The sequence below is a fragment of the Astatotilapia calliptera genome, chromosome 5 (genome assembly GCF_964374335.1).
Source record: "Astatotilapia calliptera chromosome 5, fAstCal68.1, whole genome shotgun sequence".
Lineage (NCBI taxonomy): Eukaryota > Metazoa > Chordata > Actinopteri > Cichliformes > Cichlidae > Astatotilapia > Astatotilapia calliptera.
The window spans coordinates 32228264-32369191 of NC_137426.1; the positions used below are offsets into that span (position 1 = coordinate 32228264).

The 140928-nt window shown below is 40.1% G+C and overlaps 1 protein-coding gene across 1 annotated transcript; it reads right to left on the bottom strand.

Moving 5' to 3' along the window:
* Positions 1-20749: 20749 nt before the first annotated feature.
* On the bottom strand, positions 20750-75273 carry cntn3b (contactin 3b). The gene is made up of 23 exons (XM_026168919.2): positions 73645-75273; positions 64938-65073; positions 62688-62823; positions 51207-51382; positions 46935-47033; positions 44425-44628; positions 43218-43320; positions 42702-42886; positions 42132-42268; positions 41412-41541; positions 40635-40785; positions 38968-39095; positions 37131-37306; positions 34468-34585; positions 33491-33649; positions 33213-33362; positions 29732-29802; positions 29113-29344; positions 28573-28682; positions 27218-27404; positions 25605-25717; positions 25339-25504; positions 20750-24824 (listed from the first exon to the last, which is right to left on the bottom strand). Exons 2-23 carry the CDS (start codon positions 64990-64992, stop codon positions 24580-24582), a joined length of 3231 nt encoding a protein of 1076 aa, XP_026024704.1. The 5' UTR covers positions 64993-65073; positions 73645-75273; the 3' UTR covers positions 20750-24579.
* Positions 75274-140928: the final 65655 nt, after the last annotated feature.

Below are 140928 nucleotides of genomic sequence, written 5' to 3' on the forward strand. Positions count from 1 at the left end.
TCTTGCATATTCCCTAATAAAGACTGAAGTTTGGAAACACCTGCATCACAATTTTCTTACTACCACGAGTACCGTTCAAGTTGGTCATTAAGAATGCTGGTTATAAAGAGATATATGTGTACAAGTTTAGCTAAAACCGTACTCAGCATGCCTAGGAGATGTAGAGCTAGTCTACATTTAGCTCATGGTTCTAAAGTTTGCATATGCAGCTTTGACTGCATGAAGATAAAAATCCCTATAAAATCTATGCTTTATCATGGTAGTATTGTTAAATATATGTTTTATTGCATTGCATAATTAAGTCAGTATTTGTACCAGTGAGTCTCTATGGCACAAAACCCCCACAGAGGTTTAAAGTGTTCTGCACACTCAGCTTCATTCATTCTCTTTCTACTGTTGGATCTGTGTGATCTCAGTGATGGGATCTTCCTAAAATGTATAAGGGATCTTCCTGAGATGGTAGTCCCATGCACACAGATCTTTTTGTAAGCTCTCCTCCTCAACCACCAGAGCTGATCACACGCATTTAAGGAAATGCTGGCAATTCCAACAAATCCATTACAGCCCTTTTAGAAGTGCACCTGAAGAAGCTCTCTGCCCCATGTCACTTAATACAGCATCAGTCCTGTTTCCTATAGAAGCCGTCAAGCTCCGCATGGCTGGTAAGAAAGGCAGGAAGTCAAACATCAGAGTGAATCAGTCTACAGGGAGTGTAGACCCTCTGCAGACTACTCCCTCTGCCTCTGAACTGCTCCTGGTTTTGGTTTAACTTGAAGATATGAGAAGGATGGAACAAAACAACATCATAGGGTCACTCACCTGCTGTTTAAACCTGCTTACACTGAGCAGCCAATCAGAAGAAAGTTGGCTTACGGGGAAAGAGGTCATAAAATGGAGGGAGCTAATTTGATGTAAAGTACATGAACCGATGGGCTGCACAAATCCCAGTGTGAGAATGACAAATCAGCAGAGCCCATATGTAAAAGCATGGAGCTGGAAAGGATTATACTGGGTTAGGTTTTCTTGTGCACCACAGAAAGTATTAAATGCATGTTTCAAATTGTCTTTTATTTGCCCTATTCTGTGGGTGCGAAATAAGCCATTTATATGTAGTTTACACACAGTTTTTAAATGCCAGGGCTCAAGGGACACCTGTGTTGTTGCTCCTCTGTCAAACCAAACTAGCTCACTAGCCAGACCTGTTGTGACAGCACATTGCTTGTATCCCCCCTCTGCTTTTGCTAAAGTCTTAATAATTCATCCGAGTTACATGTTTAAGGCTGGTGGGTGGCATCTGTGAGACTACTGCACAGATCACCCCGGAGCAAGAGAATCCTGTGTCGGTGTATCAGGAGCCGCAGCAATCACACTCTTCCTCGCTCACAGGGAAATCCACCTGAGATTCTGAGCACTCCCTCTGAATCGTGTGACCCTGTGCTGTAGTGGCAGTATATTTATAAGGCAGCGGACGGACTGACAGCAATTGAATACTCGGCAGTATTTATGAGTCGGGTGGAGGACCTCCAAGTAGTGGTGGATAATGAAAAATGATGCTGATGTTGTGTGAAAACACTGAGTGGAAGATATGTGAGTGATATTAAAGTAATGAAATTTTGTTGGAATCAAATGCATATAATGGTGTATAAAAGTAGGAAGTTTGGCTGGAAGTGATGCAGAGCTGTCAATTCAATAACGTGTCCATCCTGGTGCAGAAACTTATTCGATTGAGCAGAGGTTAAACCCGATGATATGACTACACAATTCTCCTGCAGGAAATTTATTGTGCCCGACACTAAGCAAATACTGCCTCGGAACAACACACAACAAAACAATGAGAGGATGAGAGGAAAAAAGGAGATATGCATATTTGTAATGTTTGGGGGGGTTAAAAAGCTTCACTCCAACTTTTAAACTAACATGTAGCCAGTGTGAAAGCCAGCGTAAGAAAATCCACAGACTTTACAAATTCCAGTCAGCTTGCAATTGTTCACATAAAATTGTTGTTGCTCTGATTAGTGCAACAATATCCATTTTAATGCTGGAACATCCTGATCTGACATCTTGGAAAACACAGCATGCCCGGAATATAAAATCAATGGCAGCCTTCATTAGAGTCGAGCAAAGATCTCTATCGACACGTACAAATGTACTGAAAGTGAAATGGATATATTCAACAGTAACACATTCTGTGTGTGCTCCGAGGAGGAGGAGGAGGAGGATGAAGAAGAGGAGGGAGGGGGTAACCTTAGACAACATGCCAACAGTGGAGACTGCTCTTTCTAAGTAATAAGATTAGCCGCCAGCATGTGTGCAACAGGATAGTCTCAGTTGCAGCGCTGGTCAGATTTACTGTTGCAAGCTGCTTAAGGGTTCCCAGTATTGTAATACAGCATCCATTAACTTTCACATTATCTTTCAATTAACTTTCATTTCAATATATACAGTGGATCTATTTTATATCCGATAAGAGCAAACATCATCTTGGCCACAATTACTCACCGCCTCACTCAGCAGTTCCCGAGTGCAAGATGCTTCCTATAAGGTTTGTTTGTTTTCTATATGTTCTTACCAATACCTCCCAGCATCGAAATCTATCATATAACAGTTATTTGCAATGGTGGGTGGGTTGTGAGGGCCGGGGGCGGGGGAAGGGATGCAGTTGGCAACAGAGAGAGAGTGTGTGTGTGTGTGTGTGTGTGTGGGTATGTGAACTTGGCAGAGACATGAGATGAGAAAACACACTCACCAGTTCCATTGTCTCCTGGAGATTGTACATCACGGTTCAGCCTGGGTGGTGTTTTTCTAAGCTCTATGGTGCATTTACAGTCCAAAGGGAGGATTAGCACTGAACACGCAACAGGATTTGAGCTTTTCTCTCAAATGGCTCAATTTTCATATCTCCTTCAACAGAGGCTCAATTTAGGGTTCTGGGAATGGACAGAACCACGAGACTGCTGCTTTAATGGATTTTGAAATAAACTGAAACACATGATCAGTGTTGGTCAAGTTACTTGAAAAAAGTAATCAGTAACTAATTACTGATTACTTCCCCAAAAAAGTAATCCCGTTACTTTACTGATTACTTATTTTCAAAAGTAATTAATTACTTAGTTACTTAGTTACTTAGTTACTTTTTAAAAACACGATTTACAACCTGAAGAGGTGATAAAGCGATAGATCTTTCAGCCCAATTCTACTTTTTCTACATAATCCATCATACAAAATGTAATCAAATGGAAAAGTCTCTTTTTTTAACTTGTTTTATCATTTTTAATCTTTTAACTTTATGCATCAAGCAAAAATTTAATTATATGCAACATTCTCTGACTTGAATAAATGAGTTTAACATTTAAACCTATTTTCTGCACATTCCAGCACATAAAATAAAATAATTTTTTGTGTTTACACTCACTCTTTCAAATAGATGCAAGTAAAACACAGCAGAACATAAATAAAGTCAAAGACTCAGCGGTCCTGTTGCTCTATTTTCACCTGTAAAGCAGGACTGCAGTAGGCGGAGGTTTACCCTGGTGCAGGTGTGCAGCGGTCAGTGGAAGGATACGGCAGTGTCTCTGTGAGTTTCCCATTACGTCGTTGCGCTCTTGGTGCTTCCTTGGAAGTTTAGGGGTTTTTTTCGCTGTAAAAAGAAGTTTTCTTCCCACGCACGATGGACGCTAATGTTTTTGTCACTTTTTATGGAATCAAACTCAAAGTAAGGTCAGTACTTCCACGCTTTAAACGCTGCACGCTCATACTCTCTCCCGCACTCGATATGTGATCCATTGTTGATCTGCACACAGCTGTTGTCACTAACGGCGCACTCGCTTACGTCACTGTCGTGAGACATTCTCGCAAAAAATCTCGGTTTTAGTAACGCAGTAACGCAGCGTTCCTACGGGAAAGTAACGGTAATCTAATTACCGATTTTGCAATAGTAATCCCTTACTTTACTCGTTACTCGAAAAAAGTAATCAGATTACAGTAACGCGTTACAAGTAACGCGTTACAAGTAACGCGTTACTGCCCATCTCTGCACATGATGTACACTGTTAAATAAGACTAGGCTACAGATACTGTACCATCAATTTCTGTGGTGAGTTTGTGAGATTGATGTTAAAATCTGGTGGAAGGAGCTGGGCTTCTCAACATCCACCAGGTCACCAGTGAAACATCTAAGAGTGGCATTAGTGTGGAGTTAGTATCCACCCCAACAGCCAAATAGAAAAGCGTTAAAACAAAATGCCAGGAAGAGTGTGTAGGCCTTCATTTGAAAGGCAATATGTTTTAGTTTCTGACAGTTTTCCATTTCAGCATGTGTCTTAAAGAAAACGCTGATGTGAGAGTTTGAGAGTTGCTCCAAGTATCAATAAGCTTCAAGTATGAAGACTTTAAGAAAAGTCACTGGGTTTAATTCCACTGTAAAAGAAAAGCTAACTCAAAATATGAGTTCGACCCACTTCTTAAATCCACGAACATGTGTAGATTGATTCATGTTTCCTCATGTTTTTTCGATCTCGTCATTTGTGTTGAGTGCCCGGAAGCGTAACATGCTGACGATTTGTCACCTAGCGCAGCGGTCCCCAACCCCCGGGCCTCGGACCGGTACGGGTCCGTGAGTCGTTTGGTACCGGGCCGCGAGAGTTGAGGCTCAGGTGTGAAATGTATAGTTTTCAGGGTTTTTATCGGTTTTCAGCGTTATTTTGTTATCGTTTTTATCGTTAACTCGGTTTTCCTGGGTCTTTTCACGTGTGTTATGAATAAATCTTCTTTTTTTCGGTACCGGTACTGGTTTTATTTTGTTGTATTTATCCGCGACACCTTAAAGGCCAGTCCGTGAAAATATTGCCGGGCATAAACCGGTCCGTGGCGCAACAAAGGTTGGGGATGGCTGACCTAGCGTACGCCTCGAGAGTGAGAACGTGTTGCGTTACAGTACTTGAGTCGCTCCTTATTTCTTTATGTTTTGCTAAGAAAATGGGAAAAAGGAGCAGATTTATTGAAACATGAAACAAGCAAAAACACAATTGTAATGAGCATTGAGGCAACTGTTGTTGTGATTTAGTGTTATATAAATTAAGCTGAATATGAGCAACTTGAATTGCCTTAACTGAAGCTCAATTATGACTATGATTGGGGATACTAGTCATCTGCTGTACTGGTTTTTAGGCCTGCCACATATTTTATGCTCCACTTGTTCAGTTTCCTCAGATTTTTTAAGGACACACTGCACACCATGCTAACATTTGCTGTGATTTCAGCCTGTAGCTCTTTGGGAATTAGCTGATTGGTTAAAAAAAAAAGCTAATTTTTGCTAGGCAAACTGTGTTATGTTGGCTTTTTTCATACATCCAATTAATTTATAAAAACAAATAAAATAATGAATAATAATAATAAATATGTGTTATACCTGATGAAGTTCAGTTAGAGAAAACACGGTGACTGAGTAAAATAGGATTAAGCAAGAAGTTACAAAGTGTGTGGAGACTTCACATTTTCTTCTTCTTTCTCATATGTACCTGTCATTCATTCAGGTGTGCAGAGATTTTGAACCAATGGATACAACTAATAAAATTATGCAAGTTTTGCAACAGGCTGCAAAAGTAACTAAATATGCAGTTTGAAACAGCTTCTTTGTCAATTTATATGTTTGATTTTTGAGTCAGGTGAAGTTATGAAATGTTATGAAACATTCGTGTACGTAGCTAAAAAACAACAACATTTTTCTGAAAATGCTCAGGTGCAAGGACAGAAGTGAAAATGAGTGAAAAAGCAGCCAACGTCCAAAGAAGAACTTTGAAAGGTTTTCAGAAAACCTGGATAATTGTTGCTCTAGACCACTTTAAAATTGTAAACATTTTTGGCTCCTTGGAAGCAAAACATCTAGAAGTACATGGTGGCTCAAGACTTCTGCACAGTACTCTTTATAGATTCCTGTTAGAAAATGGCCCTCAGCTCTGCTGGGTTGTGACCTGAGCAAACCATTCATGGTCTTAGTCAATAGTTTCAGTCTTACTGAATACAATATGATGGTAATTCTGGTAAGTCTAGTCTCATGATTCAGTCAGAAAGACCCATTTATATACTTACGTTGACAGGACAGTAGCATACAGTATGAGCTACTGTGCCACTGATTTTCTCAGTCAGGTCTGCCTTGTCACATCCAGCTTCAAAACTACAAGACGCCGATGGTGAAAACGTTCAGTTCGAGGCTTCAGTAGCACTTCACTAACGAGTGGATTACATCTTTTATATGTAGTCCATGATTGCCTGCTTACATATTTCTATTGCAAATAAGACATAAATAAACATAAATAAAAACATAGAATCTATTAAAAAATGCATAGGAGGTGGTGTTGGCGGGGGGGATTTAAAATGCACTCGTACCTATTGTGTATGTGTGTGTGCGATATTTCTGGGGTCTCTGCAGCGAAACCTTTGGGAGAAGGATTAATAGGAGTGGGGGTCTGCTGATGCATGCTCTTGCTCCTTTGGGTCTCCATAATTCACAATGTCAGCTGAAGAGCCGGTGCAAAGCACCAACCGGAGCTGTCTCTCATCATCACACACAGTCAAGAGCCTGTCAGAACAGATGAAGCCACCGGCTCAGCACTGTCGAGGAACATTGAGCCGTAATTCACATTCTCCTGCCCCGACAGGCCTCACTAAATCCAGGTCCTGCCACGAAGCACTCGCATCTGATCAAGGAAGCCCCGCAGAGGAGCCCCCTTGTGATGAACTAGATTAGCTATGATCGACTCACCCTTGCCTCCCCGTCGCATGATATCGGCACCAATAATTGGTATGTTGCTTTCCACAGCGGCTCAGTATGTGCCTGCGCATGAATTCTCACACTGTGCAAAAGAAAATTAAGACATATCTTTTCAGTTCATGCTTTATTTAGGATGCATTAGATGTGTGGGACACATATAATAACCTCTTTTCTTCTTCTTCTTCTTTTTTTTTTTTTGCACAAATTATATTTCAGCTGGGGATTAGATTAGTGTAATGATACGCAACATCACACTGCAGCGTCCTTTTGCCACAACCTAGAGACGTGAGAGATCATCAGACCCGGTGTAGCTGAATCTCACAATTATCAGCTGCAGCAGCCTTCTATTTGTTCTGATATACACGTTTTGGCAGATGCATACAAAAGGGACAAAGCCGCCGTGTCCCTCTTACAGCGAAATAATTCCTCTGAGTATATTTAACAGAGCATTTTCACAGCATCAGCCCACAGAGCCCACATCTGTGTTTGAGTGTCTTAATTAAGCTGTAATGAAGAAGTGTGTATGAGCTACACGGAGCTCAGGCATTTTTGGTGCCCAGTGTCAGACCTCATTTATACCATCAGGCTCTGTGATTGACATCCCGCTCTTTAGCAAACCAGAGGGCAGTATGAACGCTGGAAACACACTGAAGATATTATCTGCAACACCACTCCAAGTTATAGACAAAATCATGAGACACTGGAGACTGAGATCCAGTGACCTAAAACAAGACTATTGCACTAAGACGTGGGAGTTTCCCTGGAAGATATTTATTATCATGATCATTCAAGAGTATCTAAATGAAGCTGATTCAACATAACACTAGTTTAGGAATGGTAATCCCCACACCATCCATTGCTTTAGCGTTCCGCAGATACAAATGTATAATTCAAATAATTCAAATACATATTTAATTTGCTCCGGGCTTGTGTGCAAGAGAACAAATGACAAAGCAGAAAAACAACTGACATATTAACATATGTCATCTGCCAAATTCTGCTTTTATGCTAGCTGCTCAATTAAATGCCTTTTCACATTTTCCGTGCGCATTTCTGAGAGCTGACATCCACATACGTTATACAGTAACAGGCTGTGCAAAGGGCTTCCTATGATGCATGCAGCATCATAGCGCCACACTGTATGTGCTGCATAAATTCATGAACACGCATGAACACGTGTTGCGCTGACTCATAATTCATATTCCCGCATATTTGCCGAGCTGATCCATCAGCAGTGAATATGAGTCATTAGTGACAGGAGAGCATTCTGAACTATTTTTCTTCAACATGTTTTATTATTATTATCATTATTATTTTTCAATGAGGACATCACTCACTTCATCACAGAGAGCAATGCTCTAATGTCAGACATCACTTCTCGGTGATGTTGCGGTCTTGCTGTTCCAATGCCTGAATCCAGATACAGTGATAGTGAAGTGTGTCTGTTTGGCTTATTGTCACAGTGACATGATGGAGATGCAGGTTTATTTGTTTATTTATTTCGATTTTACGAGGGTTTGGATGATAAGTGATCTGCAAATACAGAAGTTACCGATGTTGAGGATCAGTTCTTTTAAAGCACACCCGGAGCACTGAAAATTCAGTCAGTGCATCAGAATATGTATAAATATAAATAAACAAGTCACATTTCTTATTAATGAATCAACGTTCTTGTTTTTGTCTTGTGTACATTGTGAGGCATTTAATAGTGCCGCAAACTAGCATGTACTCACTGTAATCTGCTGTTTTACTGCAGCTCCTCAAGAATGTAATAGCATGTGAAGACTGCTCTCTACAACGTTAGCAGTGATAACAGACAGTGACAGAAGAAGAAAGGCATTGTTAATCTAATCATGTACACATGATCACTTCAGCTGTCAGTTATTGCCATTCGCTCACAGTTCCACAGCGTGTACGAATATTACAGCTGTAACCACTGTGTAAATGTTTGACTCTCATGATCTACATCAGATCTATGTAGATACAGGTCACATTTCAGTGTCTTTTAGCTTCTTGGTTTTTGTTTAGCTTCTTTACTTTCCTTCGCTTTTACATAATTGATGATTCTCATTGCTTTTCTTTGATTTTTGATTTCTTTAAATGTAGCTGAGGCTGTAAATGTGGCCACAGGCACCAAATGTTATATCCTTCTGGAGTTATTAATTGGACAAATTGTGCAGCCAAATTTTGACCATTTCAGTTATTATTATTATTATTTTCTAGTTTGACCACCATCTTTATCTTTTTATTAAAAAATGTAAATCCCAGGATACGTTTAAGAGGTTTTACTTTAGTCTTAAATACTTTTGGTCATTCATTTATAACAAAAAACCTCAAAACAACTGCATCGAAACATAGTGTGTGTTTCATGTGCACCAAAGGCCTGATGACAATTCCAGCTGAATAGTGGTTGAGAGACTATCCTTTTACAGCACTATGATACATATACCAAGGTTCAAACATGTAACATTCATGCACAGTCATATTTCTTCCAGTTCAATTAAATTAATTTCAGGTGCTTGGTGTATTTAATGAATTTGATGCAATGATTACTCTCTCAGATTCACCACTCTGTTATTTGTTAAACTTGTTAACTGAGTTTGTAAAGTTAGTTAGCGTTCTCTGTGTTCCGCCCTCTCTCAGTTCAGTGCAATGAGAAACAGACTCTAATTTACATAGCACCTCTTTTATTCTTGCCTAGCACTGATAGTACTTCTTATCCGGCAAGCTGCATCCACAGATATATTTTTAAAAATGTATGCACATTTGCAAATTCCAGATGGGAGCATCAGGGGTATTTGTGGTTCAGTATCTTGCTAAGAAGACTTCAGCATAGGAACGCAAGTGCTGGGGATGAAACCACTTCTGAATAATAGGCATGCTATTCTAAGATTGTATTGTTGTATTATATATATATATAAAAAGATTCTTCATTCTCAGTAAGCACAAAGCAATAATTTTGAATAAAATGCAGCTGAAATATATGAGATTGCCAAAAGTATTCACTCATCCATCCAAATCATTGATTTCAGGTGTTCCAGTCACTTCCACACTCGCAGATGTATAAAATCAAACAGCTGGGCATGTAGACTTCTACAAACATTTGTGAAAGAATGGATCGCTCTCAGGAGGTCGGTGAATTTCAGCCTAGTATGGTGGTAAGATGCCACCTGTGCAACAAGTCCAGGTGTTAAATTTACTCACTACTAAATATTCCACTGTTAGCTGTTAGTGGTATTATAACAACTGAAAGTGATTCTGGACAACAGAAACTCAGATGTGGCCTTCAGATTACAGAGCTTCATAGAATTGGTTTCCATGGCCAACCAGCTGCATCGAAGCCTTATATCACCAAGTGCAACGCAAAGTGTCAACGCTGTAAAGCACACTACCTCTCGACTCTAGAGCAGTGGAGATGTGCTCTCTGGCAACCCGATGGATGAGTCTGGTTTGATGGTTGCCAGGAGAACAGCACTTTTCTAACTGCAGTTTGCAAAGTTTAAAGTTTGGTGGAGAGGGGCTTATGTATGGGGTTGTTTTTGAGGAGTTCAACCCCTTAGTTCCAGTGCGAGAAACTATTAATGCTTCAGCATTTTGCAGGAACAGTTTGGGAATGTCCTCTCCTGTTCTAACATGACTACACACCAGTGCAAAACAAAGTCGATAAAGACATGGTTGAGCGAGTTTGATGTGAAAGAACTTACACTACCCTGCACAGAATTGTGACCTCAACCTTAGAACACCTTTGGGATTTCATGGGTTTTTTGAGTGTAAGGAATCCATAGAAGAGACGTGACTAAAGCAAAATGTAGATATTTTTTAAATGACATGTTTTCCTGCACCCCACAACCCCCCTTTGCAAATTATTAAACAAAATGAAAAAAAAAAGTACTTTCAGACTGAACGTGTATTATTTAACACTAAGATCATTCAGCATGGTAACTACTACTTCATCTTTACTCTATGTGAAGAAACTCTATTTTGTTGCCTTTGTCTACAGCCATGTGAAAATGGCTACCACCTTGAGTTTTCAAATGACTAATGGGCTTCATCAGAAAAGTCATTATAGAAAGGTATTTGTGCCAATTTTATACTTGTATCCACCTGTAAATGAGATATAACAGTTACAGTACATTTCCAACAGTAAGCAGATTGAAAGCTCAAAAGCAGATCAAAGCTTTTAGACTAATTATACATTTCCAAGCACTAAGCAGCAGACAAGGACTGTCACCTGCCACCTTACCTAATTTATAATTCTAGATGAGGTGTTACTGTTATTATCACTTGCAAAAGAAAAAAGGAAGCTAAACCTAGAGGATGTGGCTTTGCAAGTTTTCTTCAAATAAAACACCAGTAATCCCTTTAGGACAGACATGACGAAAGTGAAAAGTTGCTTATAACGTTTTCTGCTGAAGATTGTGCAGAGGAGCTGCTATTCCAACATATTCTAATACATCACAATACATCAATTTAAAAATGATTGTGAAAAGTACTTTCTTTGTAAAAGGGTAGGGCAGTAATGTAGGATGGATGTTATATTCAAGTGGAAAAGAGAAATTTGTATACATTTGTCCTGCTTTCGTGTAATAAACTTACATGTTTGCTTTGGAAATTCCACTTAAATATACAGAAAAAAGCATAACGTGTCTTCTGTATGTCAAGTCTATTTGTAATTTAGTTTCAGGATCCAGAGGAAGATCTCTAATTAAGGTTTATTATTTGAACTTTGACATAGTCCTTTCTTTAAAAGCTGTTTTAGCAGGAAATAATTCACGCTACCGGAAAAAAATTATAAAGCATGAAAAAAAATCATCTATCACTGTCTTGATCACCAAGGTGTGCGCACTGGTAATAATTTGTTGCCATGCAGTGCGCTGCAATAAAACCGGCAGTGGAAACAATAATGAAAAAAGATTTACCAAGATGTCATTAGACAAGTTCAGAAATAAAAGCCGTGGGTATATATTTAATAAATATCCAATACTTTAGTTCAAACCTTTCCTTTTTTCAGATGCACACATTTACTTCTACACTGATATTATGTTCAAAAGACTGAAGTTTCCCACAGAAGAGCAAAAAGTGTTTTCCCACTAACCTATAACATATAATCTGAGAGAATCCAGGCATATGGCTGCTTGTTACATATTAAATATCATGTTTAATTAAGCTGTTTGAACAGTCATTAATGACAGCTGCCTCTGTTCATCCACTGCAGGCTAATGATGAATCCAGGCTCAACACATACGGCAGCTATGGCTGATTACTTATAAGTTTCCTCAGGTAGCTACTGATTGGAAATACTTGGAAACAATGAACTCTGATGAAACACATTAAATTACAGACAGGCCCAGTGTATATCCTGGATATTATTTGTGATATTTATTTCACAGATAGTGTTTGGTTTTCACGTTATATCCCAAATTGCAGATTTACCTCTTAAGCGCCAATGCAAAAGACGGCGTCCCCATCCATGGATGCCCAGTCACAGGAAACACCTTTAAACAGCAAAAGATAAAAAGGAGCAAGAGAAGGCTGGTCTATGTACAGACAGAGACAAATGACACAAAGGAGAACCAATGTAATAAACTAAAAAATAATGCATATTAACAACATGAAACAGATATGTCTTAGTTACACACACGCTTCCTCAAAGCAAACCTGAAAATCCAACAGACTGCAAATGAAAGGAAAGACTTGACACCATCGCAGCGAGAAAGGACAAGGATGCCATTCAAACAGACGCAGAGGAGACAAGAGATGAAGAGATGTTCGCTCAGGATGAAGCAGGTAATTGCAGACAAGTCGTGATGTGAGAACAGTTTCGAACAAAGGCAGGACAAGGACTGTTTACATTTCCTGAGGATCTCTTGTGGGTGTGCAAGTAGCGTGAAGCTGTTATAGACTGCAAAAGCTCTGAAAGAAGAGGCTGGAGAGTGATTAGGTTGAATTCTTGGGCCTTAAAGACCACAGTTTGCATCATGTCTCACACTGTGCAAAACTCTTCTAATTTAAATCTTTCTATATTTCTGAGTCAAGTTCAAAAAAAGAAAAAGGTTTGTGAACCCTTTAGAATTACCAGAATATCTCATACACTGTTGCTGAGCTTCATCTTAGTCATTACAAACACAATCTGACTAAGAAAACAGAACCGTTGTACTTGACTACGCATGAGCAAGCTGAGCAATCAGACTACAAAAAGCCCACCATGTTAACTCTTCCCCAGAAGTTAAAATTAGGGAAATGAGACTGCAAGTGTGGCTTGTAGAGGTGCCCTCTGTAAGTAAAGGCATACAAAGTGTGTGGTTAGTGTTAAAGTTTGCTTTTCTCCCAAAGACTGATTGGGGGTGAACCCATACCTCACAACAACTTTCGTAGGACCTTGAGGAGAAGGACTTTAGAGATGCATGAAGCTGGTAATGGCAACAGAAGCATTTCCAAAGGTATTTATTGATTCTCTCATTTGTTTTGTTGACAGAATGTCCACAAGCTGATCAAACTCAGAACTACTGCTGCTTGCCCTAGGAGTGGGTGTCCTGCAGAAATCGCACAAAAAAGCACACCTCAGTCGGAAAGAGAAAGAAGAACCCAAGGGTAACTCCCTGGACTTTGATTATATCTGTCCACACTACTAGCAGAAAACTGATGGTGTTAATGGAACAAAACAACAAATTACACCATTGCTCTCCTAAAAAAGAGAATGAACACCTGGATGTTCTGCAGAAAAAAATTAATTAATTAGAAAAACAAACAAACCTCCACAAGTAATGCAAAACTCTATCCAAACCTCAGGAGGTGAGTTATTATCCACTCCATAATCTGAACTGGATAAAGTCTGGCTAAACCAAACTGATGTAAACTGAAAGGCACATCTTAAAAATGTAAAAATTGTGTTGGGTCGACACATAACAGATAGAAAATGTATGTTTGGGTGCTTTCCAGCTAGGAGCCTGCCACAAATACACATCATTGCTCCCATTTCTTTGGCTGAATCTACTAAAGACACGTGAACAAATTTCTCTAGCTAAAAGATAACAGTTTGATAAAATAGTATTTTATATCAATAAGGTAATTCCCAAACAACTAAACTGCATATCCCTGCATGGTGTACAGCATGTCTTTGAAACTTTTGAGGAAACTGGACAAGTGCAGTGAGATGAAACAATGGCCTTTCTGCATCTGGCAGAAAAGGTTTCAATAGAAGGTCTTCTATCAAACTGTTCTTATAGGAGCACACCAAGAAGAAAAGGCCGAGGTGTGCTAAATTATAGATGTTTTTTAAATGGACTGAAAATCAGTGGCAACAGGTCTGATCAGGTGATGTTTTCAAATTTAAAATGTAATCCAACAATTTAAAATGTTTGTTTCAAATTGTTGTCAGTATGTATAGAGGAGGTAAGAAAAGAGGTACAACAGTCACAGGTCGGCCTTCCCAGAGTCTGGACCTCAACATTAATGAAACAGTCTAAGATCTTGACTGCACAGAACAAAAGACAGTGAAAGTCTAACTGTTAGACTAATTAAACAAAATGACAAGAAAGCTTTCCCAGGACAGCACAGGCTGTGTTAAAGAACAAAGGTGGCCATACCAGACACTGACTGTCCAGCTCCTTAGAACTGTACAAACTCTGATTTGGCCTTATATGCTCTTTCCTTTTATATTTGCACATTTCAGTAAGTTGCTGCACCTTTCCCCCCCATTTTCCTTTTTGCACCAAATTGCCCAACATTTCTCCCCATTGCAATTCAATTCAATTCTATTCAAGTCTTATTTATACAGCGCATTATCACAACAGCAGTCGCCTCAAGGCGCTTTATATTGTAAGGTAGACCCTACAATAATACATACACGAATGATCTTCACTAATACAAGAAGAAAGTGCTAGAAACTTCTTTGAATCAAATCGTTTCCACTTTGCACTGCAAGTGGTTATTGAATGAGACATGTAATTTTTTAAAGGTTGAAGTTTTTCACTTTACAAAACGAGTCAGGACATGTTGCACTACTTTATTATCTTTGCATGAAAATATGTTTTTTTAAGACCCACAAGTCCCAATGATTTAAAATGTACAATCGGCACATTTCATTTTGATAAAGCTGTTGGACAACTTCACTTGAAGTAAACTGTTCACAACTGTATGGTTAGATTGCCATTGTTGACTACTATTTCCAGCTCAAGTATCAGCTTTTCTCTCACAAGACCTGCTTCACAAAAAGTTGAATTATGCTCTAAAATGAAAGTAGAGGTTAAATGTCAGATTCTCTATCTGATTTTGAATTCTCTTGATATTGCTATTCCTTTAGAAATTCATTATAGAAGATTAAAGGGACTTTTTTTTTCATCCTTTGAAAGTCCAAGTCCTTGCTCAGTCCCATTTTGAGCTTATAAAAACCCATCTAGGGTGATCTAGGTCACCCTTTGAAAACAGAACGTGGTTAGCATTCAGAGGCATCTGCTAACCTTGTTTTCTAATTTGTTGTACCTTATCTATGGAGAGAGGCTACATGCCCACTCATTCGACAGCTTTCACAGCTGGGAGCAGCCCGGCATAGTCACAGTCCTCTGCTGTTGGCCACAGGGCTGCATCACAGGGACAAACTGGGGTTAAGTGTCTATGTAAAGGCCAGTTTGAGGGTAGTCACTGGGGGAGGGAGGAAAAACATCCACTTTCCCTGCTAAGATTGTTCCTGTTGGTCAGGGGTTTGGAATGGAAGCCTTCCAGCTAGAAATCTGCTTGTCCAATCTGACCTTGAAAAATCAGAAATACCAGTGTTGGCCCGTTCCACAGCTCAACTATAAAATATAAAAATGTTTTTTAAAAAAAGATTTGTCACAGTTTTTGCTACACAGCCCTAAGATTAGTGCTGTAAAACCTTCGTGCTAACATAATAACCAGTGACCTATTTGACCCTGTGAGCATCATGCAGGACTTGCCAGTGCTGATGACTGTATCCACAGACACCTCCAACACACAACCACTGTCTCCTGGTTTTGCTGGCTGCTTCCTGGAAGGAGGCTTGACTTTATCCTCTGAGTAAAATCTGGGAGCTGGTCAAGGCGGTTTGGCTGAAGCCCACTCTGAGTCATGTTCCCATGTTGGGTTCGCTTGACCTCACTGGAAGGGGACTGTGTTCCACTTTTTCCTTTTCCCCCCTATTTGGAACATTTTCCATTACTAGTAATCTGCAGCTAAGCTGCTTTTAAGAACTTAAATACAATCCAAAACTTTAAATTTGCATTTATACCATCTTTCTTCCCTAATGGCTTTATTTTTTTTAAAGTGGTCACACTGGTTTTAGTGCTGTCACCGTCCTTCTATCCTTTCTGAATTGTGGAATTACACACTGAGCTAATTCAGTGGCTTTTAAATCCCAGGAGGATAATCAAACTTACCAAAATGCTGATGTTGACCAATAATAATTAGAGTGGGAATTAACAGTTGGCACACATGCCTGACTGGGATGAATTTAAGTGTAATTCTAAATCATCGTGCATCACCTATAAAAATCCACAACAACTGGGACTTATGTTTAAGTCACATTATACTGCAGTGTGCAGAAAAACCATGTATCGTGAAGGATACTCATAGAATGCTTTCTTGCTCTAACTGAGTACTCAAAACACTCTACAAGCATCATTCACCCATTCACACACGTATAAGCACTCTTTCTATACCTTCGTGTAAGGTTTGCTTGTACTCTGATGGATGCATCAAAGGCAACTCAGGGTTCAGTATCAACGGCCCAAGGATATTTTGAAATGCTGACTGGAGAAGCTTGGGAACAAATCACTGACATGCTGATTTGTAGACAGCCCACTCTACCGCTTGAGCAACAGTCCCCCTGACAGTAGCAAAATTTCTATTGCCCATCCCTTCAATTGTTTCTTTCTCTAAATTGCAGTAATTTACACAACCTTCTCTTAGAAAAACACCTGAAAATAAAGTGCAGTGCTATTGGAAAGAGCTACAAACAATGAAATAGAAGTGAGATCTGTGCACGCACCTCTAGCTGAAACTTTTTACCTTGTTAAACAAAAGCAGGCGGAACAGATCCATATAGCAAAACAAATGTCAGGCACCTTCATCATTTTCCAGTATGTTTATAAATTCAACAGATAACTGAATAATAACCCTGCTGAAAACCTTCCATTGGGTGTTCCTGGTCGATCGGTGAATCTCTCCTTAATTTGCTAGTCGAAGTAAAGCAGCGCCATCAAATTTGTAGGAAGCGGTGATGAAAAGCCGGAGCTTTCAAACAGAAACAATAGCAAATGTTAATATTGGATCAGGTCCAGCTAATATGCTATTTCAGTTAATGATTTTCCTTTCTTCACTTGTGCCCGCATTAAAGATTGCCTCTGAAAGCCTCTGAAAGCTTTACTCTGCTGGTGGCTTCCACGCACTTCCCAGAGTGATGGATGGAGCTAGCCTCTGATCGCTCCTTTTCATATTGTTCTTGGGCCACACAGGGCCGATACCCCCTCATTAATAAACCTCAATGATTAATTTCCAAACCTCCCTCTTGTGTCCCTTCCCTTGTCGTCTGTAAAGAAAGGCGCCCTCCTAATTAGTGAACACTGATGGAGCGTCTATAATGACCAGGGACAAAGCAGTGCTGGTGCTAAAAAGAAATCCATAAATACTCACTGTGGCTGAAGTCTTTATCTGCAAATGCATGGGATCATTTTAGAATCTTTTATGCTAATAGCCATTTAGCCTTAACAATGTCCGCTGTGTTAATTGCCATAAGAAAAACATATATATGATTAGCACTTCCCTCAAAAACCTGTTTGATGAATATGTGATCAAGTTGACATTTCGCTTTGTTTAATTAATAAGATACCCATTGGCACTCACAGCCTTGAATACGTGGCAGGTATGGATGGATAGATCTATCTGTCTGTCTCTCTATGAAACGAATCTCATTTAGCAACTTTTGTCTCCTGTCAAAAAAAGGACGCCTGAGACTCTTTGCAGCTTGCGTCAAAGCGCAGTTGTTTTATTTTTATTTTTAACCAATCAGTCGCTCTGATTCTTTGAAATAAAGCAGAGGTCACGTGGGAGGAAGGTCGGACTCATTTTTGGGGAAGAGAAGAGATAACATACCACTGAAAATTGCTGTCTTTCTGTCACTTGAAAGCACAGTTATATTGAATTTTGTAATCATTTGCCATGAATAACACATGAGTGATTCTGTGTGAAAGACCAGAGCACTTTAATTATAAAATCCCGATGCACACACACTGAATCGGGGATAGATTTGAAAGTATGAAGTGACCTTAAGTTATTCATAAACATCTCAGCTCGAATAAATGCGTTCTGCCAAAACTAACAATGCTTATAGTGCAATGGTGTTACTGCTGGGGCTAATTTAGGAAAAAAGTTAAGCGAACTTTAATTTTGTTTTAAAAACCCTTTGCTTTAATAATATTTTTTATGAATCTGAAACAGCCCTCTGGTTGATGCTGTGTCACGTGTACAAAAAACAGAAAGAAAGAAATTTGGAGGAAATAGTAAAGGGAGCCATGAGAGCGCGAGCGGTGTTGCTCTAAAGAAGCATTCATATATATCTCATTACAACTGGATTTTCAGTGGCGATCATTTATATGCATAATAATTTGCAGTTCCTCATAAATAGTGTAAAACTCAAACATGGAGGTCAACAAAGGGTGAAAGCAAATGAGGCACCTTTTCTGAAGAAAAAGCACGAGTTCAAATCCCACAGCTTGTCTATTACTTAGAGACAACCCCAGGTCAAAAATAAAGGAACTTCTATTCTTCACAGATACTGTGCCTGTGCCGGGCTAATGATGGGGAAAATGCACAGCGGAGAAGGCAGTGCAAAGCTGGGCTTTGATGAATCGGGTGATTATGTTCTGAAACACTCCTTTGCTCTACAAACTGCTGTAGCACAAAGTAATCCTGTTTAGATCTCACTGACTAAAAAGACCTGCTTGCCAGCGATGTGTGAATCCCAAAAGTAGAAGCTCTCTCCTCGTCTTGCTTTGGATTATGTAAGGAGTTTTTTTTAGTTTAATCAAGCACTACTATGATGTTGCCATTTATGTAAAGTTAAAACGCCTTATTACTCGTTACATTGTGCTTGATATTTTCAAAGTCCCTCTGTGAATTATCAACAGCAGCATCTATGTGTTTTTTTGTGCTACAAATGTAGGGCCTGGGATTAAAACTGGGTCATAAAATTTTATTTTATGACTAGAAAGATTCCTAATGTGTAACTCTCTTTAATTTCCTTGCATTTAATAACATATCTTTAGTTTTAGAGTAAATTTAGTTGGAGTTCTTGTGTTTTAGAAAGTGAACCATTTTTTCATTGTATTTCCAAATGTCTGTTTTGCATGGCACTAAATCATTAGCCTTTTAGCTGAAATGCTGTTATCAAGGATTCATTTGCCATATTGTGATAAGTATTGATTAGGGCCGACCCCTGTAAGTCAAAGTCTTGACGCCTCAATCGAACGCCTCGGAGTCTTCATGGCGAGCTTGTCGCTTTGTCTCGACAAGTCTTCAACTAAGTGATCATATTAGCCATTCAGTCTGAACTGACCCATGGAAGAGTTCCTGAAACAACTTATACGAGTCTGACGCCAGAGATGCACTCCATCACACGACAGTGAGAAGTCGATTAACTTCAGAATGTGACTGTAGCTCATAATAACAGCTTTGACCTATGGGAGAGTGCAGGCTTGTTTATGGATATCACAACTGATGATTGAAGAGTAAAGCTCAAATGTGGTTTGTTCTGACAGCCTGTTCTTGTTATCAGCTGACCCTTTCCCCCTAAGGAACCTGCGTGATGTAGGTCCAGTGTTGTAGCAACCTGAGCATATAAGAACATTACAAGCAGCTGAAGGCAATGTGAAGTGCACGGTGATAGCAATGATCAAGCTACTTTAATCAGCTATAAAGCATCTGGACACAATTTAGTTTCAGTGTAACAGGTGTCCAAACGTGTACGGTTTGCTGGAAGGAAAAAAAAGAAAAACTTTACCACACACCACTTATCAGTACGCACTTGGGCTGAACAGTAAAACTTACCATCGGCAAAATAAATGCTTTAGCAACCAAAAAGAAATATAACTACAAACTGTCAGCACAAACTACAGAATGTTTTACAAACAGCAAATATCGCTATAACATTAGAAACTGCCAAGTCTCGCTCAGATGAGGTGCGAGTTATTTCATAACTGCTGTAAATTTAATCTTTTTCTTTAATATGCACACACTGTTTAAAGTGAAGCTAAATGAGTTTGATTTGAACAGCCAACGGCAACACACGTGCTCCCTGGCTCATTAATCCAACAAAGCTTTACGGCAGCCTGACATTGTATGTGGCCTCCTTCAATTCTACTGACAAAATCCCAATTCTGTGGGGAGGCCTATTTTTGATATAGAAAAATATCCCTTTTTCCACAGTTAAAAGGATTTCTTACATATCATTTAACCTAGCTGGATTAACCTGGTAGGATGCTTGGGGCAAATATTTGCACAGTGGTCCCCGTTGACCCCCTTCTGCGCTTCCTTTTTTTGCAGTGTTTACAGCACCCTGTTGTGCAAAATTCCACATTGCACATAGTGACAACTGCAACTGCATAATTTGCCCTGAGATTCAGAAACTAAGCAATATCCCAGCTGGAATAAACACATCCCGGCTCCATGCAGGTTTTATTGGTGTTAGTCAGTTTGTGGTAATTCTGTTAAAACTTAATTTAGCTGAGAACAATTTAAACAACAATAATAACACTCAGGAATAGCTCAGCTAATAACATAGACCTTTTAGTTGTTATTGTACTTTGTTGTAGCAAATTCTCATACAAATATGCAATCAATCAAATTACCAAACATTCACTAGCACTTTAGGGCTCGGGGGCCCCCTGGGGTCCTTGTTTTGGATTCCAAATTAAAGAAAGCTCCTTGTATGTTAGTAACTGGCTAAAAGCAAGAGAAAACACCAGCAGCTGGAATAAACATTTTTATTAACTTATAGTTTTAGAAAAAAACTCAACACAAATTCACAAACAATGATTAACATGCACAATTTTAGTATACAAGACAGTACAGTTACTTTTCAATATGAAAATGCCATTCTACATGTCAGTATCTCACAGAGATCAATGATTAATACACCAGTATTAAGGTCAGAGAACACACTATAGAAAAGCAGTAAGGTTGTCTTTGATGGCCATATTTAAAAAAGAAATATATGCAAGCTATATACACTGGACCTGGTGCACTTCTAGCAACAACCACATAAAACCAAACTGACTGAAATGACTGAATGGATATAAATAGATACGTTGTTGCTCTGTGTTCAATACATTTCAGCCACTCCAATAATCCCTTTATTTCTTCAGATTGTACTTTGTAGTATTTTTTATAGCACAAGGTCAGAAACAATACTTTAATTTTCTTATGTGAACATGAGCAGACGTTACACATTAGGCTCAACTACGTCTATGTAAATAAAAGGCAGTTTGAGAAACTGCCACATAATTACGTACTGTAAATTAATAACCTTTTAGCCTGCAATCTGGCGATGAGGTTACCTTATTTGGATATTAATGGAAATATTAACACCACTCAGAAACACGCAAGCTGCTTTGAGGCCCGGTCACACCAGAAAACTGCACACCAAATTCATAAAACAGGCATCACAGCTTGACTGGCCAGTTTGTGAATTACTGGACATACTGTGGAGTTAGGACCACGCTCGAGCTAGGGCTCTTAAATCCTTCTGCTTTCTGTCTACTGGGTTATTTATTCCACGCTGTTATCTTGTTCCGAGGATTCACTCAGTGAAGACTTACCAAATGGTAGAAAAGGTTTGGCACTAGATTGGCTCCAGAGGGAGACATATATGATTAAAGACTTGCCTGACAATCAAAGCAGACTAGTGAAGAGCTATGAAAAAAAAGGTCAGCACCTCAAAAGTAAAAATCATGTGATATACATGTAAAGTTTATGCAGCAAAATGCATAATATGCAAAAACACGAAATGTGCAAAGGAAAATGCCACGACTCTCACTTTCTTCTTGTACGTGAACTATAATTTCAGATACTTTGGTCCAACTCATTTTCATAGGAGAATATTTTAAATTTTACTTTAGTACATAGCTGCAAACTGTCCATCATATTTAAGTATTGGAATACAGATAGATGTATCTGTATACTGTACAGCACTTATAGATTAAACAGTATAGATTAAACAGGCATGTGCACCCACCTTGCCTTGGTGGGTGCACATGCCTGCTGAATCCATTTATGCTTTAAATCAGATAAAATCACAAACGTATTTAGCTGGCTCATCCAATTTAGCTCCAACCCGGGGAAAAAAATAGCTAGCTAGATTGCAAACTGCCAGGTCATTAGTACTGTCATAATGGGACATTAAGGACACACAGTTTATGCAAGAGAGAGGATTCGCACCACTGAAGCTCACAGAAACAGATCTTTTGTTGAGCAGGATACACTTAAACATACTGCAGTTAAATAAAAGTTGATAGTGCAGCAGAGTAAATTAGCCAGGCTAGCTCCCCCTATTTGGATTCTTATGCTGTAAGCAATGTCAGCGCCACCAAAAATTCACCCGTGTTTAACTCAAGGCAAGAAAAGTGACTGCACTGATCAAAGCAAGCCTGAACTGCTCTGGAACTGAAATTTCACCGTTTTAAATGCTGGTGTGACCGGGCCTTTCTGCTCTTGGAAAGAAAGATACAGTAGTACTGCTGCTGGAGCACGACAGGGTTTGTTTTGATGTGCAACTCAAAAGAATAAACCAGCTAATCAATTTCAGGTCACTGCTCCAATTCAAAGTCACAATCTACAAGTACACTACAAGCGGAGCAAATACAGTGATTTCTAGTCAAACCAAAAACACAACAACAACAGAAAATAAAAAGAATGTCTTTGAAGTCTTCCGATAGGGAGAAAAGTAGTGGAGGACATCTGAAACATCACTGACTGTAACACAACAAGTGCAATAAGAACACGGCCATCAGTCAATCAAGCAGCTGAATTGTGACAGCTGTAATAATGGGGCAGGAAAATCAATATCCCATTGACTGGTCTGCAGCAGTCTAATCAACAAGCGCGGCGCTTTATGAAACCAGTCAAGGAGCGGATAGGACAGCCTGATTATGTCGGACTTTTTTTACGAGGCCGCTGGGGTCCGCACACCTGCTCAGACATTTAAGTGAGGACATCCAGTCACCTTGCATCAATTCCTTGTGCTTTCATTCGACTTTGAGGTGGGGACTTTAGGGAGGGAGGGGGAGTAAAGAGTGCAAAATGCAGACGATGACAGTCTCTAGCTAATAACCGTACGCAGCCCCGTGTTCGGCAAAGGCACAGTAATGTGTAGCAGTTGGGTTGACTGTATCCTTCCACGTGAACATTGTCAGGACCCCAGCAATCACACCTCTGCTTTTACTTGGGTGGCTTTTGACAGACTCATCCACATGATAAAAAGGCGTGAAAAGTAGCTCCCTCAGCAGAGCAGCAATGTTCCTTTGTTAATGTTCAGCTTGGTATGTGTCCAACTGACAGCGATGAGGTGGGGGTAAAATGACAGCCATGCCTTTTGCTCCATTTCCAGTCAGGGCTCTTTCACCACGGTATTCGCATCAATTATTCTGATACCTTAATAGCCCATAAATTATGCTACGGATGGAGTCATACATTTATTATACCACAGACCATAAATACTGAGACCAGAATTTCCGTCATATATCTCAATCCATTGCGGCTTTCCTAAAGCTTCCAATCCCCTTTTGTCGTAGGTGCTCCGGTGTGTCAATGAAAATTTAATCAACATACCATTTCCGATAATGGGTTCTTCTACATGCCGAGGTTCCTATCCTTTCTAACTAATTTCTGCAGAAAAGAAAAGCAAACAATACCTCTGCTGCAACACGAATCTCTCTTCTAAGCTCGCTCTCTGAAGAGGAAAGAAAGAGGAAAAAAAAATTAATATACCTCTACCGAAGGCACTGTTATCCCAAAGTCCACTGTGCACCGGGCCAGCTGGTCATCTGGGGTGTAGATGGTACATGTTCTCGATACGATGAACTGATCTAGTATACAGGTCGTCTAAATGTAGAGGAGGAACAGTACACATGGGATCTGCTCGACATTGAAATACCAAACGTTTCTATTCTCTGGAATCTGGGCTTTTTTTTTCTGCTAGGCTGAAAATGTGGATAGGTATTTATTATTTAGAGGAGCATGAAACACAGCAAAATGCCACGATCTATCAGAGTACTGGGAGGGGGAACTTAGCTCAGGAGCCTATGGCTCTTGAACAGTCTTAAGTTTATTTGAGTGCACAGGTTAAGTGGGATTTGGACACAGTTGATCAGTTGGCTATTCATCTTTCACACATTTGACAAAACCTTGTAGAACTTTAAGCCTGCAATGGATGTTTTTGTTCGAAAAGGCTGCACAAATACTGGATAAGTGTGGTTTTAATGACTTGTGAGATGATCAAGTATGGATGCAATCTATCGTTATATTATATCAATTTGCTGAGACAATAACTTATTTTTTTCTTATAGGGTAAAACAAGCAGCCTCTGTTACCTACTTTGGTATGGACTATATATGTAAAGTCGGTTTTAAGGCATTAGTATCTCCAAAGATACTAAGATAAGTCATGTAGACATCAGAACTTCTAAAATGAAACCTAAAGCACGGTGGCACTTATGACACTGGAAAAAATACCAAAAGATTTCATGCACGCAAATCATCACATCTCTATCTGATGGTCCTTTAAGAAGAAGTGGCACGGTCTCTTTAAGAGTTTGGCGCAGTCCGGTCTTTTCCAGCCTTCCCCAGTCCAGCCGCTGAAACCCGGGCCTTGTGCCAGTCCAGTGGAGGGTTAACATAGGACAGGCTGACTGAAGGGATGGAGGGGGAGAGAGGGAGAGCACTCCATCGGCTGTGATTAAAGATCACCAGATGGAGCAGAGCAACGATGAGGACTGCAGAGTGACACAGCGGGCTGAGGTGACTCGCGCCCGAGCCCCGCGCTCCCATACCTGCAACCGAAAACCCACAGAGCAGCTCGTTAAGAACCAGAACTACCTCTCAACTCAAAGGAAGAAAACCCGCACTCTGCTGTGCTATCCTCTAAATTTCTGACAAGTCATCGTAAATCAAAAACCGAGCGTGACACTTTCCTATATCTACATTATTAGTGCCTTTCAACAGGAGAGGCTATCTAAGTATCCCGAGAAGATAAAATTGGTATCATATCAAAAGAGGAGAGCGCCAAATCGAGCTGCCTCACAATTTTGCACAGCAGCGGGATGGGAGCACAGAACTGCTTTATATGCTGCTGCGCTGAGCAGCCAGTCAACAAGGAATAATAACCCAATGGCAGAGATGGATGACACCGTGCACGCATTTCTAAAAAGGTCGCTTTTCTCGCACTGTCTATTACACCTGGTTGGAAAAGGATGTAATGAAGAAAAATTTAATGCTCTCTCTAAATTATGAATTCACCTGTAAGATTTATCAGTGGTTAAAAAAAGGAAAAAACAAGAAACTCACTTAATTTATGGATGTGGATAGGCTCACTTCCCACACCTTCGCCGCCCTCGCTCACGGCTTTGATCTGGATGAGATAGTTGTCGTTGGCTGAGAGGCTGAGCTCAGCAGTGGTTCGGTTGGTCAACACAGTAAGGATGTCATTGTAGCGATGTCTCTTCAGCATCACCTGAGGCAAGGGGGAGTGACTCCGGAAAATGAGCTAATGCAAACACCAACATTATTGTTTCTGGAGATAAATCACAGCTTTGCAAAATAGTGGGACTTACCAAATACCCAGTGACCTTTGACTCTGTCTCCATGGCTACTACAGGGTTCCAGTGCAGTGTAAGTGTGGAGCCAATCATGTTCCATTGTATGTTGAGCGGAGGCCGATCTGGAGCTACAAAAGAAATCAGAAGTAAGTATACAGAGGATATGCTGGTTGCCTTTTTTTTAAAAGCATCTTTCTGGAGAAACATTCAAATTCTTGGTTTTTGTTGAATTTCCAACAAAGTCAATAAACTGCACTGTAGACAACACTTAGTGATAATATGAGAAAACTGTTGGTGTCCCAAAACTAATGCTAGTGGAAGGCCAGACTGTACCTATCTCAGAGGCAGTGAGTCATTGAGCTGGAGTCAGGTTAGCCCTAACAAAGGAGAAAATGTTGTTGGAAACTCCTACTGGCAAGCTCTACCTCATCCTGACTGTTCATCCCGTTTTATTTTATCTTTTTCTTTTTTCTTTTTTTTTCTCAGACACTCTGGGGATTCCTCACATGAGACACAAGGACCGTGTCACAAACTTAACAGAGATTTCGCTGGGTTTAAGTTTAATGCCATTATTTCAAATATTTCTTGGTGCTCAACAGCTTAGCTAGCTGGCTAATAACCCGAGCCATGCAGTAGCAGGACCCTGAGAGAAGTGAGCGTTGTCATAATGTGATATGGCACAGTCGTATCAGGGGCCCAAAGATAAAGTAAAAAGAATATTGGACACACTGCACTTCTTTTACTGACATAAATGTTCCTTATATATTACATTTATCTTTATATTTGAACTGACTTTTCAATTGACTATGAATCGCTGACTCGGGATCCAAGTTTGAATACCACGAGTTAGTTTCATATCCATGGTAGTGGCTAACAATCCTCTCGACTTGCTTGAGGGTAAAAAGAATAAAACAAAATTGCCCAACCCATCAGAAAGTGATTCTTAAAGGAAATCTGCTTGATTTTTTCAAATTTGATGTCCTAATGCAAACTGGAAAACTACTCTTTTGTATACTGCTCATCTGATGAGGAGAATACAAATTTCTTTTCTGTTATTTTTATCCCCATGTTATCGATATTTGTGTACTGAATAGAGTTTTTCCTGCTCTTTCCATTCTGAGATTTCCAAAATACATTCACATATTTTTATATATATTGTTATAATGCCAGTTCATCTCAGAGGAGCTTATTTATAATAGAAGAGAACCCCAAAGATCAGACAAAGATCTCCTATAAGCAAGCTCTTGGCGAGAGTGGGGACTCCCTACTGTCCACAAGCAGAGACCACCAGCAGAGCCAAGCTCAGAGGGGGACAGCTTTTGGCTATGACCAGTTTCAGAGGTGTAAGGAAAAAACATAAGAGCATACAAAGATAGGAAAAAATAAGCACAAATGTGGTCTAAACCTGCAGGGGCTGTTTAAACAGATTTGCCAAACTAAAGACGACTTCCTGGATTTGTTGCAGGCGTGACGCAGTTAGGGCTACTTCTGTTTGGAAAAAGGAACAGCCTGAGCACTAACAGTAAAGCTGAACAAATGCAACACCCAGCATGGTGAGGACAGTCCAATGCCAAACTGAAGGTTACCATGTAAAGATACTTTCAATGTGCGTCTGGGGATGGACTCACGTGGTTTCTTTGTGGTGCTGTTGATGGGCACGGACTGTGGCCCAGGGCCAGCCGTATTGAAAGCAGCCACAGACAGGTAGTACGCCGTATTTGCTTTCAGCCCTGTGATATTAACCAGCGTGTAGTTTCCAGATAAGCGCACTTTGCCAATAGTGTCAGGCTTGGTGTCATCTTCCCAGTACATGACCTGGTAGGAGAAGAAGGGTAAAAAAAATGTCAGGCTCCCAGGTGCAAAGATTCAAGTGGTGCATTTCATTGCATTATTAAAATTCATAATCCATCGTGAAATCTGAAATGCTGTTTGTATTACAGAAAGGGAGGGGGAGGAGGTGGTGAATAATACATTTTTCACTAGTTGAGTCTCAGCCGCCCTACTTATATACAGAGGGCACTAGAGAGCCATATGATCACTGACCCAGGATCAAAAATTCTGCCTTAAGTCTTTCTAAGTCTAAGGAAAGTGGATCTTAAAGAAAAGAGGTTATGGATAAATCTTGAGAATATTGTTTTTAAAAGAATACTTTAGTTTAGCAAAGCATCAGGTCTGTAAAACTAGATGCTGAGCTAACTTTCCCTCAGGCTTTTAGCCAACACTTAGAGGTGCAGGTGACGCGATATTTGATAAAGCAAACTTGCCGCTTGCTGTGGGTCATCTTTAATGACCCTCATTTAATTGAAATGTGAAGCCTGTCCTACGGGATACCCCTGTTTTTCAATTGCCCATAAATTGTTGTATTTCCAATTTGTTTAATAAAGATCAGAAATCAAATCTTTTCAGCAGGATTATTAAATCTGAACGTCGACTGAATTTACAAGCCCAACAACATCTCCTTAAAAGCTGAGTGCCTCACACGTGTAGTCCTTGCTTTCCATACTGTTGGTGGCCTATTGAGATTCAGCAGCCCAAATCCACTTCAGAACCACATTTGGAGAATTGAGCTCTGTTCTGAAAGCACAATGTGGCCAGCACTATGGCAACTGCAGAGCTTTGTGCAAGGGGCCAGAGGTGACAGATACTGAAAGAGCACAGGAGGAGGGAGACTAAAAACAGCAAAGCCTTCTTTGCATTCTTGAAGCGATGAGGGATTTTTATTTTCCTCTCATGGGTTCAGTGTTGGGGTGCCAAAGTATTGCGATCACTTTGTGATGGTAACGCATTAAACAAAATCTCTTCTGAGATATATGCAAAGATACCGGAGAATATCATAAGCTAAAGAGAGAGACTCATTTAAAAAAAAAAAACAAATAATGGATAAGACGGATAAACAAGGCACCGGGAAAGACCCACTTATCATGTTATTTGAAAGGGAAATAAAAAAAGAGAGAAAAGAATATGATTTTGTAGCAGTTCGTACCTCATATCCAAGCACTCTTTCAGGGATGGTGGGAAGAGCTTCCCAGCTCACTTCAATTTGTGCTGCAGACACACTTCTAGCCCTAACCCTCTTAGGAGCCACACTGGGGACTGCAGAAATAGAGCAGAAATGTGGTAAGAATCCCACAGACTCATCCAACACCATCACACACACTAATAGCAATAAGAGGTAAGGCACAAAATAGACCTGTAGTTTCACTGAAAAGCTATTTCCCCCGCTCTCTTTTAATGGGATCTGTGACTGACATAAGGGAAGACTATCTGCCCGGCAAATTCAATTAACAGGATACCTCCCTGACAGTGCGGTGTGGTAAGAGTCTGCTAGGATTTCCTGTAATCTACCAGCACGATAACTAATATCAAGTTGGCATTCCCAGCTTGAGAGTGGAAGGAAATAACAGCACTGGAAAAAAAGCAGCTCATTTCATGATTACTATTCAAGGTCATGGTTATAAGGAGGGAGATTATAGCTTATTTAAGCGTCACTCTCTGCCGCCAGGCTGAGAAGTCTGTACCCTACCTTCCTCTGCCGAGTACACGACGGCGATCGAGCTGAAGGGCCCCTCGCCTCGGTTGTTGTATGCCCCCACTTTGACGTCAAAAGGCGAGAAGGGTGGGATGGTGTCATTTCGGAAGACGTAACGCGCCGCGGGTGTGGAGATAACCGCTCGCGTCCACGTGACCGTGCCCACAGGCCTGAAGGCGATGATGTAGCCGAAGCCCTCTCCGTTCTGCAGTTCCTCGGGCACAGGCTGGGAGCAAAACACAAAACTATAGTGATATTAAAACGCATACAGACAAAAAAACAGACAGGCCCGTCTCTGCACTGTGCCTCGACTAAGGGATATTGTGAACAGACACAGCCCCTTTCTCAGCTGCCACCACCTAGAAGCCTCCACAAATGCCTTTTACCTTATCTTTTCTTTTCATATGTGATTGTGGCTAAAGAGCACAGTTCTTTCTAAAGAAAGTGTCCCCATCCCTGCTTTTGGAGGAATAAATGGCACTTGGGGGCTGAGCCAGATGAATGGTGTCTCCTTCTAATGGGGGTCATAAAATTGCTCCTTTCAATTCTGCACAATTAAGCAAAACCATTACCCGGCAATGGAGAGAACAGTAAAATGTGACAGATGACTTACCTCCCATGTTATCACTAATTCAGACTTTGTGCCGCCTCCACCTCCAACATCAGTGGGAGCTGTATCGGGAACTGAGAGGTAAAGCCCAAAGGGGAGCAATTAGAACACAGTTTACAAAGCTCAACGACAAGCCTCGACTTGTAACCTTATGACGAGTATGCCAGCTGCAGATACTTCGCCTTCCATTTTACACCCCACAAATCCCCCACTTTGTGCAAACACAAGCATTGCAGAGAATAGTGACTTACAGACTTTGCCCAAATGTCAGCGTGCATACACCACAAGCCAAGATTTGTAATATTTTGCAAATGACATTTGACTCAACCCACTCCTTTTCAATTCCCACTAGGCTGTTTGTGCACTGCAGCGTGCTGGAAAAAACGACAGTGTAGGTGGAGGAGCACTCAAGCACGTCCTCATAGTATCCTTTCGTAAGTGGAGCCCTGATTTAGTAAGCAGCGTTTGTGTTTGAAGCCCAGGAGTGGTTGAATGCTTGGAATTGAGATTCCTTTTTTTTCCTACCCAGACTTGATATCCTTCTTTTTTTTGCCATACCTACAACTTTAACTACAATAAAACAATCATTATATATAAACAAAGTTATATGAAAAATATAACTGAAAAATATAAAATGTTATGATTTAGAAAATATTTGAGAGTTTCTGTAACACTTTAAGGCTTTGCATGCTGCTCTACTGAAGCAGAAGATGCATGTTTTAAGCTACGTACGCCAGGTCTGCAAAGGGGCTAAAAAGGGGCTATTTTCAAGAGACGGGGCAACATAGGATAGAGTAAAATGACAGGCTCATCAAAGAAGCCTTAAAATTGTTAAAGCGTACTCGTTATGCTTATTTGATGCTCTATATTCTTTGACTCTACTAGAGTAGCTTTCCATGATTCCCAGTTCAGACTAGTCCTCCGTTCTTGGTGCCTCAGTTCATCCTCTGTCTGAAATAAGCTGTTTTAGTTCCTTCTACAAAGTGAACTTCTAAAGCGAGTGATTTAGCCTATAAATGCTTCATTTTTAGTAAAGTGACAGAGCAAGAGTGTGAAGGATCCGTTTCCAGTTGACACAAAATCTAAGGTCCATAGCCAGATAGTTCTTCTCTATTCTGACCAGGGGCAAACACACAGGACAAGGTCAGACTTTACTCCAATCAGTAGCAAAAATGCAAAATAATATTTAGAAAAAGTATAAACCTTACAGTTTACCCCATAATAACAAAGTGATAATGTGCTTGAAATTCTTGCAATTTTTTTTAAAATAAAAGCCCAAACTATAACATGTACATAAGTATTCACAGCCTTTAACACATAAAACTGAGCTCAAGAATTGTCTGCAGACCTCCAAGACAGGACTGCACTGAGGCACAGAAACAGTTCTGCAGCACTTTAGGTCCCAATGAGCACAGTGTTCTCCATCATCTGTAAACAGAAAAAGTTTTGAACTAACAGGAGTCTTCCCTGAGTTATCAGGGAGAATGGCCTCAGTCAGGGAGGTGACCAAGAACCTGATAAAGTTCCAGCGTTGTACTGTGGAGAGAAGAGAAGCTTCCAGAAGGCCACCTATTTCTGCAGCATTCCACCGATCAGGCCTGTATGGTAGAGTTGCCAGATAGAAGCAACTCCTCGGCAAAGGGCACATCACAGCCTGCCTGGAGTTTGCCAAAAAGCACCTGAAGGACAAAATCCTCTGGTCTGATGAAATGAAGATTGAACTGCTGGTCTGAATGTCAAGCCTCCATGTCTGGGGAAACCAGGGACTGCTCATCACCAGGCCAATGCCAACCCTACAGTGAAGCATGGTGGTGGCAGCATTACTGTGGTCATGTTTTTTTATTATGGGGTATTTTGTGTGGATTTAACCAGTGTTGGAATAAGGCGATAACACAACAAAATGTGGAACCACTATAAATACTTGTAAATCGCAAACCTTATGTTCATTTTTACTTGTGTATCTCTCTAAATTTCAAAACATTTCAAATGGAAACACCATGGAGTTTCTTGGTTTTTCAAGCTACTTCATTATTTACACCCTGCTAGTACTGGTTTGGAACCCTTTCTGCCTTCAGAACTGCCTTAAGTCTTTGCCTTAATTCATTTCTCAGAGATTTTGGTTCATGTTGACACGATAGCATCACATAGTTGCTCCGGATTTGCTGGCAGCACATTCATGAATGTGAATCTCCTGTTTCACCACATCCCAAAGTATTGGATTGAGATCTGATGACATTTGAGTACTGTGAACTTCCTGTCATGTTCAAGAAATCAGTTTGAGGTAAACAAGGACATGGTCAACAAAAAAACTGATGCTGAAACGATGCTCAGTTGTTACTAATGAGATCAGGATCTGCCAGAACAACTGTCCCACACCCTATTTTACCAACATCGCCTACACCATTGATGCAAGGAGGGCTGGCTGTTATTTACACCAAACTGACCATACTACTGGAATGCTGCAGCTGAAACTCGGACTCCTCAGACCAGGTAACGCGTTTCCAAACTCCTGTCCAGTTTGGTGGGCCGACAAATTTACAGACGAGCGAATACTATTGGTAGTATTACCTATTTGCTTATCTGTTGGTATCATCATTCGCAATAAATTCCCACAAATGAAAATGTAAAAAGTAAAGAAGTTGCAGCATTTTTACAAACCAATTCTGGCACATCCGTTTCATTCAACGATCCGCTTTCACCCTTCTCATTCTCCGTCACCGACATGCTTTTTCCGCCATGTCTGTATGAAAACAAAGGCATATTCTATCGCGATATTTCATTTTCTTATCATTGCCCAACCTTAACGGTATGATATGACCCAGCCCTATAACCAATGCTGGTGAAATCTGTTATATATCGAATATATTGGAATATCAGATTTTTTAAATGACCAAATATCGGTATTGATATCCTAAAAAAAAACAAAACCCTATATTGGTTGGGATCTACTACAGATGGATGTGTGGGGAAACCCAGCAGATCAGCAGTTTCACCTTTCTTCTCCATCCTGATACTTGGGTTAATCTTCAGCAGGTAATCTTTACCATATCTAAAATGCTATAATGCACTGAGTTGCTACTATGTGATTGGGTGATTTGAAGTTTAATTATCAAGCAATTTATCGTTTCTACCTAATGAAGTATGTGGTATTCATTCCTGTGAAATCATCTGTAGCATAGCAGTCACTTTCTTGGACATATTAACTTTAGCTCACTATCACACCATTGCAAGTGTTTTTGTAAAAAAAAAAAAGCGCTCCGCCGTCAAGCAAACTGGCAATAACATCAAAAACCGCCAACACAAATAAAATAAGCGTCACTTTTAGAATTGATTTTCCACAGTTCTGTGGTTGTGCTATAATCTCAACTCATTTTTTGCCAAGGAAGACATAGAGTCCCAGAAAGTGAACATTTTAAAGTAAAGCTGATCCATCGGTGCTTATATCTGTTAATGTGTGTAGCTTAAATTTTTTTGATGTACATACTTGCATCCTCCGTCCTGGTCTTGGCTGAGGCTGGGCTAGGCTCGCCAAGCCCTACAGCATTGCGTGCCACCACCCTGAACTCGTGCTCCACCCACGCATTCAGACCCACCACCGTGGCTGTCAGCATGTTACCATTGACCACCTCTGGCACTGCAAAGTGGAAATTCAGTTCTTTAATAGAAAAATAATTGAACGCTAAACAACTGGACTCCAACTGAATGATGAGCAAATAAATATCCAGGCAAAATAAATACTACAGAAGCCTCTTTTCAGCGTACCTGTGTCTACAGCCTGCCAGCCCACGGTAAAAGGAGTTCGAGCCTGGATGATGTAGCCGGTGATGGGGCTGCCGTTGTCCCTTCCGGGAGTCCAGGATAACTGTGCTGTACTGTCTGTGATTTCCTCCACTGATACCTTGTCCGGAGGACCTGGGGGACCTGCATCAATCAGACAGTGACGAGGGTGAACCCAAGGTGAGCACCCATTTAAAAAAGCCTCCTCTCATCAAGCTCATAAAGACTTGTACACATTGTTACATATCAAGGCCATCACACTCGCTTTAATTAAGGGCTGCGCCCTTGGTGTGTACACGCTTTATGTGTGTGTATGTGTGCGAGTGTGGGATTCTTAAGTGATGAGTTCACCGGCTGTGGAAAGATAAAGTGAATGGGATCGTTTATTAGAAAAGGAAATAGGTGCTTCATCAGTAAGTAGAAAAAGGAAAGAATAGAAAAGCGAGTGTTTGCGACTACAACATGCTCAGTCTTTACCATGTTATAGCCGTTTGCTTTGCTGCTCCATTATTCAAATGCTTTCCATGATATTTTGCTGGTGTGTAAATGAGCCAATTACAGTCATTTTCTGTGATAAACATTGCCTTCTCAAAGCACCTGGGACAGCTATTAGAGTTTGTTTAGGGCAGGAATACCAATGTAAATCACCAGAGATATGCTTGTACACGGAGCCAGATACACCAGGCACATATCAACAAAGCTACTTCAGCTACCTCAGAGCGAGCGTGTACACCATTACTGCATTTCAGTAACAAGTGCAGTATATATTGTAAACAGGAGCTGACGTTACAGACTGAGACAGACATTTTTGCTTCCCCATCGTGTATCTTTAGCGAGAGCCTCGGGGATGTTTCGCACCCTTCTGTCAAACTTTTTTTGCTTTGAATACTTTTACACACGCTCTGTGGTAGCCGTGCTACGGCGCTCACACAAAAGCAACCGAAATCTGGCCCTTCTCTTACCTTTGACGACCAAAATGGCAGAGGTGGACAGGTTTTCCACATCAGTGTCAATAACACAGACATATTTCCCACCGTGGTTCAGCTGGATGTTACGAATCATCAGATCCCCTGATATGCTCTGAAAGAGAGAAATAAGGTTAAGTAAGAGATGTAGCGTTAATTAATCTTCCAGCCTGTGGCTCTGGGATGCTTTTACATTTCATAACATCCAATACAATCACAGCGACTCCGGGCCGCTGATTTTTGCATCTTTCAAACACAAACAACTGACATGGCAGATGTACTCAGAGCAAATAACCCTATTGGCCGTCCTTCAGGCACTATCTAACCAACCGGCCTCCAAACCCCCTGTAAACAACTACCCGCTACACACAGGACACACAAAACAAACACAGTCGAGCTAATTGGCAAAGCAATCCTAATTATTCTCTAATTACACAAGCTCAAGCAAGATATGAGTCTAACTCCCAGTGTAAAGAGTAAATATTATTTTACATGGGCTGCATGCATGTGATGGCCGTGAGGAACATGCAGCGAAACACAGCAGCAAATGTTAATTTTCTTATCTGGAAAAGGGGAGTTACTGTGTGTGGCTACATAAAGCAGAATTACCTTAAAAATGAGGTTGTAATTCTGCATTTTTCTTTGTTTTCAAAAAGAATGAAAATCATTCTTTATTCCTAACATCTTCTAGTGCTTTCGACTACAAAGACACCTCTCCTAAAAACAGCTAGCAAGTACGGTGCATAGCTCATTTCTCTGTACTGACAGAATATGTTAGCGATCAGAATAGTTTTTTTTCCAGCATCCGTGAAAGTATTTGTTCATTTTAAAATTCATGTGGGAAAACGCGGCACAAAATTACTCATCAGTCGTACGCGGCGAATCTAAACTGTGCAGCTGATTTAGCTCTTCATAGCTCGCTTAAATATTCTTTCAGTGCATTCCAATTAGCCGAGCATTCATCACATCGCAATGAAACAACCTAACCTAAAAGCTATCATGCTACACTTCAGCATGTCTGCGTCATTCAATCATCTTGTAAAGCGAGATTATTAGAGCCCTCTTGCACAGCGTGACACGCACTTGCTACTGTACGGCATCAGATGGGTCTTTGGGGGGGATCAACTGATTGATTGTTTGGGGGTTTTCTGATGGGTGCTCAAAGGCAATAAGAAAAGTATTGAAAGTCAGCAGACTTAATACGCTTTATCCAGGCAACATTACTGCGCTCTCATTTGGACTGCCGATGGGAGTCGGGCCTTTTGAAAGTCACCTCTTGAAGTGGCCTGTCACAAAGCATGTCAGCCAGAGAAAAAGAGTGTGCTGCTTTAGAAACTAGTCACCTGGGGGAGAGCCAGGTAAGACTCACTGCAGTCACAGTAGATCTCATCACCTCCAAAGGCTAGTGATCATAGTTCCACTGTGCCGCGACTGGGCATGAACACCCATGGATCTTCACCTCTCTAAGGCAACTGACAAAGCAGAGCTGAGCCGAATGGCACTTCTATGCGCCCAAGGGATAAAGTGACTATCTTTCTTGCTCTTTTTTTCTCTTTTACCCTTCCTTTCATCTTCTCTCCTCTTCCCTGACAGTTTTGAAGCGCCATGCCTGATTCTCCTTCCAATGTCAGCCGCCACCTGGCCGACCCGAGAGCTTGCGATGCGTCGCGGGCTTCCTGCCTTGGCAGGAAGGAAGTGATGAGGCAGATTTGCTTTAATTATGTTAATTAATTCATCAGAAGCTGTTGAGCAGGGGGTTGGTAATCTCTCTGGACAGGGGAAACAGACTCTGTGAAAACTATCTCTCATTAAATGCCTATGCACAGTTCAATGTCATTAGTAATTGCCATTTGCTTTCATGAAGAAACGAGTGCGCTGTGTCCACAAAACCGTGAGCGTATTGAGATACGATGTCAACTATTACCACATGAATGGCAGTGATCAGACTCTAAAACCTCGGATGATAAGCGGCGGTATGTGAAGCAAAAAGAGTGTGCATAGCAATTTGAAACTGACAAGCTTTGAACAATTAACTTTGCCCTTCATCAAAAGGAACAAATATTCAACAAAAAAAATAATAAAAAGGCGTCACTTATCAATATTTCAAGGCATATGGATTTCAAATGAACATTTACTGGTGCCAGGCCTGCCCTTGGTGAATGCCAGCCAGCTCATTACTTAATTATTTCGGGACTCTAGATTCATAAATAGGTATGCAAATTCAATTACAGCGCAGGGAGATGATAAGAAAATGTTCTCCCTTGAGGTACAGGAATTAGAAGTTGAAGGGATGAAAAGTATAAAGACTTTATTAACAAGGGCCCTCTGTAAGACTAAAATGGCATTTCACTGATATATTTTTAGAGGTGTAACACATGGCAGCTCGCACAGGCAATTCAAAAGGTAAGGATCCCAATTACAGAGCTGATACCGCCATTCAGGTATCTGTAACTGATATCGCTACCTTTTTGAAATTCTGTCCACAACTGACCACAGAGAAACCTTCAAATCTTCGCCTAAATCTCTTCGTTTGAGTATTATTAGGGTTTATGAAGCCCTCAGCCGGGCTGTGGAGCATACCCTTGCGTGTTACACACTGTGTCCCAATTAATCCCAAAGTAGCCAGAAAGTATCTGAGTTTAATGCTCGACATGACTCACCCCACCCACTCTTTCAAAATGATCGCTGTCTCGCTGGAAGTCGATGAGCTGGCCGTTGAATGCCCACGAGAAAGAGACATCCAGAGCTGGATCGGAGGCAATCTGGCAGGGTAACACGATGCTCTCGCCAACAATAATCTCCATGTTAGTAGGCCTCATGGTGATTCTGGTGGGCTCTGGCCAGACAACAGATGACAGCACAAGCATGATAATATCTCTGCCACTGAAACCTCTAACACCACCATGACCCCTGCAACTGCCATTTCACTCCAATTCGCAGCTAAACCGAGCAACAGTCATTAAATTACCCATGAATGTGGCTTTTTTTCTGATTTTAATAAGCACTTATATTCCAAGCTTGTCCATTAGTAACATTTAATGACTTTGCGGGTTCACATTTTATCTCCCTAGATCAATTTGGACGAAAAAAAAAAAAGTTGTTTGAAACAGGATTACTGAGATGGGAGCACATTCTTACTGGTGACTGTGGTGGATTGGGGGCCTCAGAATATGTTGACAAAAGGTCAGAGTAATTAAATTTCATGACATTAAATGGTTCAGCTGTCAGCGTATGAGAAGAATAGAAAGTAATGAGAAAAAAAAAGTTGCACACACAACAGATTAAAAATAGGGGACTACATGAACGTTTTATGTCATTGCACTCATAAATAATGACCTTTAACTAAATCAATGATAAGCATTTGTTGCTTACTTAACTGTTATTTTAGCTGCTATTTACCAGGCCCATTAATTTTACAATATCCTTGCTTGATAACACACGCAATAAGCTGAAAGAAACAAATACATAAAAATAAGGACAAGAAAAAGCTGACTTTTATTTTGGAAATACTTCAAGGAAAGTCTTATCAACTATACGCTATTTGAAGTTACTTTAACATAAACAATCAAATCAAATTTAGCATATAAGAGCAGAAAACTCGCCATAGTACAGGATAACATCAGCCCTGGATTCTGCCCTGCCTGGTTTTGTTGTGGTCTTACCAAACTCACTGATTCACCATTCAGTCCTTCTCTGAATAGAAATCTTGACAATGCCTGCTGCCTTAAAAATATTAATGAGTGCATATTTCATAGAATTTCAGTTAGAAGAGCTGAAAGACGAGACTGATCGTCACAACTTCTGCCAGCAGTTACAGGATTTTTTGGCTCAGCACTTCATGGCATGTGTTTGAGTACACGTGTGTGGCAAGATCATGACCCATCAAAATCCAACAGTTAAAGTTTTTAGCCATGTTCTTGGTCCAAACAAGTGTCCAGATGGTTGCTGTAACTCAATCTTTCCTAGCACAATGCTGCATTGCAGCATTGTAGTGGCTGGTAAAGGACAACTGTATTTGTCATCTAATTTTGGATGTTTGCAGCGATTTAAACATGGCCACCAGCATGCTCAATAACCACCATAATCATATTCAGCACTTGTTAAAGTGAAACAGCATGAGCTTTATTATTAGTGTACACACATATGACTGATAATAGCCTCTTATCTTATTTAACTCTCACCAAGAAAGCTTGTATTTCCTAAGGTTTCAGAGTTTGTCTTGTTCCTTTATTCCATTTAAAAACCGAGAGTTAATTTTCCGAGTTAAAATCTTTAACAGGAATGAATGAAATGCTGTTTTTTTACGGGGTTTTTTTGGTTTCTTTTCTTCTCTTTGAAATCAAGAACCCATTTTTTGCAAAAATTAGCACAAGCCTTGAGAGGCAAATCAAAGTTCTTGAATGGGAAGCGTGTCAGGTGTGATGACAAAGAAGGGATGGAGCAGACAGTGAAAAGGTTAATTAACTGAGAGCGATTCGACTTTTAGGCCAGACTTACCAGTGACAATCAGTCTTCCTGTTGTGCTTGCCGTCCCAAACCGATTCTTAGCGATACACGTGTAGCTAGCTGCATCCCGTTTGGTTACATTGGCAATCTTTAATGTTCCATCTGGAAGCAAAGCAATCCTGAGAAGAGAGCGGCTTTTTACTGTATTTGGTAAGATAGCGATTGTAAAGTAGGACTACAGTGTTCAGCTCTGTTTTGGATTTGTATATAGTAATGACGTTTCCATCTATCGCCATGTATATAATAAAATTCTCAAAGATTTGTCAAATAACTCAGATTTAAAGACTTTAAATCGATGAGGTCAGTGTGAAACCCCTATCATGCTGAAAGGTCACCGACTGGCTAGATATTAAAAAAATAACATGCAAAGCCCCCCACTTTAAACAGTTTTATTATATTATTTCCACTAGCTGGGTCATTAGAAATCTGTAGTTATTTAGAAGATGTCTATCTCCAAACATGTATAAATCAAGGCATGAGCTAAACATAAGCTTATATAGAAATCAGATGGTTGTAACAATTTTTCAACTGATGTGGTATTCAGTGAGAAAATGTGTGCAAAATTCATTTTCTAAACACTGCTCCAATTTACAGCGTGACTGCATATGTGAGTAAACATTTCCCTTCCAGTGTCTGCATACATCCAGTCTTGAAAGAGTACGTGGGCTTCACATATGCTAAATGTCAGTCAGCTTGGGAATTCTACCAATTTTCCGCCGCTATAGATGCAGCTTCCCATCTGGAGCCGACTAAAGAGGCTCTGTGCTGTTTTGACAAGACGCCTTGCTCGTATTGTTCTTTTTCAGACCTCCTCTTCAATAGGCAGCATGGGAGCGATTCAAACGGCATTTCTTTCCTGTACTGGGATGCCTGCGTTTGACTTTGTATTGAGTTTGTATTCAGTCTGTCTGTTGTGTGTGAGCGTGTGTTCCAAAGTCTTGATGTACGTACGATAACTTACAGGAGGTTTTAGAAACTATCTGAGCTTTTTGATTCTTTTGCCTATCGAGATGACAAAAAGCCTGAAACGTGACATGCTTTTGGAATTCTCTACCTTTAAATGCTTCTTTATTGTGAAACGTTCCGGTTTATCCAATAAAAAATCCAACAGAGAAGGGCACCAAACTAAATGAAGCACCACTTTATACCACTGAAAGCGACACTTGATGTTGGCTCATTGTCTTTGTGCCTGTGTTCTGAGTTATTTCTTGTCTATTGAGACTGCTCTCCGATCTGCATCAAAGCTTTCGTCTCTGCTGTTTGGTGATTGCATCAATCAAGCCCTTGTAACTCTTTGTCTGTCATGATAAAACAGATAATTACAGGTGCAGTAGCTTCATTCTTACTTTAGAGTTCCTTCCTCAGTTTACAAGATGAGCGGGAACTCCATTTACTACTCTTTTATCTTCTTAAATATTTAACACAGTGTTGATATGACCACCTAGCATCTTCAGTCTTCACACCGAGCTATTTGCACACAAGGGGGCACGCAGTATATGAGCTATCTGCAATTTTCCTGGTGGGTGCCCTCTCGTTCTTCTCATTAGCCTTTCCTTCTATGCATCTCCGCAAATGCCAAATGCACTATTGAAACAAGTCAGCTTGCAGTGAATGCGAATGAAAGCTGCCAGTAATATACACTTGGATTTTTATCCTACCTTTCAGTTCTCTGCAGGATTTCATTCCCTTTCTTCCACAAGCTAATTGCTGGGGGTGAGGCCTGAGGCTTGCATTCAAGAGTGACTTCGCTGCCTGAGCGAGCTTTTAGCAAGGCCCTTAGCGGACTTTTGGAGAAAGTAGGAGGTGAAGCTGCATGTAGGGGAACAGAGAAAGGTGTGAGATTAAAAAATATATATATGGGCAACCTGAACCTTTGCAGATCAACCGTGCTGTACTGAGATAAACTCTCCTTCAGCTTTCAGAGAAAGCAGCCTGAAATCTCAGCACAAAAGCCTACTGGTCTCAAAGCTCGCCATAGTCATCCCACCCTTCAGCTGCACATCCTTGAATACACCATTCACCTCAAGCATGTCATAAACTATTGTCTGCACTCATCAGTTTTTTGTTAGCCATTGTTAGGACACTCAAGTGTCATCACATGTATCAAGAGAGTTGAATTTCTTATTGAGCCAGTCAGATGGAAGTCATCAAAGCTTTGCAAATAAATCAATACCCTGTCTACATGAGAAGGCATGCACAATGCCACAAAACAATGCATTTGTAGTATCCAAATCAATACGTGAAATGACTGAAAGTAAAACGAGACACTCTATCAGATTCACATTTTTGCTGGCAAAGCCCATGGTGACATCAAATGCGTGCACAGACTGATTGCAGAGGTACGTTATAGCAGGCTGCTGGTTTTTATCTTAGGAGATGATCAAACGCATAGACAGATAAGCAGGATAAAAGCAGGAGGAGGGAGGCGATCTTACCTAACACCATTAGCTGGGCACTGGAATAAATAATTCCATGTTTGTTTTCAGCCACACACTGATACATCCCAGAATCGGAACGGTTTAACGAAGATATAGAAAGGGCCCCGTTTTCAATTTGTCCACGGCCCTGTGGAGGAAAGAGAAAGAGTCCTGCATATCCATCGCAAGGCCAGCCTATTATATCCAAAGGCACAACAGCAATTACTGCAACTCTGCATTTTATTAATCCTTTATTTATCCAGGTAAAAAATCTCATTGAGATTAAAAATATCATTTCCAAGAGAGACCTGGCACCTGCATATGGTAAGCTTGACATAGATGAGGAAGTGCAGTGGTGAAAACTATTTATCTGCTTCTTAAACACACCGAACAGAAAAATTGTTAACATAACTTATATTTCATGACCTTTCAGGATGATCATGATGATGATGACAGATCACATCATTTTTAACAGATAAAGTTGTCTCGGTGCTGCGTGGGGAGGGGATCGATGCTTTCTAAAGCATAGTCTGGCTTTAGAATAGCTAACGTCTGCATTAGCATACATTAGCTAACGTACCCATTAGCATACATTACTTATATACACACAGCATATTAACATTATTGCATTTACAATTTCTGGTACAGACCAGCTCAATTTTTTGTTATTAATTGGAAACTATTTAGAAACTAAGAAATTTTAGCCAGAAAGGAAAGAAATGTAACATATCTCCATACATCAGCCATCACTTGCTCCCCATTCTTCAGCCAGCTGTAGGATGGTTTAGGCTTTCCATTGGCCTTACATTCCCAGAAGAGGTTTCCCTCTATGGAAAGAGCTGTGTCCGCCATCGTCTGGAGCCAGTGAGGTTTAGCTTGGAATAAATGAAAAGGTTACCTATTCAAACATGCGTTTTAATTATAGAAGCACTGGATTAGTAAAGAATTGCATCAGGAATCATACAACCATAAAAGCAGCCTGGCATTAAAGCTTAAATTTAAATCAAATTTTAAACTTTACAAGTGGATTACCAGCATAATGAGAAACACGGGATGGTAAACAGATCTGAATATTAACTGGAAATGAATTTAAAGCCCCTGGAATAATAGCCATTTGTCATTTCTACCCTTAGCTTGTTCTGAAATTTCAACAACATTAAGCCTCAAACGTCCGCAGAAAAAGGTTTTATGTCGAGCAAATGGGATTCAAGCTGCTGGCCATCTGCATGTTTTCTGGACAACTGTGGATATATATGTTCCATTTGTCCCTCCACCTCACTGTCATTCGATTTGAAACGGCTCACTTACCGTGGAATGAAATACGGCCCCGTGCAGCATTTTTGCCTCTGCGATTCTCCGCCATGCACTCGTACGTCCCCGCATCCTCCTGCTGGAAATTAGGGATTTCCAGGACGGCATTTGAATTCTTCATTTTGACTTTGCTGGGGAAAGGGACGCCGCTCGTTCTCCTCCAGCTTATTTCTGGGACGGGGCTGTAAAAGAGAAACAAGAAGTTCCCAGGATTGTAACTGTCACTCGCTCTGATCAAAGTGTGATTAAGGACAGAAGGAAAAGTAGTTGTTAGAAAAAGTAAAAGCTTTGTGAATTCTCGTTCCCTGCAAATCAATCCGTGATTGCCAAGCTGTCGGATGCTCTTAAAAGAACTCTTACTTCTGCTCCCTTGTCTTTTTCATGCGTTCCTATGGATTGATGAATCTGAGGATGAGTAATGCTAACGCTTGTGCATTCTTAAATCGTCTTGAGTAGCTGTAATTCATGCATGAATGTGTGTACCGTTTGTGTCCCAGGCATACAGTGACTTACTTTCCCAAAGCGAAGCATTCCAGTTTCACCGCTGATTCTTTCGCTGCTGGAACTGAATCGGGAAAATGGACTTCTATTTTGGGTTCATATTCACCCATTACTCCTACAAAAGGGAGACAATAGATGACAAGCTTTTTACATCAGTGATTAACAGCAGACTCACACGCACCGTGAATCAGGCAGAGAGAGAGCAATAACACAGCGGGGCAGCTAATGTAAAAGTTATGCATATGAATACAAAGTGACCAGTGAAGGCATTGTAAAAGAGGGGGGAGGGGGGGGGGATTAAGAGGGGGGCTATAAAAGGACTTATTTAGCAGAGATTGATAACATTTGGCTATGTGACTTCATTCAGGAGTTTATTTACATTCACATCACCGGGACAGGTCAGTGACTTCCTTGCAGAGAGAGTAGCCTGCCCTTTATTATTAGCAATCACAACCTGGCAGTCTCTAAGTAAAAGCTGATTTGGGGTCCTCTTCATGTTTTCAGATTAAAAGTCAGAAAAGACTGTGATAAAGCTGACACACTCTCAGGAAAACATGCAAAATACGCAACTGCATCTTCCTCTTTACTTAGAATATATTTGTGGCATTTTGATAATAACACAACCTAAGAAGCCAGCTCATAAAAGCTTTGTGCTGCAGCTGGAATACAAAATGAAATTAGTGGCTTTTATGTAACTCTGTGCCACATTGTAAAAAGACAAGCTTTGGAATTCGTGTCTTTACTAATGGTTAACAACTCATCTGTTGCTGTCTTACGGCTCAGTTTTAGGCTGGTAATAATCCCGTTTGCTGTCCTTTCGATTTTTCTTGTTTGTAATAATGCACTTGTAATTGTTTGACAGTCACAGCTTTCTCATTTTATGTCATCAAAGCTTGTAAACAAATATTAATAGCATTAATAATTCATAAATGTTCCACATTCTTCAGCTGGAGGAGGATAAACACCAGCCAAATGGACTTTTCACAACCCAGCTATTATCTGTTGAGTGCGAAGCAGGTCCTACCACCTTGCTGGAGTACGATCAATTACCTGCTTTTATAATGAAATTAAAATGTGGAACTTAAATTATAACCTAGATCTTAACGAGCTGAAATCATGATGAATCCGGGAATGCAGCCTACAGGCAGAGAAGTCTGACAACAGATTAAAGCTGCATGGCATATGAGCATAAAGATGAAAGCCTGATTTTAGTGTTTACCATCGCTTCTGAGGACCAGTGGTGTGGGAGAGCTGAGGATCTTCTCCCTTGTGACAGTGTTGTTAACCACACAGGTGTAGTTGCCCACATCTGAGCGCTCCACTTTGGCGATGTACAGGCTTCCTGTCTCTTGAGAGATGAATCTCCGACTGTCTTGTTGGACAAAGTGAGGGTATTCATTGAAGATCCACGCAAATGTCAGCTCTAGAAGAGAAAGGAAGACAGTTGAACTATGCAGCAGCGGTCCACTTTCACACCTCGGCTGATTTCACACGTGTTAGTCGCATTGGCCCCCGCTGGAACAGCTGTATCAAAAGAACTCGGCTACGGCCTTAAAATGTGAGCGTATCATGTCATTTTCCTTCACTTATCTCAGTTTCCTTGGGAGGAGATACCAAGACTGGGTGACTGTAGCAGCTATCAGTGCAGAAAAAAAAAAGGAGAGCTAAGGAAAGGGAGCGAAACAAAATGGATTACAGCGCGTCAGTGACCCTCCCCTGGCACATGGCCTCCATTCCCTGGGTCCCTGAGCGCCTTAGTTCAGGGGTGGCACAGGCAAGTCAATGGTTGGATTGAGGGATGGATGGATTGGCACAAATATATGTTGTCATGCCCCTTTTCAAATGGTAGGTCTACCATAAGAAAGGAGAGACTTTCTGTGATGAATTACTGTGGCATTTTCTCAAAGAAAACACTGCAAAGACTTTCAAGAGTTAGGAGATGCTCTGTGTAATCAGCCACTTCAAAGGTAGTGGGCTCAGAGTCAAAAGGTGTACACAATGACTGTCAATCGCCCTGAGGGGGGAGCCCATAGATGGGATTGAGCGTCCGAGCTGGGTGCAGCGATGCAGATACAAAGCTGCCTCTGATTAGGCAAAAGCGGCAGCATAGTCAGCATAACCTGGAGCTGAACTATGTGTCTATAACGGGCAGTAATATCATTTTGCCAAGCAATTCTTTGTTAAGCGACAAAGAAAATACAACACAAGTGGTTTTACAGTACATGGAAGATAAAAGTGCCAAAAAAAAGCCCTTGGAGTAAACAAATGTCTAAGGTGGAGTACAATAACATCTGCTTGCAATGGTACTGTATTTAATTTTTCATAAATGGGTGTTGGGATAATGCATACGGAGGGGGAGGAAAAAGCTTGTGCAGAATTCAAAGCCAATGAAGTGTAATGAAAACTAAAGGGAATGCCTCTTACTGTAGGCATCAGATAAAGTTCAAGGTTATGTGGCACATCATCGCTTTCAAATTTTAAAAAGGAAAAGAGGGTGGAGAGAGGGGACAGCAGCGAGAGAGGGAGCCAGGAAGAGAGCAAAAGGGGAAAGAGGTAAGGAAGAAAAACAGGGACAACAGCCTTGCGCAGCTTTACTTTCATTCACTTCGGAAAATGCAGGAAAACACAGCTGTGATACGGTTACAACAGCCAACTGCATATAAACCTGTGTCAAAGAGAAAAGCTGTCAAACTGTATTTCACAGAGTACTTTGACCCATTATCCCAAAGACCAGCTGTACAATGCTGTGCTACAAACTGCTCGCTTGTGAAGGAAATTGGTTGTTCCACTGTGCAAGCTATTGTATCAAGAGGGTGACAAGCTAGGCAGCAGCCATTGTGTTTTGTTTTTTTTTAGTTTTCCGCAGACACTCAGAGCAGTCGGGCTGAGCAGCCCGTGTCTTTATCTCGTCTATTTGTAGCCTCTGCTTTATCAAATGCAATTTTAGACTCTCACTTGAACAATTAAAGCATCTTTTTTCTTGAATGTGTGGAGGTGCTTGAATATAAGGCTAACAGCCAACAGTGCTATGTTCGTTATTTTAGCCTAAATACTGTAAATAGTGTGAAGACAGAAGCCTGGCTCTGTGCGAAAACAAAACAAAGCAAACACCTCTTAGCTCCTCTGAAGCTCGCTAATTAGCATATTTATTTCTGTAAAGCTCAAGTGCAAAAAAAAAAAAAAAAGAGAAATTGTGGTTTTATGGAGGTTATCATTCTGGCACCCTACCTCCTTTATAACCACAACATTTTATACAGACTAAGCAAATCATTATACTGTGGTAATGAGCTGCTTCAGAGGTGCCGTGGCCCAAATATTGTCATTTTTAGCCATCACCAAGCTAATTTCTTTCCTGTTTCCAGCTTTGTTTGAAGCTAGGCTAGCTAATTGCTGGCTTTAGCCTCACACAAGCAAGAAAAAGTATATTTATTTCCTAATTTAACTCTCAATGAAAGTAAATAAATATCTTTCTAATTTGAGAAACATGGCTTTAATTAAAAAAAAGAATCTGAATGAAGTGGAAAGAAAAGCACCCAAGTGCGGATGGCTTAGGTGTTCTCAATAAACAACATTAAGATGATTACTAAGAGCATGTGCACACATTAATGGGTGTAAAACTGGATTACGTTTAAGAAAAGGCAGTAATTATTCATCAATGTTTGCAGTTTGCACTCAGTGGAGGTAATTCTTATGAGCTGTGTTTAAATAACAACAACATAGCAAACTTACCTCCAGAATGTGGCGGTGGTCCACATAAAAGAACCACTCCTTGGCCTTCACGCACATTGACAGCACTCCTCACTGATTGAGTTTTGAAGTTATCCAGGTCTGATGAGACAGAAAACATTGAAACAGAAGTAGGTGGCGGTTTAAAAGAATACGACTGACAGTCAGATTGACCAAAAAGTGTGATTCAAAGATTTTCTATATCCATGAGGGTTACTTTTAAAGAGATAGTTTTGAAAACGGGGGGTATAATTCTCCCCAAACTCCCTTCACAGAATCACTGAGCCATGTTTTTGATGCTACATTTTGAAGATTGGGACTTTATAGGGCATCATTGATTGCCCTGGGACACCTCATGACAGCCTCCAATACTTTCAAAGGCATCTGGTGTGCTGATGAAATAGACGGACCTGACTCTGTGACGTTTACCCTGCAACGCTGCACTTTAGGAAGAGATTAGGCTGAAATAAGATAAAACGAGCAGGGGAAAGAAGAAAATACTGTGCACAGACTGAACAAACACTGGTGAGCGCGCATGACAAATGACAGTTTGCAGTGCCAGCAGCAATAAGTAACATCATTATTAAATGTGGTGTAATCTTGCACTTAAAAGCATTAGCTTCCCCATCAATACTCTCAGCACAATCTATCCCCTTGCAAATGAATGAGCAGTTGCTGGCAGACAAAAACTAAACCTGGGATGATAAACCACCCCTGGCTTCATGACTGATGGAGGGAAGCTGCTGCAGTCCGCTCTGTACTCTGTCTGCACCCTCTGGCTAACAGCCTGGAGTAAGCCTTCCAAACACAAACAAAAGAAAGTCAGTGTGACCGATAAGGGAAATTAGGAGAAGGAAGATTATGGAGAGAAGTGGGACAGAGTGTTGGTAAGATTAATGAGCGGCTCTCTGATGACCGCAGTGAAATCAAACAGAGCCAAGTCACGGCAGGACACTTAGAAGGCCACAGGAGGAGATGGCTGACTTGAAATACAGACAGAGGCATCCTGATCTCACTAGGTTGTCTTTAGAAGAAATGTCAATAAGAGAGTCGATCTTCAAATGACATTTAGGATTCTCAGGAACCGTGTTGGAGCAAGAAACGTACAGTGGTACGTACTGATCAAATCTTTGGTAGATGTGCACTAAAACATTTATATAATGAATACGGACCTAGACTGTTTAATTCAACAAACGCATGGATTTTTTTTTCCCACAGTTGTGGCCAATTTCTGGATTATTTCTTCACAAATTAAGCAGGTAAAAGGACTAGAGCTGATTCCGAATGTGGCAATTACATTTGGAAGCTTTTTCTGTGAAACCGCATGTGGTCAAAGGAGCATGCAATTGGAAAAAAAAGGACCATCCTCAGGCTTTACAAACAAAGTGAATACATCAGAGAGATAGTGGGAACATTAGGGGGAGGCCAAATTAACAGTTTGGGACATTCCGAGAGAAAAGAATGAGTTCATCAACATAAAAAGGCCTGGATGTCTGCTGAAAACAACCGCAGGATCCTTTCCATGGCGAAAAGCCCCTTCACTATTCAGCTCAGGAGGTTGGTGTTTCTCTTCCAATTCAATCATAAAACCAAGACTTTGTGAGAGAAAACACAAAAGTGATGAGTAAAATACTGATCGGTCTCAAAAATTGAAAGGCCTGATTGGATCTTACCAAATCAGCTGAAACTAAGATCAGCCTTTATCAAAATAAGGTAGGTAAAAACTGTGAAGACCATCCCGAGCACACAACATCCTGTGTAAAACACAGCGAGGGCAGTGTGATGCAAAGACACTGTTCTCACTGACAGAAGACAGAAGCAGCTGGATTCATTCTGAAGTGAACAGTTCTGCTCTTACGGCTCAGATTCACATAAATGCAGCAAAATATTTAGAGACTCAAAACCAACTCAGGAGTGTCTGAAGCCAAATAAGTGCAGTTATGCAATGTCTGAGCCAATCACCTGTCCCCAGTCTTATTGAGTTGCTTATCACTTGCTGAAGATGAAATTTTAAGTTAGACCCACAAAGTAGCATCTGAAGATGTGTGAAAAAAGTGAAAAGCATTAATCAGAAATTCATTCTTCCTTAGCTACTGGTGAGAGGCACGTACCCTGCCTCTTACCAGTAGCAAAGTATTACAAATGAGCATCAACTACAACTACATTAGACACCTGAAAATATGCACATATTGGAAAGTGCAACTGTAACCACTAAACAAAAAGAACAAAAATTGTGGCAAGGTTCAGACATTTATGGATGCAACTGCTCAACAAGCCTGGCAACAGCTGTTTATAATAATAATGGCAGGACCTTTAGAAGCAGGGGAAGGTGAATCAGAGGTTTACTAATAATTACTTAGTGAAAGAGAAACAGATGGCGCCTCTTCTTACAAAACTGCACAGAGACGGGTGAAGATGAAGCTGGACTCGGTGCTGGAGGGGATGTGCTTCTTTCTTTGCTGGGAAAAAGAATAATGGGCTTCACTGGAGTGAACTGACCACACACTGTAACTCTGAAAGCTAAAGGCCAAACTCACTGTAGCTTCAGTGATTCCTTTGTAAGCAGAATCAGTCTTTGCCATACGAGAATGGCTTGCCTAGAGATTACAGAGTGACCATTACAGCTCGACGATGATTGGTCTGGGCAACGGCGGCGCCATAGAGACATTCCCTGTTATATATTGTGTCCTACTGAGCTCTTGAGTAAGCTCCTTTACCTGCTACTCAGGCACTACAGCACTGGTCTCTAAGCATATGACGTACTATTTTTCCAAAGCTTCTGGTAAAATTGTACCCAGTGACACAATTTCTATCTCTGTCTGCACCAGCATTGCTTTAAAAAACGTCTGACAAGGAAAGAAACATGACAATGTGACAAGTTGTAAAGAAGCCAGCAGTTTATTCTGACTGTTTAAATAATAGGAACAGCTGTGTCACATTCTGACTGTCAGGAGAGAATCAAGCAATGGTCAGTGAGTCTTGTATGCCAATTTTCACAGCGTGACTCTTTCTTAGCCCCTGTGAATGTATGTAATGCGTAAAAAATCAACTCTGCAGAAAAATAAAATCTATCCTATCATCAAACGTAAGGAGCTTGTATTATTTTTTAAGCCACACCTCTTCCAAAGACTGAAACAGGAAAATAACTGCTGCAGATCCCCTTCTGCTAATATGTAATTCATGAAATACAGATATAAAGAGACAATGGTAATTCAAACCACTGGGTTTGAGACCTGTGTGATCATATAAGTGGCCTTTTTTTTCTGAATTCCCAGATCTCATAAATGAGTTTGACCTTGGTTGTATGAAAGCAGACTTTTTAAATCACAGTATTTTAAATTAATTTGGAACATTTTTTTACATTGTAAAAATGAGCTGTGGGAGGATATGCTTACAGTGGTTGCAGCTGAATTGTGAAGGCTAAGCAAAGCAAAAGAAAGCACGACATTTCTATCTTAGGGCAGTAGCCTCATTACATGGAAAAACTGAATATCAGCCTTGCTGATCTTCTAGACCTCCCTCACTGTGCATTAGGCAAGACAATAAATGTCAAGCAGTTCTCCTCTTCACCCAGTCCCCACGAGTGAGATTCATTACTGAGCTGTAGGGATAATGGCAGTCCATCTCCTGAGAGGAAGTGAAAGGCTCTCTATCCTTGGGACATGATCAATAGTCAGGAGGCCTGATCAAGAGAGGAGAGGTGCCTCTACACTGCCTGTCTGGAAGGTGGGACCACAACCAACAGCATCACTTCTCAGCCCCTTTTGTCTTCGCAGGCTGCTATAGCAGCAGTCCTGCTACTGTCTGATCCACTTACAGTCTTCTGCGCATATTACACATAAAGAAGTAGCTGGTGATTGCATAGACACAAAGACCTCTTAAGCGTTAGTTGTGTTTGTCCGCTTTAAAGTCTGTATCACAGAGGCTTGCACTTGGTGAAATATGAGGCAGTTTGGATGGAGCATAGATGCTGTCAGAGCTGGAACCGCTAATGAGAATCAATGGAGTTCAGAAGCAGTCAGAAGCTTCCTCACCCACTGTGTTTGTTGTATCTGACATTTCATTCGATTACCATTTCCCCTCTTGAAAATCTATTCCCAGGCAATCTAAATGAGAAATCGTAATAGTAAATGAAAAAAAAAGAAGGAAGGCCTGGGCTGCAAGCATATTACCCTCATGTCAGGCTGTCAGACAGCAGATACAAAGAGATGCTAGAATGTCATAAGTGTGTCAGAACCATGCCAGGAATGTGTTAGCAATTGTAGGATCACTTACATGCAAATTGAAGGCTGGCTCTGCGGCTGAGTATGGACCCCCACGTGTTGAAAGCTGTGCACTGGTACACCCCGGTGTCTTGGTCCTTGTCCAGGTTGCTAATGATCAGGCTGCCCCCAGACATGTGACGCCGGTAGTCATTCCCAAGATCAATGAGTGTTCCGTTTAGTGACCATCTGGAAAAACGCAAACACAATCAGTAGCTGAGCCCCCTGGAGATGAACACTCGCAGCGTTTATCGATTTGATCAGTCCGCCCACATCATGCTGCGAGGATAAAAGGTGAGCAATAAGACCAGGGCCCTGTATTATTAATGCAGAAATGCGAACAGCTTTTGCAGCGAGTTAGGAACAAAGAAAGCATTTCTTGTCACTTTAGACTTCAGTAGACTTCAGTTTGACTTCATTTAAGGATTCTGTTTTGCTGTTAATTTAGGCAAATTTCCAAAACCCAGCAAATCATCTGTGGTGAATATTGATTTTCTCCTAGTTGCATGAAGAAGTGGATTTTATTTCATCTCATTTTTAATTACCTCCACAGAGGAGGATTGGTACGCTTTAAAAGTCTGCGAGCCAGATGTCTGGAAAGAAAAAAGGTTTGCTTTTCTGATGTTTGCTTAAAATCTTATCTGGACATGTGAAAAAGGTGAACAAAACAAAAACAAACATACTGACGTCCTCACCTTGGCATGCAGTATAAAGTACTGGTCATGTGATATTTGGTCAAATCAGATTACCCTGACAAAGCACTGACATAAATACCTGCACTTAGACTGCGTTCCTTGTTTAAGATTTAGTTTCCATAATTTAAAGATGCAATGAAACATTATCAAGTAATCAATGGCAAAGTAACTGTAAAATAATATAATTAAATACTTTTCTCACATGTCATCTGGATTTACAGCTACTTTTTATGGTATTAAATGATCCTGATTACAGGTAAGTCATACCTTTCCCACTGTGAAGATATCTATGTATCTATACTGCTATATTTACTTCTGTTCAAAGTATATGCACAACTTCATAAAGCAGCCATCGTGGCTGTAGACATTGGAGTTTTTGTAGCGTAGATGTAAATGAAAAAGAAATACTATGACTGTATGCCTACAATGTGTGCAATCTGATGCAAATTGAAATATAAATGGAAAATAAAATGTGTAAACATTTTGTGGTTGGAGAATTACAAATGTAAAGGTCTGTGCGGCTCTGGCAGATTTATGCATTCTTTGAGTGCTTTCTAATTAGTTTTCTGTTTGTGCTTTTGTGTTTCTGACTTATTGCTTTCTGACACTTTCATATTGCATTGTCTACAGACCATTTCCTTCAAAGAAAGGTCACGAGACACTCTGTCATGCAAACAGAATTCAGGAAGTGACAGCTATTAATCACAGCTACCATCAGAGAGGAAACACTGAATAATGTTCACGCTGAATAATAAAAACACTTCATATGTATTTCACTGGATTTCAAGGAGATGCAAAACTCCTATACGGTACAGAGCATCACAGAGCGTTAACACTGATAAAAAATCAGAGTTCCTCAAACTATTTTAGAAGTAAAGAAATATTTTAATGCCATGTGTAATGCTGCCTTTGCAACAGGACTGTAAAATGACAATTCCAGTGACATGGGGGGAAAAAAAATCAATATACATCTGTTCCTTCCTAGGCAAACTAGCAGGCAGTTAGGATGATGCCTCATATATTCCTAAAGCCATTCGTGGTTCTCCCCAGTTTCCTCCCTGACAGATTACAAAAGACGAAGCTGTCTTTCATCTCGTAGCCTGTATTATCATCTAACAGTCTGTGCCCGTCACTTAATCTGACTGATTTTGTCACTGTTCCAACAATATTACTTTTAAATGTCCTGAACTTGAAAAAGCTCAGGTTTCCAAGAATATATCTGACAGCACAGGCGTTCAAAATAAAACACTACCATTTCACTATTTGCTCATGATGTCCCTTTATGCCTCCATTTGAATTCTCCACTGTCCAATTCTTCCTCTGTTTGTGCCAAAGGGAGGATTATTGTATGTGCGAGAGGAGGTTAAATGGCAAAGGATGAGAAGCTAGTCAGACTTGCAGCAACCCAGCATGATTGAACTTAATGGGAAAGGAAGGTGGGTAGCCTGGACAGATCACACACCCATGGAGCAGACAGCGATGGTGCCTCTGCTCCACCAACACAATCAGTAGGCCACCCACCCACTTGTGCTGCACAAACATCTGAGACAAGCTTTGATATTAGCAGACCTGGGGAACCTTTTTTTTTGTATGGGATTCATAGATAAGGAAATATCAACAAGGGCAAAAGGGATGCTGACTTCTTGTAAGCACAGTCTTGTGTAACATGTGCTGTCCTTTAGTCATTGCAGGATGCAGCTATGCCAGTGTTTGCCATTACTGTCCAATTTTGAGCTAAATAATGAGCCCGCTCTTGCAACTTTTCCCATGGTGACAGTGTAAGCTCTGAAAACATATGAAAGAACATCCACATAACACGCTGTGCAAAACATCTCTATAGACCCAACCAGTCTGCACTGCTTTACATCAAAGGGACAAGAAAGTAGAAATGTACCTATCTCTTAATGGAGTGCTCTGTCACAGCTTTGTGGGCCTCGGATGTGCACATAGTGAGATTTTCCACTTTCACCTGTTAAATTTATTTTACAGTTTATTTGAATTTTATTTCATTTGAGAAAATGTGACAGACGTCTCAGTCTCACCTGCTTTCTGCAGAATTCCTGCATGTAGTACCTGATAATCAATGCGTGCATTTCCCTCATCACTTACTTATTTACATACATTCATTCAGTCACCATTCAAAATCAGTGATCACTCTATTTTATAGACAATTCAGATCATGCCCATCAAAAATGTGTCTGTATAATATACAATCATTTTTAGAAAGTCTGAATTTTATTAGTGATTAATAAATTTACTGATGCTTTGTATATTCGATATTTTTAACTACCGACTATTTAAATGTAGACTGTGTTACACTGCATTTTGTTATTGACAATGGCTTTTACAGATGTTTTTGTACTTTACCTTATTGAACTCTTCCAAATGATGACATCAAGTTGTCAGGAAAGATCAAAATTGCATCACTTACATAAATAAATGTTCTAATTTGTACATTAACAAATCTATAGTTTCTAACTTATAAAAGCATAAGAAAAATGAATGTTTCAGCTTTTTAAAATTAAAGGCAGTTAGTCTTTAACACATAAAAGTACACATAAACTAGGACCAAGAGTTTTTAATGTTATTAACTCAATAATGACAGTTAAATTATGAGTCTTACTTTCCATATGTGTGAATGAACCGTCATCACATGTATAATAAACGTGTCTGCAGTTTCCAATAATCAATCAGATTGACAATTTTAGATTATTAATAAAAGCTTTTACACATATTAGCTGTCATAAATGTAAGGTGTTTGTAAAAGCTCAACATTTTGCAAAGGTGTTGCGTTTTATCACAAAATGTATCCATTAATAAACGGTTTTAAATAAAAAAATACATCATTCATATGGATGTTATTAAGTATCAATATAAGAGATAATATAATATAAGTGAACTATGGGTTCATGCTGTCAAATAAACTGGGAGCAAAAGTTCTCTCAGAGTAAGTCACTGAAAAAGACAAAAAAATGTTCAAGTCTTCAGTTTCAAATTCTAGTAAGTGATTTGTTATGGGTTCTTACAGTAATCTGTATCTGTCAGTGATAATAGGTTGTTATAAATGGATTTAAAGGAGAAGATGAATTACAGAGAGTCATGCTGAAAGAGGGTTTTTTTTCTTCCCAACCTGGCAACTCAATAAAACACTTAAACTCTTTTACTGCATCAGTAAAAGAGTTTGGCAAGCCAGAGTTCTTAATGTTAGTGCGCTGAGTGAAACACACTGAATCCAACACCACATCAGGCAGAGAGGAGCTTACAGTAAGTCACAGAGAGAGAGTCCAGGAGAACAGTCCTATTTGCTGCGGTGTGCTGCAGGCACAGACTGAGCTGAGCATGCTCTGAATGAACTCCTCGTGACCTTGAGGTTCACATCAATTTTGCATGAGGTCTCCTCGTCAAATAGACCGGGGACGATACTGCACCACTGGCTCACCTGGCTTTCCTTGAGGCCAGACACCCACAGAGACAGCAGTGACCACCGAGACCACATGCAGTTCACACATACACAATTGCAGGGCTTAGGAGCTGATAATGGAAATTCAACTGCTGACCAGGGTACTCTCTGCTATTATATTTAGCAGGCTATTGCTGCTGCCTTTTAATAAAATGGTGTTCATTTTGCTGTCGAGCCAAACGTAAGAACGTAACACCACAGACAGACTTAAAATCGCCCTGTATCAGTGTCGCTTTGCTGTGCAAAATCCTGTGAGCTTAGCGATATATTAGTAGATACAGATAATATAGCATGAATACTCGTGCAGCGCGATCAAAGTCCACATATGCAGAATTAACCTGCGCCTAAGACCACATCGCTGCACTCTCTCTCAGTTCATCCATTTGTTTTTGAAATGATTTTGCAAGCCCGAGGCTCAGAGAATTTTCTCAGCCTATAAAAGAGCATGTAACTCTCTAAAAGATAAAAATCGATTCTATTTGTTACAGTTTCTCGATTCGGTGCCGTTATCTGTGACTGAATTCTAATCACACCCTCCCAGTTCTACGCGTGTCCCTGTTACCCCGTTCCAACTGGTAAACAAAGGTAGAGTCGTGCATCTGCCCGAAGTCGCATTACATGATAGCATACCCCAACCGAAGCACTTTTTTTATTCCCCTTTTCCAATCACTACTGTGCCCTTGATTCTATGTTACGGCAGATTCATAGTAAACACAGTGACAGGTGTATTCATAAAGCAGCGCCCTGAGCCCCGGAGTGTGCTCTGGCGCTACGCTGGACTATTTGTCAACTGAAAAACTGTCAGGGTTCCCGTTCATATATTCACCGTGTAGGCGAGGTGAAGGTGGAACGGCGCGCTGAAAACAAAATCAGGCGTTATGAAGCCAGCTAGCGACAATAACTCACTGGGATTATGAGCATAAACACAAATGACAACGAGGCATTCTCATTTTATCATATCTGCCACATATGTGTAAGTTCTATTTAAATCAACCACACAGATTTTTTTTTTCCAACTCATTCAGTCCTGTGTTAGAAGAATAATCCACCTCTACATGACTGCTAAATTTCACCAATCTGTCTGTTTTCAGTATATTACAGGAGAAAATATGTCAGGAAGTGTTTATTTTTAGATTTTGTCATCCTTGCCTTCCTCACTTAGTGGTTTCCTTCCATTTTCTGTAATGCCAGTCCGCATTCTGCTCTGCTGGGTCTTTTCTGTGATGGATTTTTCCATGTGTGACTGTTGAGCATCCGTGCAAACTGACAACAGCACGAAGGCTCAAAAGCACTTTCTCTCATGACTGACACTACAACACTGAGAGTTGCTGCTAATGATTTACCCCAAATTACAGGAGTGAGCCGGGTGACACCAAACATTTTCTTCTTTCTGTCAGTTTTGTGTGTTACGAGTATTTTGTGTCCATCCAACGACAGATGGATCTTATTCCTCCGTGCAGCAGAGCTCCTCTGTTGTCAGACATCTATTAAAAACGCATCAGTGACCCACATCGATGCACTGAGTGACACGTTCCTTTATGACTGGGAACATGGGTACTGCTGTTTACTTTGAATCGATCCACAATCCCGCTGCCATAAATGCACAGGTGCTCGCCAAAGCTGTACTCATCCCCTGCTGAAAATGGTCTTGAACAAATGAGGTGTTTACTCTTGTTTAGTCAACCTTTCCGGTGCCCAGCTGTTTCGGGAAATTACTGAGCTATTCTTAAAAACCAGAACTGTAAATTTGAGAGCCTTTTTATTTAACATTTACAGACTCAGCAAGAGCCACTGGGCTTTGGTTGAGAGGTGCATAAGAAAGGAAAATCAGATTGTATTCAGAGATGGACAAACGGAGTGCTTGTTTTGGTCTCTTTAGAATTTCTAGACTCTGAAGAAAAAATACAAGTTCTTGTTCTAAGTTGCTGTGGCATACTGGTCTTTTACCAGCATAGTGCCTTATGTAAATATGGTCTACACCAGCGGTCCCCAACCCCTGGGACACCGGTCTGTGAGTCGTTTGGTACTGGGCCGCGAGAGTTGAGGCTCAGGTGTGACATTTATGGTTCCCGGGGTTTTTATCGGGTTTAACTCGGTTTCCCCCGTATTGTAGCTGTGTGTCTTATTTTGAAAGAAATATTTACGTGTTACCATAGCAACCAGAGAGCATTAAGGGGCAGAGAGGAGGATGTTACTCTCAATGTTGTTGGCGCATTTCAGGAGGACGCTGCTAATAAAGTTACACAGTTACACAGTGAATTCGCATTTATTATTATTATTATTATATTTACAGAATACCACAGTTTTTGTCTTGGTTGTATCATTTTATTTTGTTGTATTTATCCGCAACACCTTAAAGGCCGGTCTGTGAAAATATTGTCTGACATTAAACCGGTCTGTGGCGCAAAAAAGGTTGGGGACCGCTGGTCTACGCCACTGGTTCCAATATACTGTACCGAGCCACACAAGTGTCAGCGGAGGTCAGTTGGGTGGGACCTTTTGACTATATTCTGTAATTGCAATATAAAACTGTAGAAAATATAATTTATTAATATCAACTTCAAGCAGTTATTGGAGGATGTGAAAAAAAAAAGTGACACATCAAAGGCCCCGACTAACTAACAGTGAGGAGGTTAATGAGGAGGAAATTGGAAACCACCAATAACCGCCAGTGAAGAGGACCCATGACCTAAAGAAACCAGGGGGGGAAGAAGTGTCAGTATGACACTCTGGTGAAAGCTGCCTGTCTTACGGGGTCAACAATAGCCCTCAGCCTGACTGTGTCATGTGTCAAGAGAAGTTGGCTAATGTTAAGATAGTGCCAAGTAAGTCCCTTCTAACAGAAACTTGGCCTATTTTAAGAGAGCGCTAGATCAGAAGAGAAGCAGAAAGAAGATTCGTCGGATTGTGTGAAAGTGTCTGATAAGGTGATGAAGGCGAGGTACATCCTTGCATAGAAACTGCAGGTGACACGCGAAGCTGCCAAAGGTGTCTCATCTGATAATACAATAAAGAAAACACAAACAACAACAGATGACATGTCAGATGACGCAGAGGCTACTTTTTGGCTTGGACTGTTCACTCTATATTAAACCTGCTATAGATTTCTACCACATTGTGCACATCTGGCCTCCGCGAATAAAGTGAAAGTGAAATTGATTCGGGTAATATCTGATTCATAATTGATCATTTTAAAAGCGCTAAATGTCCTCAGGTGTTTTCCAGCGCCATGCGAGATGCTGAAAAGCCGAAATACCTAATACTAATCGAAAAGACAAACTCACTGCTACAAACACATTCGAGGCTCGCTCACGAGGGTTAACAACATCATCATTTCTGGCAAATTCAATACTGTGTGGCCCAATTTTCTGTATGGATATTAGACCAAATTGATGGAATTTCCTTAATAGCTAGAGTAACTGAGGAAATTAAGTGCTCTGAATGTAATACCCTCTCTCGCTTGGCATATCTAATTATATAAATACTATTCATTGGCAGTGTGTAGGCTTGTGCATATAGTTTATGCCCAGTCTGCTGAAAGTCACAGCATGACCACTTCCTAAAGGCATTTCTTTCAGCTTACATTTAGGACGTTTTGAGCTTCTAATTTCAGTGTTGGTGAAATAAATTGCAAAGAATTTACGCTTTCTATTTTATCACCAGGACAAAAAGAAAAAAAAGTCCTCTCCTTGCCCGAAGGGAAACAAGTCAAGGACAATCAGTGTCACAAAAACTGATGCAACCCAAATAAAGCTCAAAAATGACTCTTTCTTCAAAGTAACATTAAGGGCAAAAATCTAGTGTCTTTAAAAGCATTATCAAAAATGTCAATCCACAGTGGTCAGAGTATGCTTACTCAAACATCAATTTTTCCTTTTAAACCTCGTTTCACATTATTTATTAATACGCGATGGCAGTGACTCCGAGAGCTACTGACCTAGATGAAATTGGACAACGTGAGATATCTGTGTTGTTTTTGTTCTACAAACAGAAGTGGAGTGGTTTGAAACACAGAAAAATTAGCGAACGACAGATACTGCAGAAAATGAGAAGCCACACAAGGCCTCGCCAGCGAGGTAGGGTAGAGTTAAGCAGGAAATGCATTTGAAATCAGAGAAATAATAAAAAAAAAAGGGCAATAAAAATGACTTTTTATCAGCAAAACTCCTGAACATGTGGGCGGTGTATATCTTCAATATCGTAGGGTGATATTACCCACCAAGCACCAACTGTCCACGGCTGTTGTTTTGTGGGCTTAAATTGATCAACCAGTCATAGCTGTATTGAGTCATAGTTCCTGAAAACTGGGCTGCCTTTCATGCAGTGTAATTTTGCCCAAATTAAGAACTACATTAAAAAGAACAGAACCCCATGTAATTTGGTTGAAAAATGAAAGGGGGAAAAAAGAAGTTGTTTCAACTGCCTGAAAACAGAGCTTTGCACCTATCAATGTCTTTTCAGGGACTGTTCACCAAGATTTTGCTGGTGCAGGTAATAACTGATATTAGCATATTACAGACAGCAGTACAATTCATTAGTTACATCTTGCTGGTACTGGGACCCCTTTTTGCATTCAGAACTACCTTAATTCTTCATGGGATACATTGAACAAAGTGCTGGAAACTCTTCTTAGAGATTTTGCTTCATGCTGACAGGATACCATCACATAGTCGATGCAGATTTGTAGACTGCACAGCCATGTTGGACATGATGTCATCTTTGTGACATGACACGTTATTTCGTTGGAAGCAGCGTTCATAACATTGGTACACTGTGGTCATAAAAGGATCTATATGGTAAGCAACAGCACTCAGGTAAGCTGTGGTGTTTAAACAATACTCAGTTGATACTGAAGGGCTGGGGAAATATATCCCCATGTTATCACAAAACCACAACCAGCCTGAACCACTCATGCACAGCAGGAAGGCCATGCCTTCATCTTTTTTAAATCACAATTCCAACCCTGCCATCCAAATGTTGCAGCAGAAATCTAGACTCATCAGACCAGGCAATGTTTTTCCAGTCTTCTGTTGTTCAGCTGTGGCCTTAAATGTCCTGTTCTTAGCTGACAGCAGTGACATCCAATATGGTCTTCTCCTGCTGCAGCCCATCTGCTTCATGTTTCAATGTACTGTGCTCTTATGCATACCTTGTAACAAGTGGTGATCAACTCATCCCTTCCTATCAACTCACAGCAGATCTGAGTAGTTTCTTCTGACCTCTGGCATCAACAAGGTATTTTTTCACAGAGAACTGCCGCTCACTATATATTTTCTCTTTATTGGACCATTCTCTGTAAATCCTAGATATGGCTGTGTGGAAAAACCCCACTAGTGCAGCAGTTTATGAAATACTTAGACCTGCCCATCCGGCACCAACAACCATGCCACGTTCAAAGTCACTTAAATCACCTTCCTTGCCCATTCTCATGTTTAGATTGAACTTCAGTGTGTCTACCTGCCTGAGCACATGTTGTTGCTATGTGATTGGGTAGTTAGATACTTGCATTAAGAAACAGTTAAAGTAAGCAGTGAGTGTTTGCTCTTCAGTATTTGCTGATAGGAAAACTTACATAACAAAAATGTTGCTTGGAGTAATTAAGACATTGTGTCATCACATTGTCTGCACTACGCTCTGTACTCTCGCCACTTCTGAGAAGGCGGTTCATTTGCTTAGTAGTTTGTTAAATACTTTCCTTCAAAGTTTATAACCAAAGATGCCATAACTTTCCCTTTTCAGTATACTAAAATACTAATCCTGTACAAGTTTTTATTTTTTTTAGAAATATATAAAGAATGTTGACATACTGATATTACAATTGATATTACCCATAAAAAATCAGTATTAGAAAACACACCTGTATCAATCAGGCTTAAACATTATGAATGACCACTGTATCACAGACACACACACAGTTACTTCATAAACACTGTTACTACCCGTTTGGCCCAGTTGGGTCAGAACAACCTAAAAGTTACATGAATAACAAAATATTACCTTGCGACAAAGCTATCGCTAACCTGTTAGCAAACTTGCCACACTAGCAGCTACATTAGCATTCTTTTGTAGTTGTATTACTATGATTCCCGAGAAATTAAACTCCTAACCCTGTTTTAGTCCTCTTAGCCTTTGTTTTATATCTATGACAAATAGATCTGGCATGTTGCTAAATGTTAAAGGCTATGTCCATTGACTGTGGTGCTAGCTAGTAGCGTAAACCTAAGTTGTGGGTGTCTGCCACTACAAATGAGTCCTTTCACATAACACACTGTCATATGAGCCACTGTTCACTTAAAATATTGATTAGAGCAGCTTTAAAATGAGGATACACTCTTGCAGTGAGAATCTGTGTATATCCACTCCTCTAATATTACATGATACCTCTGCTTGCTCAGCTAGAGAACAAACTGCGGATCATCCTGACAACAATGGCATTTCCTACTGCTGCAAAGAGCCCCAAAGAGAAAACCTCTCAAACAACACAAGTGAATGTCAGAAAGGCTTTAAGTTGCGGGTGAGATAATGCAAGTGATGGTTTTGCCTTCATCCCAGCTCAGGTTGCACAACATGTACAGTGATACCCCCCCGCTGCTCTGCCTGAACCATGTTTTCAGTGCACGCACATTATAGGAAATGTAAGCGTTTAACAGAATGTCACTCACAAGGTTACTGCCTCTATCCTCTGCTTGCTGTGCATCTACATGGTGCTGACCAAGCTCTGAAACACAATCTACCGCAAAAAAAACAACACAGCCAGCTGCCATTTTCAAGCCGGGCTCCCTGCACCGCCAGGGAATAGCCACAGAGATATCAAAGGATCTGCAGTGCAAATGAGTCGCTCAAATCTCCTTTTCTCTCCTAATGATTTCTTAAGCCGTGCACCATATTATAAATCGCCAGCTTCATTTCGCACCATGCCTTAAATCTTATCATTAATAAGGTTAACCTCACTCGTATCTTAGGTGTTAGCATATTCATCAACCACAGTGGCGGCTCCATGACTCCAACTCCACATCATAGCTCAGGCCAAAAACAGATAAGCTTTTTTTTTTCAATTAGAAACAGATGCTCAATTAAGCAGTTGCTCTTTGAAGCTTGTCTCCTTGTTGGATGGCACCTTATCTCTCTCTCGAGCATTTATGTCCAGAAAACGTTGTTCTCTAACAAATCGATAGCATCCAACACTATTGGGACTGTCTTTGATTTCTGTGGAAGCAGCAATGAAGGTTCACAAGCAATTAAGCCGGATTGGATTTTCAGCACGCGACGCAGACGTGGAGCACGGAGCAGGTAGACAGCTGAGGCTTGAGGGGAATGGCACTTTGATGTGGTAATTTACCTGTACTGTGGAGGAGGGCTCCCCTCTGCCTCACACGTAATGGTAGCCTGGTGGTCTGGGGAGTTGATTGGTAAAATGAGGTCACTTGGCTCCGTCCTCCATCTTGGCCCTTGAAATATGACATCCTCTGTACAGGCTGTAGAAAGGGGAGAAAGTCTATGGTTGTACAAGCTAGAAAATTTGTCTCTTTGACCTTAAGAGAAAATACTGGAAGAAGCACAATCTCTGTGAGGGCAAATAGTTAATCTTGCAGAAATACAGGAACCTTCTGACACTCAGTGTATATTACTTTTTCAATATACTCTATGCAGTATATTACCTCCTATTCTCTGAGCAGTACCTCACTTTACAAAGAAGAATGCATTAGGACACTCCTCGTGATGTGTTGTGTACATTATTTGCTTATCTTGCTGCAAGGAGAGTAAATCCTACTTACCCATGTTAGGCATTAACAGCTAATGCTGACATATTTGTTATCTGTTCCTCTGTGTGCTACTGCATTTTTCAGATGAGTGTGACACTTGGAATAATGAGGAAAAGAGCAATGGCCGAGGCACTTATGCGAATTCACTCAAGTTCTACACACTAGGCCAGTTTTCCATAAGGCCCTGCTTCATTCTGTCATTTTATCCTTGTGACAAATCATTATATTGTAGCCGGATGTGATTATGCGAGTAAATAAAAATCCTGGAAAATATGTCACCTACTGCTTTGATTGCAATATTTAGCTGGCTAAGAGATTTGTGAGTTCTAGCGAGTCAAACAGAGCTCGCTGACTGATATAACTAAAGTGAGGTGGTTGTTAATTACTTGCCAGGAACAGCTGAATACAGTGCAGGGACTTAAGTTAAGCGCCTAAGTCAACAACAGTTAATGCAGAGAGCCCGTTTTCACATATTCCCCCAGTAATTAACGATGGCTTGGGTATGACTGGGTTGATAAATAAAGCGAGGCGTTGTATTTTCGGAACATCTACGCCATGTTACTCATGCATGTTAATTGAGGCCATAAGGATGCGCTCATCTGCCAGCAGCCAAAAATGAAAGGATGTTGAACACAATCTGGTGCTAAAGCAGAGTCAACAGACGGCCAGTGTAGGCCTAATTAATATCCTACTGGTAACAGATTGTGGCACGTGGCTAGCAGTTCTACATGTGGTTTTAATCGGCGAAAATGTGTCAAGGAATCAAAACAGGTTGAGTAACGAGGCAGGGCGGTGAGTCACGGCTGCTCTCGGCAGTGCTTTGGGAACACAGGGAAGAAGGACTTGGAGAAATCCGGAGGTGAAATTAGGGATGAAAAGCATCACGTTTCAAAACAATTGCTGCCGAATGATCTATCAACAAATGATGGTAGCGTGAGCGAATGCAGGAGTGAATTCATTCATCCCACAGGCTAACAACACAGGTGTGAGTTTATTCCGTGTGGCTGCTTCATTGTCCCAGAACGGAGAACCAAGACAGCACCTCGCTTCACATGTCATTAATGATTGTTATCGGCCGCAGCGACTGCCGAGACGCTCCCGGTGCGTGATGACAACACCGAATAAGAACTAGCACCTACAGGCCCTGTTAAAAAAACTCGTCCGCTAGCAAGGTGAGGCTGCTTGGATTTCGCTCCTTTGGGTGCAGGGCTGTGAATTACCCATGAGCCAATTTGAATAACATTCATTGGGATTTACAATGTCATTTGAACAAGGGTTGACATTCTGAGTCTCTGTGCTTCTGCTGTAGAATCCCAGGTGGCTGCACAAGGGCAGAATGAGGCGCGGTGGCAAGTAGATTGTGCTAAAATGTGAGTCTGGATTCACTGTATTGGATCCTGATAATGATCGGGACAGGCCATAAACAGGAATAGGATTGGACTCCCAGATGTCCCTGACGGGGTAGTGAAAACGTGCAGTGGGCACACCGCTCTAGGGAATGGTGAAGGACATCATGCTGGAACACTGTACATATAATGACTGTGGTTTAATTAGTGTAACCTTTTTTTGGTCAGAAGATTTTTCTAAGGTTACTTGCAAATGCTCAGCTATTTCCTCTTAGTGAGACTAAAGTATATCCACATTTTATTTTAAAAAAAAACACTGCTGTGAGAATGTAAAAAAAAAAAAAAAATGCAAAAAGAACATAAGAAGACTGTACTTTAATGCACACACAATGAGTCTTTCTCAGGAGAGGTTTTGTGGTGACATAAACCATAACAACATGTGCAGTGAGACTCAGATACAATACGTGTAAAATACCTTACCTGCAAGGCATCCGGTGATTGATAGCAGAACAATTTGTTTCCATGGTAGCATCATCTTTAGTTGCCGAGGGCTAAGTAGACTCTCATCCAATTGCTTGTGAATGGAATGCTCTCGCTTGAATACAAGAGTTTTAATCTGAAGGGAAAGTAATAATGGATGTGATTAAAATATGACATTTTGATCCAAATACGACAAGCATTCAACAGCAAAAAAACCAAAAAACCAAAAAGAAAACACGATTACATCACTGCTAACTTCCATAATTGGTTCCTATTATTTTTGAGTTACTCACTGTAAAGTGAATGTTGAGGAAGTGAGGAAATGCAGCAGCAGACAAAAACCTGAGGATACAACCCAGCTGTGAGAGGGTTTTTTTTTCTCTCTCAGGTGGCGCAGAAGAAGAAGAAGAAGAAGAAGAAGAGAAACAGCTGCTAAATGGGCATGTTTTCTTTTACTGTGCGTGTTTCTCATCCCGCCTAACAAGCTCAATTCTGCTGCTTTAAAGAGAAGTGAGGAAGGAAATGATTGACCTCAAAAGACACATCTCTCTCCCAATTTGACTATTAATAGGAGCTGGCAGACTGTGTACCAGCACTCCACAAAATGCTATTTCGTACTTTAACAAAGACTTTGGTGGCCGACTGAATGTAAGCAAAGTGACTGTTTTCATTTCTGTATACATAAATCAAATTTCCTTCGATCAACAAGAAAAACATGAGAAATACATGAGTGCCACACACTGAAACTGTGAAAACAAGACTGACAGTAGAGGACAGACGTGTGCCATCCTATTGCCTTACCCTAACTAGATGCTTAATAATTGATAAGTCTGTGAAGGTTCTCAGTCATCCAGGTCATCGTAGTCAAAGGAGCTTGCAAAGAAAAGCGTCTGGACTTCTTTAAGTTGCTTGAAGACGTTTCACCTCTCATCTGAGAAGCTTCTTCAGTTCTAAGGTCAAATGGTGGAGAGTCCCAGATATAAACCTAGTGGGAGTAACCCCCCACAGAGGGACAACAGGACCCCCTGATGATCCTCTAATCGCCTGAGCCAAGGTGTGAAACTGGGTGTGGGTCCCAATCAGCCAGAGTTTCGAGTGTGTTCATTGTGAAACCTGGCCCCACCTTATCATGCGAATTCCTGAGGTCAGATGGCCCAGGATGTGAGTGGGCGTTAAGGCGTCTGGGAAGGGATCTCAAAACTGGATTATAGATGGCAGACAGTTGGTGTCGTAAACCACCGCCTCTGTTCAAAGATGGTCGCTCACAGTGGACATAAATGGCTTCTTTCACTCCTCTTTCAAACCATCTGTCCAAAATGTGAACATTGGCATCCTCGAAAGAGTGTCCTTTATCCTTAAGATGCAGATGGACTGCTGAGTCTTGTCCTGTGGAGGTGGCTCTTCTGTGTTGTGCCATGCGCTTGTGAAGTGGCTGTTTGGTCTCTCTAATGTAGAGGTCTGGGCACTCCTCGCTGCACTGTACAGCATACACCACATTGTTAAGTTTGTGTTTTGGCGTTTTGTCTTTTGGGTGAACCAGTTTTTGTCTGAGCGTGTTGCTGGGTCTGAAATGCACTGGGATGTCATGCTTGGAGAAAACTCTCCTGAGTTTCTCTGATACACCGGCTACATAGGGGATGACAATGTTGTTGCGTCTGTCCTTCTTATCCTCCCTCGCTGGTGTCTGGTCTTCTTTTCTGTGCCTCTTTGCTGACTTTAAGAACGCCCATTTAGGATAGCCGCACGTTTTGAGTGCTTCCTTTACATGTGTGTGTTCCTTCTTTTTTCCTTCAGGCTTAGAGGGAACATGTTCTGCCCGGTGGTGTAGGGTCCTAATTACTCCAACTCAGCAGTCCATCTGCATCTTAAGGATAAAGGACACTCTTTCGAGGATGCCAATGTTCACATTTTGGACAGAGAGGACAGATGGTTTGAAAGAGGAGTGAAAGAAGCCATCTATGTCCACTGTGAGTGACCATCTTTGAACAGAGGCGGGGGTTTACGACACCAACTGTCTGCCATCTAAAATCCAGTTTTGAGATCCCTTCCCAGACGCCTTAACGCCCACTCACATCCTGGGCCATCTGACCTCAGGAATTCGCATGATAAGGTGGGGCCAGGTTTCACAATGAACACACTCGAAACTCTGGCTGATTGGGACCCACACCCAGTTTCACACCTTGGCTCAGGCGATTAGAGGATCATCAGGGGGTCCTTTTGTCCCTCTGTGGGGGGTTACTCCCACTAGGTTTATATCTGGGACTCTCCACCATTTGACCTTAGAACTGAAGAAGCTTCTCGGATGAGAGGTGAAACGTCTTCAAGCAACTTAAAGAAGTCCAGACGCTTTTCTTTGCAAGCTCCTTTGAATAATTGATAAGCCAACATTTTGTCTTGTAGATGTGTGATGTCTGGAGTTACTATGGAATAGCAATTAATAACATTAGTTAGTTAGGTAGACTTAATTAGTTAGTCAGTAAGGCTTGTTCATTTCTTGGGCTTGTATTGATTTTTAATGGTATTCACACTTCGGTTTACCTTTTAGTTGCCTGCTTAGCAACTCTACTTGTGATGTTCAGTTTTTAGGGGCTTAAAAAAATCTATGGGCAGGACATAATGATATTAAACTCAGTAAGGTACACTTCTCTCTACAGCGAGTGAGCTTTTTGTCACAGCTATGTGCTGTTTAGATGAGAGGAGAGAAACACCCTTCAACCATGTTATTTGTTGATGTTGTGTAATTTGTCCACCAGAGGGCAGTCTGCAACTTCCATATTGGCAACTTGCTTGTTTGTTGAAAATGCTCATAAAAAATAAATAAATACAAAAAGAGCAATCGGTGACTTCTTGTAACAATAAAATAAGTTGTTTTTTTATAACCCTCAAATAGCTACACATATTAAATGTTAAATAAATCTGTTCAGGTTCTGTGCCCCTGAGCAAAAAAAAGTTATCAGCCAATTTTTCAGATTTTTACTTTTATATCACCAATATCTGTAGCAATATCTGTCTTTAGAATCCTGTATGGTAGGGCTCAAGAAATCACAGCAGAGGCATTTTATTAAACTTGTTTGTGTTCTGATTTTGTTAACGTTACAATTCTCTATAATCCAGTGACGATCTCAGCCCTGAAATCAAAGCTTTTAATAACTGCTGTAATAAAAATGTGGAGCCCCTCAAAAAGGCATTAAGGACAGTCCTTGTGTATTTTAAGGAGTAACAGGCACAAGGAAATTATTCACAAAAAAAAAAAAAGTTTAAAGAGAGCCTGATGCTTGTTTGGTGTTAAAAGTGTGTATTTTTCTCCATTATGGGGAATGCAGGATCCTTCTGGAGAGTGACCCATACGAGGGACTAAAATATCTCAGCCTCTCATGCACCAGTTGTGACCATTCTTTTTTAAAACCTTCCCCTTCCGAGACCGCCAACTTTGTGGAAGCATGAAACAGATTTACTAAGCAGGGCAAATTAGCGTGAGGCCACAGTTGGAAAAAAACTGCCCACGGGAGCGGAAAGCTCTGCAGGTGATCTACTAACAATGCGTCCTTTTATGGATACACGCGTAGCCCGTTCTTTACAATAATGCAATCTAGAGCAAAGGGCCCGCAAACAAGCAGAGCGGAGGTGGGTGTGAGCAAACTAGTAACTACACAGGCCCAGCTTGTTACTTGTAATCTGAAAACATAATATAGGGTTTGCGTTTTTCCCCAGAAAAAAGCAAGACAGTGAAGCAGTGGGAGGTTGGAGGTGTTGTTGAAGAAATGAAAGAATTTCACTAAAATGCTTCACTCTGCATTGTCCAGCTTGGTTGCAAAAAGGACTGGAAATGGCATTGGGGGCGAGGAAAAGGACGCACGGGGAAAGACGTGTTCAACTGCAAAAGTACATGGAAGGACCTCGCTAAATCTTGATTATCAGGGGGTCTTTTTTCCAGAAGCAACATGATTGATCTGGGAGAAACATCCTGCTCCGTCCATGGTGCTGAAGTGTGAAAAATACAGTCTGAATGTGACTAAGTTGAGGATTTTGCATTTTTACAGTGTGTGGCATGACATTAAAAGCTCAACACTTAGGAGAAACTAAGACTTCACTGCCTGACTTTTTCTAAAGAAGATTTGACGCAGTGGGTACAGCACAACTTCTTCTAGCTGGAGGTTCCAGGTCATCTTTGATTTACTCCAGCAGATGAATAATAACGTGCCCTACTGGAATCGATATGCTCCGATAACACCTCTTCTGGCGTTCAGCTTTGTTTTCAGTGGCTTTCAGTTTCCTCCAAGCATAATGCAGATATGTCCAGCACAAAATGAGGCAAGACATGGGATTTTTTTTCAGTGTGAGATAATGCAGCAATTAGCAATAAACTTCAAACTCCAACAAATAGACAGAAAATAAGGACAGAAAAAAAATGAAAAGGCTGCTTTTTTCCATTTATTGCCCTCTTTTATTAACTCTCCATGGTTGTTTTTTGTAATGCCAGAAGAGAGCTTTCACTGGAACAAACAGTATATCTGGCCCTTTATTGCTTATTTCCCCTTCTTAATATCGCTGGATGGATTAGGTCATTGCTGGTAACTCACTCAGTGGGACTGCTTTATGGACTTTTCATCAGATTCACATTTAACTCTCTTAATTAGCCAAAAGTGGACATTCCAGTCTTTATATCACAGCATCTACCGTGATAAGAAGCCGTTCTGTGGTGGAACATTTTATTCGCCTCCTTTGCTTTACGTGGTGCTGAAGTGACGTTCTGCCTTATCTAGTAATCGATGATGTTAGGGGCCATTAAAACTTTTCATATGTGCTGGTGGAATGGAGAGCTGTAATTGTAGTATCAGTGACACGGGAGGGGCTTTGCTCAAGCGCTGACCTACATCACAGTGAGAGGAAAGTGATACGCCTCTCAGGATTAAGAATTCAACCCAACCCCTCTTCCTTATAACACAACCCTGTTGTGTGGATTAACCCTAGGCTATCTTTGGAAATTTTTTGAAACAGACCTAAATACTAACCGCTCACTTGATCTATCAGCTACAGGCTTGTGGCTGGGGTTTGATGTGAAAGGCATGGCAACATAATCTTATAGAGGAGTGTGCTGCACAGTCAAATTTACAGACAGGACAAAATAATGCCATTTGCCTGATCACAACTTTATGTCCAGAGCTGGCTTAGCTCGACTGTGCCGGTGCCAGTAATTGTTCGCGGTTTGCTGTAATTGCAAGCGCAGCCAGATCCAGAGTGGATTTCCTTGGTGTCTTTCAAAATTTAAGGGGGCGTTTTGCCACTCTAAAACCCCATCACATTGGATTATACGCTTCGAGATTCTACTGGAGCAAAAAAAAAAAAAGAAAAGAAAAGAAAGTGTGTGCTGCATTTTTCAGTTCGAATGTAGTATTAGCAGCCAGTTGAGGATTCAAGCTCATCATCCCAGCAAACTTCAACATCCTGAGAGAAAAATCTCCCAGTAAAGATGTTCTGGTTTGTGATCAGCACATGGCAGAGTGTCTGCTCAAGTACAGGATAGCTGTCCTTGAGCGGCTTCATTCTGAAACCTTTATAAACCTGCAATAACATTCTCATCCTGGAGTATTTTGTGAATTTGATTCACAAAAACTTTAAAAAAAAATGTAAAACAGCAAACAGAAGCATGTGTTTCCACAATACCCAGTTTTTCAGTGGCTCTCAGTGCAAAGCTTAAGTGTCTCCCGATGCTCCAATCCTTTGAGTCCTACTAGATTAAAATTGCATAATACCATCCAACGGTTTTCTTATATAAAGGCGATTTTTTAACTCTTTTGACCTTCAGAAAGCGGCACCTGTGTCATTCCTTGCAGAGCTGAATAGCATCTAAAGCTTTAGTAAATCTAGGAGAGAAAGAACACAATAGCGAGGATGCCAAGCAAAGTAAAAATGACTTCTTTGCTTTTGTGGCGGCGAGGTGGCATTTTCTTTCTTCAGCTTTCTCAGCCGAAATGATGGCCAAACGATTGCTCTGCCAAATGTAATGAGGCATCACACTTTCACCTCCACAGAAGCTAAACCTAATGGAAGTCATTGGCTAAACGCATTCCAGAGTAAATGAGATGACTTCTTGGTTAGTGGGGCTGTTGTTTGGCGCATAATTGATAGGAGAGGTGGTTAAAGGCATCCATTTCCCCCCCTGAGGGCAGCATAATTGCAAAAGAATCTAATAAGGGAGGGAAGAAAGGAGAGTTTCTATCACAGCTCAAGGTCTGCATTTAGATCACATGCGATACACAGGAAACGCACAGCAGAGCTATATCAGAACATGCAAAACACCAGCAGCGCAGTGGGGATAGATTCACTACATTATATGATCTATTCATTGTAGTTCTTGTCTTCAGGGCTATCTGCTGCCATCTCCATTAAATCCACTCAGCAGAAGAACCCGGGAAACAAGGATGTGCCACCGGGGGCAGACTCAATCTAAATCCACAGCTGCTCGCCTCTTTTTGCCAGTGAATGAAGAATTCACAATCGACTCTGAATTTACTCTGACTGACTGAGGACCCGAGTAGGCTGAGGGTGGTTTTCTTTTAGAAATTATAGTTCCTCAAAACAAAGAAAAACGAGATGATGTAGAAATAAAAGCAAAGCACAATATCTGCATTTCACAACTTTGCAGCCTGCAGTGAAATACTTGGAAGAAAAATGAAAGAAAACAGAAGCAAAGAAGGGGTAATTGTTTGGTATTGATTGCGCCATAACTCAGCATTAGGCTCTTGGGTGAGTGAGCAGTGCTTCCCATAGCAAATTATGCATTAAAGGTTTCAAATAAAAAGGCATTTTGTGTAATTGCCCCCCCCCCCCCCCCCCAAACCCAAGCCTCAAAAGCTACATTAGCATTCATGAAAGAAGCCCCCCCCCCACACACACACCCCTCCCGCTCCTCCATACACACACGCTCAGATGTTTCCTTGCAGGATAGAAAGAAAAGGCAGCAGCTTCACACATGTGATTGACATGTCACACTGCGAGCGTGTGAATAAAACGCAGCGGTTAGAACTGTGGCTAAGGTCAGGGTTGAATGCTGGAGGACAGCAAAGAGCAAAGCTGGAGGCAGGAGTTCTACTCACGAAAGATCACTTAAGTGAAAAGCAGAGGCATGAAAGCACTTCACATTCAGTGTTGACTTTTTCACACACAAAAAACAACAAAAAAATTCACATTCAGTTATGACCTCCCCTGACTTTTTCTGTCCTTTACGTGTTTACATATTTGTTAAAATACACATCTGGACAGGATATTTTACAGCTGTGTATTTCCAAGTGAAAAATCACTATTCCCCCCCCACACACACACACACACACATCCCCTCCAATGTTAAACACGGCTGCATGCCTCAGCTGCTGCCTAACACACGGTTGGGGGGGGGGGGGGGGGTGTAAGAGAGTAAGTGCACTTAGAAGAAAGGGGAGCGGCGATCCATTTCTCAGCCAGGCACATCCCCAGACCCTCATCCTAGATACAGCAGCAACCCCCCCCCTTAAAAAAAAACAAAAACCTGACTGGAGGTCAAGGAAGAGGAGCAGGAGACACTCAAGTAGGCTCTTTACATTTTTTCTTATACTATTCAACTCGTTTCACAGCCTTTCCAGAGGTAAAGGAACTGGCTGTAGAATGTAATTGCCACTCTGGTTCAATCAAAAGGGTTTTTGAAAGCAAACGGTGCTACAGCACAAGCTCATCTTTGCACTGCTATCCTGCTATGTGTTATAGAACAATTCGCTGCATGCCTTTCAAAGACACGTCTCACCTCTCATTTGCCTTCTGCTTGTTATTCTCAAAGTTATGCGAAAAGCAGCCATAAATAAACATGAATAGAGGGGAGAACGATTCCAATCCCTGCTGAATGGTAGGATACTTTGAAGATGCAGAGCCGGCTGCATTTTCTGTTCACTATTCTGTCCGATTGCAGTCTGAGTGGGAAGAAAGGGAATACTTGTGTGCAGACCACCGATGGGCAAATATTTGGATTTGCATGAAAAAAAAAGAAGAAAACAAGATTAAAAGAGAGAGGATGGAGTCGCGTTATTAAAGATCATTTCTCTAATAACTATCCCCCGTGTGGCACAACTATCATGAGTATGCAAAATTTTAGAGAAAAGGGTAAAAATCATCGAAATGTTATAATTTAAGAGGGCATGGAGGCACAACTCAGCAGCACAGAAAAATAAAAAAGCAACTATTTTAAATAATAGGTCAATGCTCTTTCCCCCCTTCCTCCGCCTGGAGATGGATATCATCGCCTTTAACAAGTTCGAAAGAGGCTTTTCTCCAGGCGGACGGTCCTGATGCTGTTTCTCTCTGTGTGACTGAGCAGAGCGGCACCATATGGACTTTGTCTAAAGATGAGGGAAATGAGCCCCAGCGGTACAAATCCCAGTAGGACCATCCAACCCATTTGAGGCTCATCTAGAAACGCAATCATCAGCATCGTGCACGTGTGCCTACTATCAGCACGCACACATTTGGCGTCTGTGCCCTTTGCACAAATTTAGACAACGGCATCTCGCCAGAGGAAAGAGAGCTTTTAAGCTCTATCCTTCCAACTTATGTTTGTTTCTATTTTTGTCATGTTTGCAAAACCAAAACTTAGCAGAACACAGTTCACGGTATGTGCATGCACATAAATTTAGGGCGACAACACGCACGTATGCAGTGATGCTCTCCAAGGATCACTTACTTGTCCTAGGATGCAGATTTTTTCCTCTTCATTAAACTGCTGTGATTGTAATCCCACTATCCGTCAGACGCGTTGTTTCACACACGTTATTTCATTTTCTTTATTTTCCTTTTTTTCACAGTAACTCCTGTCCTCTTAAAAAGCAAGAACAAAAAAGAGAGGATGCCCTCTGCTCCAGCAGTGTTTGCGCTCTGCACTTAATTCTGCTCGCTTGGAAGGGACTAACAGTAAGCTGTGCTCTCGGTAAATTCCCACAATCATAAGTACATTTGCCGGCCGAGGACGATACGCGCCGAGCCGAGAGTGTTCCGCGACCTCCTCCAACTGCACTTCCACAAGATGCTGCCAAGAAGCACAGAGGACAGCGCTGCCTCTGAGCGGAGACTCTCACATTGTGCGCATACACGGCTTCTGCTCTCTTTGTGCGCAGGAAGAAGCGCCCACTGGTGACGCGTGAAAACACCCATCGATGCACGGTAATGCGCCACCAACCTATGGGCAGCTGACATAAATGCACGTTTTATATGTTTATTGTTCAAATTAAGGTAATTTAAGTGCAAAAATAAAATAAATACATTGAAAAAAGAAAAAGATCGAAACCACAGGGTTGGTCGGTTTTAAAAAGAAGAAGCACTCAGAAACAAACGCCGCGTAAAACATCTAAATATGTTTTTAGTAACGTAATGTCTAGAATGTAGCGTGCAAAAAACTTTTATGATAAACCCATGCCTGGGCTTGAAGGCGGGTAAATGTGATCTTCTGATTAACGGAAAGTAGGAAAGAATCGATGTGTTTCTGGTCACTGAACTCACCACCAGAAACCTCGATGTGTTTACGAGGAAAATGCATCAAGTAAAAAATACACTTTTTGTGCGTTTGTTTTTTGTGCCCATGTATCACCATAAAACCTTATAAAGATTCTAGCTCACTGTACTGAGAAGCACAGCAACAACAAACGTGTGTGTGTGTGTGTGTGTGTGTGTTTGTGTGTGTATGCAGGACCACACACACAGGTGCTTTAGAGGCTCTTGGTTTATAAATATGATGTTGCCTACTTTGTGTTTCATTGTTTTCATGATGCAACCATCCGAAATCACTGTGTTTTTGGTGGAGTTTTATTTCCCACAGCTCTTTTTAAAGTGTTTGCAGAAAAAATTCAATCACATGCTCGTTATAAACACACGGGCTAATAATAAAGGCTCATTTTCCCCACTTACGTCTGCGCCTGGCGTATGAACACAGTTAGGTCATCAGTCTGAAAGCTGCACTAATCACTATGTAAAAGCCATCCAATTGCTGTGCGCATGTAAGGGAACCAATGTAGTCACAATAAAAAAAAAACATAAATAAATACAAATTAAAAATTAATTATAACCCAGAAGTGTAGGTGCTTTGGTATTGTTCAGCATTTTTGTCCTCTACGCATTTGTCCTGTCTATTTTCAGCCAAAATATTAGGATAAATCTGCCGTCCACTTCTTGTCCAGCAGCAGGAAGTGGACATTAGCTGATGAGCATAAGAGAAAGAGTGCTAATGGGCAACTGTTTGCAAATATGTGCAGCTTTATAAGACGATTACATACCAGTGCTGTGTCTGTGTTGCTATTATATCTTTGTGCTGGGTCCAGAAAACTGTTTTAAGCAATATTTGGAGGTTAAGTGCAAATAAATAGCAGTAGGATGTCTTGAAAAATTATCACTTATGTTAATCGTTTAATCTATAATGCATATACTTTAAATGGTCCTTTTAATGGGACTAGCTGTTATTAAATATAATGCCACATACTGCATAGACTCTGTAGCACAGACATGTAGGTAGTGTTCACAGGAGTATGCTGAAAGTAGAGGTTAACTACTTGGGTTTACCTGTTGCACAGGATCTGTGGTTGACAAGTTACAAAGATTGTTGGCAATATTTCTCTTGCAATGCCAACTCCTGGATTTGATGTGACTCCAAACACGTTTCAGATTACTTCAGTTGCTTCCCAGCCACACTGTTTTGTTTTGGCATCATTTTTAATGTACCCGAGCTTCTTGGGCCTGTGTTCTCTTCGGGAATGATAACCTCAAAAATACACTCAGGTCACTTCATTAGTTACACAGTGTTACCAGGTTTACTCCCCTTTTTTGTTCAGAATTGCCTTAATTCTTTGTAGAATATATACTAATAGCCCAAAAGGCCACCAGCAAGCATGACACAATCACCAGCAACCTGAACCACTAATATCTCTGGCTCTCTTCCACAGCATGTCTTTTATCCTGTCTTCCTTCTCTCTCTCCAACTGGTCACAGCAGATGGCCCCGCCCCTCCCTGAGCCTAGTTCTGCCGGAGGTTTCTTCCTGTTAAAAGGGAGTTTTTCCTTCCCACTATCACCAAAGTGCTTGATCATAGGGGGTCGTGTGATTGTTGGGTTTTTCTTTGTATGTATTAATGTAGGGTCTACCTCACAATATAAAGTGCCTTGAGGTCACTGTTGTTGTGATTTGGGGTGTATAAATAAAACTGAATTGAATTGAATATACAACAGGAGGGATCCATTCATCCGTTCTCTTCCTCTTCCTTATCAGGGTCGTGGGGGGCTGAAGCTCATCCCAGCTACCGCTGGGTAGGGTACGCCCTGGACAAGTCTTCAGTCTGACACAGGACTATAACAGAGAGACAGACAACCATTTGCACTCAGCTTAACCTAACCCCACTAACTGCATGTCTTTGGACATTGGGAAGAAGCCAGTGTACCCAGAGAGAACCCACACAAACACGGAGAAAACATGCAAACTCATCAGACCAGGCAATGCTTGCTTCTGCCGTCCAGTTCTGATGAGCCATGCAAATCATAGCCTGAGTTTCCTGTTCTTAGCTGACAGGACTGGCACCTGGTATGTTCTTCTGCTACTGTAGCTCATGTGCTTCAAGGTACCTTGGCATCTTGGTTGTAACAAGTAGTTATATGAGTTACTGCTGCATTTCTATTAGCTCAAAGCAGTCTGACCTTTTCTCCCCCCTTACATCAACAAAGCATTTCCACCCATGCAACTGCAGCTCACTGGATATCTTCTTGTTGTTGAACGATTTTCTGTAAATTCTAAAGATGATCGTGTGGAGAAATTCCAGTAGATCAGCAGTTTCTGAAATAAACCATCATACGGAATGAAAGTGACTAGCAGATTAGATATTTGCGCTCACAAGCGGTACTTGTGACAGCTGCACCTAAATAAGTGGCTGCTGAGTATATACATGGGTTACATAGGTTTGTGTGAGGTTGGTTAATGAGATTATAACTGGAAACTGCTTAGATCTGCCACCATCTTTAAATTATGGATTAGGAGAGAAGGCATTTACATTCTACTTTTCAATTTCGCGCTAGGCTGCAATATACTCCAACACCAAGCCTTAAGTGAGGCTGTTTTTCCACCAACCAGAATGTGTTTTAGTGCTGCTGAGCTGGGATCTGCCAACAGGACGTCATAGGGAGTCAGATGGTGATGGCCTTTGCACACCTGGATACCTCCATTTGCTTACATATCTCCTCCTCCTATAGTCAGTATTTCCAGAGCAAGAAACCTTGTTCCAGGCTGCTATGGTGGCCCCTCCCTTGCTGCACTCAGTCCACAGTGTCCTTGTCCTTGAGTGGAGGCTTTGACTGCTTGGTTGCCTCTCCAAGTACTTGGCATGAGGGACAGCTTAAGTAAAATCAGATCACTTGCTTCTGTTAGCTTCAGCTCTAGTCTTACTCAGGCAAATTTGAACTCCACTGAGAGTTAAAATTTGGAAGTGTGTATCTTTTGAACTTAGGTGCCTGACCAGCAAACACTTCTTTAATATGAACCAATTAGTCTCTCGGTTTTCATCTGTGAAATCAGAGCTTCACAATGCTCGTGATGGTTTAGTGGCCACGAGGTCACTTGTGTTGCAAATTACAAACAATAGAGCCTCATCTTGCCAGGGTTACTGCTCGTGTTTTTTTAACCAATGCACTAATTTCAAACTGAAGTTCTTCACGGGCTTCTCAGACAGTACGAATTATGTTGTTGTCGGTGTCAGAGTACAAGTGCACACAAATTAGCAGTCTGCCACTGATTTCTGCTTACACTGAGACACTGACTGAAAATGAAGCATTACAGCAGCGATTCAGGCTTTTAATGCAACAGGGCTGAAAACAGTCAGTGAAATTAAAAATGCAAGGCTCATCATTGTGAAATATCGATAAACTTTAATCGTATAAGCCACTTTAACCAATAGATTTTATAAGTCTTTCATCAGCAGCTGTGGAATGGATATCTCATTTACTTTATAAGCTGTGCTAGTGATTCACTTTTAAGTGAAGGATGCCTTGAAGATGCAGTTGCTTAAAATAAATAAAAATAGGTAAAAACCTGCAGACATTCAGCTTCATGTTTTATCAACTGTCACTCACACTAAATACATTTTCCTGTCCCTGCATGGGTAATTGCTGTTAGTTTTATCTGATGCAAACCATTTGATTGACTTAAATATTAAAATGATAGAGATATGAATTTTTAATGTTTATGGTCATAGGAGAAATCCAGGGGCTTCGGGGAGACTAATGGAAAAAACAGAGGTGGGGAGATTCCATTAATTAAGGTCATTTGGGGTCTGATTGGTTGAGGAGAGGTGTACCGTAGTGGGGGTTTGTGTTTGGGAAAATGACAGATCAAGGTCTGCAGAGATATGAGGCTATCACATACACTCCATCCACCTTCATCTACAAGTAAGTGAGGTGGCAAAATGAGTGATGACACCATTCTGTATTCTGCATGCACAAGCATCTGTTTCAGAGAGCACAAGTCCTGCTCGATTGCCTGTAGACCAACCATGGCTGGAGACCCTTTGAAGTTTCCCATCTCCAACCATCTCTTGAAAGAAGTCAAAAGAAATTTTTGGTGGCACTTCATGATATAGGCTGAAAATTAAAGTGCAATTTCACAACTTTTATCGTGAAATTTTCTAAAACTAGGCCAAAATTTTCAGTATCTACCCCGACATTCAGTAGAACAAAGGAGAAACAGATGCAAGTTTGAATAATAAGAACAAAAAAATTCTACTCTCAGTAATTTTAGTTGATGAGTAAATTTTGGGTAGTTTAGAGAAAATAACTTCTGCTCTATGTAATGTTGTAAGTGCACAGTAATTTTAAGAGTGTGCTCTGTGCACACATTGTTATTACAAATTATTTTGGTGCACATGGTAAAATATACACTGTTCAACGGCATTCATATTTTGGTTTACAAGAAAAAAAAATACTATCAAAAATTGATGGAACCAAGTCAAATTTTTCCTGTTTAGATGAAGACAAAAGCAGGAATAAGGAAGGAAGAGGAAGATTCTTCTCCCTTCAATTTTCTGCTTTTGCAGTAATTTCTTTAAAAAATTGATGTGAGTTTCCAAATACAGTTATTATTGCATCTTTCTGCAAGATTAGATATAGAGAGTTATTTAAAACAAAGAGCCAAGCATCAAAGTTTGCAGTGTTGCTGTGCTGTATAAGCAGTGCTTTTTACTTGATAAAGAATGTTGACTGCGATGAGCTTGTGGTTAGAATGGGTCAAAACTGGGAGTTGGTTTAAAAAATACAGATAAGTAGAAAATCATACTACTTCTTCTTCTTCTTCTTCTTCTTCTTCTTCTTCTTCTTCTTCTTCTTCTTCTTTTTTAGCAAATTCAAATATTATAAATTTAAAAGTACAACAATATTAGGTTGATCATGCATGTTGTCTGAACATGTGGGAAACTACAAACTCTTGAAGGTAAAAGGCAAAGCCAGTTTGCCGACTCTAAAGCAAGAGTGCAACCTTAACATACCTCAAAGGTTTTATTTGTATGGCATTGAGAATGACAATGGATTGGGAAAACTGGTCAGGTAGCTCAGGAGTACGACTCTGGGAGGGAAGAGTCGAGGATTAGTCCATGGCAGAAACTGATTGTTTGAAGAGCAAGTGTTGTTACTTGATGAGAATGAGATGAACAGCAGGAGGAGCCAACGGTCAGGTACCCCCGGAGAGTGGCGAGTGGACAGACAGGAGTGACTAACAAACAGGAGTTCTCTCAGGAGTTAGCATAGCAAAAACGCAGGAAAATACAGGTGGCAAGAAGGAATTTGATTACTGCTTTACTACTGATGACAATCCAGTCCAGACCGGATGTTGGAGCTGGTGCTTAAATTTAGATGGGTGACAACTCTGATGAGAAACAGATGCGATGACTGAAGAGCGGGAACAGAAGAATGCATGTGAAACTAAATTAAAAAAACAAAACAATATATTTCTCATAATGTATTTAGCAACATAATTGTTAGAAGATTTATGCCAACTACAGCCATATAAATTAATCATAGATTAATCCTCTTCTTCAGTCGCCATAGTGCCTCCAACTCACCCTATTCCCAGCATCTTCCTCCACCAAAAGTCTGCATGTCCTCCATCACCACATCCGTGGATCTTCTCTGTGGTCTTCTTCTTTTCCTCCTGACTGGCAGCTCTGTATTCAACATCCTCTGTCAAGTATATCCATTATCCCTCCTCTACACATGTCTCAACCATCGGTGTCTTACCTCTCTAAATTGGTCTGCAAACTGTTCAACCTCATGTTTAATCCTGTCATTTCTGGTCACTCCCAATAAAAGTTTTTGTATCTTCAGCTCTGCCACTTCCAGCTTGGCCATCTGTCTTTTTTTCACTCTTGCTGCTATCCTTCTCCCACAAATCACCCATGGCACTTGTCTCCACCCACTCCACCGAGCCTGCTCTTTCTTCTCTTGTGCATTGTCTGTTGCATTGAATGGTTAATCCCAGGTACTCTCTCATTCACACACATGTATTTTGTGTTGCTTGTTCTCTCCAAAGCCCCCCCACTCTCTTCTGCCTGCCCCCCACTCTTGCTACAGATCACAATGTCGTCTGTAAACATCACAGTCCATGGAGACTCTTGCCTGACCTCATCTGCCAGCCTGTCACTACTGCAAACAAGGACCCCGGATCGATCCCTGATGTAATCCCACCCTCTCCTTCAACCCATCTGTCTCTCCTACTGCACACCTCACCACTGTCTCGCTGTCCTGCACCACCCTCACATACTTTTCAGACACTCCTGACTTCATCATGCAGTACCAAAGTTCCTCTCTTGGCTTTCTAAGGATCCATGAAGGCACAGTGAAGTTTTGTTGAGCTTTTCTGTATATTTCCATCAGCACTCTCAAAGCAAGCATCTGCAGTACCATACTGCTACTCACTGCTCATCACCTCTCTTCTGTGTGTGGTTCATAAACTTGATCCCCATGTAGTCACCATAGCTCTACACATCACCCTTGTTGTTGAAAGTTGATACCAGTAAACTTCTTCTCGTTCCTCAGACATTGTCACGGACTGTAGTAGGACTCAGGCGCAGAGCAGAGTGCAAGGAGTGCAATGCAAGGAACAACGTTTATTTACAAAGTCACCAGGTGCAGATATATACAGTGGGGGAATAGCGGGGGCTCATAAAGGAAAGTCCGGGGAGGGAATCACATTCACTCTCGCTACTCTCTTCACAAAGGTTCAAACATCGGGTCGGTCACGGGTGGGTTACGCTAATGCAGAAATCACAGGGAAAATTCACAGAGCTAGAGATACACAAAGCTGAGGTTCACTAACGTGTCTCGCACAATCATTCACTTCAAGGTCTTTCAAGGTCCCTTTTCAAGCTTTTCCAGCACCCCCCCCCGCCAAAAAAAAGAAAAAGAAAAAGGAATGCATGTTTTAATTCGCATCACCTCAGTAAGACCATGTGAAAATGAAAACAAACCATCCTAGGTGAACTTAAACACCTTTGTTCCCCTTTTGTTAAGACATAGAAAAACGAACCACACAAAAATACTGCAAAAGGAAACGATTGCCTTATATACATAGTGTATAAACTCAAAGTGCACATTTCACTTAAAAATTAAGATGTGACAATGTGAACAAATCAACTTGTTAGAGATATTCTTCTCCTGTTGAAAAACAAACAAACAAAAAAAAAAGAAACAAGTCTTCTCATCAGAAATTGATGCTTTTTTCCTGTGTGACAAAAAATAGGAGACAGATGTTTGTTTGTTTTTTAAGTTAATTCCCAATAAAACTGTTTTATTGCTAACTACATTGCTGTCTGTATTATTGCTGAAGTCTTAAATGATCACTTTTAAAGTGTTTGTGCTAATAACATCATGTACAGTCAGACTGCAGAACAGCACTGACTGGGAACTTTGAACAGATCACATAGTTCAATTCAACATATAAGACTAAGAATGCACAAGCATCTACTTAAAATCTATTGACTTTATCATCTGTGATATTATTATGTACAAATCCAATGTATTTTGTTTATCTCCCTTAAATAAACGGGCAGCCTTAAAGTGTGAAATATTCATATACAAATACACATATAAATGTGTGTACTGCTCCACAGGCCTCAGTGTGAGCTTGAAGACATTTATAATGTTTAAGTAGTTTAATTTGCAGGTGCTGACGATAAACACATTTTGAATGAAAGCCAGGGAGCTTTGGTAGCACTTTGGTAGCACAGAAACAAGTGGCTATTCTTTGTGACCAAAGCCTTTTCCTTTGCCATCTCTCTCTTTGCAGTACACCTAGTTCCTGGTACCCGTCTTTACTCTTCATCTCCCCGACTAGTCCCCATTTTCTTTGCCGACCTCTTCCTTTGAATGCTTCCTCATTCCACAATCAAGTCTCCTTGTCCTCTTTCCTCAGTCCAGAGGATACACCAAACCCCTTCTTGGCAGTTTCCCTGCCACTTTAGCTGTACTTTCCCAGTCATCTTCTCACCTAGATCCCGTTTAATCTCCTTCCTGAACTCTGCGCAGCATTCTTCCTTCTTCAACTTCCACCTTTAATTCTTGCCTTCGTTTCCTTCCTGCAGACTACCATACGATGCTCTCTAGCTACAACCTTGCAGTCTTGTATCTCTTTCAGTCTGCACCTTCTACACCTGCATGCACCTTTCTCTTATACATCCCCCTATGTTCCTCTCTCTTGCTTATGTAGGTGTTAACCACAGCCATTTCCATATATTGATTTCCATATATTTTTTCCTTAAATCCACAAACATATACCTTATTCTCTCTTTAAGTCCATACCTAACAACCTCACCTCCCTTCCCTTCCCCTACAGTCCATTGAAGTCTACTCCAATCACCACGCTCTCCCCTCTCGGGAATCTTTTTACCACTTCATCCAAATCTTTCTCTTCTAACTGACAACAACCTGTGGGACACACTCACTGACAACATTCATCATCAGCCCTTCAATTTCAAGCTTCAAACTCACATCCCTGTCTGACGCCGTCTCCATCTCCACAACACTGTTCACATACTCATCCTTCAAAAACATTGCTGTTGTTGTGAGTGTTCAAGATAAAACAAACAAAAATACCCCAAACAAAAACAACTTGTCAAATAAATGAAGCCGTAGTCCAAATTTATTTTCATTTCTTGATGGATTAAGGGATTATTTCATGCTCCTGCTGTTCTTTTTTGTTATAACGCTAATTAGCGAAGATATTTTGTTAAAGCAGTTATTTGTCAAGAAATCCACACAGCCGTGTCTGTTTAAAGTTTTTTTCTTTTAATTAAAGGTAACTGAAAACAAACCATCTTGCTTCCATTACTGTAAAACCATATTGGCTTGTGCTCTGTAATGTCACCTTACAAAGGAGGAAAAGGAGAACAGCATTTGTCTTTTTTATATAAGAGTGCAGTTGAACAGTGGATATTCTGCCACGCACACCAAAATAATGTGTAATTACAACATGAAATGGGAGGTGATACAGCCTTTGCCCCTAAAATCACTATAATTACAAAGTGAGATGGGGAAACATTGTGCATTCTTCTAAAATAGCCTGAGGCTGCTCACTACTTAAAATTACTTACAATATAATTAGTGTCGTTGCTCATTTTAAAAGTCTGAAGTTACTGACTACTTGAAAATAACCTTGTCTTTCTTTTAAAACCTCCAGTTATTTCCCAACCCTGACACCCCGATGTGCTGTATTTTTGAACCTAAGAAAGAAATGGTGTCAGGAAATATTAAGAAATAGTATTTTATTCTAGAATTTATCATTTTAGAAATGTATAGAAATGTTTTGCTTATTCCTGGTTATATGGTTTGCACTTCTTTTATATATGTGCTCTTAACATTGTTAGGTGTCTCTCTCTTATTTTATTTTATTTTTTACAGAAAATGTACAACCATGAAGTTTCTAAAAAAGATTTCATTCATTGGACAATAGAATTATACATAAAATATGACTCAGTGAGAATATCACATTTTCACATTCAGTTGAAAGCACATTGCATAACTGTACTGTTTGGAGTGTGATTAAAGCAATTACCAAGTTACATTTGAAATCTTTTTAATACCTTGTGAAATGTCATTTAAATCCTGATGGTGTGATGCAAAAACTACAGTCTGCAGTTATTTTTTATTATGCCTTTTCAGTTCCTGACATCCCTCCCACTGTCTCCAAGGGAGTTTTGGCCTCTGCTCACTGATAAGGCAGGTTGTCAGTTAATGCTGTACGCCTGCGCCTTTGCCAGGTAACGTTCAGTTTTTGGTTAGGATAGTTCAGTCAGCTCCGAGTATGGTCAGCCTGAGTTAGGCATGTGCACGAGTAGAGAAAGACGGCCATCATCAGTGGAGCGCTGATACTCTGATTCGCCATGGCAACAGGTAAATAAAGAGAAGAGCCTTCATTTTGGACTGAGGAATATGCATATATGTCATCATGGACCATGATATTTATCTTAAAATATTAAAAGAAAGAAGATATTTATTATTGTTCAAGTAGAGCCATTCTGTCATCATCAAATACAGGGTAAAAAAAATCAATACTTAAAAAAATGTTTTTATTGCTACAGTTTTTTATTTTGTTTGTTTCAGTAATTGTTCAGTAAAAATGTAATCTATTTATGTAGAAACATGACTGTTTCACAGAGAATTTAATTATTTGTCATTACTAGACAAATTATTTTTAATGAGATTCACATGCTTAATAATATTTAAAAAAACAAAACAAACAGGGACCTTTTCAAAGTCTTTAACGAATATAAAGTTTTATTAGCAAAAGCAAACATGTCATAACAAATATCTGGGATTTTGTATATTTTTTTAAATGTTTCAATAAAGCTTTTGGGGGATAGGCCATTTGAAATAAGGAAAACAGATTGTGTTGGAAAAAATAACTACAAAGAGATCCAAACTGATCCAGACAGGAGTTGGGACATGACCAGAGTTGAATTTGATCTGTTTTTTATTTAGTTTAGTTTAGTTTTTTTATTGAATGAATGCCAGGGCAGTAACTGAATAAGATTCAGACCAGTCCAACATATATAAACCTATTGCTACTGTGCATTGCCTAAACTGCCACAGTTCATTCTCGGTTTTATAGTTCACTTTGAAGTTTCTGTTGCAGTGTGATGATGCAGGTATTTGACACATAGTCAGATGCGGGTAACTAACAGGAGTTATCCTAAAAATATAGACCTTCAGAACCCCAAACAGCATCACCTGACACAACATTATTATCTTTATTTATTACACAAAATTTACATTGTTAGTTAAGTAACATTACTAGCTGCATTTTTATATAGATTTCAGTGTCTTCTTTTAATTTGTGAAAATAAGAACGAACTAAAACACAAAAGCTGACAGCATGCTGTTACAGTATGCTGCACACTACAGAGACAGACTGGGGCTTTGGTATGCTCTACAGTTTTCATTTCGGCATTTTGTAAAAGTCTTTATAGAAAAATGTAGGGGGAGCAGAAAGTACTGGTTAATGCTCCACTCACTGCAAAAACTAACTCCGCTGTTGCCTTGTGTCTTTTAATGAATAACTCTTCTCAATCATCCCTCCAATGCTCCAAATTGAGTTCCGGCATGTAATTTTAAAGCACACTATTAGTAATAACAAAAAAAAAAAACAACTTTCCAAAAAAAAAGAGATAACCAAGGAAATATCTCTTCTATCAGGCTTTCTGCTTTCACCACCTAACAGTGACTACTGCAGCCATGCCAGGCCCCAAAATGGCGATTAATATGGGCTTTTTCATATGTAAACTTTGAACCTTTGAACCAGTGAGCCTTCACAGTTTTTCATTTGAATTGTCACTATTCTATATTAGCTTTTGTGTGACAGACATAATGTTTATTAATTCAGAATGTTGGACCATGTTCTGATGAATCTGCAGGCGCTGCTGCTAGTAAGGAGAAATGCTGCATGTCACACAGTACACACGTCACTAGCATATAATATCTGTGTGCACTATAGGCAAGTCCAAAAAATAACTGAAGGTTACACTACGGGAAAATAAATGTTTTAAATTACTCCAATTGAGGATTCTTCTAAAAACTGGGGTCGACTGGGGCTGATGCACTAAATTAGGGATTCTCCAAGAAGCCATATGTTGGTATAAATATATGCAAATTAGTGTTATAAAATTCTTAAAAAGAGGTCAGAAGGCTGGGAATCATCAAGCAGCTCCTCTATGAACATAACATTGAGTCTAATGCTGCTGTGCTCCCCTGACCCCCGAGCAGGGAGTGCACATGGAAAGAAAATGTATAATTTTGAAGGTCTCCTGGTGCTTTGCACATTCTCGCTGTTTTGATACTTAACAATGACCTTCTGAATGGGCACCACGAGGAAAGAAACTGGAAAGATAAAAAACAAGGGAAAAGTTATGAGAAAGATGAAAATTACCTGAAGGTGTCCACTTCTTCCCAGAGACATATACAGCTTTGACTGAGAGAAGGCTTTTTTTTCTTTCAAGCTCCAGGCTTGGCAGCATAGAGTATACTGCTCCCATTGTTGTTTCTGCCAGTTCTCTAAAGTTGGAGGTATAACAACATCCACTGGCGAGAATAACACTTTGTTTCATTGGTGCACTTTGGATCTGTGCTGTGAAGAAAAAAAAAACACTAAGAGATGTGGGCAACACCTCAGCGTGAAAATGTCAAAGGTGGTCTAAGTGGAAAAAAGTAGGAAAATCAAAAAACACAAAGTAAAAAGAAATCAGCGTTGTTACGTAATGTACAGTCCAGTGGGTAAGCATTTGGACAGTTACACAGTTTTTGTTCTCCAGGCTCTGAGTTTCAGAAAATTCAGTTTAAAATAAAATGTAAGCTGCTCAAGGAACATTTAGCAGATGAACATCCATTACTGCAAATGCTTTGCAAACTGTTGCATAAAAGTTTACTGTAAATTTATATTACAATACTATCTATCGATTCTTTAAATGAAAGTATAGGAATTGTGGTAATGAACAGTATGGATTCAGCTTCATGCTGGAAGCAGTTATTATGAACATTGGCTATGTTTGAAAATTGTTTGAAAATTATTCCTTATCAATGGCAGCCAAATCGGTAAGGTAACACCTTCTAAGTAAGTAAAACTGCAATTTGAGTATATTCTAAAGGACAGTGAGTATGTTAAGATCCAGCAATAAAAATAAATATAAAGTTTAAAAAGGGCACAAAAATTAGGCAATGGTATTAGGGGGAGGTAATGAGGTGCATATTAGAGATGGACCGATCAGATATTACGTATTGGTATCGGTCCGATACTGACCTAAATTACTAGATCGGATATTGGAGAGAAATAAAAAATGTAATCCGATCCATTAAATATCAAACAAGCACCTCACAAAACTTGCGACAGGGCCTAACTCGGCTCATAACCGAGCAGTATGCACCACGTGATAGAGCGGCTGTGGTGTGTGAGACCTGTCAGTGGTCTGGTTGAGTATTTGTAGCCTCGCAACCAAACCGGCATTTCATCTCCGAGGAAGTGATCCCAGAGAGAAGTAAAGCAAGTGTGTAAGTTCATCTCTGAATGTTTGTAAAGCGTTCCCGCGTTAAGCTTAACAACCGATATATGGAGCGACTGCCTCTTCTCTCTCCCTCCCTCTCCTGTTGCTACTTCAGTCATGAAACTGCTCAATGATCAGCTGATCGCCTTTTCTGTCGCGAGTCCGTCTCTCTTGTTTGTTTATTGCCCACTTCACGCCAGAAAGAGGAAACCAGCGGCTGAACAACAGCAGCACGTTTAAGCTTGATAAGCTGTTGTTAGAATTTATTTGATATTACTTTCTACACCAGGATCCTTTTCTACGTAGCTGACGGCTGGTAACTGTGCAGGGGCGGATCTAGCAAGTTTAGCCAGGGGGGCCGATAGGGCATTAACAGGGAAAAGGGGGGCACAAAGACATACTTTTCTTTCTTATTCTCATTTAAAATATAAGATAAGATAAGATAAGATAACCTTTATTAGTCCCACACGTGGGAAATTTGTTTTGTCACAGCAGGAAGTGGACAGTGCAAAAGTTATGTCGCAAAAATTAGAATACAATAAGAATAAATACAGTACACAGCTGTACAGAATAGAATAAAATAATATACTATATACAGTAGAATAAAATAGAATAAAAATATACAATAAGATAAAAATAGAATACGAATGCTATATACAACTGAGTAAAAACACAACGATGCCAGAAAAGATTATTGCACTTAGTGTTATTGCACATGTGTGGATGTGTGTGTTTGTTCAGTTAAAGTCTTTGTTGTGGAGTCTGACAGCAGTGGGGAGGAAAGACCTGCGAAATCTCTCCGTCCCACACCGTGGGTGCCGCAGTCTCCCACTGAAGGAGCTGCTCAGTGCTGTCACAGTCTGCTGCATGGGGTGGGAGACGTTGTCCAACAGGGATGACAGCTTAGCCGCCGTTCTCCTGTCACTCACCACCTCCACTGGGTCCAGAGGGCATCCTAGAACAGAGCTGGCCCTTCGGATCACCCTGTTCAGTCTCTTCCTGTCCCCAGCAGAGATGCTGCCGCCCCAGCAGACCACACCATAAAAGATAGCAGAAGCCACCACAGAGTCATAGAAGGTCTTCAGGAGTGGGCCCTCCACCCCAAACGACCTGAGTCTCCGCAGCAGGTACAGCCTGCTCTGCCCTTTCCTGTAGAGGGCGTCTGAGTTATGATCTAATAAATAATAAATTAATAAATAATTATCTGAATCTTGCACCCAAAGTTTTAATCTGATGTAAAATGTATAGAAGTCCATTACTGTATATAGTAACTGTTAAGTCTAATATACCCTAGTAAGCTATAGTACTTTTTCCTTTGGGAAGATACCATCTGTGCAGTTCTGTTGAAAAAAGATGTTGAATCTTTTTAATTATTCTTGAAAAAGAATTGATTTCTGTGCATTTTTTTTTCACACTACATCAAATTAAAGTTGATTACATCGATTAAGCATCATGAGGTGGGGGGTGGTTCCCTTTTTTTTTTTTTTTTTTTTGCTGGGAATTTGCAACCCTATTAGTTAGGTTGCTTAATATTTCTGCTAAGTACTCTGTAAAATACCAGAATAGGGAGGATGGAGTAGGTTTAAGTTTATTAGATTGATCAGTTTTGCTGAACTATGAAATATTTTGGGTGCAGTGTATTTTTTGCATACAGGTATAACAGAATAGCTTTAGTGTTTTGTTTTGTTTTTTAAACTTGAGTATGAACTTATACAAAATGCAGCAAGATATTTAAAAAACAGTTTTATTGATTAAAAACACACTATAGATTCATATCGGTATCGGCCGATATCCAAATTTATGATATCGGTATCGGACATAAAAAAGTGGTATCATGCCATCTCTAGTGCATATTTTAAATAATATTTTATTTGGTAGAATAAACCCTGTTTACAAATCATATCAAGGCTACAATGAACATACTTGTAAGCATTCGTGTCACTTTAGCTTTCCTGCAGCACCTCTGCAGTCACATGGTGCTGCTGTAACTTCCTGCTCAGCAGGCATACAGTCATGCCTTCAAGTTTTCTTGGTGTTCCAGATTTCGTTTCAACTTCCATAAATCCCCTAAACTGCCATTTCTTAATGACGGGTTAGTCAGTGGAAATTGCAAGCTGGAAGCTTTGATTTCTTTTTATAGACTTCCTCTGCTTTGCAGGCTTCAATTAGCTTTCATATCCAGTCAGCTGCCGTAAAGAGCCCTTAGTTGCTGAGTATCACCACAAAGTTTGAAGAGTAAAAGCATTCATCAGCTCACGAGTTGTCATCAGTTTAACAATTTCAATGAGCGACTTAATCAACCTCATATTTCATCAAGGCCCAAACAACAAGAACAACAACAACGATAAGAAAAAGAAGACTGATTTTAGTAACATTTTTTAATGAAAAAAATATTATTTTAAGAACTTGTATTTAGTATTTAGTAAGTCAACAAAATGCATAATTTGTACAAACTGTTGTATACAACCTGTACATAGCTGTACATAAAGAAACAAAGTAAATAAAGGCAGCTGATGTTCTGTCTAAGATCAGTTTTTATACACCGTATATAAAGCCTTGATGACTTTATAGACTTGATTCACCTAAACAAATTATTAAATGCTTCATTTTCTGAATCCAAGTGAGAAAAAGAAGGAAAACTTCTACAATACCAAATTTTTTGGAAAATTGCTTTGATGCTATAGAGTTACTAGTCACATGGAAGTGCTTTTTGTGTTACCTAATGTAACAAACATGGCCACCATGACAACATCCAGAGGTTTTTGTGCTGTCATTTGAAATCACTGACTAAAACTTTAAACACATCTAAATGTGGCCATATTTAGATTGTGGGTGGAGTGCTAAGCTCAGTAACACTGATAAGTGTGGTTACCAAGGTGCACCCATATGGAAAAGAAATAGTAAAAACATATATGATTTACTCATGAAAGTGGCCACTTTCTCATTACTTTCATATATTTTTTTAGTAAGTATACAAAACATACAAATTTCATTATATAATTTTTCAAGGGATCTTATATCTGTTTTCACTCTTGTATGCTTTTCATATAAGTTTCACACAAGACAGATACAAACTTATTAAGATTTATATATATCTTTTCCATATGGGCATGCACAGATACAGTATTAATATTGTGTTAAATTGTATAAGCACTGGCGCACAACTGAAGCACAGTTATTGCAGTTGTATTTCGTAATCAGCTTTTAAAAATGTGATTAAGTTATTGTGTTAAATTAAAGTACATTTGCTGATTTCCACTGAATTTTTGACTGGAAATACTTCATTTTAGCTTAGTTTTTATGAGTTTCACAGTCAGTTTGCAGAATACAGGTATTTTCCAGTCTTAAAAAGTTTAGAAATATTTAAAAATACTAACACAGCACTTTGACTCACATTCATTAGCCGCTTTTGGAGCTAGCCTCAAGTTAACACAGTTTTTTTTTTTTTTAACTTTCCATGTTTTTAATGATGAGACTGTTTGTATTTGAATTCAAATAAATGACTTTTACTTTAATGCTAACAGTTTTAAAATGTGTTCTAGTTTTTATTATTATTATTATTTTTAGTGTGAAAAAATCAGGACAACGAGACAAGAAGACATATACAGGACATTCTACGTCCTTCTCAAGTAATCATTTCAAGAACTGCTGCCATTGGCTATTCCACACTGGCTGTTTTAGTATGGAGGTTGCTGCTTGCTCAGTGGTGTATTTCTCATGACATTGGTTGTAACTAGAGGCAATATTAGGCCTTCTAAAAGAAAATCTCACCACAAGCCATAAGATTATTTTCAGTGGGTATGTAGAATATAAATTAAATACAAGAGTAAAACTGATTAAACTTACTTTTCTTAAGAAAAGTTTCTTTCATGGTCTTGGGTTTTTATCTCGTTTTGGTTTTATATTCAGTTAACATAGCAAAGTGTGAGTGTGTCTTTCTGAGGTTTATTGTTTAGATTTTTGTGTCAGCACATTCCTGTTCTGTTATTGTACAGTGAGCTATAGTATGGAGGACGTTCAATATAGCCAGGCTTTCTTTGCAACAAAACCTAAAATCCCAGTCAGAGGTTACAAGTATCAAGACAGTGTTTATCAAATTTGCCTCAAAGCCTCAGGTTTTATTTGCATTCACATAAAAAGGGGGATTTCACACATCATTTGACTCTTCTTCTGCATAAAAGGATCCCTGTGAGTGCCACCTACTTCAATCAGATGATGAAAAGATAAATAGTGTTTAAAAATAATAATAATTCATGATTAAGATAGTTAACTTTAGGTTTTTCCTCACAGATCAGAAGAATACATTTTTCATTTGCGTTAATTATGTTAAAACTGTTGTTTATTTCTTAAGTGATGGCTTCACGTTAGGCTGCTGACAGTTCACATCTTATATGTTTGAACATTAAAGATTTTGTCCTATAGGCAGTTAAAGGAGACGTATGTATGTCATACATACCGCTCTTTAATGTTGTCAATACTGTGCTCTTCTCATGACCATTGTATTATTATTAATCATGGAATCCACTCCATTAACAGGTGCTACTTAAGAGGCTAAATACATTTAGCAATTAGCATTTAACTATAGTAAAACCGTAAGTTTAAAAGAAGAAGGGAATGCCATTTCATTGACACTGAAATAATCCAATCTCAGCTCAAAATGTGTGGAATTATAAGTAGACTCTGGTGTCCTGCCATCTGTATCATGCCCTACTCTTAATGTGTTAGCATGCTGTTCTGAGAAATATATGAGTACAAAGCTCAGCCAGCTCAGACTCATAGTAGGAAATTCCAGTAGAAAGTTTGCCAGGAATTAGTAAATGCCAAGTCATGGTTCCTGCACATATACAAGACTGCTTGTGTTATTTTCAGGGTACTACAACTTGTTTTTTGCTTCACTACTCAGGTTTTTTTTTGTCTCGTTTGTTGTTAGACATGCATTTTCATGAATAAAACTGAGTGCATTTAAACTTAATTGTTAAGCATTTCCTTTGCTGTACTGAAGTGGTGTTGTAAATACAGGATACAAGAGCAAAATACAGAGCTGGGCCTGTTTTGAGAGATACTAGTGTTTTAACTGGCACAGTCTGGAAAAGAACAGCATCTCAAAGGTCTTCTTGAGGATTAAACCACATCTGAATTTTGTCGACTAAAAATAATTCCTTAAAATTATTTTGATCCATTTTTGTTTTGTAATTTTGTGGGTATCTGATCATATGTACATTTCTTTTTCTTTTTTTTCTTTTTTTTTGGCCTGTCCCGTTTGGCTCTTTTGCCATCAGAATTGTTGTCTAAAGGCAAAGAAAGATGCCCAACAGATTTACTTTACCAAATTGACCATCCCAGCCTTGCCGTAATGGTCCATTTGATTCACCTTTTATTGTTTATTTTATTTTCACTTACTGAATACGGGACAGACTTGACTGGGGGAAAGAAGGGGAGAAAGAAAGAGGGAAAGAGAAACAGCTGAGAAGAGGGACGGGGGAGAAGGGCAAAAACCAAAAACCAACAGAATGAGCAGGGAAAAAAAAAGAAAAAGAAAATGCATATATCAATCACCTGGATCACCTGCTGAGAAAGAAAAAAGAAAACAAGCAGAAGAGAACAAGAGTAATAGAATAAACAACATCACAATGATATATGGGAATATGACAATAAATACTAAATATTAAACATTATTGTGCAGCACATAAGATCAACAGAACACAGTGTGCTTTGAGGTAGGAGCCAAAAAGGGTGTAGTTTGTGGGTGTGATCACCCGTGTGTACACCTGTGAGCATGGACGCGCTTGTTTTTTTTAAAAGGTTCCTTCATGTAATGATCTGCTAGAGGGTGTGGGGGGGGGGGGGGGGGGGGCACAGCCCCGTCCTCCAGGGCATGAAGCAGGTATGGAGGAGATCAAAACTCCAGACATCCAGAGGCCCCCAGAACACAAGAGACCAAGGAAGACCAACAGAGGGGCAGCCGCGCCACTGTCCCAGAAAGAGCTGAGGAGAGTCCCAGATGAGGGCTCACTCGGAGCAGAAGCCAGGGGGGGTTGCAGTGACGCGCCCGTGAGCTCCGCCGGCAGCCAGCCAAGCCTGAGTGACCGAGCCCCAGGCCGAGAGGCCGAGTGGACCCCACCTCCGAAGTGGCCCGAGCGAGCCCCAGGCTCCAGGCCCCGATAAGCGGCCACCAAGGAGTGAGCCGGTGTGTACCTGGACGCCCATCCCCGGACACAAAGAACCACCAATGTCTGAGGGAGTCCGCCACCGGCAGGGGAAGTGGTGGTAGGGGGAGATAGGCCTCCAAACCTTGGAGGGCCTGAGATGTCCCCAGAGAGGTGGCGCCTGACACCCAACCTGACATATAGACACAGACATACAGGCACACACAGATACAAACATCCATTCCCACCCTCATGCTCTCATCATATGTACATTTCTATTCCTGAGCTGGAGAGGAAAAGCCAGTGTTTGGTTTCTAAATCAGGAGGTTCTCGAGCCTCACAGCACATATTAATCCTTGTTGGAAAGGTGTTGTTGTAGCATAATGAGTTATGGTCAACACCAGCAATTATCTTCACTTCACCTGTCCTCTGTTTCACCGTGACACACAATGAACAGAGCAGAGGACACACACACACACACACACACACACACACAAGCAGAACCAGTTTTCAGCCTGGGAGTTTTATATTTGAGGCCAGCCGTTTTTCGTTGGTGAAAATAAGATAAAAGAAGCAACACTTCAGTTCTTACTATCCTGTATTATATTTATTGTTGATGTTTTTTGTCAGTCTCCTCAGCAACACTATCCTCTGTTTGTTACTCAGGAATCTTCTGCTAGGCTGCTGTATCACAGCTTATTGTCTGTGTCACTTTCCTTTTCCCCTTCTCGCAACATCAGACTCATCTGTACTGAATCACATTAGGAAAGTCACAAGGCCACAGGAGCTGCAATTTAATCCTCAGACAGTCAGTTGCCCATCAATGTTAAGTTAAATGTTAAGTTATTATCCATTCATTCGATTCAGTTTGTTATTTTTTATATGTACCACACAAATATATTCATCATTCACATCCTGACCTGCTTGTTATATGTTTTCTTCTGGTAACTCTACATCTTACTATAATGATTGTAGTGTAAGTATGTTTGCTCCCTCACTTCTCCTAGATGCATTAACCAATCTGGATGAAACTTTCAATATAAAAAGCCTGTGGTACCAGGATTATTAACATCTATACCTTATATCGTTTGGGATTTTTATAACACTCACTTAGCTGACAATATGTACACATTATGCATACATTGTTTGTTGCATGTGTACATTTTAATATCTTTGGGGGAACAGGTATGTGTTTTTATACACATATCTATAAATGACTTTTCATTTGGCAGTAATAGAGCCTATCATGGATTATTGTGTCCTATTTAATGAAGGAAAAAACAAAAGGACACAAAATTTATATTTTTTCAGTCATTTGTTTGGTGTTTTGAGCAGCAATTTTTGCAAATATGTAAAGTGATACAATGAAGATAAAAAGAATAAAATGATGAATTAACATGTCTGTGTTTTTATGCAACAGCAAGGTGAACAAGTGTCACAGGCTTAAAAAACACCCACAGGGTGGCATTTGCTAGTTTTCCTAAGCTGAAGTAGTGAGGTGAGGACCAAATGCAGAATGAAGGAGGCAGAATGTTCAGACAGAAATCGATTGTTAAAGGAAACAAAAAAAAGTCCAATACAAACAAAGCAAGAAAGATGGAACACGGAACCGAAAACACAAGAACACACGGGAATCCAGAAAGATAAACATCAGGAGCCGAAAGTGAACAGGGCAGCACGAGAGAGAACATGAAAACACAACTTGACAAAGAGGAACACACAGGTGAAGACAAGTAGGTCAAGACTGACAATCACAAAGGAAGGAGAAACAGTAAGGAAACTAGAAGCAGATACACACCAGAAAACAAACCTTCAATGGAAACAGGAAGTGCCCAAAAAACAAATACTGAACACAGAGCCAAGAAGACTCAGAGAACAGGGCAAAAGAACGACCACACTGAGGGAGGAACAGACAGGAAATCATTGAGTCTGAAGATTCAAACACACAAAAATAAAAATAAAGAACAGAAAGCGAAACTCCAAATCCAAAACTCAAAGTATCCCAATGCTTGGGACTATGGTTCATATAGAATTCATTTACCCCCTGCGCTCCTTCTGGTTTGCTTTTTTTGTAGTAAACTGCCTTAATTTCATATTTTATAAGTTGTACTTCAATACATATGTACTGCATATGACTTATATGTATTTTCTCACATTGTATTTTCCTCTGAACTATATGGCCAGCTGTGTTGGTGAATTTCTAATCTTTATACACTGTCAAGCAAAAACTGAAGACCCTAATGAAAAAATACATGATGCAATACCTACATGATGCATGTGCTGCTCTTTTTAGTATAGTGACTATTCCACAGTATGCAGCTGCTGATTGCGAGCACAGCTGCAGCTGCTCTCCCTGCTGTGACGGGGAAGCTGTGGCGGGATTTGTGGTTATTTTTCTGACTTCTCCTTCTGATCTGGATGCGGTTCACTCTATGATACTATGGATATGTTCAGCTGTGTTAAGCCTCGTACTTTTGGAAATGATGCCGGTTCTGTGACGATGTGTTGCAAACATACAGTAGCTACAGGGCAATGCTCAGTGAGCAAAAGCATCACAGCAACAACCACTGCATGTAGACAGCGTTATAACCATGAGCAGCAACCATGTCACAGCCATATTTTTAACAACCAAAGCCACCAACACTGACAGCTGTGCCACTCCAGTGTCTGCAGTCGTAATGCCAGATTCTCTTTCTTGGCAGCAGTAAGTGAGACAGGACGTGACGCTTGCGTTTTTCATTCGTGAAGTACATCTGCAACACATCACAAATTTAATCAAATTTTCCTTCTTGAAAGAACAGGAGAAACCACAAACAAAGTAATTTGTTTGATTTATTAAAAAAAAAAAGACATACACCAAATAACGCTTTTACTTCTTGCATTTTTATTTATGTTTTAAATGCTTTCAACTCTATAAACAGAAGCAGCAATTTTACGTCTATGCTAAATTGATGTTGACAGGTTAAATGAGCTGCTGATGCTGTAGCTGTGTGGCAGTGGTTCTCTCATCGTGAGATATAGTATAAGCAGATGTTATACATTTATCTGATCTTACAGCATTTTTTTTTTTACTGATGATTGGTTTGTTTTAATTACACTGAAAAACATGTAGCAGCATTAGAATTAAATATAACTACAGTGGAGGAAATAATTATTTAGTCCTGGCTAAATTTGTAAGTTTGCTCACTTACAAATAAATGAACAGTTTATATTTTTTTTTATGGTAGTTTCATTTTAATTTTAATTTCCATCTCACTGAGTGAAATAAGTATTTGATCCCTTAGCAAACATGTTTAATAGAGGAGAACTCGTTGATGGCTTGCACAGCGGTAAGATGTCTTAAAGTTAGATTTGCACACATCTCAGGATGGATTTTGGACAACTCCACTTTACAAAAACTCTCTAAATTGGCAACTCCAAGCTTCAGCTCCTCCACAGATTTTCTATAGGACTGAGGTCTGGAGCCTGACTCTATAACCTTAATGTGCTTCTTCTTTACCCACTCCTTTGATGCCAGGGTAGTATGCTTTGGATGTTGCTGGAAGACACATCCATGACCCATCTTCAGTGCTGTAGTTGAGGGAAGCAGGTTCTTGTCCAAGATTTTACTCTACATCCCACATAGCAAAATTGGTATGGCCCACACAATGTGCTTACACATGGCCGACATACCGCAAAGAATGACGGCCCTTTGGTGGCCCAGATCTGGTTTGCCAGAGGTGGCTCGCACATGGGCTCGCACAAGGCCAGTTGCAGACACACTGTTGGTCCTGTGCTGGCCCATGTGTGGATTACCTCTGGCAAACCTGATCTGGGCCACCAAAGGGCCATCATTCTTTGCGGTATGTGGGCCATGTGTAAGTTGTATGCAACCACGGGCTGCAAGCCATGTAATAACAACATGTGCCGGAACATAATAGTGCAAAACTGCTTTTCTATGGTCCCAGATTACTCAATGTGCATTATATAATGTGCCAAATTCACCCAATCACAGACTTTCTCTAAACTGAGTGCTTCCTAATTACATTCATACACATTCACACTCTTGACATGCAGACTGGAGGAGCCAGGGATCAAACCTCTAACCTTCCGATCAGTAGGTGACCTGCGCTACCACCTGAGCTACAGCCACCCACTGGCAAAGACGAGTAAACCGTCACCAGGTTTTGGATAAAGTGTACACACACAAACCTGAAACACTGGCTACCATAGCAGTATAGTATTGCAACATGGCATTTGGGTCTTCTAACTAAAATAGTAAAATAGGAACATAAATAGTGCCATCATTGCCAGACCTGGCGCACACCCTGCCATGACACCAGTCAGTCAGAAGTGACAGCTTGATGCCAGATCCAGGCCAGGCCTGTTTTCTATGAGCCTGGGCCACATAACCCAAACCACAATCGAGCCAGATATGGCATGCCATCACATGGACAGTGCCATCTATGCCAGACCTGGCCCATATCTGGGTGACATACATCTTATCATGCCAGAAGTCAGCCAGCAGTGCCGGCTTGATGCCAGATCTGGGCCAGACCTGCTTGCTATGTGGCATAGTCCCCCCAATGTGGTGAAGTTGTCCTGTACCGTTGACAGAAAAACAGCCCCAAAGTATAATGTTTCCACCTCCATGCTTGAATGTAGGGATGGTGTTCTTTGGGTCATACTGAGCATTTCGCTTCCTCCAAAGATCTGACCACTGAACTTTCTCCCAAGCCTACTCTGAATCATTCAGATGCTCACTGGCAGACTTAAGATTGCCTTCTTGAGGTTTGCAGGTCCTGCAAAATTTTAATTGATTACATCATAGAATGGTGTTCTTTGTGACTGTGGTCCCAAATGCCTTCAGATCATTACCAATCTTTTTCAGTGATGTTTGGGCTGATCCACTATCCTTATTCTCACTTCATGAGGCAAGCTCTTGCATGGAGCTCCAGCCCAAGGGTGACTTGACAGTCATTTTATATTTCTTCTGTCTCTGAAATTTGGTACCAGCCACTGACACCTTCTCACAAAGTGTCTTGTTGTCCTTGTAGCTCATCCCAACAGCAAGATCACTCAAGCTTCAAAGATGTTGTCTCTCACTTCACCTGTGCTTACAGTGTTTATTCCCTGACTTTGTCACATTGGGGTTGCGCTTGTATTTCAGGTGGAAAAAGATCATGTTGTTCAAGTTTTTCAGTGTTGTAATTATTAAAATTCTTTTTATTCACTTATTTGTATCTAGATACAATTTACATTTCACGTGCTTCTTTTGTAGTTGCAAACACTTGCAAAATACTGGCAATGCTGAGTCCTGTGAGAGTTGGTGAACCACCGTGTCTTCTTTTCATTCTAATTTGCTTGAGCTCAAGCATGCAGTACTTTCACATGATTCTCATGTGAGTCATAACCAAGCTCAGAAATTCAATCTAAAAAGTGCAGCCAACCCAAAAGTTTCAGATTCACCTCAGAGTCGATAAACTGGACCTCTTGATCATGTCTGTGTTGTCCCAGAAGTTTTGATTAGTAAAATTCCAGTAATTTTTAGGGAGCTACTTATCGCTAATTAGCAGATATGTTTATCTCTTTGATGCACTGGGACTGTTTATAGATGCAGCCTTTTAATCAAGCTAGTGTTACCTGATGACTAAGCACACTCCCCTTTTTCCAAATATTGTTAATTGTAGTGCCGAAAAACACAACAAAGGCTTAAAAAGAAGAAAGTTAGCATTAGGCCTCAAAATGTAGATTTCAGGATCCAACATTGTTACATTGTTTTAGACAGTCTTGATGGATGCTCAATCATCCAGGTAAGTAAATCCCAAAAGGCTGATTCTGTAGCGTTTTCAGTGGGAGAAACGTTTCTTCACTCATCCAGGTGACTTCTTCATGCTCAGCTGACTGCAGGTTTTCCCCAACCTTATGGCCACTGATCAATGGTCTTTGATCAGTGGTTGTTAATCAATGGTCATGACAATTTGCATGATAATGATCAAGGAACTGACCGCACGGCCCATTGTTCATTCAGTGGGCTAGTTTCAGTCACTGTGCAAATGTACTGTTTATAAGGTTGGGGAAACCTGCCGTCAGCTGAGACTGAAGAAGTCACTTGTACGAGTGATGAAATGTTTCTCCCAATGAAAACGCTACGTCCAGATGAACACAATCAACCTTTTGGTTTTAGACTAAACATTCACATATAAACATGAAGCATATTGCATCTTCACTACTGTTGACATGAGATAAGGGAATGCGATTAAAAAAAACTTGTTGTTAAAAACACCAAAATGGTGCCTGACATGGTTGCATCCACACTTTAGGTTTAGCTATAAATATATATTTATACAGTAGTATATAGATACATATGCTGTAGTATCATAAATACTGTAGTTGATGGAGCATTCCATATTATTGCTGTTTAGTAGTAATAAAAACATTTATCTTTAGCATCGCATGATTCTAATGAACTATTTGTGTCGTGTCATCAAATTCATTATATCCTTGGCAGAATCAAAAACAACAAAAAAAATGCTTAAAATATTGAACTAGTTGTTGTTGTTAGTGAAGCAGAGACTCTGGATTGCAAAACAACAATTTGACAGCTGTTTCGTCATGTTCTGCAATGCTTCTCATTGGGACATGCCCTTAGAAGAAAAGCCAGTCCCTGTTTACTCTAAGCTTGATGCTTGCACTGTGTTGTTTCCACATATCCCTGACCACCACTGATGATTAATATGCAGATTTCAGAATATGTGAATGTTTGTGTTGAATTATTTTGGTACACTGGCATTTAGAGCTTGAGGTAGTGCTCCACTTTCAGCAAATTCCCCCAGATACACATATCTTATACCTCTGTTAGAACTGTTAGTTTTCACAGCGGTGTAACGTGGATATTTGCTCTTTCTATAAATTGCACCTTTTTTTTAAATTAATGAATGGAAAGCTTTATTTTTCATTGCCTTCTGATGAACCACAAATCTATTCTGGAGAAAGAGTATTGAGATTAATCAGTTTAAATGACGTGTGTAATTAATTGTTTGACCGTCTTTGGAATACTTTCCTCAGGCTTAATAAAAAGAAATGACAACAGTATGCAAGCATATACTGAAGATTGCATGCAGAAAACAGCTCGCAGCCACTTAATGTGCTGTATCTTGCCTGTTTTACCCATATGTTCAGTTAAAAGTAAGTTGTGGTTTAAACTGAGGATCTATATTTGAAATCGTGCAAATCACAACCTTTTTAAGTTGCAGTGTGCCACATTTATCTTATTGCTCAAAAGTTCTATCCCTACAGCTCTTTTAATAAGCAAGTGCCTAAAATCTCAATTTTCTGCTCTGTGTTTAGTAAACAATTTAGTGTCTATTACGGAGAAGTGAAAAAGTAAACATGAGAGAGATCTGGGGCACAGCCCTGGTGTCTTGCCTTGCAGTTACTAGTCAACAATAGTCATTTGAGGGATTCACATCAATCCTCGCCCAAGAAGTATTCCCCAAATATAAAATATATAAAACAAACTGAGCTACTTGTGTTTGAGCAAAATGGATTTACTGTATGTTTGTCCAAACATGAGTAAATCCAAACATCCTAAATGATGTATTAATAGAGTCATGTGACCTGTAGAGCAGAAGCAGCCAGGATACAATATCTGGGACACTATAGTCCTGTGATTATTGCCTCTTCATTGTTGTTTTGTTATGTTATGTCCCCTGTAACAAGGTAAGGAAAGGTGTGGTGAGGAACCTTGTCATCTTCTTTTAAAAACACACAACACAACACACAGTGATTTGAATTATTCATCCCTACTAAGCCCAAAATAAATGCTGGAACATGTTCCAGTCATGTAAAATTAATTTAGTAACACGTGTAATATTTTGTAGTCTCCTACCAAAGCTTAGTTAACAACTCCTAAAATTAGTTTCATTATTCTTAACAAAGACCAAGACAGTCTATGCAGCGAGATGCAATTACTGAAGAGGAAACATGCACGTTTATTGACCAATTTACTCTCTATGTGGAGCTAAACAGCGCGCCCGTGGGCTGCTGACCACCTGTGGTTTATTAGTGATACTTTGTTCTGCACTAAAAAGGCAGCATTAACTAGGGCTGCTCGATTATGGCAAAAATGATAATCACGATTATTTTCACTGAAATTGAGATCACGATTATTTGACGATATTTATTTAACCCTTTAAGACCTACTATAGAACCAAGTCCGCCAGAGCTTATATTATTTTTTTTACATGTTGTAGTGCCATTTGTGGGAGCATTTCAAGTTGCTATACAACTGCTATAGCCCATATTTTAATAATATGTATGCATTAAGTCCATAGTAACTACATTAATTGCAAAAAAGTGCAATAAACTACAAAAAAATTGAAAATCGTTTTTGTTTTGTTTTTACATATATTTCTACTTGGAGAAATTTAAGAGGTTTATCCCTCAAAACTTTAAATACAAAAAAGTTGCAAAAAATAGTTTACAACAACAGGAAATTTATTTTGAGTGTCTTCATAGTTTTATTTTGGAGATATAGCAATTTTTATATACTGCAGGAAAAACAAAAAAACAATTCTATGATGCAAATTTGCAAAGAAAACAGCAGGTGCATCAAAATAAACTATTTCCAGCAGTGCAATTCGAGTTCTAAGCATCCCAGCAACTATTCAGAAAAGTCAAACATGACTTATAAAAACACCAGTATAGGCTTTTAAGGCCTACAAGTAAAAAACTACATTTTCCGCGAAAATGACATCACTTCCGGTTTCGGGCAGGAAATGGCGGACATGCGATAGTTCGCGCTGGCCAATGTGGGAAGTGTTACGAACAGCTGATCGGATCGGTAAGTGTTTCTGGAATATTATGTTTTTGTTCCTGCAAGCGCTTTTTATGCAATTTTTGCAAAGCTATATGTGGAACTAAACTGTGACCGAGGACAAGCTGATGGCATCAGATGTAAGTACAACTCCTCTGGTTTCATATGCAAAAAAAATTATTGCGCTAGCTTACATGGTTGCAGTGCTACCGGGATTTAAAAATAGTTACACAAAACGGTGCATGCTGCTCTGACCGGCTTTAAAGGGTTAACAATAACAATGTATTGAATAATGACTTTAAAAAATTATATAAAATAGTGCGCAAATACTGATAACAGTGCAAATGTTTGCAATATAAGAAAATAAATGAAAAATATATGTTTAGTGAACTTTGCAGTGTTGCTCTGTGGTGCAGCTATGACAACGTAGCAAAGTTTACACACTGTGTCTACTTGATCCACGTCTGACTCCGTGAACCCATAATGTTTCCACACCACTGAAGTTTGTTTTTTTTACCTCTCTTTTCAGCCAACGGCAGTCACTCTCCTCTCCAAATAATTCTGCTTAGCTTTCCCAGCTTCCCTCGGGTCCTCTTAATTGTTGTGACACGTGTTCGAAATGCCGAGAGGTGCGCTCGATTTGCCACACGGAGCAGCGCGAGAGTAAATCATGAGGGAGGGGCTAATAATCAGCTCAGTCATTTTTAATGATGATTAATTGAGCAGCCCTAGCATTAACTACTGAAGTCTATAAGTTAATGCATTTTTTAAATGCCATAATTGCTCTACTAAGTGCTTATCCCCTTAACAATCGAATTCACTACAAAGGAAAGTTTGCCCTTTGTGAAAAATTTAATTAATAAATAAAAAGCCTAAAAAATAATTTGTCAAGCTGCTAGCTTACCTTTGATACAGGTATAGTGCACTGATTGAACCAACTTGCATGCCATGCATAGATAGGATAGCTTATAGTAGGGCTGCTCAATTAATCGAATTTTAATCTCGATTACGATCTGGGCTTTCAACGATCATTAAAAATGACTGAGCCATTATTAGCCCCTCCCTCGTGCGCTACTCTCGCGCTGCTCCGTGTGGCAAATCGAGCGCACCTCTCTGCATTTCGAACACGTGTCACAACAATTAAGAGCAGCGGTCCCCAACCTTTTTTGCGCCACGGACCGGTTTATGCCCGACAATATTTTCATGGACTGGCCTTTAAGGTGTCGTGGATAAATACAACAAAATAAAACTAGTACCGGTACCGAAAAAAATCAAATTTATTCATAACACACGTGAAAAGACCCAGGAAAACCGAGTAAATGATAAAAACGATAACAAAATAACGCTGAAAACTGATAAAAACCCTGAAAACTATACATTTCACACCTGAGCCTCAGCTCTCGCGGCCCGGTACCAAATGACTCACGGACCGGTACTGGTCTGAGGCCCGGGGGTTGGGGACCGCTGATTAAGAGGACCCGAGGGAAGCTCGGAAAGCTAAGCAGAAGTTATTTGGAGAGGAGAGTGACTGCTGTTGGTTGAAAAGAGAGGTAAAAAAAACTTCAGTGGTGGGTTCGTTGAGTCAGACGTGGATCAAGTAGACATAGTGTGTAAACTTTGCTAAAGTGTCGTAGCTGCACCACAGAGCAACACTGCAAAGTTCACTAAACATAGATGTTTACATTTTTCATTTATTTTTTGTATTGCAAACATTTGCACTGTTATCAGTATTTGCACACTATTTTATATTATTTTTTGACAATCTTTAAAGTCATTATTCAATACATTGTTATTGTTAAATAAATATCGTCAAATAATCGAGATCTCAATTTCAGTGAAAATAATCGTGATTATCATTTTTGCCATAATCGAGCAGCCCTAGCTCATAGTGTTCTTGGGTCCTACCTGAGACCTTGGCTGTGCTGTAAGCTCTCACAGGCCCACGTTCTCATTTCCCTAATGACATCCAAGGAGATGGATGTCATCTCCTTGCATCTTAGTCCCTCCCACCACAGATGCTAATGGAGGAGACAAGGAAGAGAATCAAAGACAGAAGAGCGGAGAAACAAAATCAGACATCCCTGCCTTAGAGCCTGATTTTAAAGCAACGTAAATTAAACATGATGTTTGACATTAATGCATTATAAATAGCTCATTATATTAGCTCAACTACTGCTGATTCTTATGAAAAATATGAATAAAATATTGACTAAAAATACTGTAAAAATGTAAATAAAAGGGACAAGTCGCTTGTATAGTCCTCCCACCATGGTTTGTATGTTGTAGCTGCGTGCCACGCCTTGTCTGACACTTTCACACACCTGTGCATCCATGATCATAGTTTCTGCCTCCTTTCTTCTCTGTCCTCCAAATGCATTTTGGGAATTGAGACATCCTTGACCATGGTGTACTGAGTTTGATTACTGAATCACAGGCAGGAGGATGGAGGATGGAAGACACGTGAGTCACAAATTAGTGAAATGAGAAAAGCCCAGTGTTGCTGCCCTCTCCATACGGGGAACCCAATTTGCTGAAGGCATTTGCAGAGCAATTCATCGTTTCTGTCACTGCTGCAATTTAAAAGGATTTTCTTGTTTTCTTATCAGTGTTGGAATAAAATGACTGCACTTACCTGACATCTGCCAATATAAATATCAGTGTTATACAGAACTGTAAGCTATATAATTGCGTTCCCTTTTCTGTAAAGGTCTTTGTGTCATCAGTTGTAAAAGCTGATTGTGCTGTTGTGTGTTTGCTGCTCTTAAAGCCTGAAAAGCTCAAACATTAGTGAAAAAAAATCTTTAATATCATATAAAAGCAAAAATATGATTTGACCTAAATCCGAGAACCAAACATAACATGCTGCAGCTCCTCCTGTCAGCTGTTTTATTCAGTTGCTTACCTTGAAGAGCTTTTTCTCCTGGAGGAGTACAGCAATCACACACAAACACACTGTCACTGGTCACACTGTGCATGTGTTAAGGGGAAGGAAGAAGGCCTTTTTGCACATGTGTAGAACAAAAGGGGGCCGTTACAGACAGCATTAAAGATGGACGTAGCCTCTGGGTCTGAAAAGTGAAGCTAACATAACACTGACGTGGAGTCTCTGAGCAGAACCTCTCTGCTGCGGTGACGTCTTTTGGAGCATTTCTGATGTGACTATCTCAGAAATATGGCTAGCTTTGTAATACAGACCATCCAAGAAGTTGGTGCTCTAGCTGAGTGAAATTAGACTGTAATATTTGACAGACTGGGCGATGTCACAGATGTCCAGTCTATAAACAGTTACACACACATAACAGAGTAAGATGATTTCATTTTTGTTAATTTAAAGTCTTAAAATGACAGATTTGTTCATACTAATTATTTTTTCCTTAAAAGTTAGAAATGTTCTTATTTTAAGCTTTAGGGTAAAATGTAGCCATGTTTGGCTCTATCTGACCTGTGGAGGAACTGCAGTAACATTTTATGACCACTAAAGTAATGAAGTTCTGTGGGGTAATGTAGATAAAGTGCATCCCTATTAAGTGCAAAAAGGGGGGGGGGGGGGGACGCAGGAGGTTAGGGAGGTATAAAAATGGAGATAAAATGCAACCAAATGAGACTGGCTGGAAAACATTAGCCATTACACACCTCCAAGCAGCCTCCGATGAGCTGATTCACTGCAGGCACACACTGGAATTAGGGGAGAGTGACTGTAAAGACGGAATGCAGAGAAAAAAAAAATTTCAGTGAAGTTTGTAAAAGAGCTTTCAGTCCAGAAAGTAGGAGACGTGAGCAGACTTTATGCAGGGCTGAGAAACTCTGAGACATAAAAAAAAAGAAGCATTTTTAAGTTACAGAAATGTGACAGCTGTCACATAATACATCGAACTATAAATCAGATACACGTCAAATTGGATGTAATCATTATGAGATGCGTGTCCGGCCTGACTTACTGACAGATTTCAGGGTATCTGGGTCAGCGGTGTCCCCTCACAGCCTTTCATCTCTCACTCTGCCTCGGGTTGTGCTCCTTTCACATGCTTGTGTGATATGTAGACACTGAATCTTGCCACCTGATGTTATTTTGATCAATAATTGTTTTCACTCGTGTTTTGGCTAATAAAGGCAGGTGAGAAACACACAGTTCTGATGGTTTACTGGTGTAAGTCTTCAAGGAGCATGAAGGTGGTGCAGGAAAACTAATGTTATTTTCTCCTCCACCAATTTAGTTGTTAATACAGGGCTGAAAGTTGCTTTTGGACAGCTTCCCTTTGGTGTGCATGTATGTGAAACCCTTTCAATCCTTTCTTTGTAAAAGTGCAGTTTTACATATCTGATGATGTCTGTTTTTATTCATGTTAAATGCTGACCTTTCTTTTTCGTTTGCACAGGCTGGATTTGAAGTTTTAATAAAACTGTATACATGAATGCGTCAAGTCACGACTTCAGCGAAGAAAAACTATGAATACTGTGAAAGGCATGTTTATATCTGTGAATGGTAAGCAAGAGCAAAGACCTCTTTAGGGTGATATAAATAGTGCATGAAGCTGAGAGCTTCTCAGTTAGCACACATGGCCTTTTCTGCAGATGTTGATATACTGATATTCAGAGATGTAAAGCGAGCGATTCAAATAGAGAACCAATGGCGGCATTCATCAGAACTTGCCAGGAAGGAAGGACATTAATTGGTGCGATTAAGCAGTGAGCACAATAAGCAGCTGTGTTTTCCCATCGGATCGAGAGCTCGATGAACGGCGACTGTGCACAGGCTTTTTTTCTTTACCTGCACGAGTTTGGAGGTTGAGCTGGAGCTATGAAGATGTTTCTGCTTCTCCGTCACATGTGGCCCTGCCAAGCAGGGGCCTTTGTTCTTTGGCAGCATGCCAGCCCGCAAACTACTGCCAGAAGAACTGTGTCATGTTCCTGTTCAGCTGGGTTTGTAGACGGGGAACACAGGGATAATCCATTCTATTTGATAGCTCTGTGGCAGGAATTGGAGTGGCTGTCACAGCAACTTTACAACAGATTTGCTGTCAAAACTGAAATATTATGTATATCACCACCCATCTATTAAAGCACATGCTCAGCCCCAGGGCCTTGGTGCTCTCTGTAAGCTGAGAATAGCTGTTTATCCACAATCTCGGCACACGTAACTTCAGTGAGAAACTTAGGAGAAAATTTAATTCATAGAGAAACTTGCGTCACTCTTGTGCAGAAATAGTCATGTTTCTAATTAGATGCTGAAAAAACTTTAGAATTCCAAGTACAATTTCCTCAGCTCAGAAGGAGAGAAATCTTATAATTCATTACATTTTCCTGTAGCAAACCTGAGTAATCTAGGGCAAAGGCACCTAAGACAATATTGCACAGCAGGACAAAAAGAAATCGAACTAATTAGTCCTTGTGCCACTGGGTATGTCAGTGTTGTGGAAGTGTACAAACTGCAAGTGCCTGGTGGAACAACACTAAGCTTCAGTTGAATTATACTTTACAACATGTGCTGCAAGTTTAGCAGCAATCTTAAGTGCTGTCAGCCAATAACAGTGGCACAGGTCTCTTTAACTTTAATCTAAGTCAGAGAGAGCAGGAAGTAAGATTTTAGTCAGGAAAAAACTGCAGTGGATCAATTGTGTATAAAAAAAACACACCGTTTGTGAAATAATAATTAAGTATGATGTATTTTTAAAAGATTTACTTGAACTTATACCTTTTACTAAACTAACCAGTTGCTCTAGGTGCCTAAATGTAACCAAACAGCAAGTACGTATTACACTGAAAAGCAGGAGGAAATGAGAAACTGCAGTAAAACCTCAGCTGTCTTCTGCTTCTTTTACACTGCATCAATCCTCGGGTGATCTTTGCTCGTCTTTTTATTTGTAAGAGTTTTTGTTTTAGAGAAACCAAGTGTGCTTCAAAGACTGAGAATGCAGTTTAGCAGCATGGGAGACTATTTTTAAGGCGACTGATTTTGTTTTCGAGAAAAAAAATGATGCTGTTGTTATATAATTGCATATAGTCTATATTTGGTGACAATTAGACAATTCCTTGAAAAGACATTCTTTAATGTAGACAAAAGTACAATTATGATCTTCTGCAATGAGTCTGTTTATAGTGAGGCCTTTCACAATAAATCAGCCAAAACAGCAGAGGCTCGTTGGAGGCTCTTGGAATTTTTCCAGACACAGAATAAATGAAAATGAGAACTATTTCATAGCATTTGTTCAGATATTCATAGAACACCAGATGTTTGACTTTAAAATAACGCAGGATGAAAATCGGTGTGTTATACAAACAAAAACTGGCACTTACATATTTATAGCAGCAACAGAGATTTTACTTACTTATATACTTATGGATTTATTTAATTCAGCACCCGCACACTGACAATGATCATTACTCATTATCAGCAGATAAATAATCAACAGACGTCTACAAAATTATTGGTTTACACACTGATGGTGGTTAAGTCGACTTAATATTTCTACATTTATCACAAAAACAGGCAAGTTTCTGTTCTTTCTTGGCATTGTGCCGCTATTTATAAATACAAATTATCATGTACAAATTGATATTGTACATGATAATAAAGGGTTGTTAAAATATTACGTCGGTCAATAGTTTTAAAAAGCTGAAACTAAGTTACTTTAAGGGTCTTCTTAGGTTTTGGACTTACATTTTAGCATTTTAGCACTTGCACTGGCTTTATCCAAGACAGTGTGTGCTCCAGAGTTCATAATAGTCCAAATGTTTTTGATTACAACCGCAAGTGGTGAAAAAGCAGATTTACTGGATTTTCGTCCAAGCTGACATTTATGTATCCAGGTAAATAGATGGAGGGCTAATGTTTCTGATACTGCTTTCTGTGCCTAACTGAGATCACTTGCACATTTTTAATCAGATTATCTTACTTCTTATAAACTAATGGTTAGCTATACTTGCATATGTTTGGCTGGCTGTGCTGATATGTAGTGTTAGTATTTTAATTTCATAATGGTGACAAACATGGACAAGGCCAGTTTAAGCACTATTGTTATCCACCTCATCAAGAGGCATGATACTGCTCCTTATGGTGCACGAATGGCATGAGTAGCTGGCTGTGATGACAAGGAAAGTGAACGGTGGGGATGAGGTACATTAAGAATTACAAAAACACAACTTTTGGGCAATGCATGCTTTTAATTAGGAATTGATGCCATGAGCCAAATTTAAAATTGGAATTATAAAATAGAAAGTGGAAAACAGAACTGTCTCGCAAAAAAGGGCAAGTAATAGGCCAAAAGAGGAGGTGCTTGAGGCCTGGGGTCTATCTGAGCATGTGTCTGGTTATAGCTGTGACAGATGATGTGTTAAAAAAAGACAAAGAGGAAAAATCTGTCAGAGAAAATGAGCTGGAGATGAACTGACTGACTCCAGCAAGCGGTTAGAACCACTGACCTCAGTGACTCGCCACCGGACATTTGACCAAACAGAAGTCGCCAAATGCTGTACCATCATGAAATGGTTAGAGGAGGATGAATCATAGTTTGAATGGTCCCAAATTATGTGAAAATGCAGAGTTTTACTTATTGTATTGTTGTCTGTACCTTAGCAACAAGTCCAAACAGAGTTTAATGTTTATAATTAGTTAATTTGTATCATTTAGTGAGAAAACCTATTAGTATTAGTATCTCTTCTCATGAATGGAAACACTTTCGCTCAGGTTATGTTTTGCGCACACTGATTAAGGGAACTGAAAAGCAATTTATATATTTTAAATAATGTATTTCAGTATATACACCACCTGAACATCATATAGAAAAATAAACCTTAAAATATGAACATTAGATTTTAGATAAAGCAACATTTAAATTATTTCAAGGAGGAAACACACATTTAAAGACAATACCCACTGATTTGTGTTTCTTCCATCAGCAGTGAAAAACACCTCAGAAAATATGTATGGCCTAATTACTGTGCTGTGGCATTTTACCCTTAAAAATCTAAAAAGCATTTTTGTGCAACACATATGGTAGCTGCCCCTAAAGGGGACATATCACTGTGCAAATGATTACACTGTGGCATTGTGAGGCATTTTGATGTTGTTCGTGGGTGATAAGTGGGGTTTTTCAGACTGCTTTTGCCTTAAAGGTAGAGAAAAAAAGATTCATCTTTTCTTCTGTGAACCATCAATGGCATTAGTATATTTAATTATGTTCCATAAAGAGTTGGCCACAGCTTACATATACTGACTTTGAATGTGGTTGTTGGTGCCACACAGATTCGACTGAGTATTTCAGAAACTGCTGATCTACTGGGATTTTCACATACAACCTGGGGCTCTGAAAAAGAGAAAATATCCAGTCAGCGGCAGTTCTCTAGGCAAGGATGCCAGAGGTCACAGGAGATTGCCTTGTGCTGATCAGCTACAATAACTCAAATAACCACTCGTTACAAAGTATGCAGAAGAGCATCTTTAAACGAACAACACCACAGCAACAGAGGACTACACTAGGTACCCATCCTGTCTGCTAAGAACAGGAAACTGAGGCTGCAATTTGTTCAGGCTCACCAAAACATAATTTAGGAAAAATGTCGCCTGGTTCTGACGAGTCTCAATCTCTGCTGAAGCATTCACATGGTCGGGTCAGAATTTGGCATTAAACATGAAACTGTGGTTCCATCTTCAGCTCCAGGTGGTGTAATGCTGGGGGGCATATTTCATTGGTACACCCTGTACCCTTTATTAGTAATTGAACACTTAAATGGCAAAATCTGAGCATTATTGTTGCCTGTGGCCATCCTTTTAAAACCAATGTATCCACCTTCTCATGACTGCCTCCAGCAGGATAGCACACGATGTCACAGAGTTCAGATGAGCACAAACTGGTTTCGTGAACATGATGATTCACTGTACTCAAAAGGCCTCCACAGGACCTTATTGAATCTGTGCCACAAAGAATTGGGTGGTTCTGAAGGTAAAAGGAAGTCCGACCCTCCTTTGCTACCAAGATGTGACTAATGACGTGGTTGGTGGGTGTGTTGATACAGATGGATGCTTAGAAGTGTGAAGATTTGTTGATTAAGGACAAAATTCAGAAATGTTTACAGCTGTCATTGTGCTGGTGACAAAAGGAAAGTTTTTCAAAAGAATATTTTGTATTTTTTCTACCTTTGAGAAACGATAGTACACTTTGTGTACAGGTATAAAAAAAATGCGTTGAATAGTCTTAGTGAAATTTTCTGACAACATTTGAACATTTTAGAGTTGTTGATGGCGAAAATTCCCTTTCATGAATTCAAATTAATTTGTTACATTGTTAAAGTTACTTGAGTTCAAAGTTTGCAGCACGGGAACTTTTAAAACGCAACTTGTGTGTAGCTTTCTACAAATATCCACACAAAAATCATTGAGCTTCAATCAAGTGTTTAAAAAAAAGAAATGTGAGCAGGCAGGCGAGTCTGACAGATTAGCAGTGTTTGCCATTTATATGTTGTGTGGGGTAGAAGTTACAATAATACACACAAAGGTAAATTAAAAGTTTTCAATTTATTGCAATTTATTGCGTGCAGGGTGAAAGTAGCCTGTCATGCGTAGCTGATGATGATGTTAATAGCTTCTCAGCCACATTCACTGTATGACTGATGGCTCTAAACTCTGGAATCCAATGTTCAGCTTTTTAGATTTTTTTGTTTTACTTTCTGTGACGGCACTGCGGTGCAGCGGTTAGCGCTGCCACCTCACAGAAAGAAGGTCCTGGGTTAAAGTCCACTGGTTCTTCCATGTTCTCCAGCTTTTTTTTTTATTTTACCTTTGAATAAATCAAAATTAACAAGAAAAATCAGCTTTATCAGGTATGTTTATCTGTGTATCAGCTGTCTTGTTGCCATGATCTTGAACTGGAGCTTGATATTGATGATACCTTTCACTAGTCACACACACACACACACACTTCACACAGGGCGAACGTAGTAAGGCTTGATTGAACTAACACTGATCAGCCACTCTAGCAATGGAAACTCAGCGCTTCCCATCTCAGCGTTAAAGAACAATCAGACTGTAAGACAGGAGGGAACACAGTTACAAACGAACACACAGGAGAACACAGTCAACCGCAGGTGGAAACAAGCATACGACCACTGAGGAGAAGAACCAAAGCAGGAGGTAAAATCAAAACAGGACGCATGAGAGAACTGATCTATCTGAGTGTGAGGGGGACACCAAAAATAGATAAACTAAAACCAAACAAGAACACACACACGCACAAAAACAGCACCATGACAGTTTTGTGGCTGTAACTTTGTGTAAGCTCATACTTTGCACTGTGCTTCTACTTGGATGAAGTGTGCAACCTAAATAAAGCTTTGCTCTCTTCTTTATGCTTTATTTAGGTTGCCTGATTTTCTTTAAGGTTTTCTGTACTAAACAACAGAAATGTTCTCCACTTTTTCCTACATTCACATTTTGAAATGCAGGTGGTTTTAGTTTTTGTTGTGCCTAAAGCGTTGGTAACAGCTGGACCTGAAGGTATTTGTGCTCAGGGTTTAACAAGATGAATTTGCTTTATGACCATACATAAAAAAGAAAAGTAGTAAACACTCTTTTTCAGCTGACAGGACTTTGTGTGTCTTTTGAGTGAGCTAAATCAGACTGCTATGAACCAACATAGTTGCAACTCGACCATCACGGTTTGCCACACAATCTCATCAGTTACAGATGCATATATGTCTGTTTTGTGGTTGTTTTTTAAAGCAGTATTGGAGTGCCAGTTCCACATTAAAATTACTGAGCGTGCTTTTAAAATGTGGGGGTGTGCAAGGAGCAGTCACAGAGACTGCATGGCCAGGTTGCAGCAATCAAAAATAGCCTACTGGTGATGTGGTGCAAGGCCTGTAGTATATTACAAAATGATAACCAGTACAAAAAAAAACTAATATGTGGAGGTGGTAAAACTGCAGAAAAAAACAAACAAAGACAGTGTGTTTTTGAGCCAACAGTGTGGTGTCAGCATTTTAAAGTTTATTAGCCAAAAGTATCATGAGTAATGGCATGAGGTGTGTTGTTTGGCTCTTTTGTGCCGTTTCATACACCAAAGATCTGAACACGACTGAATTACGTGGTTTGAAAAATTCACATCTGATTACCTCCCCATTTCTGCTAAACAGCTGTGCACAGCTGCTTCCCTCATCTTCTCATTTAGCTCTCTCCCACAGAGAAGGGCTAAGTATTTGTTTTAATGATTACAAAGTTGATGGTTAGTTGATGTTAGTTAGCAATCACAAGTGACAATATTCAGATTAAAGTGGAGTGGAGAGTGAGTGAAGATCTTGAAACTGCAAAGCACATTTTATGACACACTGAAAAACCAGCGCTCTAAGAACACTTCAAATGACTAATTCAAATAAATATGTGATCACTGACATGCAGGCTAGAACATGTGATCACTGAATCAAAACTGAGTGCAGAGATTTCTAATTAGCCCAATTTTATGATTTTTTAAAAGGAGATTAAAAAAGTGACCAACTAAAACTTCAACTGAAGCAGTAATCAGGAGATACATAATGAGTCAAAGGAGTGGTTATCCTCCCAAAAGTCCACCGTGAAACGTGGGCTCTAAAACAGATGGAAAGGTACTTCACAGGCCCAGGTGATAGGAAATCAGTCTGAAGCACATAATCAACATCTATGGATGGTTTCCAAGAACAAAAATAAAACAAAAAACCTTTCTTGCTCCCATAATAATGGATTGGATTTATATAGCGCTTTTCAAGGCACCCAAAGCGCTTTACAATTCCACTATTCATTCACTCTCACATTCATACACTGGTGGAGGTAGCCTGTCAAGATGTCTCCAACAGCCTTGAGGAAGAGAACGACACAATCATGATAATGATCGAGCTTACACTGCCAAAATAACACAAAAGTTAAAACTATGACATGGCCAAGTATGTCACCTAACCTGAATCCAACAGAACACCTTTGGGGGTATTTTAAAGAGAAATGTAGAGCATCACAAGCCCTCCAGGAAAGAGCAGCGGCAGCTGTTAACAAAGAAGAAGAAGAAGAGCCGAACGTCTTTCCAGAAATATGTGAACACTGGTATCCTTTTTTATGCTGAGAGGATTGAGCTTGTCATCAAAAATAAAAATAAACACTGAGTCATGAAAAACTAAAACCTCAGTGAGAAAATGTCTGGAGCACGTCTCTGTGGAGTTTGCATGTTCATCCTGTGCCTGTGGCTTTCGTCCCACACATGTGCATTGGCTGTGAGAGTGTTATCCCTGTGGAAGGCTGCTGATTTGTCCAGGATGGTCCCTGCTTTTTGCCCTACGGCAGCACCTGAGAAAGTAAATGGATGATGAAAAGCAACTTTTGCTGAGTTTGTAATCTGTGTAAACTTACTGTAAGGGTATCCACAGTCCTGAATCATTTAATAGTAAAGCTATTGCAGGCAGTGTATTTGTGTTTACTGCACCTTTTTTTTGTTTGCTCAAATATACAGAGCCAATGAAAGGCACACAGCAAATGCATGTAATTGACCCTGAAAAAGCAGAAAAACACTTTCAGTTTACAGTACTGTAGGTATACTTGTATTGGCCTCAGTGGTTTTGAAAAGTTTAAATTGTTCAATAAGACCATGGCTGGAGTTAATATTTATACACATATATTGCAAGCCAATGTCAAAAAATATGCAACCCCCTTTTATTTAAAAACTCGGATCACACTGGCGAGTGGCCAGGAATGCAGTCCCTTCAGTCCCTTTCCTAATATATAAGCACTATAAACTCCTATTTACTGCCAATTTCCATTTTAAAATGCAGGAAAATAGATGGTGCAGTTGTCTCAACTGCTAGCCATACTTCCACAAATGAGTTGTTATAGATATATCAAAGTTCATACACTTTTTCTTTGTAATCATTGCTGTTGCAGTTCTTGAAATATGAACGCTACATCCTCCCACCATATGTCAAACGCCCATTGGGAAAACTAACTTTTAAGTTTATAATCTTACTTTTTCATTTTGAGACATATTTTTAGTAGGAGAACGTCTAAGTCTCAGCTTTGCTGCATTATATGACAACCAGCATTAGTGCCTAGAGCAATGCTGAGACAGGGGGATATAAACATATCATAGAATCTCAGATTTATCCTTTCAATTCAAGAGGATTTACTGACATGTCTGGTGAGGTGAGAATACCGTTGCCTTTGGTTGTAAATCCTGTCTCTGAAAAACTTCTTGCATTCTGCTGCAGCGAACTGTGTCGTTCCACTAGCGGCTAGCAGAGCCTTATCCAAAGACTCAAACATCCATCCTATCTGAAAGACGTCAACATGTGCGCACTGCACCATTAGTCCAGAAGAGACGAGGTGAATAAAACTTATCATCAATGCACCATTAACCTTTAATGAACTGGTGCTACATTTTCAAGACAAAGCTGTTCTGAAACTCCCCTTCCCAGGACGTCGATCCCCCCCTCCTCCCAGCCTGTCCTTGTCGCCCAGAATTTTGCCTGGTGCTGAATTAGTAATGGAGCAAAAGACATGATTTACAGGAAAATTTGAACTCGGGTTCACGTTGCTTGTTCGGTTGTTTTCACAAGCGTGTAGGATTCTCTAAAAAGGGGGCAAATTTAAACCTCTGAGGGATCAGGCATTGATTTACGGTGTGCTCCGTACTGTGCTCCACTCATCAATAGAGGTATTTCTTCAACGTTATAATAGCACCTGTGGATGTTGATGAGGTATTATTTTGCACATAAAACACTCCCACATGCTGAGTCTTTCAATGCTAATTATATTTGGCTTATGTTTTTTCTGCCTCTGTTGCAGTGGGTCGCTCTGTTCACGGTCCCTCTCTTAAAGCAGCCTTTTTGACGCACCTCATCTCCTCACAGCACGTGCTGACCCATGCTTCAAGTTCACTGCCGGGAACAGTGAAAAGCCAGATTCATGCTTTGTTATGTTTGAAGGTAACATCAGAACCTGATTTGTTTGAACACTAAATAAAACTCAAAGAGAATCCACATTAGAAAGAATATTATCTAAGCATGCTGTTATTAAAAAGTGCTTGCTGGTGCTGGACTTTTAAATGTATCTGAATGTGCCATTAAACAGAAGGTAGTGCACATAAGACTCTTGACTCAGAAAACAAATAGCCAGGGATCAATCGCTGCCAACTCAGCGTGCATGAACGTATTTAACCATGTTCTATGGATTGTTTCACACAAATTTCCTTCGGTTCTGATGGAAGCTTATAAAGTCCTGTTCAGGGATGGGAATCGATAAGAATTTAGCAATTCCAATTCCATTATCGATAGCACTTATTGATTCGATTCCTTATGGATTCACCACCGTCTCTAAGCAGCATATCAAAGACATTCATGCAAAGTAATTACATGAAGGATGGTCAAACTCTTGTGATCATTGTTGGGGTCGTTTTGCAAAAAAATAATTAATGCACATATTACACAGAACACTTTTCTTAAACGTAGTGCAGTACGTTACTTAATTACTCCCAGGAGAAAGACATTTGTTATACTACTCGATACGTTATTTTCATGTTACTCTGTAGAATGATCAGAAACGCTGTCTCATAATTACCAGTTAACAATATAAACCTACAGGTTGCAGTCCAACACACCAGCACAAATCCCAATCCTGATGAGGACACACGTGATCATTCTCCTAGCATTTAGATATGAACACAAAGCCGACAACACAAACCAGCATAAAGACTCTTTAAAGCGATCGCCATGGTGATTCTACTGTAGAAACATGAACAGCTAGAAATGGAGGCTGCAGCCTGACTGCGCATCAGTTGTTTACCTGTTGAAGTTCAGTTAAAGTCCTGTTACTAATTTCATATGGTCTAGCTAAAATCATAAACAGTAGCAGTACAAAAAGATTGTTTGTATTTTCTTTACAGCAGTGTAACATTGGCGTGGCTATAAAACATTTATATAGTCAGAAAACGGAATATTCATAATAAATAAAAACGAACACTGTCTTTTCCTAAGACACTATAAGTTTACTTACCACAGTAATACTGGCACTGGTACCAAAGATGGTTATCCATCCTGCTTCGGTGAATATTGCCCTGTTGCACCGACTCTCGTCATCACGGAGCTCTTTAAAAGACTAGTCACGCAACGTATCACACGCGTCCTCCCTCTCTGAAACCCTGTCAGTTTGCAAACCAGTCAATCAATGATGCAATATCCTCTGTCCTCCACTCAGCCCACACCCACCTAGAAACAAAAAAAAATCTTTTTTGAAAATGGAGTTCATTGAGTTTGGCACTTTAACACATCATTCACCAGCAGTTAACAGACAAACTGGACCAGCTGGGGGATAATGGGAACACCTCTGTTTGTAACTGAGTGGTGAAGTTTGTCACTGAGAGATCTGATAGGGTGACCAGATCCCAAACAACTAACTGTGGGACAAACACAGTTAATGTTTGTGTGGGACATTATTGTGGGGTTATTAACTTACAATAAAGTGATTTAAGGCAACTGTTGTTTTTTTGTTTTGTTTTTTAATTTGACACTAGATAAGTAAAATTGAATTGAATGGAAATGAATTGACAAAGTGGGACACGTTAACAATAATGGGAGTTAGTCAAATGTATTGTGTTGAATGCAACTTTTCCAACTCTCTTGCTTTACAGTACAGTAAATGCAATAAGAATGAATAGAAGCTAAAGTTTGTTCTTATGATCTCTTACATTATTGAAATAATCTAAAATATGTTTGTATTATTTGTTATTTCAGCTGCTGTTCTGTCTGGTAACAGTCTCGGACATAACCTTTATGAGCCATAGCTGCTAATTTCAAATTCAAATTCAAATTCAAATTTTTTATTTGTCACGTACACAGTCATACACAGTACGATATGTAGTGAAATGCTTGGACAACTGCTCGTGACCTAAAGAAAACAAAAAAGGAAAAGGCTATGAATAAGATAGGAAATAAATATGAAAAATTAAAAAGGGTAAATTTAACTAGGAAGGAATAAAATATAAATTAAGGTTAAAAATGAAATAACAGTACAACACAAATTAGAATGAAGGGTAAATTTAACTGGGAAGAATAAGATAAATAATAAGAATAAGAATAATTTTAGGAATTTTAGGAATTTCTAGCCAATTATGACACACACAGATTTTGTGTCACTTCACGCAAGTTAAATTTACTTCAGTTTTATTTATAAAGTGCCAAAACACAACAGCAGTCACCTCAAGGTGCTTTATAACCAAATGACCCCCTATGCCCCCATGACTAGATATTGCCACTTCATTTTCTTTGTGGTAATTTCCATCATGCTCACCAAAATCTGCAAATCCTCTGACTTTTTTGTAACTTGGTAACAGCATTAGACAGACTAACCCTTATTTGAGTATAATAAAAAGCCTTCCCTTCACCTGCATTGGGGAAAAGCCAGACATCAGGAAAGTGCATGTCCTGCAGAGCTGGTCAAAATGAGGTACGTTGTCTCAAGCAGTGGGACAGGAGGACAAGAAATAAAAACGCTGTGCAGTCTCACTTAAAGAGGGACATCTGGTTAATCTACTGGGAGACCACAAGCAGTTTGGGTTGGCAACAATGCTGGGCACTCGAGCCCCTTAAGAACATGTGTTCAGTCCAGTGCACTTTATCCCGCTGACCCACAATTGCGCCCTGAACTACAGCATTAACCTCTTCATCAAGTTAACAGATGACACAACAGCAGTGGAACTCATCAACAACAAGGACCAGAAAGACCACAGGAGAGAAGTGAAACAGCTGGCCATGTGGTGCAGTGAGAACAATTTCTCCTTAAATGTAAAAAAAAGAAAGAAAAAAATAGATATCAACTTCTGGAGAGCTCACACCCAGCAGCACCACTTGTGATCAACGGTTCTGCTGTTGAAAGAGTGAGTAGCACCAGATTTCTGGGTGTGCACATCAAGGCCTCTCCTAGACAAACAACAACATCACTGGCTAAGAAAGCAAAGCAGGCAACATCCCTACTTCTTCCGCATACTAAGAAGACCGAGAGTCCTGGGACCCATCATGTGCAGAGGCACTGAAAACATCTTGACCAGCTGCATCACTGTGCTGTTTAGAAATCCCACCACCTCTGACCACAAACCCTTCAACCCTCATTTATAACCTGCAGAGCAGAAAGTGTGTACTTTAAAAAGGAAGACCGTTGATAAAGATCAGTGTTATGCTAGACCTAATCATTTGCTTTTTTTCAGTTTAGAAAAAATGAAATTAACTATATCTGTTTATCTAATACTCTCATTATCTAAAGAACCTTTTTAGGGTCTATTTCAATCGTCATCCCCTCTGCTGTCTTCTGCCGTCCTCGGCACAAGGACACATTTTTAAAAACATATTTAAAAATGTATTTCCCATGCCGAAAGACTTAAGCAAATATTTGAAAACACAGAGCTATGTCCCTTGGAATGTTACATAAAGCCTTAGAAATTGTTGTTTTCACAAAATTGTTTGATTATATAATTTTTCAATGGCTTTATTCCATGGCACGAATGACAGATGAACAGATATGGATTTATTTGTTCTTTTCGGAGAGCCCAGGCTATTTATAAAACACCAAGGTTTGTAACCTGAGCCTAAAAACGCCTATGCTTCATCAAAGATGCCTTGGGTGACTGTGCCTGAAGTCAAAGGCATTTATAGTGAATTCTTCGAGGTAGAACAGACCGTTCTTAGTGTAAATGGGAAATGATCAAATAAAATTTTAAAACATCTCAACTTGCAGTGCTTAACATGCTTAATTACAGGTTTTAATTCTCTCCCAGTTTTCTGAAAACAAGGTTACACACATATACTGGAACTGAGAGTGCAAATAAAAATATCATAGAAATGTAAGTGGCTCACTTCACTTCTTTTTTGAGGACTCAGTAGCCATTCAGAATGCAGTGAAAAAGGTCAACATTAACATAAACATAACATGTATGTCACGTTGTAGCAGCGATCATCAAAATCCAATCGTGTAGTGCTGTTTCAAACTATACTGATGGAAGGTTGACTAGAAGTGAAGAGTGTGGCAGGGAACGGTGCACAAGCAACAGCAACGAACACAGACTTGAGTGGGTTGTCAAGAAAGGTAAATTCAAGAACCTGGAAGAGCTTCTTAAGAAGTGGCCTGAGGCTGCTGTCCGTGGGTTCAAGAGTCACCATGCACAGATGTCTTGAGCACAGTGGTTACCGCTCCTGAACCAGAGACAGCATTCTGGGATAAGGAGGAAAAGAACTTGACTGCTTTTGTAATTCTGAAATCAATGATCTTGATTTTGAAATCAAGGTCCTAGTGTGTGAAGGAAAAGTGCAGAGGCACAGATATCAAACAAAGTTCAGTGTGTAGTTTCTTTAGTCTGTAATGATTTGGGGTGCCATGTTATCTGCTGGTGTGGTTGGTGGTTGGTCCGCTGCGTTTTATTAAGTCCAAAGTCAGTGTAGCTATGTACCAGGAGATTTTAGAGCATGCCATACTTCCATGTGCTGACAAGCTATATGGAGATCCTTATTTGCTTTTCCAGGAGGATTTAGCACTTGCCTACAGTGCTGAAACTACTACCAAAACATTTGCTGACCATACTATTACTCTGCTTAATTGGCCAGGCAACTCGCCTGACCTAAGCCCACAGAGAATATATGGGTTACTGTCAACTGACCTGACCTGAAAATACAGGAGAGTAAAAAGACATAAAGCTTGGGCTTCAATATCACCTCAGCAGTAACACAAACTGATCACCTCCATGGCATACTGCAGTGTTGCACTAACGTTTGGTAAAGGAGTACCAATTAATAACTAAATGAGCTTATAAACAAACACACTTTCATAAGCTGGTCATTTCTGTATGGCAAATCTGTTTTTACTCATCTTAATTTCTTATAATTTGAAATACTGGGAAATAAATGCAGCTGATTCACACGGTTTTGTTATCTGGCCTAGAAATGTGAAACAAATGTGTTATCCTAGTCAGAAATGACTTTCTTTCTTCTTCCAAAGGCTTTTTCATGAAGAAATGATGTCTAGATTTTAGATGGTGTCACAGAGGACAAAGCAGAGTGTTTCAGCATGGACATGTCAGGTAAAGGGTATAATAATACAGCATGAAATGCATTGCACTTTTGTAGACGTCCTCTTTTAGGAAGGTCACCACAAGTGGTTTTATTGGCCAGCGTGCAGTTGGTTTTGCAGTCACGTCAGTGCTAAAGAGTGGTCTCATCTGAAGTGAGGTGTAGTTTGAGTGTATGCTGTTTCAATAAGGTGGGATCATTTGAGAGAATTGAACGTGATTTATTGAGATAGATAAATTAATCGACGTATTTGGCGATTAGACTCCGATGGTCCATCGTGGCAGAATGGAATCCCAGCGGTGACGGGATTTAGGGCAGGACACCCTGGAGTAGACGCTGGTGCTGATGAAGATGAAGACTGAGGCTCGGATGGAGCTCTGGGTGACTCTCAGGTGGAGTTGGAGAGGTGGTGGGTTGCACGAATGAGTCTGAAAATGAGATTGAGGAGAGTACAGATTGAAAGTGGAGGCTGATTGGCTCAAAGGAGGTGGGCAAAAAGATGATTGGACTGGAGTAAGGATGTCAGTACTGAGACTGAAAGTGTGTGAAAGTGGTAGTAATTTAAAGAACAGACCAGCTACTTAACATTACACTGTTAATCGAGCCCACACCTCCAGGCTTTTCCCCAGGAGCCATCACTATACTGAACTCCCAGACACACTCAAGCGCTTTACGACCACCATCTACATCATCATAATATCTACATCACTAACTATTATATTTACATCGCAGGTCATACCCAGTAAAATCCTCATAAAAGTACGTGCAACATTACATATTTTATGGTGCCTGACACAAATCTCTGGTCATATCTGCACGCAATAACCTGGAGACACTGGGTGCGATATTCTTTGTTATTTATCTTATTTACACAGTGCCAGACTCCTATCAGAGTACTTTGTGTGTTGTACGAGTGCGTAGGAATGAGTGCAACCGCATATTGTTATTTGGCGTAATTGCACAAGCATGTGAGTACGTGTGATTATTATCTTTGGCTATTGTTATCTGGCATGAGCGTGTGGGTGTATGAAATATCGTTTTTAGGTGTACACAGCAAGTTTCATTGTGCTTTCTCTAGGTGCAATGACCATAAAGCATTTAAATTCAGGTTTTTTGTTTTTCACTTCTTCGAGTAAAGCTTTCACTCTCTCAAGAGCACCCTTGTATTTCCTCTCCATCAACTTACTGAAGTGGGCCCTGGAGGGAAGTGTGTACCCGAAGTAAAATGTGCTGACCATCTCACAGAAGCCCTGACCCTCCACAATAGCAAGGGCCTTTTATCCTTGGCAATCATGCTGAGAATGTTATCCCAGAGTGTAACAGCCATGTGGGGCATGAATACAGTGTGTGCTTTTTTACAGGAGAAATCTTGTCTATAAATAATAAATAAATAAATAATACATTTTTATTTGTATAGCACCTTTCAAGACAGAATCACAAAGTGCTGCACATAAGATTACAAGTCATAAAAAGATTTAAAAAAGAGAAAAGAAAACTGGCAAAAAATTAAGCAAAAGCAGTTTTAAAAATGTGAGTTTTGAGTTGTTTTTTAAAAACAGCTACTGAGTCCACAGTTCTTAATGTTTGGGGAAGAGAGTTCCACAGTCTTGGGGCCACAGTGGCAAAAGCTCTGTCACCCTTATTTTTTAAAGCAAGTAAGCCCTGATCAGATGACCTCAAAGACCTGCTAGGGACATAGGGCTGTAGCAGATCAAAGATGTAGGCTGGTGCCAGTCCGTGCACAGCTCTGTAGGTCAAGACCAGGATCTTAAAATTGACTCTAAATTTAACAGGAAGCCAGTGTAACTGAGATAACATATAGATTTATGTCTCTCTGAGACACCAGACCAACACAACCCTGAGACACAACCCTAACACAGTCCCAAAACATGAAATCTTGCAATAAAGGGACCATTTTAAAAAAAAGTGTTTATTATGTTCTTCCACTTCTAGATAACATTATTTACTTCAAGCACTTTTGCAAACTGGGATCAGAAGTCCATCTATGTGGTTTCATATCCCAACTGTGCTCAGCTGGAATGAGCTCCTCTGAATGTGGCAATATGAGCAGTGGCCATGAAGGAATGGACATAATCAGCAACAATGCTCAGGTAGGTTGGGGCCTATGTTTTAAAAGATGCTTTGTCATTACTATTCAATTCAATTCAATTTTATTTATATAGCGCCAAATCACAACATAAGTCGCCTCAAGGCGCTTCATAGATACAGAGAAAAACCCAACAATCATATGACCCCCTATGAGCAAGCACTTTGGCGACAGTGGGAAGGAAAAACTCCCTTTTAACAGGAAGAAACCTCCGGCAGAACCAGGCTCAGGGAGGGGCGGGGCCATCTGCTGCGACCGGTTGGGGTGAGAGAAGGAAGACAGGATAAAAGACATGTTGTGGAAGAGAGACAGAGGTTAATAACAGATATGATTCAATGCAGAGAGGTCTGTTAATACATAGTGAGCGAGAAAGGTGACTGAAAAGGAAAAGCTCAATGCATCATGGGAATCCCCCGGCAGCCTACGTCTATTACAGCATAACTAAGGGAGGATTCAGGGTCACCTGGTCCAGCCCTAACTATATGCTTTAGCAAAAAGGAAAGTTTTAAGCCTAATCTTAAAAGTAGAGATAGTGTCTGTCTCCTGAATCCAAACTGGAAGCTGGTTCCACAGAAGAGGGGCCTGAAAACTGAAGGCTCTGCCTCCCATTCTACTTTTAAATACTCTAGGAACAACAAGTAGGCCTGCAGAGTGAGAGCGAAGTGCTCTAATAGGGTGATGTGGTACTACAAGGTCATTAAGATAAGATGGGGCCTGATTATTTAAGACCTTGTACTAAGGTTCAAAGTTTTCCAATTAAACATCCCTCACATCATTACACTGAATTCTGACCCTGCCAATCAAATTTTACAACAGAAATTGAGACTCATCAGACCAGGGAAAGTTATCCAAATCTTCTTATCCAAAATTGTGAAGCTAACATTAATTTTATCCTCAATTTCCTGTTGACACGAGCGGCAGCTGGTGTGGTCTTCTGCTGCTACAGCCCATCTGCTTCAAGGTTCAGTCTCCTGAGCATTCAGAGTTGCTATTCTGCACACCTTGGTTGTAACAAGTGTTATTACAGTCTTTGTTGCCTTCCTATTAACTCAAAGAAGTCCTTCCAGTCTTTTCTGACATTTGAAATCAACAAGTCATTTTCTCCAAGACTGCCACTTACTCGATATCTTCTCTGTAATCTTAAAAAAAGTTTGTGTAGGTTTCTGAAATACTTAACCCAGCCCATCTGATACCAGCAACTATGCCACATTCACTTACATCACTTTTCTTCCCCATTTTGATGGGCAAAATACACTGAGTTTCTGCAATGTGACTGTGTGACTACATATTTCCATTAACAAATACTTGTACAGGTGTTTCTAATAAAGTGGCACAGGAGTGTATATGCACGTATATATAACTGCTTAAAGCTTGATGACCCAGCTGCTGTCAAAATGCTACCAGTATGTTTTCTTTTTAACTGTTAATGTAAAACAGCTGTTTCACTGCAGTGGTCCATTTCAGCTTTTACAGTCTGTTAGAATTCTCACACTTTTGAATTCTCAGCTTTTTGTTCTCATACTCAGCACGCAGGGAGCAGGAGATCGGAGAGAGACGAAGACATTAATACATTCCATTCAAATAGATATTTACGTAAAATTGACATATTACACAACAGTTCAAATGACTCAGATGTGAAAAATCTTTTAAAGCTCTTACATTGTCTTGTAATTTGACCTGACTGTGCTCCAGGCTCATCCAGATAATTGAGTAAAAAAAAAAAAAAAAAGTGTAAATGTGAATCTTTATAAAATACTGACTGGATAGAATTATTGCACTTCTAAATGCCTTCTGCCTGATAAAATGTGTCACAAGGCCAATAATCTGCACAAAATGATCACAACGGGATTTCTGCTAGTCTTCATAGCCACATATGAACATATTGGCAACATTTATTTTGTGAATGTGACACTAGCACGCGGTTGATCCATTTAACTTCAGGCTGCACAAATTTTGTCAACGTTATATTTTGTATGTAGAATACAGAATTGCTGTGCCATGGTGCAAGAATAATGAAACACTGACTCACGTATGTTCATCGTCTGGTCTAAATATGTGGAAAAAAAAGGAATACGGTGCCTGAAATAAAATCTCAACTATGACAAATCAGTTTTGTCAGTGTTGCTCAAACAGCTTTATAATTATGGCAATTCTTTCAAGCATTAAGGAACTCCGAACAAGAGGTAAAATCGCTCTAACACATGATCTTATTAAGAAAATTACGGAGTGAAAAGCTTGAAAGAATTCAAATGGTTTAACAAAAACTGCCTGATAGAAGAAATGTTCCAGAACAAAAAACAAAACAAGGTTATAATACCTTCAATGCCAATTCAAGTGAGGTTCAAGAACAGTGTGTGTGTGGTGGCTGAGTCAGGGGTAAATTAATATGCAGTTTAACTTATTTACATGAAAAGACATTTACAAGCAAACTATTTAACTGACCTGAATGCCAAAATGAACACTGAGTTTTTAATTGATTCTGCTTCAAACCATTTTAATATGTATTTATATTTTAAATTGCTTTAAAGCGTATAAATTCTATAAACAGTGTGAATGCCTCTGTCATAAATTATTTGGATTTTTGCTACATTTCTGGGGGCTTAAATGTGAAGGTTTTAGCTATGAGCTAGTCGGGGTTCCTCAATCTTCCCACAGTTAGATTTAGCTGCTATCCAGCCTGGCATGGGGAGTGGGGTAAATATTAAAAACAAAATGTTCTATGTCTGATTATTTATTTATTTATTCATTGCCTATTTATGTTTCATCACTAACATTTTTTTAATATTTAAAACAGGACTTGAATTCATTATAAACTAGTTTCCAGACCGTGTTTACATCAGCAAACTAGATCATATTTGAAATATATAACAAATACAAAAACTCCTGACATGAAAACACATACAATTTGGATTGAACGAGGAAATGTTGCTGGAGAAATATAGAAACCCTGTTTCTAAATGGGCAAAAATCTGAGTAATCTGATGGTGAATCACAAATTAAGCTAGTAAAATAAAAATGAATGTATGATTCCTATGAGGAATCCTCATTGTGCAAATCTGTAGCTGTGGTTGCTAATTTTATATTTCTCTCTGGAAGTTTTGTTTAAAAAAAAAAATTAGGGATCATGAACTGTTCTCTTAAATCTTAGCAAATGTACAGAAAATATAAACTGGATGTGGGTTGCCAGTCTAATCTTTTTGACCAGAACATTGTCAGCAATGAATTTCACTGTTAAAAACTTGCAATCATTGAATGAGCGCAGGCAGTCCTGCAAACTGCCTGAAGTCAAATGTAGTTAGTTTGAAGTGTAGAAGGGAGAGATTTCGTCACCTTACTTACATGAGCGAATGTCTTAAGGCATAAAAAGTGTGAAGTGCTGTTTCTAACCATTCAGTGCTTCGGCTAACAGTCAGAATATGCTACCATTAGCCTCACTAGCCACTACTCCACTGGACATTTGAGATATCACAATAACAGCAAGAACGTGGGGTGTACTACATTGGACAATAGTGTGTTTTACTGCTTAATAGGGGTGCAACGATATTCGTATCGATATTGAACCGTTCGATACAGTGCTTTCGGTTCGGTACGCATATGTATCGAACAATACAACATTTGTAATTTATTTTATCAACTTTCCTTCTGACGATGCTGTCTGTGTTGAGCGCTCAGTGAATCTGCGTTCGACTACTCCGCCTAGGCTGCACTGTCGAGCGCAGATCCACTGAGTGCTCAACACAGACAGCATAGTCAGAAGGAAGAGCGCAGGGCAAGCTAGCGAGACAGAAGTTAAGCTCTCCAGATCTGGCGTTTGGAATTATTTTGGTTTTCATGTGACGTATGACCCTGAAGGTAAGCGAGTCATGGACTAAAGTAAAACAGTATGTTGGATGTGCCATGCAATGCTCAATTACATGGGTGGGAGCTAGTGTGTTAGCGCAGTTAGCTCGTTAACCTGTTGGCCGTCTAGCCCCATGCACGGGGCGATCGGCGGTAGCTCGTTAACGGAGATTTGCCGTGTTGTGGCGTTAAGGTCATTTCAACGAGATTAACCTGAAATCACTAGTGGGAACACAACGAATATGACTGCACATTTACGCCGACATCATCCTAGTGCAAAGACAAAAACAACAAGCATGCTACTAACTTTAGCCGAGTCATTTAGACAGCTGTTAGCACATGATTCTCCTTATGCTGCTGAGAATATAGCCCAGAAGAAGCGGATAGTATAGCTTTTATTTTGGAAAGAGACATTTCTCTGTAATAAACTCTCTTTTCCAAAGATGAGTGATTCCTCAATCAGATACAGGGCTTGCAATATCGCTAGCCCGACGTCCTGGGGCTAGCGATTTTTTTCAGTCGGGCTACCAAAATCTATCTCTTCCCTGCCCGTCGGGCTATTGTAGGAAGAAAAATATATGTCAATGCTTTTGCATTCTTTCAGAAATGTAGCTGGGTAATTATGTCATTGGCATCGGTGAGCCACTGTCAATATGTGACATATTGCAATCGCGTTTGAATTTGCGCTTGTTTTTTTGCTTTCACTTTGCAATCGCGCGAACTGTGTATAGAGAGCGACAGCACTGATCTGTGAGTGATGATAATTTGTGCACCAATTCCTCTGACATCGTCTTATTAATCGTTAGCTCACTATGCAAACATGACAAGTGAAATCTCCCGCAGCAAGCTTAAACATGTGAGAGGTTGATCGCGCAGAGAATCGCTGAGCTTATGTGAGTGCGTGTGTAAAAGCAGGAGGATATATATTTCATTTCTTCTGAGCCAAATAAGACAGGTCAGGGTGAAGAAGTGACAGCTAAAGAAAAGCTTACCACAAAACGGAGAAGTTATGACAAATCAGACTATAAGGCAAAAAGAAAGTGCAGCTTTATGGTTTCATGGACAAAAGAATTTCTGTGGCTGCAATATGACGAGCTAAATAACCAGGGCTGCACATAAGTGGTCCGCAGGTGCGCATTCGCTGTCAAAATAAAAAACGCGCACAAGGGTTAGGGTTAAATTTAAAAACTGTACTTTTGAGTTAAAATATATATTTATAATTTTAATAAATGACAAATTAAAAAGGCATGAACATTTTTTTTGTATCGAAAAAATATCGAACCGTGACACCAAAGTATCGAACCGAACCGAACCGTGAATTTTGTGTATCGTTGCACCCCTACTGCTTAACATTAAACTTTTAAATGTGTACGACGGGCGATTGAATGATTGAATGTTGGCAGACTTGCTAAATAAAATCCTATATCGACTGAACTTTTCTTCTTTGCGGAGAGGCTGTGATCAGCTGACCATTGCACCTGGCTCTGAGGTTTACTGGTCTTTGTTGATTTGGCCAACCCTTAGATGAAATAAAGCTAGAATAAAGGTGGAATTTCTATCATCAGTTTAAAATGAAATTGGTGATTGCTACTCTTTGACGTAGCCTGTGGTAACCAGTCCACAATACTGCAAACTAAGACCTCACCTATTCTCATCACACTGGAAAAATCTCGAGTTATCATTCAGTTCATTTTAAAAGACAACATGAAATAACAATTGAATGCAGAATGCAGAATCACAATACAACCGTAAATTTTTAAAAAATGAGCGCTGGTCATACCTGTAAACAAACCTTCAAATTAAATACATGCTATCTATTTCTTGTTGAATGTGGAGAAAAATCACACAGCTTGTTGGGGATACCCTGATGGGTGGAATTCCACAGAATTTCCAAATTAAAGGTGAATCAGATGTTCCAAGTCAACAGTTTGAACACGTATTTCATTTGGTGAAGCATTTGTTTCCATATGTAACTATCTACCTAGCAGCATATTGCAGCATTAGGTCAGGCACAGTGCTTTTCTGTCTGCTGCAGCCCCCTCAGCAGCCACAGCGCACTGGATAAGCTGAGTCTGATTCCAGTCGCTGTGAATGAGTAGATAGGGAGGTGAGTCTCATATCTCCATTCTGACAGGCACAACCCACCCCCGCCACCCGGGACTCCACACCAATCATCCCTGATAGCGCGCGACTCACATCTCCCCTCATGCACCCGGATACACACTCGCACGCATGCGAGCGCTCGGTGAGACCCGGCACTCGCCTTTTATTTAAATGTGATAAATATTTAATTTGTGAACGTGTTGTGAAAGATCACACGAGCACGCACAAAGGACCCTCAGCTGAATATGCAACGCTCTGATAAATATTTCAGTACTCCATTTCCCCAGTCCCTGGTTGACTCACCAGGAACCTGGAGCTGATCCTGGTGAGAATTAAACATGTTTTCCTTGCAATATTTATTCTGTAAAAACAGCCAAAGCCTTGCTGATTTCAAGAGGTTACTGTGACTGGGCTTGATCTTTTGTGCATTTAAAGATGCCCACTTTAATGACATAATAAATCTTCCCAGTTCGCTCTCTTATAGGTTAGTAGCACAAGACTAATAACACCAATAATCCTCCCACTAGCATAATGTCCCCCCACTGCCTCTCTGCTCCTATAAATAGTATCACACTGTAAACTGTGGCTCTTTCTTTCTTTCTTTCTTTCTTTCTGACATAGGCTCCAACACCTACACCACAACGGCACTGAGCCCTGTAATTAATTTGTGCTTCCCACAGAGCCATGTCTGAGGTTGCTTTGATACCAAACAATCTTAAGCCTCTAATGCTAATTCCAAAAAGATGCCTTTGTTTAATGGTACAGTTTCACATTTATTTCTCCACGGGGGATGGTAATGAAACAATGCAGACCTTGCAAACACTATAAAGCATAATTTCACCTCTCCATCTGAAGATACATTTCATTTTCTTATAGCAGAAAAAAAAGGTGCAGTAAATAAAAAAGAAGAAGAATGCCAGTAAAAACATTTTCAAGGGCAATCCCCACCTACCCAAATCCCCTCTCCCTCCCTTCACTTATCAGATTTAAATGGGAGGGGGGAAAAGAGCCAGTCATATTCATTTTGGTGTGGTGAAAAGTCTCACGCCAGCCTGGTGCGGTGCTCTTCCTTGTATGAGACAAATTCATCAATAAAGCAATTGTTTAAGCTCCCTCTAGGTTCCAGCGCGGGCTGTAAAATTTATGAGCAGCAGTACAAACAGACAGTGGATGGATCGAAAAGGGTCCCGGAGGCAGCCGGAAGAGAGTCCTTAGCAATAACAACACAATCAATCACATCTAGCACACGTCACATCCAACCCCAGGCTCCCCAGCAGCACATTCAAAGCATATTCCCACATTCACATGATCGTAGCCCTGTCATCATATCTTTCTGCGGGAGTGGCTGGTGTTATATGTGCAAGGGTATGCAGGCGTGCAATCCTCATATGCTAATATCTCTCTATCTGCAGTGTCTAGGTGAGCTGTCTGGAGATTATTCAAGAGAAGGCTGTTATGTAATTACACGTATTGTGACAGCCTGGCAGAGCTGTTTGATGATTTTACTGTTCAAATTAGACTCAAACATAGTTGTTCAAGTCCAATAAGCTTGGTAAATACCTAACACAAGCAAATACTGGGTCATTTCAGAAGAAGTCTTGTTTCAGTTCAGTTATGTACTATGCACAAATGCAGGAGACAGGTTGTCTTTTCTAGGGTGTCAAATACTGCCGTTTTGTCAAAGCAGCTGCCATCTGTAAATACGCACAGTTATGATATTGGACGTAGTCTTTGTGAATGTAGGACAAGTAAAAGCTTGTTTTAAAGAGGGAGAAGGTCTACATGCAAAAGCACGAGGCATGGTGATGGTGTAAATCGCACTATAGTAGTTACTGTTACTTTTACTCCTACTTCAACCACTTGTGTTTGTTAAAGGAAGGATCGCATGAATGGTGCACACTTAAGGTTTGAAAACAGTCAAGAGTGTGCTGTTACCTTCTCACCTGTGCATCTGGTCTGCTGTGTTCACTGGATAACACACACGTTTGTACGTTATATACAATCATGCTTGGATAAATGGGCTTGTACTTATATGCAGCTTTCTACACAACATTCAAACATTCAAAGCACTCTCACTGAAAGCCTCGTTTACATACATTCATAGAGCCCTTTATCTATGCATAACCACACTCTAACCTTTCCGCACACACTCACACAAATGCATCAGGGTCAACTCGGGGTTCTGTATCTTGCCAAAGGATATTTCGACATGTAAACTTGAGGAATCAAGGTTTGATCCGCAACCTTTTTGACTGGTAACCAACCTACTCTACTGCCTGAGCCACAGCGTTTCTTGATGGGTCTCTCTGCTAAACCTGAAGACTGCATTGTTTGGCATACAAAAGCTGGACTGAAATATGATTCAAGCACATGAATGAGTGACTTAGTCATAATTAAGTAGGGTATTTTAAGTTATACTCAGTATGTCATGTCACGGAGTGTTAAATAAAAACTTTTCAAAAAGCGAAATTGCAATTTTTCTGTATTTGCACAAGATTTGTTTTCTTTTTAAAAGATGTACAGAACTCTTGCTTCAACATGTGGTGCATTATTGGCATGAACTCCATGCTTGTGTGCCTACACATCCCTGATATGTAAGGGACTATATCTTCAAAACCATGTGTCACTATGATAATAATAATTCAGGTCAGCTCTGTCCAAGGCCACTCTATTCTCTTAAACCAACATAGTGTAGGCTGACTAAATGCTAATCAGGGCTGTAACAATATCAAATTTTCTCAGTATGAATCTGGTGGTGGGTGATGCAGTGGTTGGCACAGCTGCCTCACAGCACAGAGGTCCTGGGTTTAAATCCAGTGGCCAGCTCCATCCCGTCAGTGTCAAGGTTGTGTGGGTTCTCTGTGGAAACTCCAGCTTGAGGTTGAGTTAACTGATGAGTCTAAATTTGCTGTAGGTGTGAATGTTTGTCCGCCTCTCACTGTTAGCCAATCGCTGCCTCTTGTTCTGTGGTAGCAGGGATTGGCTCGAGCCTGAGCTGAAGAAGAAAATGGACGAATTACTGTGTCCAAAAGAATCAACTTAAAATTTTAAAAGTCAAAATGTGCTTTCTCTATTTTCTAAAAAAAATACATTGAAAATACCAGTGAAGGAAGATAAAGGGAAAGTCTATATCCATAACAGTCCATAACAATGATAATAATATAGTGAACCCTCTAATAGTAACACTGGTCAACTATGTTTATCTCAGATGACTTTTTAAAACTTTTGACAGTTTCTCAGCACATCCTCGCTGAGATGTACAGTACTGTGCAGAAGTTTTGAGCCAGCCCTGATTTGCTCAGAAGCCTGACTTTCTTTTAACTTATTAAGTGATCTTGAACAGCAGTTCTCCAAGTTGTCTAGAGGTCTTTTAAGGTGTTTTTCGTTTTTTCACTAATTTTCTATCAGGTTCTTTTACCTAATACTTTTAAAAAGAGGGTGTTTTTGGTTTTTATGCCACTGAACACTAACCAATGAATCAAGCATAAAAAGGGACCCAACTCAAGCAATAAACCAGTGATGTGTCTACACAAAACAGACAAAAGCACAAACCATTTAAAGTGTATCTGCAGGAACTTATGAAAAGTAGTCGGTTGCAAAAACATGCAATTTGCTTCCATTTCTTCAGCTGAATCTCTGAAAAATGCCAAAGATAACACAGTTTGACAGACATCAAATGTATTCTTCCACCAACAAGTTTCCCAAACAAAAACTTGAGATATCTCAGCGAGGTGAGGAAAGTGGACTAGTTGAGGACAAAAGAAGAAGTGGCGAGCCTAAAAACCTATCTACAGTAGATGCACAGTATCTGAGAGCCACGTCCTAAAGAAAAACAAGAAACAAAGGCACCTGACAGAGGACTCTCACAAAACATGCATCTGGCTCTCCAGTTGATCCATCTACTGTTAACTGAATTAGCTGATTCAGTTAACAGTAGATGGATCAACTGGAGGGCAGCTCTTAAGAAGCCATTTACTCCCAGAGAAACAGGGAGAAAAGGCTGAGGTAAACCAGATCGCACCAAAGCTGTACTAAAATCAGTGGCAGCAGATCTTATGGAGCAATGAATGCAAATTTGAAATTCTTGGTTCAAATTGTTATCAATATGTAAGTAACATGTCAGGCGAGCGGTACAACAGCGAGGGTCAACGGTCATCTGTAAAACCAGTGGAGGCTCTATCGTGGTTTAGGACTGCATTTCAGTCATGATGTTGGGGATCTTGTTGAAACTGATGGAAATACGAATGCAGAAAATGATTATCAGATACCTGCACAGAAAAAAACACATTGGAGCACTATAATGGTGGATTGGCCTAATCAGAGCTTGGACCAACATGTAAACATTATTGAAGCGGTGCGTGATTATCTCGACAGAGAAGAAGAGCTTTGCATGTCCTTCAGGAAGCCTGGAGAACTGTTCCTAAAGACTGCTTGCCTGACAGGGAGTTTATGCTGTGTTAAAGAATAAAGGTGGTCATATCAAATACTGACTTGCACGCTCAGTAGAATTGTACAAACTCTGTTTTGGGATTAAATGTTGCATTCCCATTTATGTTTATACACATTTTAATAATTTCTGTATCTATTTCTTTTTTTTCTAGAAAAATATGAATAAATGAGGGATGGCTTACACAGTACTGTAACACATAATTTAATTTAATGATATCGGGCACTTAAATGAGGTGCCTGGTACTCCTCCACCGTCCTCTTCCATTTAGCAATGCGACTTCTCCCGACAGGCAGTCCGCCGCTGCTCATTAGGAGACAAAACTTTTGCAATATGGCTCCCACAAGTGTTGTATGAGTTAGTGCCCACTCTTTACATAAATGCTTCACAACTCTTGTATGTGTGTTTCTTTAATGTATTAGCGATATCAGCTGCATACTTGGATTCCTACACAACTTAAAACCCATCTTCAAACCTGCATTTATAGTGTGATAAGCAGACAGCATATGTGTCATGGACACAGGGTTTTGTGCCTGAGTTTCGCTATTCTTGTGTTTGTTTTTATTTTATATTTCTTGTAACAGATGTTTCCTGGTTGGTTTCTTTATGTTCTACTCTCTGCTCGCAGTCCAGTTACTGTTGATGATTATAGTTTTATCCTGCCTGCCCAGTAGGGATGGGTACCGGTATCCAGTGCCATGATGGCACCGGTTCTGACATAAACGGTAGTAACCAGACCGAAAAGCAGCGCACATTTCGGTGCTTTCGGTGCTTTTTTTTCCTGAGCTGTGATACACTTTAGATTCTAGCCAATCATTTTACGTTTCTGAGGATAGTAGGCGGGGCCAGGTACGTACGTTCTTTTAGAGCAGAGCTACAGATTATAAATGACCAAGGCAAAGCGGTCAAAAGTCTGGCTGTACTCCACAGCAAAAGATGCAAACTCAGCAGCAACAAGTGCTTTAAGCTGATACTGTGATACTGTCAAAGGAGGTAACACCTCAAATCCGATGAAACACCTGGCGATGCATAGCGTTTTTTTTAAAAGCCGAGAAATGCGCCGTATTTGATAGCTTGCTGCGAGACCTCACACCGAGCACATCTACTGTGGGTGGGTTGCCTGTTATCGGACCCGGAGCAACATCCCACAAAAACACGAAGAGTAGAGTCCTGGCCCCTAGCCCTGCCAGTGTAGCAGTAATGATGAGGATGATGATGCAGCAGCAGCCGTTCTTCTCTGCGTGAGTAGCTTAATGTTGTTCGTGTGTAATTTACGTTGAGTAGGCTAACCACGTTATTACATTAATGCATGTAAGGTGAACTAGCAAACATCATCATAGCTACATGCGGCTGTCTTCTTGTTTGATGGCAGATACTCCCTTCACCCTGGCCAAAAAGGCTAAAAAGACCAAAGAAAAAGTGGAAAACAGTTAAACATGAGAGGTTTAGGACAAAGTTTGTGTTTTTTTCATTGTTTAAGCACTGCTTCCAGCCAAGAGTGATACCATATATGCCCCATAGCTGCAGAAAAGGCTAATATTGTTATCTTTTTACAAAAAACAGCTGAACATGAGAGGTTTTTGGACCAATTTTGTGTTCTCCACTCTTTAAGCACCGGTTTGAGCACCGGTTTAAGCACCGGCACCATTTCAAAAGTACCGGTTTGGCACCGGTATCGGATAAAACCTAAACGATACCCATCCCTACTGCCCAGTGCTTCTCATTAAGTCTCCATCTTTTTGTCCAGTGTTCTCGTGTTCCTGTTTTATTTTGGTAGTTTCATCTCTGATTTGTTCCCAGCTCCTTCCTAATATTTCACCTGGTATTCCTGGTGCTCCAGTAGTCATCTGTTGTTTTCAGTTTGATATCGTTACCTATGTACTTGACAGTCTAAATAAATAGCTCACTTTTTATTTGTACTCCACCTCTGCATCTCTCTGGGTCCTCACTGCACCACACATCCATAATATTCAACGTAACACTGAATACAGCAGTATTTGCTTCCCCGTCAAAGAGTGTAGTGTAGGTTGCATCTCAGTTAAACAGTGTATAGTCTACTGAAGCCATTGTTCTTGCTGTAAAGAAACATTTCTCAAGAACTGTATTTAATCATATTCCCTTGTGTCCGTGTTCCCTCGGTGCGCTTGGTAAACTTTTGGAGTCTCCCTGTTTGCTGTGTTTATGCTTGGAGAGACACATGGAGGACATATTTGCCTCTGGCACGCCCACAGCATCAGCCAAGACTCTGCTCATTATTCCTCCAATACAACAAGGAGCCTGGCCGGGGATGAGCTCGGCAGGCCCGGACAACAATCTTAACCCGCAGAGCTGGGCCCAGATATGCTTCTGATCTTTGCACATGAATTGGCAGTGAAAGCTGAAATAGAGGAAGAGGCTTTCCAATTTAAGCTGGATGGCAGGGAATTAAGTGTAAGGTAGCATAAAGTGGTTTTATTTTCTGTTTATTGTACATTTGTTTTCAAGCTTTCACCAGAAAATGCGAGGAGATGTACAGAATAAGCAGTAGAGAGAGTAGATATGGATCATTATAAGAACTGAAAGCACCTACCATGCCTACAACACTTTGTCATTTGTCATATCTTTTCTGAAAGATTTGCGTGGTACAATTCTTTTGTATCTCTCACAGCCACAAAGGAGTATGCTGGATGAATCAGCAGCAGAGATATGAGTTTTATTATCAAGCACAGCTCATGTAAAAATGCAGTCTGCAGGTCTGATACAAAAAACAAACAAACAAAAAACACGTGAATCTCGATATGTTCACGATGGTTGCATGCTGCTTACATACTGTGCGATGATGATCAAGTTTGCATTTGAATATCATCGCCTCTGAAGGGATATGTATTTGAATAAAAATGCATCCTTGGAAGGAATTGCAAGCCCAACACTAACTCGCTTTCTTTAGTGGGATTTTCAAATATCACACCCACACGAGACTCCAAATACACATTTCCGAGCCTCCACACTTCTGATCAAATGTTGGTACAGTGCAGCATCGTCGGTGTTGTCGCCGCTTTCATCGCAAGATGTTTCTGTGTTATAAATCACAGGCTGCTATAGTGCTGTTGCCATTTGCAAGTGATACAAATCATAGCCCACACAAAGTGGCATTCACAGTCACAGTACAAATTAAAGACTCGTTTTGCTGCAACAACTTGACAGAAACAGATGGTTAAAGTGCAACTTGTAAGTTGAATTCTTTCTTTTGATGTGGAAAAAAAATTATGCTTTCAAAAATTGTTTCCCTGCTTCTTTTTTTGTTTACTTTGTGTCGGCTCACATAAGGAAGCCAGTTTTTAAAAAGTGTCTTGGAGGTTGTAGTTAGTCTGGGTGGTTGTTACAGAGTATAACAGTTTTTATTATATATATTAAGTGAGAAGATGGAACTTCAGTACTCCATCTTTAACTTGGCCATCTGCACTATTGAGCATCCCTCGAGTAGACCATAATCTAAGCATTATGTCTGTCTTTTTCCCTTATATATAAAGATAATTACTCCCACTTATTCAACCCTGTGTTTTTGGAAGTTTGTTTCATTAAAAGTCAGATCATTCTGATTGCTGGTTATAGAGTGAAGTCTATAACCAGCTAAACTTTATAACTATTGAGCTTTTACTCTATAACTATTGCAGATGCAGTCAGTGTACTAGTTTAAGGTAAGTTAAAGGTTCTTGGTGCAGCATGGAAAACAAGTTGGTGGTTACTTCAAGCAAAGACAAGTTTTTTTCTTTGCCAAAAATCTAGCCACACACAGCATTCAGGATGTAACACTCAGCCTATGGTCTTCCACTTTCATCTTGTTCCTGTGCAAATGCCATTTGATTCTTGTGCAGTGCTTAAATGTCGTGCTTCAATCATTTGAAAAATTGTTGCCTAGGAACATACTCAAGGCAGTAATCACACTTATCACCACAAAGGAATAAAAAAATAGTAGCAGTTTCCACAGTTTGAGGACAGATAGTCTTTTGTTATTGTCTTTGAATGACAACAACTGGTGATTCTATAGTTCAGCTTACCTTTAACATGCCTTGTTGACATGCCAGTACACTGAGCAGGACACTGAGCAGGTAAGCAGGTAATTTTGCAGCATAGCCTTGTAAATAATCATCATACAGTTTTGCTCTCTCTTGCTTTGCTAGCTTCATTTAGAAGAAAAACCTCACCTGTGATAACACAAAAAAAATTATAACGCTTCAAGGTGGATATGGAAGCATGCATTTAAACATCACCATTAAGCTCAGTGGGTGAGCAGGTGGCCACATGCTGCATGGTAAGAAAGCAGCGGCGGCCAGGGTTCATGTGCCCATTTGTTGCGTGTCTTCTTCACTGTTTAATAAAAGCAAAAAAGCCATACCACCATAATGAAGGGTGGACAAAATTATCAGCTGATCTTGAGTATGAGAAACAAGATTTCGTTTTATTTTAAAAAATCGAATCTAAATCTGAATCTAATCTTCATCTTTAATCTTTAATTCGAGATGGTTTGTAAAAGTGAACTTAGCATCCAGGCAGAGTCTAAAGTATCTATAATAATCAGCTGTGTCAATTCAACAACCATGAAGGATTTGAATATGGACTGTGGGCTGGATACTTTTAGGTGAATATAAATGTGAATATTTAAATATAAATATGTAAATATCATGCACTTAGTTGTATCACGGTTTAAAATAATTTTATGTGTGGTCAGAGAATTTTAATATATATATTAAGGGAAGAGACAGCAGCATATATAACTGTATCATCTGCATAAAAAAGTGCAAAAATTAAAAATGTTTTGGGTGGCAGAAACAATTTTGTGTATCTACAGAGTGGGTAAAAGAGGTCCAAGAATGACAGGGATCCAATACTTTTTATGTCCACTTGTCCTAAAAAAAAGGATTCAAGGGATTGTTCATCTAAACCAACTATTAAATGCTTTTGATAGATACACGTAAATTGCAACACAAAATTAATTACGAGGAGTTTCAATAATATTATTGAGTACACATACTGCAACTGTTGTTGTGCTGTAACATGAACGAAACCAGCGGTTGACAATCCTGGGCACTTGTAGGTTGCCGCGGGTTAACTGATGGCACGACACACAGTAAATTCATCTGAGAAGGTGCATTAAAAAAAAAATCTACGACCACCGGTGCACATTGCAAATTAGCTCACATAGAAGCATTAGTTGCGCTGCTTCTTAATGACAGTATCTTAGCTAACAACCCCAACTACTGGATTCTACATGTAACTGGATAATAATTACTTAGTCTACCGGTGAGAGGGACGTTGATAGTTGGCAGTTTTTTCAAGCAATGTTGAAACTTCTACATTCCGACACTTCAAATGCCTCAGGGAGCTGACCGCTCAGCGCAGCATCAGCACCACGGAAAACACAGATACATCCGTAGACTCAAGACAGAGTTCACAATGCCTTTTTGGGACTTTCAGGTGTATGGACCAATGTTTTCTTTTCTGATCAAACCAGAAAGCTTTAATAAGCAGCTGGATTTGTCTCTCTTTAACTAGCTGAACACAGAGGACAAAGTTTGCAGAACTACAAACGCAGCTGGATCCAGAGCTGTACGTGTTCGTGGAGCTTGCACTTTCACCTGCTGGACATCACTACCTGACAAGTTTGACTGTCTTCAGAACATTGCATAGACCTGTGTCTCTGAGTGGGAGACCAGGGATCACATTAAAATGTGTATACTTGTATTAACAAACAATGCAAACGCTATTTATGGTCTCCTCACAACAATGATAAGAAAAAATAAACTGGGCCAATATGGCATGTCTGTTGTATAGTGGTTTTTGTTTGTTTTTGTTTTTTTCAAAATAACTGATCTGTACTTTGCTAACATCTGCAAACAAATATAGTTCTATAAAGTTGTTCTATATAGTGTGTAACTGTTGATATAGAGTGTTATTAAATTTATTGTTAATGCAATGGTTGATATGGCACATTGACTTCTGAGGAAATTTTAGATGGCACTCTCCAAAAGTTGATCCTGTTCATCTGGACGTAGCGTTTTGTGGGAGAAACGTTTCGTCACTGATCCAAGTGACTTCTTCAGTCTCAGCTGACTGCAGGTTAACCAGCTTTTGGAGATTTATTTTCCTGGATGATTGAGAATGCATCAAGACGTTTAGATGGCACTCAGAGAGTTTGCCGACCCCTGGTCTTAACTGTCCTACACACACACACACACACACACACACACACACACACACACACACACACACACACACACACACACACATATATATATATATTCCTCTTACACACTGAAACATGGTGACATTTTAACAACACAGATTGTTTATTTGAAATAAACATGTTATGCTACTCGTTACATCAAAAAATCTAAGTATCCAGTAACCTGAGTAAGGTTATTTAGCATCTAAATTTACTTTGCAACCCATTACAACCAACACTGCTCTCCTCACAGAGAAATATTTAATAAAGCTGGTCTCTACCAAGTACCACTTCAATGTTCCACTGCTTCTTCCCACACCTTAAATCAAGTTCTCTCTGATGGCTCTTGTTTCTCATCATTCTTGCTCTCCCTGGATCCTTGGAGGCTTAGAGAGACACTTCTGCTAATTTCACAACACATTAATGAACCTAAAATGACTGAAAGCAACAAGCAATCGTGCCATGTCTTTTCCGTCAAAAGGAGCCAATGTGTGCATCAGATCAGATCAATATAAAACATTACACGGTGTATTGCACACGCTTTCACAGCTTAGTTTTCTAAACTTGAAGATTATTTGATTTTGTACTTTTGAGTCAGAGCTGGCTCCACGTACAAAGCATCTGTCTCCTAACCTCACAAAGGCCACAAGGCTTTCAGCGTTGGGAGTAGGACTCAATGAAAACCAAGAATTTTTTGCTAACATGACTGACGCCTTGGAGACAAGCACA

Excerpts from the sequence above, each read along its gene's own strand:
- cntn3b (XM_026168919.2), bottom strand. The coding sequence starts at position 64,992 with ATGATGCTACCATGGAAACAAATTGTTCTGCTATCAATCACCGGATGC. Across the intron at positions 29,803-33,212 it reads GACCAGGACGGAGGATGCAA|TTCCCGATACAGCTCCCACT; the intron begins GTATGTACATCA and ends TTTACCTCTCAG. Across the intron at positions 29,345-29,731 it reads AATTAGTGATAACATGGGAG|CCTGTGCCCGAGGAACTGCA; the intron begins GTAAGTCATCTG and ends TTTTGCTCCCAG.